General features: G+C 48.3%; 2 protein-coding genes and 1 long non-coding RNA gene across 8 annotated transcripts; 1 reads left to right on the forward strand and 2 right to left on the reverse strand.

Moving 5' to 3' along the window:
* Positions 1-14,865: 14,865 nt before the first annotated feature.
* Positions 14,866-25,541, reverse strand: FOXJ1 (forkhead box J1). The gene is made up of 3 exons (XM_038371620.2): positions 25,047-25,541; positions 23,272-23,860; positions 14,866-19,108 (listed from the first exon to the last, which is right to left on the reverse strand). The coding sequence occupies exons 2-3, from the start codon at positions 23,803-23,805 to the stop codon at positions 18,293-18,295; spliced, it is 1,350 nt and encodes a 449-aa protein (XP_038227548.1). The 5' UTR covers positions 23,806-23,860; positions 25,047-25,541; the 3' UTR covers positions 14,866-18,292.
* A 9,427-nt stretch (positions 25,542-34,968) lies between these two features.
* RNF157 (ring finger protein 157) lies at positions 34,969-111,297 on the reverse strand. Of its 5 annotated transcripts, none has more exons than XM_038371614.2 (20): positions 110,816-111,297; positions 96,485-96,603; positions 71,625-71,713; positions 67,264-67,410; positions 66,289-66,406; positions 63,272-63,338; positions 60,864-60,907; positions 59,789-59,836; positions 59,358-59,429; positions 58,324-58,483; positions 57,276-57,388; positions 56,508-56,746; positions 55,500-55,608; positions 54,000-54,111; positions 53,185-53,369; positions 51,680-51,745; positions 50,272-50,320; positions 47,186-47,296; positions 37,086-37,166; positions 34,969-36,165 (listed from the first exon to the last, which is right to left on the reverse strand). In XM_038371614.2, exons 1-20 carry the CDS (start codon positions 110,901-110,903, stop codon positions 36,041-36,043), a joined length of 2,142 nt encoding a protein of 713 aa, XP_038227542.1. In that variant the 5' UTR covers positions 110,904-111,297; the 3' UTR covers positions 34,969-36,040. The 5 variants fall into 5 exon arrangements, with proteins under 5 accessions (XP_038227542.1, XP_038227543.1, XP_038227547.1 ...); XM_038371619.2 differs by lacking the exon at positions 37,086-37,166 and adding an exon at positions 39,035-39,075 and having other exon boundaries at positions 36,029-36,165; XM_038371615.2 differs by lacking the exon at positions 37,086-37,166.
* A 126-nt stretch (positions 111,298-111,423) lies between these two features.
* Positions 111,424-116,982, forward strand: LOC122456572. Of its 2 annotated transcripts, XR_006275516.1 has the most exons (4): positions 111,424-111,539; positions 111,995-112,139; positions 115,051-115,115; positions 116,742-116,982. It is a non-coding gene; the product is annotated as an uncharacterized LOC122456572 (long non-coding RNA). The 2 variants fall into 2 exon arrangements; XR_006275515.1 differs by lacking the exon at positions 116,742-116,982 and having other exon boundaries at positions 111,426-111,539; positions 115,051-115,520.
* The last annotated feature ends 1,441 nt before the right edge of the window (positions 116,983-118,423 follow it).

A 118,423-nucleotide genomic window follows, 5' to 3' on the forward strand; every position in this document is an offset into this window, starting at 1 on the left:
TTGACACAGGAACCCAAATAGGACTGAGAAGGTAGTGGGTTTTGGTCACTACTGACCTGGATTTAAACTGATGAGAAGTAAGCTGCTGTGAGAGGCCATGGCCAGTGATCAGAGAACTTGCAAGGAATTCACTTTCCTTCTCTTTAAAATTTGGCTGGGACCTTTCCTTCCAGTGTGGTTCAGACTGAAGACCCTCAGTGCTCCCTAAGTGTGGGATTTGTGATAGCTCTTAGTCTCCCATATGCACAAGGATGGAATAGAGAGCAGAGTTTGGCACACTGGCTTCAGGCAGTTACATTCTACAATTTATTGGTGTAACAATTCCCTTACCATGGGTATCCAGTGGAGATAGAAACCTAGACCTTCAGCTGAAATGCACAGGTCTCCATGACTGAGATAGAGGAGTGACTTCATGGCAGTAGTAGTAGGCGGTTATCCTCTTTGTGGATCAGTCACTAGAGGGAAACATAACCTATTTAGCCAGAGTGTTACCATCAGTACTGTGGGTTCTGAGTGACTGGTTAGCAATGGGATCCCTCAGGAAAAGCTGAAAATCCATCATCCAAGGCCCTGCTTCTGTGCTCATTGAAGTCGATGGCAAAATTCCAACAGTGGCAGGATGAGGGTCTGTATGTGTATTATTAGGTCCTTATGACAAAATACTCTTGGCTGGCCCCTGAGGAAGACCCCAGGCTGATATCCCAGAATGAACCCCCACTAGTGCATTACAGGCACAAGCTGTGGTCTCTCTCCCCGGGGCTTTATTTGCCCAGGGAATTACAGTGCTGCTGGGAAAGCCTTCCCTCTGCACTGATAGCTACCTGCCTTGTGGTCCCTAAATGGCTATTTGTAAATGAATTATCAGGATTAACTAGTCTACGCTTTATAGTGTTTACTTAGTGTTTGGCCCCCTGCAACTCTGAATCTGCCAGCTATGCTGTCCAAGGTCCAGGGGCACAGGCAGATCCCATCAGCAGGCAGAGATGAAGAGATCTGGGAGGCTAGAAATAACCCCTCCCGCACTCGCCTTTCTCCTTAGAGCTGGGTTTCTGCCAGGGTTCCTGGGACCACCAAGAAGCCAACCTATACAAGAGAAGAATGAGATGCTAATAACTGCCCCAAATCCCATGTGCACAAACCAAGAAAGGTCTGTAGGTCTCTGATCCAAAATGCCATGGAAGGAAATTCCCAACCAGACTCGGACGAGAAAGTCTGATATCACTGGTTGCATGAGTGTGAGTCAGGGCAGGATCTGGTCCCGCATGTAAAGTAGCTTCCGCACATGGTGCTGCCTGGATTTTATGTCAGGTGAGATGCTGAATCACAATGTCTGTCACTGTGCAGATCTATGCCCCATCCTGCAGTGACCCAGAGCGCAGGAAAGGTAACCCAGGATGACCTTTCCAACCCTGATATCTATAGATCAAGCAAACTTTGGCACCACAGTCAGGGAAATCAAATTTCAGACAGCCATAGAGATGGGTATTTATTTTCCTAGTGTCTACAGTCTTAAAATAAACTGCTCTGCAAAGTGGGGTCCAAACCGCCAGCTCCTCTCATTCCTCAGCTTTACCATAACTATTGACTTGTCTGCCATATCCCCTGTCCTGTCGCTGGTGAACACATCTCATTTCATTGATGAGGCAACAGGCGCCAGTAGATATAGAACTAGAGGGGGAATCATGAGTCCTAGGTTCTATTCCGGTCAATGCCACTGACTTATTGTATGACCCTGGGCAAGTCGCTTCATCTTTCTGTGCCTCAGTTTCCCCTCCTGTACATTTGAGAGATCTCTGGAGGAACAGGATTATTATTTCCCATCTCCACTAGATCCTCCTCTAACACTTTCCCTTTGTTTTTATCTGCTTGTTTGCTTTTGGTTGTTACTAGTTCCACAGATTATGGCCTGACCTCACACACAAATTGCAACCTAAATTGATACCTGCTGAGTTAAGAGGGCCCACCCAATGGGGTGGCACCAATTTAACTAAATCAGCTTAGCAACAGATCAATGCAATTCTTGCGCACAGAGCAGGCCTATGAGTCACAGAGGAAGAGAGACAGCCAGGATCCAGCCATTTGGGGCTTCACAAGTTGAAATCAACACCATAAACTTCTAGGGCATGATTGTCGGTTATATTAAGTCCCCTTTGCATCATCCTGGCAGCACAAATGTGCCTTAAAGCGATTATAAAGTTGGCAGCATAAAGGCTCCTTAAAGCATGCAACTGAGAATCAGGCTCCCTGAGTTTCCAGAGCTTCAGTTTTTACTCCAGTTCAATCACAGTGCTAAAGCATCTGAGTAATGGTGATCTATTGCGCTTATGTTTTTAAAGAGTGCTATAGCTGTGCATGGTGCCTTAGAGGAAAAGAGAAGAACAGGTTCCATGCAGGGTGCATTTTGGAAGCAATATGCAAGGATATAACCATGTGACTCTCACTGATGCCAAGTGGAGTAGGGTCCAATTTCAAGCGTGTTAGGAGGAACAGCAGAATAAGGCAGAAAATCTGGGCTACAGTTTTATCCTCAGTCTCTATATTGCAGGCAGGCATTGCTTGGATTTGCCTCCGTCACACAGAAGCTCCTGGCTTTTGAGAATGGAAGGCTCTGGGTGAAATTCTGGCCCTAGTGAAGTTTTGCCATTAACTACCGGGAGTGAAGGGGGCAGAATCTCCTCCTCTTTCTCTCTCCCAGGGTTTCCTATCGCGCCCTTCACCATAGTGTCTGAGTCTTATGGCAGACTCCTTTAACGTGGTGGAAGTAACTTCAAATCATGTTCCATCTAGTGGAGCTCAGTGACCTTTGGATATTTATACATTCCTCCCTGTTAATATGTCTCAAACCAAATGCTGCTGGAACAAACCATTACCTCCCGCAAACACAGCGCACATGTGGCCATGTGGGTCACCTCTCAGATTCCTCCAGCCAATTCATCAGTGTCCATCTCTCACATCCTCCTCCATGCCATCCTTCTAGTCTACAAAAGAGCGTGTGCACACACACACACACACACACATTAACAGATCTCTTCGCTCCCATGCACAAGCAGATAGGTGCACACACCCAGAGATTGCTTCTACACAAGCAAACAGCTGTAATTCCCCAATGGTGCAGTGCCATGGGTGCTAACTATAGCGTAAGTGCTGGTGTGGCTAGGACACAGGCTTTTGTAATCACCAGGTTAACTCTGCCTCTACCGCTCCCAACTCTGAATATGGCCCTGCCTCGGCCAAAACAGGTTCAATCAGAACTCAGGAAAAAATCATGGGTTGGGAATATTTGCAAAGCCAGGCTCATATCCAAGGTCCCAGGCTCGGGAGAGCTACAGCATTTTGATGTTCGAGTACTGAACGACATAGCAGATCCACCCACAGGGGGCACTTTTCCTGCTGTGGTTGGATGTCTCCAGTTACAGTAGTGGGGTCTCACATCATTTACTGCCATATTGGCCTGGGGCGAGCTGCTTGTGTAGGGCACTCAAGCCGAGACTGGGGGCTCAGTGATACTGATGAAACCAAACACAGGCTAGCTTATCATGGTCCAGTGGGTCAGACACCAGGAGACTTGGGATCTATTCATAGCTTGGCTGTGGGTTCTTGGGCATGATATTTTGCATCTCTGTATCTCACTTTCCCCACCTGTAAAATACAGATATGAATACCAACTACTGCCATTATAGTACAAACCTATGAAATCTGCACTCAATGGCATAAAAAATGGTATATAAATGCTATCCATGATCATCACTGAGTTGTGACACGAGCTTGCATGGTGACGTACCGACATCATCACTGTGAGGGAGCTCTCATTCTGATAGGCTTGGTTTAAAAAGCAGAGTCACTAGTAGCCATGGCCATTTAGACCCTTACAACTCTGCAGGGTGTTCTGTCCCATGGTTTCAAACTCATTCCTTATCCTACAGGAAGAGCACGCCAGAGTCCTGAGAGCTCCATTCTACTCTGAAAAGTGACAATGTACAAACAGTATCTTGAGGTCTATGTTCATTGCGTCTCAATGGCTTCCACGGGAAATGTGCTCAGTTTGCAAGCAGAACAAAGTTTTCTTCTAACTACTAGCCCTGCAAACTCCCCCCAGCACATGAAAGTCAAGCTGGGTTGTTGTGTAGCTTGTGCACCAACACCAGTAATGTTCTCCATCCAAAGAGAGTGGACTCCTCTGTTGATGATGATGCACAAGCCAAAATAGATTCCAGTTCATTCTCTGCAAGACTAACAGGTGTGAAAACCAGCAGAAACCTATTTTCATAAGGAAGGCCAGCAGCCGGGACTATGAATTAGAAGCAGGTCTAAAGTTTCCTAGAGTTCAGGGTGGTTGACTCCAAGGGGTTGATTTGGATCATTTCAAAGTACAGCAGCCAGCTGCAAAGTTCAGGTTTGGAACCAAACTTACCCCAAGTGCAAAGGGGGTTTGAACCTGATTCTCCTTTGACTCCACACTGGGCCTGATTCTCCACTGCTTTGTACCTTGCATGGCCATGTACACTGTTGTAGATGCCTACTCAAGGTGCACGCCAGTGGAGTAGCAGGCCCACAGGAAGTAGATCCTGCAGGATTGCCAACTCTTGTGGTAGCTGATGTTTTTCTTAAAGGCCCAGCTCCTGGAGAAAAGTAACTACATGAGAATCACAGCTTTCACTTTTTAAAAGTTAAGCTCCTAGCCCTCATGGCTGCAGAGAAAAGCTTGAAAACGTGGTCCCCTAAAGGCTCAAAACCCAGAAGTAAAATAAAAAGAATCACAGATTTATTGTTTAAAAAAAAAAAAGTCATGATTTTTAAGAAAGTCTTGTGACTTTTTGGGGGCCGGGCTCCTGATGTTTGAACGCTAGGGGTTATCAGTACTGGTTCTGTTTCATAAGGAGGTACCGGGGCACTTCTCTGACCTGAGCTGCTCTTTCAATAGATTCCCCCTCGCCCAGCTATTGAATGGATATGCAAGGCAAAGTGACTTATTCAGGATGCACATGCACAGCCTCAGCTGTGAGGGGTTAAACCCCCTTTCTTGGTACCGAAAGCCCTAACACTGGCTGGCTTTGCAGAGTCATTGGTGGTATTTTCTTTTCTGCAAGGCCTCTCCCTCCTCCACCTCCCCGCATCCACATCAGGCCTCTTAGCCCGCGCGCAGCTCCCCACCTTCCTGAGTTTGTGGTTTTCAGGAAGAATGCAAACTACCTGGGCCTGGGTTAGGGGGCTGGAGGAGGGGGGTTGGAATTCACAGCAATCTTCTCCTGACAGCCTTTACACATTGTCCAAAGCAGAGCTGAAAGGGGCTGGCTGCACCTGTTGGTTCCGGTCAATGCTGGCCTAATTCTCCAAGCTCCTTTCTCTTTTCACGGGCATGCCCCGACCTGCCGGCCCATTGTCTCGCATTCCCCGCTGCAGCTGAGAGGAACGTCAGCTTGTAACGGCTGGGTGCCATGGATGTTGTTTATATTTGTTTACTTCTCTGTCCTCTCCAGGGAGGGAGAGAAGGGAAAGGTAATAACAGCCAACGTGGAGTGGATGGGTTCCCTGGGGCTCCATGCTTGGTAGGATACACAAATACGCTGCGGCTAGCAGAGGTGCCTCATGGGACAAGGATGAGGAAGAGCCTCCTCGTCTGCCCATCTCAAACCATCGTTGCAGGCAGCGATGGCTGGAAACACAGCCAGGCTCAGCGAAAAAGCCAGAGCCCCCAAAATGCTCCCTGGAGGGAGACAGTGGGTGATGCTGGGAAATATATTCACAATTAGGGGACTGGAAAACAGGATACGAGCAGAAAAGGAGGCTACGGGATTAGCAGGGAGGGGGTGCACCTAGAAAAAAAAAGTGTGTGTGTGTGGGGGGGGAAATCAGTGAGGTTTGCACCTTAATCCATCACTACATTTTAAATGTATATATTTTGAGAGCTCTGGGTCCATTCCAGACCTTGGGCAAGTCACTACCCTTCGTTGTGCCTCGGTTTCCCCAGCTCTTTTGTGGGGATAATGACACACCTCACCTAGCTCACTGGGGCATTGTAAGGCTTCACTGATGTTTGTACTGGGATCTGAACCCCATTAGGGCACAATCTTCTGATGAGGAGTTCCAGCCGCCTGGGCCTGGGATAAACGCTTTGTCCCAAGTTTGAACCTGGGCCTCTCACCCCGGAAGAGTGCAGTTTTCTTGGGTGATTTTGGGGGGTAGAATGGTCCTGCAAAGTAGCCGGGATCCAAGTGAAGTGCCTTTGGGCTTACTTTTCCTTTATGCTATTCTGGTCGTGTAAAGGACTCTAGGCTTCAACTGTCTTCCCCCACCTCTGTTCCTACATTGCATGCAGGTTAGGCTTAATGAATAAACCGGCCCCAGGCCTATGAAGCACACAGGGAGCCACTAGCATTTGCAAAGCCTAGCTGTGAGGTGTTAACAGTACTCTTGCTGTAAACAATGGTGTCTGTTACCCGCTGGACCCCTTCACCCTTTCTCTAGCAGCTGCATCCAATCTCAGATTGAGCAAGTTACAGTAGTCTGTCCTGGAGATGACACAACCATGGCCAAGTCTCCATCTGAGAAAAGGTGGCAAAACCCTCCTGGGGGAGACAGAGTAGCTAGGACTGAAGTGTCATTTTGAGATGCCTGATCCAATGTCCTCAATGACCGGAGAGGGTAAAATACTGGCAGTTCCTCAGGGTGCTTCTTCCCTCATACCTAGACTGAAAGACTAAGGCCAGAGGGACCATGACAGTGATCTTGTCTAACCTCCGAAGATTAGGATCACTTCTGTCTTTCATGGGTTGAACTTGGGACAACTGCCCTTCGTCCAAGCCTTGGGTGAGTTTTCTCTCTTCCAGTATGTGTCCTGTACCCAGATGCTCTCAAACTTCAGAGCAGTTCACATCTCAGCCCTAGACCTGAACTCCTACCTGTGGGACTTGCCATTCAAAGTGGCAAGGCCAGAAACTTCACCAGAAATCTTCCCATGAAATTTCTTGGCCAGTTCTGCAGACACAGGAAGGTTTGGATAAAGCATTTGCACTTCTGGATGCTTATTTGGGAACCTGAATTCCTAAACTTTGGAGGTTCGTTCATTGCTATGCAAAGCGTGTTCATTCCCTTCCCTCCCTTTATATCTTGACCCCCCTCCCCTCCCAGTCTAGTATGTTAAAACTGGCTGAATTTTTATGATGAGAAAAAATAAGGGGATGGGGGGGGCCCCCCCATCAGCTGTGACCTCCTCAGAACACAAGGCATCAAATCCACACAAGGAAAACAAAAGCTGGGTAGATTAGCATTTCCAAACAGACCAGAGACAGCCCCAATCTCTGAGCTGTTTATTCTGGGCGTTGATTTTCAATATTTAGAATGATTAGCAAGTGAAAGCAGGTTGTTGCCAGGTTGGCTCTGTGCCAGCCCCCTGCTCAATGGAAGTCAAAGAAAGAGAAGGCGAGAAAAGGAGAGAAAAGAAGGGCTTATGTGTATATGTTCCCTCTGTGAATGGGAGATTGGTTTGAGGTGTTGTTGTTTGCCCATTAAGAAAGGATGATAGATGAAGGGACATCTGGAGGAATATGGGAAATAAATAATAAAGGAATGATTGTGATGATCCTAATGACTGGCATTGATGCCTGGATCCTTTCATCCCTAGACACTTCACAAACTTTGCATAAACTCTGAGGCAATCCCTGACGCTCCTTACCCAGCCAAGGCATCCACTGGTTCCTGCAGGAGTCACAGGTGCTTATCACCTGGATTTGGCTCCGTGATTTCTGAAAAGTTTGGCCAGAATAAAGGTTTACCGGCTTTGCCCAGCTTCTCTTCCGCACACTTACAAAGAAGGATCGCTTCCTGCATCCCTGAAATGCAGTCACCTCTAGGATGGAACGTGACAGGTTTTTTTTGTTTTTTTTAAAAAGGCCTCAGTCTAGCAAAACTCTTCAGCTCTTGAGTCACTTTACACACAATCCCAAACGGCTGTTCGTGGGCTTAAAGTGAGGCACGTGTTTAAGTGTTTTTTTCTGGATCAGGGCCTGAAAGTCCACAGCAATGCTACATGATAGGAGAAAATGCACCATCTCCAATTGAAGTGCAGTGGGGATTTAACTAGGAGCATGACAACCCAGGAATCCGGCTAATCCCCCCATCTCTTACAGAGCAGGCAGGAGCTTTCTTTCAAATCTTTTCAGAAACACCATAGGAACCATGGAGGATGGTTCAGTGGACTGAAATAATTCCACCCAACAACCATGGCTATGTCTGGACTCAATAGTTATTACATTTTCTGCTGTTGCTATTACTGATGAGATCCACCAGTGACAGCCAGGCGCTCAGGCAGAGATCCGCTGCCCGTGTTCTAACCACAGATCTGTCTAACCCTGCCCTGACGACGAAGTGGCTAAAACGCCAGTGGCCTCGGCTGACCTGGCCTATTTATATTAGTGGCTTTCCCTGAGTAGGGAATAATTGGCAGTAATAGGACATGTTGCGGAGAGACAGTGCAGTGGAAGCAAAGCCTAAGGGTCTGGTTCTCTTTTGTGACTAACTGCACTTGGACAAAGCGAGTGCACACAGGATGTAATTAATACACTTCCCCCATCGGAAGGATTGCATTTCACACCCACTTTGCACTAGTGAAATTTATGATACCCAGTTCAGGGCACAGAATCAGGCCCTGCAGCCCACATCTGTTGATACATGCATTGTTCCTATTGACTTCAGTTGAAGCTACACAGCTGCATGTGGGTTCAGTATACTAATCTAGCAAGCCGGTCGATTATATTTGTAGTAGCATCATAATACCCAGGATGGAAGGAGACCAGGTCACCCCAACCTGTGTATGTACTCCTCAGTCACTAATATTTGTAACCATTAAAGTCCTTATTGTACTAACACACTTCTAATGCTGCCTTTATGAATCCTTAATTACCTCTGTATAAAGAGGTTCCTCTAGTTCCCATAGAAAGAGGGCCCATGTTCCTCCACACAAGACCAACCCATGCAGGAGGATGGGAACTCCCTGACCCTGCAAAGTCTCCCCTGAATTCTCCCATTGCTCATGTGGGGGTTTTCCCCATTGAAGAGGCAGGGGGTTTGCCCCCCAAAACCCTTGGATCTCAGGGGATGTCATGGAAGCACAGAAGTCCTTGTCTCTACACTGCCACCTGGCAAGAGGGGTAAAAGCAAGGGGAAGAGAAGAGAAACACAAGAAAGATAGTAAAGGAGAGACATAAGGAGAGAGGGAGGAGGTGAAAAGGCAGATGACCAGATACCAGGAGGCTGTAACAGATTAAGAAGAGAGAGATAGAACAGTAGAAGAGTCATTGAGCCAAACATGGTGTAACACCATTGATTTCAGCAGGACTCTGGGCAGAGAAGGTGGGGAAGGGGGGGGAGTCCAGGTCTGGCCCTGTTCCGGGCAGCACCTATAGGATATGCTAGATGGTGTTGCTGCCATCAGGACATGTGTTGTAGTTTTCTTTGCAAGTGTATTGGCATGGGTGGCAGCAGCTAGTCAAACTGGCAAACAGCCTTTTAGCCCCTGCAGAGATGTCCCAAGCTTCACTGGGAGCCTGCCTGGCTAAATAAACAAATCACTCCCCCACTTTCCCATTTGGCTAGTTAGTTTTGCAATTCACTGTAGCATTTGTGTGCGAGTGGGGGGCAAACGCACCACATTCCCGGGAACAGATTGAAGCAATGGGATCTATGGGAGAGAAAGAGGCCAGGCTGCAAGCTGCAGTGTTTGAAAATCACGCTCTCCCAGGCAAGCCTGGACAGGCCAGGCTCTGAAGGGGCCTTGACCTTCCTTTCTCTCTCTCTCCCTTTCTCACTGAGTACACACTGCGCTTTGTAAAAGGCAGCCCAGTCTCTTTAGCCTGCATTGGAGGGCAAAGTTTACAACCCAGGGAGAAAGTTTATTGTCTTGCATTCTTTCTCTCAATCTCCTTGGCTGGAAGAAAGCTCCAAGCTTTGATGGAAGAAAAGACCTCCAAGCCCTCCCCTCTCCCTGGTTACTACAGTATTGTCCTCGTCTGCCGAGGCCTCCCCCTACACACACATTAGTCATACATCTTCTGGCTGCTGTTAAAAAAAAACACCACCACCATTGAAAAAATTTTCCTTGGAAGTTTGTTTTGTTGGTTTCACAGCTGAACTAAATGTGGTGGTTTCAGATCTTGCCTGGTGCTCCCCTATCTCCGCCCCCCCCCTTTAAAGGCCCACATCTTCTATTGGGGCATTATGTTTGTCATCCATTTAAATTTTCCACATCCATGCAAAATGCTCATCTGTTTCAAGGGGGTTTGAACAAAAGCAGGCAGCTTGCCTCTTGCAAAGCTAAAAAGGGCTGCTTCACATGGCCCCACTTCTAACAGCATGGCTGCCCCTGAGCAGTCAAAAAAATCAGAAGTCAGTCCCCTCCCCCAAACTCCTAAGATGTTAAGAAACAGTCAAAGTTGGGATCTTTTTATTTGCCTTCTGGGTTTTAACCCTTTGTGGGTCATGCTTTCAACCTCTTCTCCACAATGAGAAGAACTAGAAACTCACTGTGAAAAATAAAACAACAAAAAAGAAAGCTGAGATTCTTAAACAATAACAGGACTCCAGCAGTTTGGGGCTTTAAGAACCCCTCCCCCGCAAACCAAATCTCACTTGCGATCAAATCAAGAGAATTATAAACCAAGCTTCTATCTGCTCTGCATGAACATTATAATCCTCATTGCTCTTTTCTTAAGAATATGGCTATGGCTTGGACAAACTCTCCCTTTTGCCCCTGTGTTCTAGTTAGCAGCTTCCCCCCACCTCCCAGAGGTGGCTGCATTTCAGTGAGATTCCCATGTGTGCAGTTACCTATCAGGCCTGGTCTAGGTTTATTTGGTCCTGCCTTAGCACAGGGGGCTAGACTTGATGACTTCTCAAGATCCCTTCCAGCCCTACAGTTCTATGATCCATGGTTCAGGACCATTTGAGATGAACAGAGTGGTGGGCTATGGTGGCTTAAGTCATCTGGTGTGTGAGCCATTGCCTTGCACTCCCTCCAGACTGGGTTAAAGACCCTCTGCGCCTTCTCTCCTCTAATGTCCTCTTACCAGTGTCCAACACATGCACAGCCTTTATCTCCCCCACCAGGACACCTACCTTAGATGCTAGTTTTGATCCTGCTGCATGGGGGACCAGCTGCTGTCAACGGTAGAAGCAGCTACCACCATTCTACAGGGTCCTAGTGCAGGGATTGGTGGTGCTGGGAGAGTAGCTGGTGCAAGTGCATTATGGGTAGTGCCAATGCACTGGCTCTGCAGAGAGAGTTAGTGCCAAAGATCGAGGGAGTGGCAGCAGAAGGAACTAATCCTCAGCCTTTCTGGTCAATGGCCTTTACCCTGCATCTATGCACCCAATGCATTTTTTTTAAAAGAACTGGGAACACAGATTTTTAAAGGCTGGTTTAAAGAGACACTGGCTGTTTATTACACAGGCCAGGCTGTGCTTGCCATCCCAGGCTGTTTGGAAAACATTCTAGGATCCTTAGATGTTAAAATACAAAGAATATGGCATTTGCCCTTGACCTTGAACTTTCAGGGTATTCTGGGGGGGGTGGGGAAAGTCCCCCATCTCTGTCAGGGCACTGAGGCGGCCTTTCATGTCCCCTCAACCTGCTTTTATACCCCTGTTCTCGAGGTCCCTCTGTAACAAACACCTGTCTTCTGCTCAAGACATACTGCACAGGCTCCCTTTGGAGCCCCTCCAGACTGCAGGGCCAGGCTGAGCAACTGGAAGAGCCTCCAGTGCTCCTAGACCTCACCAGCCCAAGACTAGAGACCAAGGTGTGGGCTACCTGCACGGCAGTGCTGAGCAGCTGGGCCTCATCCTTCCCACTTCACCTTCTCTGCAGCTTTTTGTTCCTCGCCTCTGGGCTGAGGCAGCTGATCAGCATTGTTTTTAATGCAGGCACTCAATCTCTGCGAGCAGGGCTTGTGTCACCCTCCTCCTGGCTCTAATTCCCACTACTCTTCAGGGACGCATTAGCTGGGGCGGAGACTAAAAGAGTTGCCCTCAATTGACCCAACCTAGAGGGCAGCTAGTAAAAAAAAAAAAAAAAAAAAAAATCTTACCTTGAGCCAAGCGATCAGACAGCAAACCCTGGGGCCATCGGGCCCTGGGGATCAGGCAGCAGCCAATGAGGCCAGGTCAAATTGAAATGATACTGAAAACATTCTAAGCAAAATCATCCATGTCCCTTTGCTCTCTGTGGCGGGTTGTGCTCCCACCCCCACTATTGTCCCATTCCTCTGCCCCTCGGTAAAGATAGCCTCACCATCCCCACCATGTGCTGGGCTGAGCTCCCCAAATAACCTGCCTCTGCACACCTCCAAGGTCATGAAGAGTTCACCCTCCCCAGCCTTTCAAGTCCCCCCCCACCCGCCCGCCCGCCCTCTAACATCCTTGTGGAGCCAATTGCTTCTCAGCATAATTAACCTCAAGTGGTTTCATCTGTTACCGTCTCTGTTGTGCGGTTCCCCCACCCTCCCCAGCTCATGGCCTCCTTCCCTGGGTTGCTGGGGCTTTTTCTTCTGCTCTGAAGGGCTGCCTGGCTTTGAGCGACAGGAAGCATTTTCCCCCACAACCGCTTTTAAAATGGGCTTCTGTGGATCCAGTTGCTTTTGAGAGGACCAGTGCCTCACCCCTGAATTGCACTTTCATCCAGTTAATTTGTGAGGATGTGGGGCACTAAATGCTCCTTTTTCTGCTCTGGCGAAACAAACTGGGATCAGGGCAAAACTCAGAGAGAGCCCCTAGTATTAAGTTGAATGGCTTCTCCCTGGGGGGCAGCTACGGGACCTAGAGGAGACAGTTTGAACTCAATAAGGACATATAATATCTTCTGGTCTGAACTATTGTTTGTTAGATGTGTTTTTAGTCCTATTACTCCCAAGCGTCTTACAATTCCCCTGCCAATAAACAGCCGCACGTCTCTGTACTGTAAGAAGTCTAGATGGAAAAACATCATTACAGCAACCAAAAGTGGCCATCCCATGGCTCCACATCTTTAACTTATTCCTTGTGGTCCTGATCTCCTGGCTACCATCTCTGGTCCTTTCTCTCCATCAGCGTATGAAAAGAAAAAGGTGTATATGGTATTTCCAGCCAGCTCTCAATCAACTGACCACTGAGAGATTAGTTTCCAGTGCCGGGCATCCTGGATATCTCAAAAATATGTGTGCGCAAAATGTGGGCCAAATCACTCAGGTGAAAGTCTCTTTGAGGTCAGTGGATGTTCCAACAGAGAAAGGACTGAGTTAAAAGACCTCAGGATTTGGCCCAATGGAAGTTTGCTTGTGTAAAGACTTTGGACCCTAGCTCTTTGTGTTTGGAAAGCTGCCTCTTCTGCTCTCCCCTGGAGTGAAAGTTCCCAGACTGGAGTGCGTGAAAATGTTTCCCTTTGGAGCAATGAAACCCAGACATCTCATAGATGGGTTTGCAGAACCTCTAATTACAGGCAACCCGGAGGGCCTTGGACATCAACAGGAGCACAGATCCTATCAGGAGAAGAGAAATGGGTGGGGTGGAAGGGTGCTCTTGGGGCTAAGACTAGGACTTAGCGACTAGGAGATTTGGGTTCAGATGCTAGCTCTGCCACAGACTCCCTTTATGATCTTGGGCATGTCACTTCACTTTTCTGTGCCTCAGTTCCCCAGCCGTAAATTGGGGAGAGTAATCCTTCTTTTGTCTAGTAGTTAGATGGTAACATCTTCAGCACTGATTCTTATTACGTGTTGATACTGTATAGACAGATTAAGGCAATATGGGGGCCTATACCCACCAAGACACAAGACCTCCTTTGGCTCTACCCCATGCTGTGGCCCCATCTCTTCACTTTGAGTGACATGGGGGCCAGAGAGATTGGAGCAGTAGCATGGGGCCCCACTTTCCCTCCCAGGAGTTTCTGCTTCCTGCAGGGGTCCCCTCTTCCCTCTCAGACAGGTGCAGTAACAGGGGCATCTCCTAGGACTTACCCCAGTAACTGAGGCATACCTGGTTGAGTGGGCTGAGCCTGCGGCACTTTTGGTGCCCCTTGCACACACACTGTTCTGCTGGGGTTAGCATGGGCTAGGCCTCCCAGCCCAATGAGTCTTGGTGTTAACACCTCATTAAGATGAATGAGGCAGTTCACACTCCACCGAGCTACTACTGCAGGGTCTCTGCAGATTCAGGCACACTTAGGTCATTTTTCCAAGCTTTTCTTCTCAACCCATGAGAGTCTTTAGGCATTAAGAACATAAGAACGGCCATACTAGGTCAGACCAAAGGTCCATCTAGCCCAGTATCCTGTCTTCTGACAATGGCCAGTGCCAGGTGCCCCAGAGGTAATGAACAGAACAGATAATCATCAAGTGATCTATTCCCTGTTGCCCATTCCCAGCTCCTGGCAAACAGAGGCTAGAGACACCATCCCTGCCCATCCTGGCTAATAGCCATTGATGGACCTATCCTCCATGAACTTATATAGATCTTTTTTGACCCCGTTATGGTCTTTCACAACATCCTCTGGCAAGGAGTTCCACAAGTTGACTGTGCATTGTGTGAAAAATACTACCTTTTGTTTGTTTTAAACCTGCTGCCTATTAATTTGATTGGGTGACCCCTAGTTCCGTGACCTCTAGTTACTGTAGTAGAAATAAATAATAATAATATTGCATTTTACATCTTGACCACTCAGATTGGTGTACTTCTCCCATCCCTAAAAATCTTATGCCTCCATTAAAAGAGAAGAAAGATGATCCAGCGGTTAGGGCACTCTCTGGACTTGGGAAACCAGAGTTGAAGTCCCTGCTCCACCACAGACATTCGGTCTTACCTTGGGCAAGTTACTTAGCCTCTCTGTGCCACTATTCCCCATCTATACAATGAAGACAACCACACTGGCCAACCTTACAGGAGTGCTGTGAGGATAAATGCATTAAAAATATTGTGAGGGGTTCGGCTGCCATGGTAAATGGGGGCCATATAAGTAGTGGACAGAAAGAGACTCAAGATCAGTGCTTTAGGGAAACAAGGAGGCAAAACCAGTTTTTCATTTGACATGTTTTTTAATTGTAAATAGCTTTCCATGAAAAAGGTTAAATTGCACACTTATCTTTGCAGTTCTTCCAGCATCTGTATGAAACAGGCCCCGAAACAGGAGAAAGAAACAAAAAAAAATGAAGCATTACAAAAAAGAAACAAAATACTGGACTAGGCCCAGTTTGATCACCAGTAGCCTTGGAATGGAGATGAAAGCCATGCAGCTATGTCTCACTGGGTGGAAATGCAGCCAGCTCTTGAAACAGTGCAGGCTGGTGGAGGACACCCCCCATTAGTTTTTGCTGAGGTTTTTTGGAGGTTGTTCACTGAGTATGTGAGATGGTTAAAATTCCAACCCTACTTCCTCATTTTATGGGGGACTAGTGGGACCACCCTCTGGAGCCATTTGGCAGTCATTGCAGCTTGTATCTTTTGATTGTCCGCCAGACCCAGGGGAGCATTGTCTAAACCATGGACCCTAAGGTTACATCTACACTGCAAGAAAAATCTCATGCCAATGAGTCTCACAGCCCAAGTTAATCGACTTGGGCTTGCAGGACTCTTGCTGTGGGGCTAAAAATTGCAGTGTGGATGTTCAGGCTTGGGCTGGAGCCCAGGCTCCGAGTCCCATCCGCCCCATGGGGTTTCAGAGTCTGGGCTCCTGCTGCAATATTTAGCCCCAAAACCTGAGCCCAAGCCAGTGGACCTGGGCCAGCCACGGTTGTGCCACAGGTCTTTTATTGAAGTGTAGACACACCCTAAGAGTTCCACCCCACTCCAGCAGCTACCTGTATGGAGATCAATGGGTCAACATCATCCTCTGCTGCTTTAAGCGTGAGTCGCTCCATTGACCTCAATGGAGCTAGGCCGATTTGCACCAGCTGAGGATCTAGCCCTATGTACCTGAAAACCCATATGCAATGCATTGCATTTCCGACCTCTGTGACCTTGAATGCAAGTTAATTCATTAGTTAATACAAGGGTTGTCTTTTCCAGCATTAAATCAGGCTATTTTTTTAAAACGACAACTAGACTCCAGCTAAGTTAGTTTGCTCACATCAAGGTTCCTAAATTCTTACTATAGTTTCTAAACAAACAAACAAAAAAAGTTTATAGTTTTATGTTTTTCAACAAGTCTAACACACTCCAAAGTAACCTCTTCTTTCTGCTAACTAGCAGCTACGTTATGTTAACTATATTTGCCTGTACCAACAGAGAGGCTTAGAATCTGATTCTCTAGAGCTTGAATTCAAGTTTGAGCAAGATTTTTTATTTTTAACTACCATAATATTTCTTTGCTGCCTATGCATATTTCACAGACACCTGTCCACACTCCCATTAGCAAACCAATTAGGGGCAGATCTTCGGCAGGTAAATCAGCATAGCTCTGTTGAAGTCAGTGGAGCTACGGCAATTTTCACCAGCTGAGGCTCTGGTCCCAAGTTGTTAAGTCTCGAGAAAGGAGTCAGGCACTTTGCCTCTCCTTGCTCTGCCTTTCCAGGCACTGAAAAACACCATGATATTTTCTACTTGCTTTGGAGAAACCTTTAGCCTGCCGGCATCCCCTTCACACCTTTTAAGAAGCAGTATGGTCACAGGACTGGGAGCGAGGCTATGCTGTTAGGCCTTGGGCAAATCAGTTAATTGATCCCTGCCTTGTCACCCCCATCTGTAAAAGGGGGTAATAATACTTACCTTGCAGGGGTGCTGTGAGAATTAACTGGTTAACCTTTGTGCAGCGGGTTGGAGATGGTAAGTGCTCAGACTGATTATTGCTTTAGGAGACGAGCAGAGTAAAGGGGACATGTTAGATAAGGCAGAGAAGGGATTCTAAACTCTGCTTTTGTTCATAACTAATGTTTGTTGCATACACAGTCTTTGGCCTCTTACTCCCTGACCGAGCCCCGGATCCAGATTTCATTTTTCGTTAGTCCCATACAAGAACATTCGTTTAAATAAAATACAAAATCATCAAGAGCTGGGGAGCATCCCCCTGCATGGGAAACCCCAACATAACAATTCCAAAAGAAAGCGACATTTGATCACAGCTGTCTCACTGAGGGAGAAGGCTTGGTCCTTAATCACTCATCACTTGATTTGTCTCCTGGATCATCATAAAGGCTGTTCAGAGCCTGACATACAGGCTGATGAAGGGGATGCTTTCGGTTTACAGTTTCTGATCAGAAAATAGTACATTGTTTTGTCAATCATTCAGAAATGTAGCAGGTTCACAGTGACACCATTCTAGGCCTTACAGCAAATACAATCGCTCGTGACTCGAGGCAAGGAGTTCAGGATACAAAAATAAGTAAGAGCACAATCTGGAGAAAGTTAAGTCTCTTCTCCTTCTCTCCTGTCTTGATCCTTTTCTCAATCCTTAAAGAAATTCATTGCTTCTGATGTAGGAATTTTCCTTTGCATATTTTGTTACAATAAACATCTGACACTCTTCATTTTTAAATTTGCAGAATAATTAACATTAGTCTTTATACAGCACAGAAAAACCCCCATTTCCACTGCCATTCCATCAAAAAGGTACTCTACTGATTGTGCTAAAAATATAGGTTTCTTTGAATAGATATATATTTATATATAATAGACTATATAAAAACATCTGAAGAGGGCGACTTGCTGATTTGCATCTGATTTTACAGATCTCGTCTTCTTCCCTAGCCCCAATTCTGGAGGGAGATTGAATTTATAGAACCCAGAAGGGACTTTTATTTACCTGCTACTTAATTATCTCATGTTATATCTGGGAATATCCCTGGACAGAGGAAAAAAAAAAAAGAGAGAGAGAGAGAGAGAGAGAGAGTCAAATGGAGAAGAAGGAGAAGGAAATTGCACATGGTCTACAATGTCCAAAGTCATCAGGAAATCTCAGCTCTTGCATGTAACTTAGCAACTGTTCTCCTTTGTCCTAGAGGGAACATATGTTCCTTCCATTTCCACAAAACATAGGATAATCTACCTTTCTTTAAAAAAACAGAGTCCCAAAATAAGTAATTATTTCTTCTCTTAGGGAAACCCAAGAGGCAGAGACTTCTCCTGATGTGTTGCTAACAGATGTATCCAGCCAAATCTTCTGAGTTTCTTTTGGAGTTTCTGTGAATAACCATACTTTGCAGCTGATAAAAGTCAACGTGGATGTCCCCGTTTTAGAGATCTTGTCCCTTGTAATCTCCAGCAGCAATGGGAGTATCTTGCTAATAGATAAAGTCTACCTGGGTTTAACTTGATCCTTCTAACCGGCAGCGGCCTCTTATAAAAAAGATCCCATACTGCTCCAGTCACTCATGTCTGTTGGCAAAGAAGAGTCGTTGAGTTCAAACAACTGGTCCATGTTGACCGAATTTGAGAGATAATCGCTTCTCTCTTCATCCCATGGATGCTGAAGGAAAGAAGTGGCCATGAAGGTTTCATCAAAGTCTAAGTTGTTCTGGTTGGATTCTGTTAGGACCTGATCCTGCCCAACTGGGCACCATTCCTGTGGACAGTCAATGTGTCTTCCATGCACTGTCAAGTCCACATCTCTGGTTATTGGGCTAATTGGAGGTGTGAGCTCCAGATCCTCAAAAGTGGAGAAGTCACCATTCAAGGTGGTATCAAAGATAGCTTCCCAGTCAAAGTCACCTTTCAATGAGCCAAGCTCTGTCTGTTCTTCCTGGGTGAGCAAGGGGGAGCTAGAGAGGCGAGCTGTCTTGTGCATCCGTTTGGGCAATGGCTGCTTACGTTTGTGGCCCATTTTCCCATCCGCTGGGTTCCAGTTCTGGTCACTCGTGACTTCCTCAAACTCTTTGAGCAGCTGCTGTGACTCCATGTTGACATTCAGGACACTGTCACTGGACCAAGAGGATGCTGCCTGGTTGGCAGCAGTCCCAGCTTCTTGTTGGACTCTGCTGGTGAAGGCCGGGTGGATCTGCACAGGGGGCATCCTGCGTTTCTTGAAGGCTCCATTCATGAGCCTGTCTGCGTACTGAGGGTCGATCTTCCAGAATCCACCTTTCCCTGGCTCATCCTTCTCTCGCGGCACCTTGATGAAGCACTTGTTCAAGGATAGGTTGTGCCGGATGGAATTCTAAACCCAAAAGAAAACAGCAAGGTTGAACATGTGCAACTTTGTAAACGATCCATTACAAAACATAAACCCCTCCAGTGGGGTGAAGATACATAAGACCATCAGTGAGCTTCCAACAATCGGAAAACAGAGATGGCTGCAACAGGAAAACACATCCCAGGCCAAATCCTGAGTTGTGTGGTAGAGCAGAAACCTCCTTGGCCAGCCATATAAGTATCAAAGTGGAGGCAGCCACCTCCATTCCAAACCGATCCAAAATAGCCAGAGACAAGGGGCCTGATCCAGAGCCCACTGAATTCAACAGGAGTCTTTTTTCTTGAATTTGGATCATTCCCATGGAAAGGCGGGATGGGGTGTGAGCTGTGCCAGTGTTAGCAACAGTGGGAAATGATTTGGCAAAATTAGCCAAGTGTAGATACCCTTCTACCTCTGGTGTCATCACAGCACCTAGATCCCACTTAGGCATGTGTGCTCCCTTCTTCAGAAATGCCCTCAATGCACAGGCCCACGTGCTAGTTATTCCTACTCTGACTAGGAACCGATTGCATATGGGGCTGGCCTTGGCCCATTTACATTGGATTTGCACCCCCCATTAATTGCTCCTGTTTCGAGCACCATTGCTGAATTTGTCCATAAGACTTAGGAAAGCTTGGTATGAAATCACTGTCTGTATCTTCCTAAACACAAACTAAAACAGCTGCAAAAAAGAAAAAAGAATAGGAACTTTCTGCTTCCCGTCGAGCTGCTCTGAAAAACATGAATGTCGAGAGTGATGTGCATAATCAGAAAGGAAACTCAGTTATTGGGTAAATAACGCTGTGTTACACTATACAAAGCCAAGAGGGGGTAAAGAGATTGGATATGGTGAAGGGCTTTTTTTTTTTTTTTAACGTTGCCTGGATATCTTTATGCTTATTCATCCATAATCCGTATTGCCGGATAGCAAAAACAAAGCTTGAATGCCTGGAGCCCTTACAAAAAAAAAAAAAAACCTACAAAAAACCAACACCCCTCCTCCAGGCTGAAACTCCCTGGGCAAGTTGGCTCCTCTCCAAAGCATGCAGCTCCCACAGGAATCTATCCATCTCCCCCTGCATATGGGTGGCATGACCTTTTGAGTCTGTCTCCACTTACAGGAATTGGGGTAGAGGGATGAGAACACAGCTACGGTGGGAGAATAGGAAAGAAAGGGGGGGAAATCCAGCAAACATTCCAGACTCCAGGGATTCAGAATTTACTGTTTAATGAAATTTTACAAAGGTCAGAGAATTCCAAGCCAAATTCTCCACCCCTACCCCCAAATTTCACTCAGCCTGGCTTGCCTGCAGTTGATTATTACCCAGCCAGTTAGCATATTTATCATTCCTCCCTGCAACAAGCAATCTAATCACCTGCATCTTTGCAGAGAGGGATTGAGAACTTTTTTTTTATAAACGCATTTAATTGAAAATATGGTAATTATCCAGAATTCGGAAGAGAAGTCAAAATATTACCTACCACTTGCCTCCTACTTGTCTGCTCTTGTGTATTCCCCACTGCCCAAGAACATTGATGTGCTAATTCTAGGGGATGTAAACCTACAAGAACTCACATCTGTGGCAGTTCTTTATCTAGGTGAGTTTCCCTCAATCGCCGGCGCTCACAGCCTTTGTGCCCATACTCTGCCAGCACTCACACCATGAGTGTGACCCTGCCGGCTCCAGTGGAACTGCTCCCAATTTACAGAATAAGTGAACCAGTTACTGCTGCCCCCTCCAATTTCACAATACATGTGCCAACCTGGAATGGAGATTGGGGAGCTATCACAAGCACAAGGTATGGGTTGGAGATGCCCAGGATTCACCTGGGTTTAGAGCAGGTGAGGTTGAAGGGGAGACAGTGGGCACTAGTTGATCTAGTCATGGTCCCATGGCTGCTGCCAGGCTTAGCTAACTTCCACCTGGGTGCAACTCCTTGTTTTGTCAGACTGATTTTGTTTAAACCCAGAACAATTCTGGAGTCATGTCCTAAGCAGGGCAGGTCTGGTCTCCTTGTTCTCAAAGTTCTTAAAAGGACGGTCGACAGCCGGAAGGAGTTGGCACATTAACGAGGTAAGCAGGCAGCTGAACCGTGGAAACTGGATTTTGCAGCCATTTCATCTGTGGCTGGCCAGTGCCCACCGCCATGGGAACCCGTGTTTGATGGACCTGATTCACCCCTATGCTGCTGCAGAGCTTGAACCTCTCCTATCCTGGGGTTGCCAGGGCTGGCTCAATCTCTAGCGCAGGTGCAACACTCAATTGGCACCCTGCCTGCCATGGCCAATATGGCCCATGCAGCAGCCTAGGATTAACCAGTGGTGGGAACACCCTGGCCACGCCTCCTCCTACCCATGACGCATTGTTGGAACGCCATCTGTGCCAGGAGTTCCAGGCAGGGGAGGGCATGGAGCCAGTGTAGGTGGGGAAGGTCCTTGTGGTGAATACGTTCCCTAGGAGGCCTAAGGTGGCTTTGTGACCAGAGATGAACCTGGTCCAGTGATTACCCCCACCAGCTTGGGGAACATCTTCAGGTTAACTCCCAGGCTGCAGCCAGTTTAGGGTATGGTTCAGTCTTGAAAGGAGTGCAGGGTGTTACTTAGCATTATCTTTGTTATGATGATCTCCAGCAATCTAGGGAAGTTGTTCGTCCTTTGAACAGAAGGCAAAGGAAGCTGGCCCTGGACACATTTTTCCATTGGCAGAAGGAAGGCAAGACAAAGGAGCACTGAGGCTCAGGGCTCTCATCACCATGATGAATTTTTCCTCCTCACTCCACAAGCCCCTGAAGGATATAAGGCTCTGTACTGAAAGGGGGCACAGCTTTCCATTGTACTATATGTTGGAAAGGAACAGTGTTTGCTGATCTAAACACTGCTGATCAGGGATTTTCTACATAAAGGTATTAACCCTTCCCCTAGATCTTTTCCTTTGTGGCTGTAGAAATTGCTGGCTCAGAGATCTGATGAATTCACTAATCCACCAGGGGAATGAAGAAAGGAGTCCTCAGTTTTAGGGCTGCCAGTTCGTATGTCTGAAGAGAACAAGGAGGTGGTGCTCAGGGATGGAGATGCCTCCCAACGGGAGCGCCGGCAAGCGGCAGTGAGGAGTTTCAACTGCTTACTGCAGAATTTGTACCTTTCAGTATCATCAAAATGGCAGTGGCCTATCGCAGAATAATGGCCATCTCACTGTAGCCAATAGCTCACCTGGTCAAAGCCACCTTTCAAGGCACTGTTGGGTTTCTAATCTCTGGAATAGGGGAGCCTCTCGGGGGTCTCTGATCCTGATACAGAAGTTAAACACATCAGATACAATCTCCCTTCCCCACTCCCTTCAGCTTGTTCTCCCTGTTTTTCCATCCTCTCTTTGTCATTGTTCCCCAGTCTCATCCCCTCTCCTCCACTGTCTTTTTCGTTCCCGCTGTCCCTCTCCTCTCCTTTCTGCGCTTTCTGAGCCAAATTCTCTTCTCCATTACACTGGTGCAGCACCACTGAAGTGTGCTGATGTAACAGAGGAGAATTTGTCCTTTTGCCGCCAATCTCTGCCTCTGTCCAGCACTGGAGGAGTGATAGATAATCGCTAAATTTGACAAGGGTAAATTCCTGTTTATATTGGGCTATGGTCTCGTTTACAGCAGCTTCGTGTGCTACAGAATGTTCACTCAAGGCAAAAGACCTGGGCAGGAAAACACCAAAAGTCATTCATTGGATCCTGAAGAAAAGAAAAGAAAAGAAAAGAAAAGAAAAGAAAAGAACTGCTGCCATGAGTGCCACCATTAGAAGGTCTGCTGCCAATGTTAATATATCAACAGAAAGACTCCCACTTCTGCAGAACCATTTAGAATTGGCAGCACAACTCCTGATGCTCCTTTAAACACATGTAATGGATGCTAGACGCACAATGTTGGAACACGGTGTCCATTGCTCCTTCTTGTATTGCTCGGGCCAATTTGGAGCGGGACCACCAGCAGTTCTTGAGGAATACCTGACTTCATCTATTTGCCCAAGTTCTTCTACTGGCACCATTACTGCAGTGTCTGATCAGTTGGGACAAGTCCGCCCCAGCCCAACCAGCACACTGCACATGCCTATCTTTAGGGACAGATGCAGAGAGGGAGGAATGGTGGCTCTTTGGGATCCCTACCTGCCAGGTGGGGTCAGCGTGTCTGAAGTAGCAGAAGTTGTCCGTAATCCATTTGTAGATGGCCGAAAGGGTGATTTTGGTTTTCTTGCTGGCTTCCATGGCCATGCAGATGAGCGTCGCATAGGAGTAAGGGGGCTTCACATGGGGGTTGGTCTTATAATCTATGTCTTCCAAGGACTGGGCCTGCATGCCCATCCCCAGGTGAGTAGTCCTGGAGGTGGAAGATGATATGGGCTTGCCGGGGGTGTTGGGCATCCCAATGCAAGCTGGGTCAGCAGCCAAGGGGGAGCAAGGAGCAGCAGAGCCAGGGATCTTATGGTAGCCGTGCGGGTCCGAGCTGCTGGGAGAAGAGGAAGACTTGCCCACGTTGGCATTGATGATGGAAAACTCTTGCAGCCACTGTAGGCTGGTCAGACTGTCGTCCAGGTTGGCAGAGTCCCCCATGCTGTTTTCCTGCCCTCTTTCTTCCTCTGACTGCAGGTTCAACCAGCTGTCAGTCATGTCTGGGGAGGCCAGAATGGGCAGGTCCAACATTCAGGAGGTGTGGGGTGAACCGAGGTGGGGGAAGGGAGGGGGGAAAGGGGCGATCCTGCAAGAACAACATGAAGAGATTCAAGATCCCTGACGAACAGGCAACTCACAATAGTCAACAGGTTTTCAACCTAAGCTCACAAAGACCCTGGCTCCATTTATGCCTGGTGTGCCCCTGCAAATGACACCGAAGTCACGCCAGGGATGGCTGAGTCTCCCTCCTCCATCCAGCCTCCCACACAAGGCAGATGGAGTTCACTTGTGCCATTCATAGCAAGCTGTCTTCTGAATCACCAGAATCCAAGCAGCTATGATGCTATTGACACTGTATTAGAATTACCATGGGAGCACTACGCCAAACCAGAGACTTGTACCTCCTTCTGGGTGCTAACACTTTTCTTGGTGGACTTTAATTCCGTGGGCCACAAACCAAAATAATAGCCTCCTGCATTTGTCAAAGTGCCCTGAGTATTTCTTAGATTACTACCTTCCGTTTCCTTGTTGCATTTCATTTTTCTCTTTATGCAGGGGCCTGCCATCTTTGAAAACGACAGGTGTATACAGATATTTATAGCAACCCAGGGGATTTAGAGGTAAAGCATCTATTAATTTTAATGGAAGATGCATCTAAATCCCTTTGACTGCTTTGGCAGTCATAACTGTGTATTTCTTCCAAAGAGAAATGCAGTCACGATTAGAATACAAATGTTATTTCAGGCCACAGAGGTGTGTAACATCTCTTCTGTGCCAAGCTAACAGCCAGATGTAATTGTAAATTCTGCTGGTGTCTTATTTGGATAATGTAGCTGTTAAATAGCTACGATAAAATGCTGGAGATTCGAAATTAAAAAACCAAGTGTAACAATCCAGGAACTCCCAGCAAGTGAAGGTTTGCAACAGAGGTCACCCTCTCTTTAAACACACAAAAAGGTGCAAAACTAAACAAAAATCTGAGGTGTTACTGCACCAAACTGTTAAAATTGTAGAATACTGTTGTGCATTGTGAAAAAGGAATGTTCTGTCTAAATACACCTGCAAGTAAAAAAAAACCCCCAACACTATGGCGTAGTTACCCATTAACTTTCAAATAAATTCTCTTACTTACGGCCTTGATTAGCGTAGCCGGTATGACACCTTCAGCAGCAGAAAAAATTTCTGCACTTTCCAATGTTCTGAGCTGCAGAAATAAAGCTAACTGCATTTGCCACAAAAACAAACTAACTAAATATGTCTGGGGTCCTTACCTGATCCTTATCAAAGTCCCACGGCTCCCAAAGTTCACAGCTCAGCAGGAATGTTCTGGAAAAAAGGGAATTTCTACTTTTCCCCCCTTGGATAAATTATTACCCAAAGCTCTGCCAGAGCTCCTTTATTGCAGAGCTGCAGTGATTTGTAAGCAGCAGAATGACTGTCATTAAGTAGCTGCTCAAAAAGGCTTCACTGGATGCTATGGAGACACTCCGCCCCTATAAACAGCTTCCATCCTTGTCATTGGCCCACTCATCTCCATGGAGAGCGCAGTCACTTGCCAGTTTCATCTGCAGTTCGGCCTCTTTGACAAACTTTTTTTCTTTTTCTTCCCCCTCTTTTCTCTCCCCCCTTTCCCTAGTGAGTTGTTGTTCGCGGATCTGAATGTTGCACATCTGGAGGCGAGAAAAGAACACCCTTCTAAATCCCCAGCTAAGACTGGGCCCGGTTTGTTTTCTAAAGGGATGGAGCTGGTATGTGAGGGGTCGCCGTCCACTGATTTAGGTGTGGTGGCCGCAAAAGAGGGGCCAGGTGGGACTACTGCTCTGAGTTTCATTAAGACAAATTAAAGTCCAGTTGAAATAGCTCACAGATGCCTATTATTCATTGGGAGGCTAAAGAAACTGCTGCCAAAACCTCCCCAACGTGACAACCAGAATGATCGATGCCCTGAAAAGAAGGGGATGGTTGAAACCCTCAGCGCTCTGTTCGCTTGGGACAAATTTCGGGATCCTCTCTGCCCAGTTAAACTCCATTTACCAGCCTCTTCTTGCTGCCCAGGGAAGAGGGCTTCTTTCCAATTGCCTACCCTGTCTGCTGCTGGGAGAGGATAAGGAGGGGGGGCCGCATCCCTGCGCAGAGGTCCCTGCTCTTCCCGGGGCTCTCTCCTTTCTGTAGGAGGAAATAATAGCAAGCCTTTCATGCTGCTGCTAAGCATTTGGAGGCCCAATTCACCCCTGCGGCAGCCTGGTTGCAGTCAGTGGAGTTGGCATCTGGGAGGAAGTGGGCCCCTTTTCCACTTACCTGCCTGGGCTCTATGAAGCCGTGACCTCTGTGTGTAACCTGAAGTCATTAGCTCAGGGGGAAAGCTGAAGGGGAGCGAGGGGCTGACAGACTCCTCAATCAAAGGGACTGCTGGGTTCTTCAATGCTTTAATTAAGATGGTTACAGTCACATTCCCGTATAATGACTCCCTGCCCCCTGCCCCCACAAGCCAGTTATTCTGAGTCCTTAATGAAAAATAACTCCTGCTCAAGAGAGAAAAGCATAGTGCCCCCCACAGCACATTCCCCTGGTATAGCCAACATGGGTCAGTGGGAGACGCTTCCCTGAGGAGGGAAAGTGCCCCGAAGCCCAGCCCTGACCCAGGTTAGCTGGAGCTCTGAGGTGGAGTTTAGTGTCCAAGGGTTGCTCGCTCTCAGCTCTGTGTCTGGGCCCAGCCTCCAATGGGACGGCAACATGGCCACACACTCCTGGCAGCCCAAATCCCTGTTAATCAGTCATCTCAGCGCTGCAACTGGGCCGCACCATGGGGGAAGCGAAAGAGATAAACAAAACTCCCCTTCGGCCCAGCCCAGTCAAGGACTGGAAGGGGAGGGAAGAGCTGAGACTGTGTAGCCCTGGTTTTCCCTCAGCTCCTGAGCTGTGTCAAGGAAGTTTACTGAATCACTGCAGAGATGCCGGCCAGTCAGTGCTGATATTTGCCGGCCACTCCTTGCCACATGATAGCGATCAGCAGCTTCTGATCTCTTCCTGAAACCGGAGAACAACCACCCCAGTACTGTACCACTGGGGTTTGCATAGCAACTTCCATGCAACAGCATCGTACAATGCGTCCTCACCAGCCATGTGCCACAGAGTCATACCCGGGATGGATTGGGCCCAACACATTCCTATACAAATGTGACGGCTGCTATCTTGGCCGAGGCACAGAGAGCCTGCAGAGCTGAAAGCATGTGCTGCTGCTCTGCTGGGGCTGTAACAGACTCACGCCATCTGCAGATCTGGCACAGAGGGGTCTTGACCCAGCCTGCCCATTGTGTTACACAAGCCCACTGTGCAGGTTGCAAAATACCAGGCAGACGGTTGGGGGTTTGCCCCGGGACACCTAGGGTGCTGCCCCAGTGTGAAAAATAAAGCAGGAAAATCAGGTTAACGTAAATTTACTTTCATCCTTGGATTCTCCAAATAAAATATTCCTGTGGGATAACAGCTCTGGTGCCCCACGCCTCCAAAGCAGCCCATGAATAACCTGGGAGCGGCAGTTAAGGGTATGTCTTCACTACCAACTTTTGAAAGAGCACCTTGTGATAGCCTAGGACCATCCCCTCCAGATTTATGCCCAGGAGTCTGGACCACCAAAGGGGAGGTGACCCAGCAGAGAATCCATCTCAGGTTTTCCAGTGAGCACGACACGTGTGTATTATCTAGACCATTCCCGACAGGTGTTTGTCTAACCTGCTCTTAAAAACTTCCAATGATGGAGATTCCACCACCTTACGTGGATGCTCTTAGATCTTTTCTGTTTTCTCCATCCCCGCATTCCCTAAAATTTCCCACCTTTGCACCTGTTGATCCAGCTCTACCAATGCTAGCAAAAGGGGGTGCTCTAGTGTGAACAAAGCACTAGCAGCTGCGGGTGTTCTAACCTCTGTGTCACCTTAGAGCTGCTCCGAGTAGGGTTAGACAAGACAGGGGTTAGAACCTGCAGCCCTGTCTACACTAACGCTCCTACTGTGCCATCACTGGTGGGAAGGTGTGTGTGTGGGGGGAAAGTGAATGCAGACACAGGCAGGCAGTGCAGAAGTAATCAATAAAGTGCTTTGTTTATGCACCTCACTACTGAGTCGATTTTGGGAGCTCCCACAAACCCTCAGTCCTTTCTCGTGGCATCTAGGCAGTTACCAAGTACGTGGACAGCCAAGGCGCCCTGCTAAATGTTTTCAAGTTTGTACACAGTTTGGAACGGAGGTTTGTGTGCTTAGGCAAAATCTGTCTCTGGGGTTTTAATAATAACCGGCTGAAGTGTCCTGTGCCACACAGGGAATGTATCTCTGACAGCAGGGTGGGCATCACATGGACTGGGAGAGAGCCTGCGAATGGCTGCTTTATACTTAATGCAGATCCTTCAGAAAATGATTTTCCTTCCTGGCTCCATCAGAGACAACCCGTGAGCTTCACCACCTCGTGGTCAGCAAGCAGGGAGTCAGGGCGCGGTAGAGCTCGCAGAACCACCCAGGATGGGGTATGATATGGGGCCTTCCTTAAATAAGATGTCGCTTTTCTCCTTGCTCCTTTGTGCTTCCAGCACAACACCCCTGGATGCCACTCAGAATATACCTGCTCCCCCATAAAGAACCCTAATTCCTTGTGCTTCTTCACTAGGAATCAGGGAGTCTCTTAAACCTCCAGAGACCAGGTGGGTTTGTTAGGCCTGGTCTACACTACAAACTTACATCAGTATCATTATGTCCCTCAGGGGTGTGAAAAATCCACCCCCCTGAGCAATGTAGTTATACCCACCCAATGCCCTCGTAGACAGCGCTAGGTTGACTGGAAAGCTCTCCTCTCGGGGAGGTGGACTAACTATGCCAAGCATAGTAGCATCTCTATTAAAGTGCTGCAGTTGTGTCTCGGCAGTGCTGTATGTGAAGATGAGCCCTGAGTAAGGGGCAGCCTTGCCTTCTGGGGATTCCCAGCCAGTCATTATAGGGGAAATTCTGTCATCCTTACCCTGCATCAGCTCCATCTGTATGGAGGGGAAACTTCCACTGAAGTTAATGGGAACTCACCTGAGTCAAAGAAAGTTAAATCATGATCCAGTCTCTCCAAATTTGGCCCTGATGTGATTGTTCCCCAGTCTCCGAGATCAATAGAGAGGAAACCCATTCCTGGGGGACATGATAATCAGCATTTCCCTTTTAACATAATAAGTCCAGCTTTAAAAGGAGATGCAAGGTTGATGCCAGACTGATTAGCTCACTCTCTTCCCTCCCCCCCAGTGATACGACATTCAAGCAACAGGACAAGACTGGGAATTGAAGGGATCTAGTCTCTAGTCTTTTATCTACAACAGGCTTTCTGGGTGACCCTTGAGCAAGTCACTTACTCACTCTGTGCCTCAGTTTCCCCAGGCATGGGATAATAATACAGACCTACTTCACAGGGCTATTGTGATGATCAGTATTTGTTTATTTGTATTGCAGTAATCTCTAGGCATCCCAGTTATGGACCAGGGCCCCTTTGTGCTAGGCACTGTACAAACAACCCCCCCCCGGGAGGTCGCTGCCCCAAAGAGCTTACAATCTAAGTAACATCCATCATTTCCTTTACAGTGCTTTGCAATCCATGGATGGAAGGTGCTATAGACATGCAAAGTATGGTTTATTAATTACTCATCGGCATCAAACTCCCCATCCTACACACACAGAATCATTCCATTTGTTTTCTTTCATCAGTTGTACTTTACTTAGAGTTGATCATAGCCTTCGTTGTGGGCTCTCCACCCACCCTTTATAAAACTCCTTTTTTTGCATTCCCTCTCTCCTCTGGGTCAGTGAGAAGTAAATAATGTAGAATAATTTCAACCCCTTGTGCAAGAATGCGGAGCCATTTGTCCTCTGACTAATCTTCAGCCATGTTTCTGACTAATGCATGCCACCTGCTGATTGTAACTGATCACTACTTTCTCTCAGTGACCCAGACCTGTGGGCAGACCCAGCAGCTGAGTCATCATGGATCAGCTGCATTCTGCCTTGCTGAACAGCATTGTACCAGATGCTCCAACCAAAATAGGGTGACCAGATGTCTCGATTTTATAGGGACAGCCCCAATTTTTGGGTCTTTTTCTCACATAGGCACCTATTACCCCCCAACTCCTGTCCCAATTTTTGACACTTGCTGTCTGGTCAGCCTAAACCAAAACCTCTAGATCCATTTCATCACTAGGAAGAGAAACCATTCAGAGCTTACAGGGGAAGAGCTTCTTCCTTATCTGAGCTTTCTAATCATCATAGCTAAGAAAAAAGGGCGAGCAAAATATCCCTATTCATGCTCCCTGTGTCTTCATAATGCCAAATGTCTTTGCCCACACACAGAAAGGTGCTTGAAAAATTGGATTGTGCAGGTTTTGTTTGGCTGGCGACTGGGCTGAGATACAAGGGCCCAAGCCTGCTTTCAACTGCACCCTGTAAATCTGGAGAACTCAGCTGAAGTCAGTAAAGTTATTCTGAATTTCCTTCAGTGTCACTGAGAGAAGATTTTTAGCCCTTAATAGATGTGCGATACCTTTCATTAAACATACTTTTAAGATTGAAGCAAGATTTGGAACTGGTTTCCTTTCTTTGCAAATTTATGACAGATGAAGATCTAGCTTAATTAGGCTGAGCAGTGAGTGAAGAGGGCCAGCAAGTGCATCTGTGAATGGATGGTTAGCATTAGCACCCTGCTCCTGGAGACATAAGCACGATCAAGACAGTGCTGCACATCCCGAGGAGTTGAGCTAAGGGCTAGTGAGGAGGTTCTTCAACTTTCCCCATTTAAGTACCCTAAGAGTTAGATCCCCCACCCCCAGGGAACCTGGTCTCCTCCAAACCTCTCGGTCACCCATTGTTGGCAGCTCAAAATGTTTTGTTCTTTGACCCCTCAGAAAGGACTCCTCCTATCCTTGGTGGATCATGGCTCACAACTGGAGAACCACTCCACTAGAAATGGCTAGGATGAGTGTCTCTTCACTTGTGGCAAGCGGTCATGTAAGCTTGCCCTGGAAAGCTCTGCCAGCCTGCCTGACACTTGCCTGCAAACCATTCTGCTAGTGTAATGCTAGTCACCCAAATGGCTCTTCCAAAGGATCTCACCTGGGCTTCTCCTGAGCACCAAATGACCATCAGGTAGGCAGAGTTCCCCAGTAGGAATTACTATAATGCTGCCAAACTGAATGTGAACCCATGTCTCCCTTGGGGGAAGGTTGCTACAATACGTTAGCCCACCTGGCCACCCAGATTTATTCACGTGTTCAGTTTATAGCAATAAGCTAAAGATGAAGTCAGGAATCACCCTATACTACCAGCTTAAGCAGTCACTTCATGTGAGTACCTTCAGCGGTGCTCCATTTCTGTTTCTTGGCTGCTGTTCTGCAGCTCCCTGGGTGGCTCAGACAGGCTGAGCTGGTTTAAAGGTCTCTGTTAAACTTAATGGACACTCTCTTCCAGAACTGGGTTGTCAGAAAAGGCAAAGAGCAAAGACACTTTCATTCCTTCCAGAACTTCCCTTGCAATGCACCAGGACTCCCACTCTCCATGCTCCTGGTGAAACAGGCCCCAAGAGTTCTTTATGTCCCCTTTTTAGCCAGGAGAGAGAAAGCCTTGGGGTAAGCGTGTAACGTAGCCATCATAGGTTTCCACATAATGTTCATTGTTGTCTTTTCACTTACCCTGGTGCCAGCATGTAATGCAGGGATGCTGAGAAGCAGAAATGCTCAGGTTCCCCTGAACGGGCTAGCTTTTCCTTCCAGCAACAAGAAGTTTCATTATCCAGTGGGCCATGTGATGCTCTCCGTTACAACACGGCAAATCTGGAATTACTCCACTGGCATAAACAAGTGTGGAATATGACCCAACCATCTAAGTGGTGCATTTGGGGAATATGTAGCGGAACTAGGGAGAGCCTGCCTTCTCTCTCTTGCTTTCCTTTCTGACTAACCTGAGGACCCAGACCCTCCTGTCCTCCCCTTATTAGCCTATAATTACTATATGGCACTTCAGTTCTGACCTGCAGAGCAGAATAAACAATGGCTGCTAAACTGGGTCCCTGCACTGCATATAGAGAATGTTGCAGCCAAGGAATCTGGCCTGGTAACCCCTCCCCAGTCTCTCTGGGACACACACTAGCAGTGGAAGGCAGGAGACCTGAGCGTCCTAGAGCAGATAAGGTGGAAAATCCTGACTAGGTCACTTTGTCTATGTTACAGCTGAGCCAGGCCTGGCCTTTAGTATCTGCTCAATGATAAGACTCTTGATTTCCAGCCAGCACCCAGCCCTGATATGGCTGCTCAGACTGGGCTCCAGTGAGTCTCCACCAAGGAGAGGCTGAAGTGTTGTCTCACTGGTGAGAACAGGAAATCTGCCCTAGAGCTGATGCAAAGGCTGGAGAGCATGGGGCAAGGCAGAAACTGACCAGGTGAGAGAGGGCTACCATGGCAACTTGCCAGGAGCCCTAAGACTGCCCTCAACAGACCTACAGATCCACTTGATTTTAAAATTCAAACTCAAAGCCATAGTTCCCACACTGGGATCTTTCCTGAGAGAGGAACAGAAACTGAGTTTATCACATTACCCTGCACTGATGGGACAGGCTGCCCAGCACTACAAGTTACAATTTGTGTGCTTTGGGGTGCCCCTGTCTGGCAGAATCTTTAGCCTTTGGAGAGACTGCAGATCCCCTCCCCAGCCCCCTTAGCTGGTCGCTCAAGACAAGGGGAAATTCTGTCACAGAAATGCAACATGGAAGCTGTATCTTAAGGGCCAGATTCCAAACACCTGCGGTTCCCATTGGCTTGGGTGGAACTTGCAGCTGTTCAGCACATTTCAGGAGCCTAAAGGGATAAGAGCTCTTTGCACAGAGGAAGCAGCAGTAGCACTGGCTGAGCCCTGGCCTGGCATCTTAGAAAAGGTAAAAATGGACCAGAAAACTGTCAAGGAAATGGACTCCTTCCCTGTGCAAACACAACCCACAGTTCCAGCTAGTGGCTGCACCTCCCATGTAAACAAGTTTATTCACTGTTAGAATCATGCAGCAATAAGTACATAATGCACCAGGGCCTTTGCCAAGTGCACCAGTGTGTATACAGGGGTGTACCCCCCCCCACCCTGGTGCATGCACCTGCAGGAATAGAATCACTCTGCAGTTACAGGTTGGGATCGTGCCACCCGTGTTCCGCTCCAAGGATCATTCTGGGCGCTGCACAGTGAGAAACTCAGACATACATCTCATCGGGCCTGACCGCTTTTCTCCTCCTGCGGGAGAGAGCCGAGGCCCCAGAAAGGTGGGGTCCATCACGCTCAGCCCACACCTGACACACAGCTGTGGCATGGAGAAAACAGCAATGGGAAGAAAACCAGGGAGGGTGAAGGGTGGGTCCTGTCTGCTGTTGGTTCATCTGTCTGTCGTATTCTACAGCAATGGGCCAAAAGGCGCCAACTCCCCAAAAGCAGCTCCTCTTACTACTGTCGATTGCTAAAGTGATTTTTATTGAGGGGTATTTCGGGTAGGGAATATAACAAAGACTCAGATGATTCCTGGCATCCCCTGCCTGCACGTGCCCTCGGGCTTCTCAGTAGACCCCTTGGTAACTGCGGGAGAAGCCCAGGCTTTCCCTCTGTCCCAAGGGAAAGCTGAATGGTTGCCAGCTGATCACTCCACAACCCACTGGGGGTCTGCTACGCTTTGCCCCACCTTGTCCTGCATTCTTAAAGGGCTCACCTCTCTGGGCTCAATCTGTGCCCTTCGCCATGCTGGTCCAAGACTAGCAGGTCAGGCCAGTACCCCCACCTCTCCCAGAAATCGAAAGGAGTGAAAAGTGGGGGTGGAGTGGGAGGAACGGTACCAGCGGTGGGAGGTTGGGGGGCGACGCAGTGCACGCGTCGTTGTTTGCCAACGCTCTCGGCAAGGTGCTTTCAAGCAGGGGTGGGCAAACTTTTTGGCCTGAGGGCCGCATCGGGTTTCTGAAATTGTATGCAGGGCCGGTTAGGGGAGGCTGAATCTCCACAAACAGCCAGGCATGGCCTGGCCCCCATCCCCTATCTGACCCGCCCTGCTTCTCGCCCCCTGACAACCCCCCAGGACTCCTGCCCCATCCACCCCCCCACTCCTGACTGCCCCCCGGCCACCCCATCCAACCCTTCCTCTCATTCCTGACTGCCTCCTGGGACCCCTGCCCCATCCAACCATCCCTTTTCCCTGTCCCCTGACTGCCCCCCTGCCTCATCCAACCCCCACCTTCCTGACTGCCCCCTTGCCCCCATTCAACCCCCCTGCTCCCCACCCCCTTACCGTGCTGCCTGGAGCACCGGTGTCTGGCAGCACTACAGCCGCACCGCCCAGAGCACCAGGACAGACAGCCGCGGCTCTGCAGCCCCGCTGCCCAGAGCATTGCGGGGCAGCGCAGTGATCTGAGGCTGCGGTGGAGGGGCTGGGGGCAAGCCTCCCGGGCCAAGAGCTCAGGGGCTGGACAGGAGGATCCCATGGGCCGGATGTGGCCCGCGGGCCATAGTTTGCCCACCTCTGCTTTAGACAGAAGGAACAAAGAGAGGGACTGAGTTTGTCCCTGCAATTGTTCCAGAGAGAGGGGCATTGGCAGGTGCTGAGCCCCCTCCAGCGGAGACAAATGGAGCCAGTGTGGCGGCAGTTTGGAAGACTATGTGGAAAAGTCCCTTCACCGCCTCCGAGAGGCTGGCTGCTGGTCCCCTGCTGTGGCTTTCATTGTAGGGAACTAGGCTACCATTTCCCTACCCCAGATCCTCTAGTTAAATACCAGACAGAAGCAAGGGCTGAAGATGAAGAAGCGAGCCCCCATCTCCAGGCCAATAATTGCCCTTCCTCTGATCTCTTGCTAAGTCACGGCTCAGAGCAGTGGGAGCTAGGTTATTGCTTGGGGTTGGTTTTGTGGCAGAAAGAAAGGCCTGGAGCCGCAGGCTGGTTGGAGGGAGGAGGGTAAGGGGGACCGAGGGGATATTTTGAAGGTGCGAAAGCCGTCGCATTTAAAGCACGAATTTGCAGGTGTGACCCTCACGAGTTGGTCTCAGGGTAAAAACATCATCACCTGGCAGGGCAAGGGAGGGCTGAGCAAATGTGAATATGCACTCACAACCAAGTGCACATCTGTGTTTCAGGGTGCATGCACTCTGGCATGTACATAAGCCTACATATGCACGGTCTTTTGCACAGTTAAGGGCATCTGCTCAGGTATGCCAGCCCTCATTTGTAAGCTCATCCGCTTGCATGCACCAGCACAGGTGTCCCCAGGGATGTATGTGAGCCTGCCCCTTGGAGGCTCATCATGAGCACGAGCAGCTGAATCCTGGTCCCACTGAAGGCAATGGCTACGTTCCCATTGACTTTAATGAGATCAGGATTTAGGCTTACGTGGCTCAGGCCTTGGGGAAACTTATACCTGCAGCATGCGTGCAGCTGAGCGAGTGAGATGGATACTGCATGCTTGCGAGGTAGATGGAGGTGAACTAATTGTGAGTGTCTCTAAATACAGATGAACACAGGAGGGAGAGCCTGCCCATGGGCAGCTAGGCTTGCTCCCAGTCATGCTTCTCTCTTAACCAATCGCCAAGTGCAGACGGCACGCACCTCTCCAACCCAGGGGTGAACGCTCATTCCCCTCCCCCACTTCCCTGGAGGGAGGCCATCAGTGTCATGCAGACCTCCCACACTGAGATATCTCCTGCGGGGTCATGCACGCAGACCTTTCAGCGCTGCCCAGGGGCCCAGCTAAGAAGCTAGATGCTCAAATTATCAGCAAAGACTGGAGAAGAGACAGGAGTGGAGGAAGGGTGCAAAAAAATCAGCTCTTTCCTCCCCTATTCCCTGGTCACCACAATGAAGGGGACAGGAATGGGTGGAGAGAGAACCAACTAACCCTTGGCTACAGCACGTGAACAGATGTCAGGAGGAGACTGGAAAGCCTCAGGTAGCCACTCTTTCTTAATTCAAACAAAACCCCCTTCTGCTGTTATCATGGAGAGCCCAGTTTGTCTTAGCATAGATATCTAGAAGGGGTCCACAGAGAGGAGCAATGAGACATCCAGGTTCAATTGTGTAAAAATCAGTATCGCTACATCCGCTGGATTTGAGGTGTTAATGCCCACAGAGCTGCTGCTCTGCATTTCTTTAGTGCTGGGGAAGTGTGGGGGGTGGGGGGCTTTGCCCTCCCTCCAGTGTGATGCTGGAATAAACATGCAGTCCCAGAGAGGGTGGAGTCTCTTCAGACAGCCAGCAGGCCCATCATGCACTGCATATCTTCCTCATTTTCCAGGTTGCTCCTGGAAGATAGATGGTGCCTCTGGGTTGGCCTGCACGTCAGGGTGTTGTCATCTGACCGCTTGATGCCTGGAGAAGAGAAGACAGTGATTACACGCTGCACAGTGGTGCCCACTGTCAGCAGAGAGCAGGGGACCTCAGAGATACCACTTGATATTTTAAATCTGGGCACAGAGTGGAATTGCCCTATAGTTGGAGAAGGATGGGACAGCAGCAGGGAGCTGGGGAAGCAGTTCTGCCAACAGCTGGGTTTTGGACTCTTTTTGCAAAATTACAGTGGGCTGGTCTCCTCCCTGGGCCCCATTTTATCCAAATTTCTAGAAGTTCATGGCCAGGGGCAAATTTTCAGGTAAACATGTGAGTTCACAAACAGTGGCGCTCCAATGAGTCCCACGTTGCTTCAGCGCTTTGCAAACTACCAGTGGTAATTCCAGCTAGAGGAGAACCTCATCTTACAGCAATCCATGCTGGAAAAAATGACTTCACTTTAACTGGCTTCCACCTTACGCTGCAGACGAAAACTGCTCCCTCAAAGTAGCGCTGGTTGCAGCAGGACAAAGATTGCCCCGTAATGGCTCAAAGGCTCCTTGCTGTGGAAATGACTGGGATACCTAGTGCTCACTTCAATCAAAATGTACAATGGCAGCAACAATCCATTGTATGTCTTAATTACCTGGCTTCCGAACAGAGTCTGCAGCTGTAGATAAACTAAAAACATAACCCCGTGCTGAGCTGGGATTTTTCCTCAGTGCAGGAAGCGTGTATCTGTGTTAATTTAGGCAAAGGCATAACACTTTTGCCCAGGAAATTTATGGCGCTTAGCCTGCCTACGGCACAATGCTAAACGAGGCGACTAACTCCCGTGAGTTTACAGCAAGGCTCACAAGCCTTGGAGTGTTTTGCTCCAGAATCAAAATGGCACCACCCCCATTGTTTGTTTATTTGCTGAGAGAATGAAGAAATGTCCCAGAAGAAGGGGGTTCTCTCACCTCTCCGTCCCTGAGACCTGGAAATCCATTTCAGCAGCAGCAGGCCTTGCGGAGACACAAAACTAATCCTGGTGTGACATCCTGAAAAGGCAATGTGTACACCCATTGTTGGGCTGCCACAGGATCCCCGGCCTGATGCCACTGCTGAAAGCTACCATGGAGAAGCAGCATCAGGATGGCACCTGGGATTGTTTTCTGGCTGTCGGCCAGGTCCCTGCAAATCCTGGACCATGCAAATCCAGGGTGCAGCTCCACTCACTGCCATGGAATTACATTAGGGATGAATTTGGTCCACCAGCTGCTTGCCCCTTCCTTCCTGGCTGCTGGGAAGATGGAGAGGGATCCCAGGGTTTAGCATTTTCCCCACCACTTTGTGTGCATTATGAAGGGGACTTGGGCCACCTGCCCAAGACTAGGTAGGGCATAAGCTGCTCCTCTTAGATCTGTTGGCTTCTCACTGCCACATGTGGGGCCAGAGCCAAAGGCTGCATATCACTGCTCTAGATACACATGGGATTTTTTCAGGATTAAAGGTCACTGACTTGACATGTACTTTCTCACGGCATAAAGTCAACAGAAATCAGTCAAATCCAGCAGGTTAAGGGAGGCTGAAGACCTTAACTGCTAATGCACACAAAGAGGTCAGCAGGATTCTCAGGCTATAAAATGGGGATGTTGGATGGGGGTAGGAGGGCTCTGTTCAGATTGTTAAAGGTATTTAAGTCCCTATCGTCAATTGATTTCAAAGGGAAATAGGCACCTAACTATCTATAAAACTCTGGCCCTTATAGTCAACAAGAGATAAATGGTTTAAAACCCCACAGGAACTGCTTAGAAAAGGGAAGCAGGGCGATTTGGGGGTTAAAGCACTGGACTGGGATTCAGGAGACCTAGATTCAGTTCCTGACTCTGCCATGGACTCCCTGTGTGACCTTGGGCAAGTCACTGCTCGCACTGAACCCTTGACTTCAATAGCACCAGATCAGGCCTAGTCCCCTGGGCCCCAGCTCTCAGGTCCTCATCTGTGAATGGCGAAAAACAACAATGTTCCCTTTGTGTGTCTTGTCTATTTAGATGGTCAGGTCATTGAGGGCAGGGACTGTCTCTCACTGTGTTTACATACAACACCCAGCGCACTAGGGGTCTTCAGGCCTCACTGCAATGTAAATAATAAAATAAGAGGTTAACATTAACAAACGTCCCCTATTGGGCTAGTTAGCCCCAACGAGGCCAAACAGAGTGGGAATCGGAAGCTCTTTCCAGGGAGAAACCATTTTGCCTGATTAACTCCAACACGAACCAGAACCTGCACTCCCCGTCCAAAGCAACATTCCATTACGCCATGGAGGGGTAATTTATTCCCCTACAAACCACTCCAGGGTATTATTTTGGGTTGGTTGTTTTTTTTGCCAGGGGCACGTGAACTGCGCTGGGACTGGCTTTTTCCCTTTGCATGTGGATGGGTAGCACACACTGGCAGAACTCACCAAAGCCTTCACTGTTTGTTTTTAAACCACACCCAGTGGCGGGGGCAGGAGGAGAGCAGCCCAGCTTCAGAATAAGCCCCCCAACATACAACCGGTCTTTCGCGCTGAATCCAAGCAGCGGGCCCCATTCTCCATTGCCCTGCACTTTGCGGCATCCATTATGCCAGTGCCCAGCGGGTGAAACGTTCTGCTCCAGGAGTGTTCGACACCCACTGTGCATTGGTGTCTGTGATGACCCCAGGTGCAGAGCAACGGCGATCCAGGCTCATTGGGTTTGGAAATCCCCTCTGACTTTCTCAAGGGGACACGCTCACCATCAAGGTGTACAGGGGCGAGGCCAGATTTTTTCCCCATTAATCGTGGCCTGGGGGCAATTTGGCTCATCAAGAGAAGTCTAAAAAAAGAAAAAAATCAAACAGTAAAAGGAGAGTGAGGGTTGTTCGGACTTTGCGTATCTCATACCTATTCGTCAATGTTTATAGGGCAGGACTCCGGAACCGCGGCTGTTCAGTAGAAAAGACCAAAAGCAAATGGTGAACAAAAGACACACGCACAAAACAGAAACAGCAATACACAGGAGGTTGGTTACCCTGTGATCCTTGTATTACTGCAGGAGGTTCTCCATGCAAACCCCGCCACGCCCGGCTGGGTTAACACAAGGCTCTGGCACCGTGCCCCAGCTCGGACGATGTTCCTTAGAGACCATCTGAGTTGGCTGTGATGGGAGAAATGGAAGGAACCCACCCTGGCTCCCTTCTGGGCGGAAGGGATAGATGTTGCACCCAAGGGACACTGTATTCCACACGTCATGCCATTAAACTGCTGGGTTGGGAAACAAAGCCCTACAAAGCCACACGCTCCAGCTAATGGTGATTACCACTCGACTCTCTACAAGCTGAATGGCATGTTCACAGCATCTGAACGCCCAGGTTTACGGTGGAGTTCTCCACCCATTACCACAGACGGGAGTGCACGGTTAAATCTAACGGGAGAGAAAATAGCATAAGACAAGTCTGGAGGACAGGGCCTGGACAGCTCACTTCTATGAGCCAGGCTTCTTTTATGAAGAGAGACACAAACTTCCCCACTTTCCTGGGGGCTCTTCCTCCCAAACTCCTGTCCATCCCACCGGGATCTGCATGGCTCCCTCACATCTGTCCCCGACTGCCAAAAAAAAAGAAACAAATGTGTCCTTGTGAAAAAAGATTACACAGCTTGGGCTCAGTTCTGGTTTGGGAGTGTTTGGATGGAGCTGCACTCTGAACATTCCTGCCTCCAAACCCAGTGGGCCTGATTCTGATCGCACCTGCCCTGGTTTTGCACCAATTTATCTCCATTGATGTCAATAGAGATATTCCTGATTTAACCCAGTGTAAGTGAGAACAGGGTTAGCCCCATGGAGTTCATACTCCACAGACTTTCTGTGGGGGATGCCTGCAAGGTGTAGGGATCAAGTGGTCCAAGGGGGGTTTAGGCTGGTGTTTTCAAAGGACCTAATGTAGGTAGAAACTCAAATCCTGCAGAATTTGAGTGGGAGTTCAGCACCCAATTCCCATGGAACTCTGACAATACATACCCATGAACCCTCTCATGCATCCTCTGCCACTGGAATTACTCTGGGAAAATCCACTGTTGGGAAAACCTTTGTTTGTGAAGTGCCTCAGAGCCATTTTCTCCCGGACCCTGGGCACTAAGTAGTCAAACTCTTGTTTGTACAACGTATTATAGGATATGTATTACACCACAGACCCCAAAGTGATTGAGAAACTATGGGCCTGACTCTATTTCTACTGACTTAAATAGAAGTAGGACCACATGCTAGAAGCACTCCAACAAGGATCCCTTTTCCTGATCAGGGAATTGCAGCCCCTATAATGATATGCTTACTTAGAATATATTATTCAGGCACTAGATGTTTCTGTGCTGTAAAGTGTTCCAAACAGGGAGCAGCCCTGGTAAACAAGGAAGACAAAGCTAGAATTCATGTTGGATAAAAGCCTGTTTGTTTGGAACTGAGTTTGTATAGTTTACTATTTTTTTTTTAAACAAATGGCTCTTGCTTAAGACAGCGATTCCATATATTATGACAGCTATGACTGGGATAAAACAGATCAGCTTTTAAAATAGTGAGCTGCAATATTACATATTTCCAGAGAGGAAGAGAATACCTCAGCCTTGTTTACCCAAGAGATAGTTGTCCATATGAGATCCGCTGGATGCTCATTTTCTTTGCAATGCCCAAAGATAATACTGGGCAATTTACTAAGCACGCTCTCTTGGTCTTTAATGTAGCTATGCTTTGCTGAAAGAAGTGTTATGGCAGAAAGTAAATTTACAGAAGCATCATGTAAACAGCATGTGCTACCACCAGGCAGTTTTCTATGGAGGGCTGTGCTGTGTACCTAGTGGAGTGAATTACTCTGAAAGTAAACAACAATCAAAATGAAACAGTATGACCTGGACTCTGAATTCACATCAGTGCAGTTTGATGTGGGTGTATTCCCACTGATTTCAGAGGAGTAACATCTGATCTATACTGACAGCAGTTCAAAACTGGGCCCAATGGCCAAAATTTACAAGGCTTCTGAGCTAAATAAAGGATGCATTACTCAAAAGTGTTGAGGCACTCACAGTTTCTTTCCAGTGCAGTAAATGGAGGCTGCCCTTGATCAGCAACTTGGAAAATGTAAGCCCTTAATAAAGGTTGCTGTTTCTGGACGCCCACACAGCAAAATAAGGTTCCAATTTAACTGAGATGTACACAGTATATTGCAAAGTGTGTCCATTTAAACTGTCTGCTTGCTTTCGTCAGTAATACAGTACCTTCAAATCATTCCCCAGGAGCAGAGTTATCTTTTGCTAATTGACATTAGGGGCTTAATTCTGATTTATACTAATGCTCCTTTACATCACACTGTTTACACTCACTTTACAATGCTCTGGCATTTTTGCATCAAAGATTATTTGTGGAATTCTATGTTTCTAATGTTAACTGATTTTCATTTCAAGGTTGAGCTACAGAGCTACACAAGTAAATCTCCAGGTCCCAGAGGTGACAGGAAATTAACAAGATGAGAAAATCCATTAGGACCTAGATATTGCATAACTAAGATGGCTCTTTATATAGAACTGGATTAGCGAGGAGAGTCCTTCAAAGATCAGACGGCAGCATTCCACAGGGAGACTTGATGCAGAGAAATATGGTATTGATTACATGCACTCCCCCCACCCTACCCCAACGTCAGAGAATCATAGAAATGTAGTGCTGGCTGGGACCTCAGCCGAATGGTTCTGAGATTGCTCCAGCTACTACCTTAAAAAGCCGATGATGAATTTCATCAGGCCCCGCTGTCTTGAATACATCTAACTTATCTACATTTTCTTTAGCCTGCTCTTTCCCTGCTTTGGCTTGCATTCCTACCCCCTTGCCTGACTTTAAATCTGCTGAAGATTCAGAATAGCCTGTCATGTTTATTTAAACTTTGTCCCTGCTGTGAGGTCGGCAGCGTAACCGAGACTGTCCTGTGCTGTATCAAGTCTCCCTGAGGGATGCTGCCTTGTGATCTTTCCAAGGATGCTCCTACCTAATTCTCCTCCAAAAAGACATCCACAGCAGTGAAAGGAGTGATCAAGTGTCTCCGCTTTCATGTATCATTTCCAAGACTGGACATTTATCATTGAAAAAGTCACTGGTTTAACATGGCAGCCTCCCTCAAATCCCCCCGCCCCAAATTACCGAAAACAAAGGGAAGGGAGCCCTGGGGCAACACCATTTTGGGCAAAATTCTTTATCTTTCAATAAAAAATAAATTCCACCATTTAAAAATCCAGGTCATTCTTGGATGCTGCACAACACTGGATGTTTACAGATTCACACTGATGAGAACTGACCGAATGCTGCTCGGCCACACGCTGCCTGGAGGTGGAAAGACCACAATTCCTTGTGAAAACACCACAAGGGGCAAGTTTTTTGTCACAAACCCCATGATTGTGACAAAAAAAGCATTACACAGTTCAACAGTAGCGTGGTCACAGCTTTCAATCGCCTCCAGTAACCTGGATGCAATCAGAGCTGCCCATGCAATTTTCCTGAAATTGTCGCATGAACGTGCGCATTCTGACAGCGGTTGGGTGCATTGAATCTGCAGGAAAGAAGCTCAGGTTTGCCCTGTTCTGCATAGCTGGCTGCTTCTTGCTGTGCGTGCTGCTTTCTGCATCCATTATCTCAATTTTTAGGTGGACGTATGGCATGCAAACTTTGGAAAACTCATCTCTTTCCAAAAAATGTAGCTGTCTTCAAGGTCAGTTTTGTTTCAAAGCAAAGTAACTTGGAACAGGTAATTCACTGAGATTAAATGAACACTAGGCTCTTGCTGCTGCTGGTGCATAAGGCAGAGAGAAGACAGTCCGGGTTGGGATGCGTGCGGCAGAGCGAACCCCACAGCAGAAGGGGCATTATAAAATAGATACTGAAAGTGATAAAGAAACAGGATGTTTTTCTCATTGTCTCCACCTCTTTGTGCATCAAGACTGACATATGAATATATGTGGGGCAGATCCTCAGCTGATGGGAAACTGACTTCAGTGGAGCTTATACACCAGCTGAGGATCTGGCCTGTGTGTGCCTGTACTGTATTGCACAGAGTTGCTCCTTTTCTCTGATGATTCAATAACCTGTTAAATAAGGGCCAGAGCCGATGTCCACTGAAGTCAACAGAAGTCATCGGATCAGGTCTTAGATCTACTATGTATCATCTGTTTCATCAGGAATCATCCACCTCATGATTCATCACATAACTTCCTCTCATAGAATCATAAAGGATTAGGGTTGGAAGGGACCTCAGGAGGTCATCTAGTCCAACCCCCTGCACAAAGCAGGACCAATCCCCAACTAAATCCTCCCAGCCAGCGCTTTGTCAAACCAGGCCTTAAAAACCTTTAAGGATGGAGATTCCACCAACTCCCTAGGTAACGTATTCTAGTGCTTCACCACCCTCGTAGTGAAACAGTTTTTCCTAATATCCAACCTAGACTTCCCTCACTGCAACTTGAGACCATTGCTCCTTGTTCTGTCATCTGCCACCACTGAGAACAGCCTAGCTCCATCCACTTTGGAACCCCCCTTCAGGTAGTTGAAGGCTGCTATCAAATCCCCCCTCACTTTTCTTTTCTGCAGATTAAATAAACCCAGTTCTCTCTGGACTGACTTCCATTCCATCTACACCTCCTCTATCTATCTCTAGAGATCTGTGTTTCTATCCACGTTACCGACCCTCAGCATCTATTATCTGAGTCAACTTTTCACCAAAGAAACACTGTAGGAAGGAAACCCATAGAATAAACTCAGAACTAAGGAGGTAGGGGGAGAATAAAGGACTGGATCCTGGAGTAAAATGAAAACCCAGTCCCTATTAAACCAGCTAGCTTTCATGAAGTGCTCTACAGAGTTGGTTAGGAGTCAATCTGGGGAAGGAGAAAAGGAGAGATGTTGGTCAGAGACTGGAGAACAAGTTGAGAAGAGGAAACTCACGATCAGAACATGCACAGAGCCTCTGCCCCTAGTTGATCCACAGACACCGGGCAGGTCCGTGTGAGGCAGCTGGGGCCGTGTGTATCTGTGGACAGGCAACCTTAAGGTATTGTGCTCCATTGCGGTTCACGTATGCATTCCCCACCCAGCCCCCTCACCCCCAGGTGAATAGTGCTGTCTGCTTTGAAGCAGGAGATGGATTCAAGCAGAGATGCAGTGTGCCCTGAGCAGGGCTAGGAGACCCGTGCTGCACCCCACGCACAAGGCAGGAGAGAGCTCTGCAACGGGACTCACAAGCAGCAAAGCCGCCAAACAGCCATGCAGCCTGGAGGATGGACACCACTTCTCATGGCCATGGAATCAGTGCCCAATTTATTCCACAAAGGCTCCACAGATTTAGCCTTCTCCATGTACCATTAAACACAGCAGGAGCTACACTCAGTAGAGCCAGGTTCTGCTCTCGGTTACGTGGATGCAAACCATGGCAGTAACACTACTGAACGCAATGCGGTTGCTCTGGATTCACAGCAGTGGAATACAGCAGAATTTGACCCCGAGTATTTATTCAACTTTCCTTATCTGCCACAACATGACTGATTCATTAACAAAACCCCAGATTAGAAAAGGTAATAACCACAGGAGTGTGGTTTAAAATACCACCTTAACAAGACATTCGGGTAGGATGCTCCTGGCTCTGGGCTACTACGAGGAGTCACTTCTTACCAGATCCGGAGCATACAGGGAAGGAGCCGAGTGTCTGATTTGGCCCAATCATTCCCACCGGCCCCTGCACGTGGAAGCTTTAAACCAGCTGCCAGCCCAGGAGAAAGGCATCTGAATGCATAATTTGCTGCCTTTACTACAGGCTCTGTTCCATGGCAGGACCCTGTATGGCCTTGACCTCTTGGCTGCATTTCCTCAAGTGGAATAAATTGCAACAGAAGTAGGATGGCTGCAATGGGAGAGGAGGTGGCAGAGGAGGAAGCACCAGTGTTTTTTGGGTGGGATTAGAAAGGATCCCCCGGCCCACAACAGCTAATAAAACTAGGTCCTTTGGAGGTTTCTCCAAATATATCAGGTCTACAGCTGTCAGGGAGCCATCTGATTTACAGCTCTGGGGAAGGGGTGTATGGAAGGGATAGGCAGGGTTGCAGTCAGCTTGTCCACAAACTTACTGATATGGGGCCAAAAATCAGTCTAGTGGCGTCAAGGGGTGAATTTGAACCAGTGCTGGGATCAAACGCTCTTCCTCTTTTCCCTTCTGCTGACACTGAACTGACAACTCCATCTTGCCCCCATGACACTTAAGAAAGCAACCCTGATAAGTAGAAAGATCCCACAGCACCTCTGAATTGTGATCTTTTATCCCCACACCTACTCCCATCCAGACACATTCGGGGACTCTCAATAAATTTGTGACGTTGAGCAACCCTGGGTGTGGGAAGGATAGAAGCATGGATTGAGAAAACTGTGTTGGGACAGAGTGAACATGAACTTTCACACAGATGGAGTCCAGTGAAAACAAACTCAAGAGACAAATACAGGAGAGACAGACCCATACTTAGTAAAAAAAATGTGGCAGGAAAAAATGGACAGAGAGAGAAAGAGTTAAGAAATTGGGAGGAGAGATGGGTCTTTTGGGAGCCCCACTGGAGGATTAGTAAAACCAGCAATAACTAGACTGTGTTTACACCCATTCATTGGCTACTCCCCTATTCACTTGCTTTGTGGATGGCACTTTCTGAAGCACTGGTGTTTAGATCAGAACAGGTCTACAGGATGCCTGGAAACAACTGACCAGTGGCCACGGCTGGCTCTTTATTTGGAAGGAGGAAGAGAACCTGGCGGAATTTTGTGCTGTTCTTTTGCCAAATCTGAAAGCTACTGGATGTCACAGACTATGAGCCAGATCGGCTGCTGGTACAAATCAGTGCGGCTCCACTGAAGCTGACAGAACTACTCCAATTTACCCCAGCAGCCACTCAAGGCCTGTGTTACTAACAATTTCTGCTCACAAGCAGCACCCATTCCGACGTCTAACCAGCAGACCCGCCCCTGCTGTAACTAAGATGCAGCCTACACTACGAAAAGCCACTGTGCTGGAAGAAGAACCAGTAACAACACAGTAGCCCCTGTCCCAGCTGAGACCCAGTTTGGCCGTGCAGCGTACACAGGAGCGAACCACATTTCCCCCTGGCGGGACTGCAGCATGGTTCAGGTCCGTGGATAAAGCCTGGCTCCTGTCCGCATGACCAGACCAAAGCTGGTTTTCACTGCACTGCAGGCTAAGGCGCATAACTTCACTGGGAAGGTGGGACCCAAAGGCAGACGCTGGCCAGTAAATAAACAAACGATGATCATCCAACAACCCTCCTCCATCAACTAGCAAAGCTGCCTAGGCAGGTAGAAACCCCCATCAAGCCAGCATCATTCCTCACTCATACTCAGCGAGCGCTGACAAAATGGGGAGAAGAGCAAAGCTTCTCGCAGGACCTCCCCCTCTTGGCCTCCTGAGAGGTCTGTCCTATGGTGTATTTCTAGGTTCCTTTTCTTTAGAGACCCAGAACAGCAGGTTTGGGAGCAGTCAGGAAAGGGAAGATCACTGATCTTCTTCCTTGGCCCAGAGCTGCCTGGCTACAAAATACAGCATTGTGCTACAGGCCCCAGCTCTGTCCCACCCTCTCACCTGGGTGAGTGCTGCATGGCTTGAAAAGGAGACAGGGATGGTTTTGCTTCAGGGCTCACCCAATAAGCCACAGAAGGCCGAGACCTTCTGGACACTCTGGCCAATAGAGGCAAAGGATTCATTTCACAGCCTTCTGTGACAACTCAAGCGGGAGTAGGAGACCTGCAGTCCTTCCCTGCCCCAGTGGCCCTGATCCAGGACTATGCTCATAAGAAGGTGGGCACTACAATTGAACATCTTCAGCCTGTTTCCAGATAATCTGCTGCTCCTGGCTGCCTAGCTACACACACATGCCTGTTGCAGCAGGACAGAAGTGGGGAGTGAGAGATAGGGAGAGTGGAAATTCTGTCCTCTCCTCCCCCCAACCAAAGTTCATGTTCAGCAGACTGCCACTCACCAGGGAAGCAGGCCTCAGAGCACAGCTTATTGTCCAGCGCTTTCACGCTCGCGATGTCAATGTCATTGTTATTGTCACACTCCATACCTAGGAAAGCACCTGTCCTCTGGCCTGTAACGGAGTTAATGCAGTTAGAGAGGCAATTGGGTCCCCCCCTTGTAAAAAAAGGAAGAGAGACGGAAATCAAATGTAATTACATAGCTCTAAAAACGACAACGAGAACTACATGGGTAGAGAGTGGACAATAAGGAGTCAGATCAGTGTGCGTGCGTTTGTTTCAAGCCATCCTGCTCTGTTTCCCCAGCTGCCTCCTTTCTTGTGCCATGACAACTGATGTCACCAAGGAGGGCTGTGGAATCCAGGAGGATACTTAACAGAAACATCTGTAAGAGCAGTAATTATGCAGGTGAAAAGGCAGAGAAGAGAGTAGCTAGGAAAAGCTCAAGAAAGCAGCTAGTAAGATTATTCCCTGTCCATGCTTTTGTTTGCCTCTGGTCTGTATCGGATGCATTTTTGAATATGGGGCTGTGGGGCTGAAAAATAAAAACGAACACAGTCGAATCTCACTGTGCTAATCGGCGGAGATAACCACTGCCACCTCCCCCAAAATACAAACTGCTGGCAAACTCTCCCTACTTTCAGCACAGAGTTAACTGTCAATCAGACATAATTTACGAAATACACAACTGTCAGGTTTTGCAAAATCCCACTACATCTTTCTCTGATGGTGCTATCATCATCCAGATAAATGGCAAATGAGTAGATCTGTGTCTGTTTCTCCTCGCTCATGCCCATTTTACATGTGGGTAAGTCAACTGACTGCCAAAGAAATACTCCCAATTTACACTAGTAAATCCACCTCCCTTTGCCCAGAGACTTCTGCCTTGGAATACTGTGTGATCCAATGCTCACGGAAATCAGTGGGAAGATCTCCACTGATTTGGGCATGAGATCAGTTCCTCAACAAGAATGGCATCAGATCATTTGTGTCGGAGCTGCAAAATTTTCACGGTTGATTTATCTACTGATGCATAATGAAGCCGGATGAGTATTAAAGTGAACTGCAAGAGTTCACATGAATGAACAAAAGACATTTCACACCGCTGCAGTCTTGAGGATGATTATTTTAAGTATGTTTTTGTTGATTTGGTAATTGTCAAATTTCAGTCACTGTGGAATGAGCCCCCTAGTCATCAGGGCTAATTAGCAAGATTCTACCATAAAGACACAAAACAGCAGAGTCTGTGCTCTGTTATTCTGGCATGGGAAAATGCAACACTTGGCGGGGGATGGGGGGGAGATAAATGGTTTTTCGGGGTGGTTTGGGGATTTTTTTTTTGGCTTCACGTCTAACCAGAGACACACAAATATGGAAAGGGGAATTGCTCTGGGTTGACCAGAATGGGCCTTTATTTCTCTATGCTAATCTAAGGACTTCCATTGCGATGGTCCAGGTGACTAATAAATCCTACGCTGTTTTGAAAATGATGCTTGCGTGTCACCGCAAGTCCTGGGGAGGTGCAAGTCTCCGCCAGGAGTCTGTCTCAGCTGGACTCACTAAGCACAGCTCAGGATGCGGAGCAGCAGTGCTGAAGCCCCAGAGGTTCAGTTTCAGGTGGGGCAGTTGCATGGCCTATCTTAAGGAAGAGCGAGACCCCTTGAGGACCTAGCACATCAAAGGGGTTCCTCCCAGAGCCTGTTCCAGGGCTGGGCTGGGGGTATAACAATGATTCTGTGGATCCGTGACACCTGGCTTCTTTGATCCCTCCAGTACGTATCAGCTACGAATGCTTCAGCTATCAACATGTTCCTTGCAGCAGGGGCTGCTTAAAGAGGACACAGGTGTTGCAAGAAGATATTGGGGTTAATTCCCCACTGGCCTAAGTGGGTGGAATTCCAACAAAGTGAGCCACTAGTGAGTTTCGCCCTGTTAGCTTTTCACTGGCAGAGCTAAATTCACCCCTGGGCAGAGAGTCAGCAAGATGCCTGGGTCCCACTCATTTTGAGGGCCCAGCTGGTGCCTATGCCCCCTGCTGGTTCTCTGTATGGGGGTGGATTCTGTGCAGGGATCTAGATGCAGCTGGGCCGGGTGCAGAAAGGAAAAGGGCCCCGTTGCAGCAGTCCCTAAAGCACAGCTTCCTTCTGAGCCACCCAAGCACACCCCACTGTTTTCTCATGCTGTGTTGCTGATTCCTGAGCACCAGCTGAGCTGGGCTACAATTAATATGGCAGCATCTGTGAAACCCCACCTTGTCCGCTAGATTTCTCCTTTCTGATAGGCCGCTCTCCTTGTCATAAGAGCTGGTGCTGCCTGGCAAACTGGCAGAATTGGGAAGAGGAGGAGGGGGAGGATAGATCTGCAGGGTTTCTCCTCTCTGCTCTGCCCATGCTTTTCTCTCCTGCGTTAACAACTCACCCTAAACACGACTATTTCTCAGCTGCTCAGTGGAGAAGATAATCCGTCACTGAGGCCACTTTGGCTTCTGCTCTAGAGGGACCTGAACCAACCCCCCAGAGCAGAAACCCCTTCATCTTTGGGATGTTCACAATCCTCTCTTCAGCTCGGGCCCATCTCCAGTTTCTGCTGCCCTCTAAAGGCCTGAGCTGCAGCTCAGATAACTAGCCGGGGAGAGGAGAAAGGGGGAATAAGGAGGATCCCAGGACACTGCAAACTGTACGGTCTACACACCATTTATTGTGCAGACAGAACCACGTCCGTGTCTCCCGTAGGGACCCGATACAGGTGTAGAGAATCCTCAGAGCCTGAGTCTTGACCTCAAGGGACTCAATCACTTCCCCGAACATACTGCAAAGCCACAGAGTATCTCCTTCTCACACTTGCCCTCTGCCAAAACTCCCACCCTCCCATTTTCCCCATTACCCCTCCCAGCCCGAGCCCCAGTTCATTTTTGTGGAAGAGAAGATGCCCCCCCCATTCCCCACTCAATAATTGGGCAAGATAGCGTTCCTGGGAAGGCTGGTTCCCCTTCTCTGACTACGCACTATGCCCTGAGCATACGCTTTGCCGCCTGCTGGTGAAACAGAACGAAAACTAGCAGAGGGGAGTAATGATCCACGTCTGTTACCATCTTCCTGGGTGGGAGATCCGTCCTCTTCCTCCATGACATCGTTCCCCTGCAACACAGAAGACAGGCAGTGAATGTGAACAGCAAAGGACTCTCTGTCCAAGAACCTGGAGCTGAGTTCTCCCAACCCTGTCAGCTTCCTCTCCACAGGCACGCTGGCCACAAACCCATGCTGCCCTCCATCCCCCTGCATTTACCTAGCTCCCCCGGGCACCCGTAGCCAGACTCACACACCTTTCACTCTGACTTGGCACTCAGGATACCTGCTTGGCACTGTGCCAAGGTGCTTGGCCCACTCACACCAGAGTGAATGTGGCCCAGACTCCGCAGAACCCAGGCAAAGCCTTGTGCACCTTAAACATTCACCCTCTGAGCTCGTTCCAGGGATAATCTGCATCACTGCTGGAGGATCTGCCCCTCTCACAGCTACTGCCAGTCCTGCGGGGGTGGGGGTGCATCTCCTCACCTCACGATTCTACGACAAAACTCTCCTGGTGGCAATTCTCACTCATCTCAGGGCTCCCCATCCCCCAAGAGATTGACACTCTAGTTTCTCCAGCCAAGGAAGACAAGCTAGGACATTGAGTGTAAATTATACTCGGGCCACCTGCATGGAGCCACCGCGAGTCATCAGCCGAGACAGAACCCAGGGTTAGAGCTGGGAGCAATTTTTTCGACTGAAACTTTGCAGGGGGTGGGGGCAGTGAAAAAGACCAATTCTGCAGCACCGAAACATTCTGCAAACTGGTGCTGATTTTGACAATTTGCTTCCATTGAAAAAGTGTGGAGAAGAAATTCTGAAAAACATCAAAATATTTGCTTTAAATTTTTCAATCTGAAGCGCCTGTTTTAAAATTTCCTTTCCTTCTATTTTAAATTTTTTTTTAAAGCCTAAAAATGCTCAAAACTGAAACAAAAGCCTTTCACGTCGGGCTGAATGGAACATTTCGTTGGACCAGAAACAGATTTTTTAAAACTTCTTTGATGTGCCAAAAATTTCATTTTTGGGTTTGACCCGAAATGATTTTTTTGTTTTCAAATTCTGAGTTGCCAGCAAACCAACCAAATAATTCATTATTCAGACAGCTCTCCCCAGGACTTTCAGCACAAAAGCACATGCCTCTAAAACTTGAGCTAAGGAATAGCTCCGTCAGGTGAGTAGCAAGGTCTTATACTTGCTGGGGCAGGGCTTAATTTGTAACGAAAGAGGTGCAAATTTTTTACTTTCACAACTGACCTGGCAAGCCCAGAGGTGCCAGGGTTCAGCCCTGAACAAATTAAGCACTGCACTGGGACCAGCTGCTAGCAACCGGTGTGATCACACACATGAATCCAGTGTATTACGTAGCTCATTGATCATTAGGAAAAGCCGGTGACAAGTTCCTTCCTTTTGACTGTAGGTTTTTACCTCTGCGTCTCGCTCCTCCGCAGGGATACTGACAAAATTCCTATCTGGAGATTCCACAGGGGTTGACTGCAAAAGGAGGACAAGAGAAATCAGACAATTCTACTTGCACTGTTTGTCCATGAATCAATGCAATATGCAGCTAACGTTCTTCATCATCAGAGGCTGCCCTTAGGTAGCTGGGATAATAGACCCCAGCAAGACTGGGCTGTCTTTCAGAAAGGCAAAGGCTCACCCAGAGAGAGGAAGGCTCATTAGTGGACTTACTCTCTCTATTTGGTGCTGCACAATCGAGCTAAAAAAAATGTTTTTCAAGGAAGATTCCAACCCATGTCTCTTGAGCCAAAAACATATTTATGAGTTCTATATATAGGGCTTCAAAATTCTAATGCTGACAGTAATTTTGTCAAGCTGCTGTTTAGGATAACCCCCCTGGCAACCAAAAAGCTGAAGTTATTTGTATGACAGTAACCCCTAGAGGCCTTACCTGAGATCAGGGCCCCATTGTGCTAGGCACTGTGCAGACATACACTGAGACAGTCCCAGTGCTGAAGAGCTGACAGTCTCAGCAGATATATACGAGAGACTCAGAGGTGCACTGACTTGCCCAAGACTGTACAGCAGGTCTGTAGCAGAGTCAGGAATAGATGCTCCGTCTCCTGACTTCCCGCCCAGTGCCCTACCCCATGGGACCACGCTGGTTCCAAAAGCCAGTTCTTTTCTACAGTGTTTTCTCTCATGCACGCTTTTGAAATTGATCTAACAGTTACAAAGGAAAGTGGGAGGAGCAAGGGAAAGGAAGGGAGAAAGGCCTCAGGGCTCCTCTGCCAGAAAGTTTTCTTTCCATTGTTTAAGAGCAAAAGGTCTTAGAAAAAGACTAAAACTTAGCACTCCAAATTGAAATGACAAACGGGTGCATCATTCACTGCACATGCGTTCCAAAGACATTAACCCTCTAGTGACCGGAGTGCTGGTGCAGCCCCATCTAGAAGGGCAGTCAGACCAGAGTTGGGTTAATAGCCTGGAAGAGCTGAGGTCAAATTGTCCAATGTGCTTAAGTGACTTAGGAGCCTAACTCCCATTTCAAAAGGACTTAGGCACTTAGCAGTCTAAGTCCCTATTGACTAGTCATTAGTCACTAAGGCACTTGAGAATTTTGAAAACTGGACCCCAGATCTTAAAGCAGAAGTGCAGTGAAAACAAGAAAAAGAGTCTCTGGTGTTGTTCCATATGAACAAAGGAATCACTAGGCTCCCACACAGCTGGTCCACCTAATGTGTTAGCCTGCCAAGGCTGGATGCTTCACATGAAGATGTAAACTACCCTCCTGAATACAAACTCCCCTCCCTCCTGCAATCACTGCTCCCCAGCATATGTACAGCCCTACCTGCAAATAATCAATCACATTGTGTAATACTAGTCCATAAAGAGGTACATTTCTTACTGACCCCAGATGGTGATCAGCTTATCCCCCAAGCATGAAATGCTTTTAGGTCCACTATACCTACCTCTCCTTCTGAAGGAATCCCACTGGCAGCAGCAGGGGATGGGAGCATGTCCCCCTCTTCCTCTGTGCCGGGAGCGACATAGGAGCCAGACATGGAAGACATGGTGTCAGTGCTGATCTGGGACTGCTGACTTTGGGAGGAGGCCATGGACATGATGGACTGGGCCAGGCTGCTACTGCCAGGATCTAGAGAGAAAGGGAAGCATGGAGAACACAGGGCAGCATTAGAGAGGTCAGAGCAGTTGTGACTGTGCAGGTTTGACTGCAAGGGAAACAGTTTGCAATACGGATTCTACAATGATGGGTGTTGATTTTGCATGCTCTCCTTCTCCAAACCCAGGTACTGGTGCCTTCAAGCTGGGTCCAGGAGACTGCAATCGGTAACTGCCCTTTGAACGCTTGACATAGAAACCACTTGTCTTTCTGGGGGGCTTCTTAACTGCTCCAGTGGGAATAAGCTACTGCTGCATGCATTGCCTGCATGAAGCCTATAACTTTGGGGCTGGATGCAGGAATCACTAGGTGAGGATCTCTGACCGATGTTATGCCAGAGGTCAGACTAGATGATCACAATGGCCCCTTTCTCAAATCCAAATAACTCAAATCCTGTTCACCTAATTCATGCATTACTCCCAGTGAAGTGCAGACATGACTAAGGCAAGCAGGATCAGACGTTTGGAAGCATCTTGGGACAAGATCTTTGTCCTCTCTTTCTCAAATGCAAAGTGCCACGTGCTCCTATGGCATTGCATAACGCAACCATCAGGAAGCCACGTGACCACTGAAATACTGCTTGTCTCTCTTCTCCTACTATACCTTCTGGGGAGGAGATGGTGGAGGAGAGAGGGGTTCCTGTGCACGAAGACTGATCTATTGCTCCCGAGGAGGACAAGGTGAGGTTTTCACTCTCTGGTGTCACACCACATTCCTGGAAGGAGAGCAAACACACCAGAGAGGATGACAGGTCTCTACAGGTGAAGCAACTGATTCTAATTTGGTATTTTCAAGGCATTTAGGGCTCATGCAGCCCTGGAGATTAAAGTCTTTGAAGCTTCAGGACAATAAATACAGCAGATATTTTCACAACGTCCCACTAAAATGCCTGTTCTCTAAGGGCCACCTCTAGGGGGGAGAAGAGTTTTTAACTCTTGGTGCTCATTCTGCCTTTGGCCTTGCTGATGAGCCTGCCAATGAGTGAGCCAATTATCAGGGTGCTCTTTTGCAGCATGGGCCCCCTGTACATTAGGACTAAAACTCAACAACTCCTTTCACATTAGCCATCAAACTGCTAAGATTTCAGAGTAGCAGCCGTGTTAGTCTGTATTCGCAAAAAGAAAAGGAGTACTTGTGGCACCTTAGAGACTACTATAGTCTCTAAGGTGCCACAAGTACTCCTTTTCAAACTGCTAAGAGATTCTCATAATGGATTGATGTGAACATCTTTTCAAATGCACCGGATAGTGGGAACCCACCAATGAGTGAGCTGGAGGCTTTCGGGCCACACATAACAGACTGATTGATCACCAACGGACTCCTCTACTGATCTTTGTGGAGAAAGCATCCTCTATCCCTATCGGTCAGAGAGCCGGGCTGGGAGATAGGAGTGATATTCCCAGCCCTACCACTGACTTGCACTCTATGACCTTACTTCACCTGTTACCCATCTATACAAGGGGGCTAATATGGACCCACATCACATGGGTATCACGGAGGTCTGACTCAACATGCAAAGTATTAGATAGCAGGGGCTGTGAATGAAAGGCTAATTAATGACTCTACCCAGAAAATGACTGTATAAAAGTAGCACCTACTTATTTAACAGATCTGCCCTGTGTGGTCATTCAGAGCCCAATCTACTTAGTCTCTGCTATATTTTACTGCCATCAGCCCAGCAGAACCAAACACAGCTCTGGGACAACCAGCAGAATCCTTTCCTGCCTCTGGTCGTATCAGAAATATTAACTGCACTCTGACTCCAAGGTCACCTGCACATCCCCAGCCTCCTCAAATTATTCCCCCAGTTAAATCTGTGCAAGCCCAGGGGGCAACAGGGCTGCACAGGGGTAATTCAGAGAAGAAAGCACTTGGCTGAAGAATCTTCATTGCTGGTGATGATGCACAAGAAAGAAAGAGCTCAGCTTGACTCTCAGATCCCAGGCTGAGTTTGCAGAGTTGTCGGTTACAAAAAAAACAACACAGCTTTGCTTGCAAATTGGACCCATTTTATATGGAAAGACTATGGAACCCCGGAGTGCCAGTTCTATGGGGTCTCTTTACTGAGCAGATGGCTGGACCAGAACCCTGTTAAACAATCACCTCCTCATGCTGATGAGGAGACTTCCTCCTGGAAATCCTGATTTCTGATTCGCTGCAGGACTTCTCATCATCTTCTTCATGCAGGACCGAGGAAGTCTGAGAAACTGACCTAGCAAGGAGAGGAAAGGAGCATCCTGTTAATTTACAATTGCACCAGTGATTTCACTAGCACAACCCATGCTGTAAATGCAACTGGCTGTAGCCCTCCACAGGAAGGGCCAGTGGAGAGTGTAACAGTCATAGCTGCAGTCATGTGGCAGGGGTGTTAACCCTTTGTAGCCCAGACCCATGTCAGGTCTCTGGGGCACCTTTATGACAGACAGAACGGCAAGGTAAAAAGTGATATTTACATGAATCAGTGAAACAAGGGTCTTTTCCTTTGCCCTGTTCTCTGTACAGGGTTCTCCTCCCATCTGTTCAGCTTTCTGGACCAAAAATCTGTCCCCAGTTATACTGGGATAAATCCAGAGCTGTTCAACTGATGTCACTGGGTGCTGCCCCTACTTCAGCTGAACCCAAACAGGAGCTGAGGGTGTTCAACATCCGACAGGACTGAGCCCTTAGCCAACACCCAGGGTTCCTTGGCATTGACACATTCTCCACCACAGCATTTCTGCCAAGTGCCAACAGTCCCCTGGAGAATCAGGATGCAACAGGCACCTGAGGCAGCACTGAGGGGGTGGGGAAGAGGATGTTTCTCCTCCAGCATGCTAGGCAGGACCACACCATTAGGGAAGAAGCACAAGGCAGACAGGACCCATCAGGGTAGGTCACGGGGCCTGATGCAGAGCCCGATGAAGTGCATGGAAGGATTCCCATTGGTATCAATGGGAGCTGGGTCAGAAGCACATGGCTTTACTGGCTGTGGGCCTGATCCTGCCATCCCCACTCTGTCCTCCAGCATTTTGGAAGCTAGGGGCAGGGGAATGGACCCTACGAGGAAGCTTAGGCCAGAGTTCCTCTCCTCCGGCGGTAACATGCAGAAGGGAAAGGCTGTGAGTGACTTACTTTGACAGGCTCTTTTTGAGTTTGAGCCCTTGGCTGCTGCAGTCTGACAAGCGGTCGAGGGGAGAAAGCGTCCTGATGGGAGGCAGGTGGCCATCACTGCCATACGATGGCAGCATCCCTGCCCCGTGGCTGTCCCCAAGCCCATGCAGCGGAAGGGCGGCCGGGGACGGAGTGAGGGGCCCGTTGAGAGCTTCCAGCAGAGACACTACCTCATAGCCTGGAGGGATGTTCTCAGAAGACTACAGGGAGCAGAGACAGGCCTGAGAATGAGCATTCAACAGCGCACATTTCACAACACAACTGCCCCCTCCGCTCCGGGCAGGGCAATTCATTCCAAAGCGGCAGCCTATAGATATGAAACTTGGTGGCCAGGGCCTGAGACCACCGCTTGGAGGGAGGAATACAGCAGGCAAGGGCTGTGCAAGCTTCTACCACACCCCTCAGACCCCCGCTACGCTAACCCTGTGCCCCACTTCAGCTTCGCCAATGCACCTTGATCTTGAGCTACAATGTCCCTGACTAGTCCAGCCCAGATTCCCCGCCCCGCACAGCTCTGCCAATGCACCTTGTTCCTGGATGTTGTGTGAGTTTGTCACTCCCACAAGATCAGGCTTGAAAGCGGAAGGAATTCTCCTTCCTGGATTATCCTTTGTTTAGAAGCCTGGGAGCTGTTTTGCATCCCAGTGACTATACACCGTCGGGAATAACAGCAGGGTCAGGACTATGCATGCGAGGGCAGATGGGTTGGCTTCTCCGGTCAATACTCACCGAGTGCTCCTCAGAGTCGGACGTTTGGGAGGCGATGATTGGGCTGAAGCTGGTTGGAGAGAGAGGGCCAAGTTTTTTCCTCATTGCTCGGATTTGGAGCAAGGCTCGGAATGCTGAACAGTGTGGGGAGGGAAGGATACAGAAAGTTCATTTCTAATATAACAAGTGGGAGACTCAAACTCTCGGAGAATGCCACTTGTTTTCATAGGAGCTGTTTTATTTCTTCTATTCCATGCTAGTCAAGGCCATACAAAACCATATGGATGGAATCGGAGGTTTTTGCATTTGGTCAGGATTGGAGGTTTTGCATTTTGTTGAAATTTCACACATTTTGTGTAAAAGCTGCAAAATTTCAGGTTTTTCTACCTTAAAAATACAGCTGTTTTTGGTGGGGAAAAAAACAACTTGTTCATTACTCAGGACGGGTCTATTTTCAAGCAGGAGCCACTAACATTTTCAAAATTCTGAACTTGGAAGTTTCAGTCAGACAAAGATTTTTGCCTCAGAATTTGCACACACAAAAATGTTGAATTTGGGTATTTTTTTTTTAATCAATGCCAAAACCTCATTTCACAAAATTTTGAAAAAAAAACAAACCCACAAACAATGCAAGTGCAAAATTTCTTGAAATGAAATTAGGAACCGTGTTGTAAAAAATGATAGAAAAGGGTTTTCCATGGAGCTACCTCTAACACCAGGTAGATGACGACGTCTGTCAATGCACTAGTGATTCTAATAGACCCTCAATCCTTCCTAGATTCAAGCCCTTATTCCAAGCCAACCAGCTCTTATTCACTAGTTAGGAGCAACTGCTCTCATTCCCTAGGAAAAGGCCAGTGCCAGCCAATCTTAACTCCATGTACAGAGTCATCACATGAGCAGTTTGTGTGAAGCTAAGAGTTTTGTCTTGCTTGAACTCAATGTGTAGAATGTGCAAGATAGATCTTCCCAAGCTAAAGAGTAAAACAACTCGGGACAATGCTCCCCCGTCAATCCTCCCCCATAGGAATCAGTCCTCTTCCACCATGGGATACGAAAAGAGCCTTACGCAGCCTGCAGATGGGACAGTTGTTGGCTTGGTAACGCAGGGTGTCTGCACAAGTGTTACAGAGGCAAAGATGGCGGCAGGGTAGAATCAGAGTATCCCGCACATCCGAGAGGCAGACCACACACTCTGCGCTGTTATCGCTCACCTCGTCTTCAGCCACCTGGGCAGGAAGAGAGAGAATGAGCCTCTCCAGCTGGGCTTGGCACAGTGGGACTCTGCAGTGGGAGAAAGCCTTGCCCTTGGAGTGGCTGCTATTGCAATGGGAGCCTGCAGCAGCCCTGGCTGCACCTGTTCTGCAGGGGTTAATGGCTCACAGATCTGCAGAGTGGTGGATCAACTGGCCCACCCCAGTCCTTAACCCACTGCTGCCCAAACATGCAGGGAGCCCCGAGGAGCTATGCCTGGGGCTTCCCTGTGCAGCTCCCACCAATCCAGCATTGCACCAGCTCCATAGCAGCTTGGGCCCTTGACAGGCAGGGATTCACCGCATAGGATCCCTGCAGCCCTATGTGGAGGGACAATTGAACAGGAAGGCCCATGGAAAAGAGGGTCAGTACTTGGGCTTTTTACCTCCAAGGGCCTTGGTTCAAATCCTTATTGAACACGAGTTTGGAGATCTTACCCTAGTGCTTATTGGGTGGAAAAGGCATTAAGGTGGGTCCAGGATTGGACCAGAGCAAGAGGAGGGTGACGGAGTCTGGAGCGCTGCGAAGATGGGATAAGCCCGAGATTGCTGCGGGCACTGGCCACGCTGCATAGGGAACCGAAGACTGGAGCAGCAGGGCTAGCTAGAGTGTACCATTGTGGAGCAAAAGCAGCACTGGGCCAAGGACAACGCACTATTCTATAAACCCCCAACTCCTGAGAGTGCTAAACAGTCACTGGGTTAAGTTAAAGGGGAAGAGGAGAGAAACAGGGGTTTTCAAAGAGAATCAGCACAAGAGAGGTGTGCTCCAAAGAGAACGGCGACTAAGGAGGGCACCCCGCTTTCCCAGGACCTGCACCCCCACGCCTCCTGGGGGACACACCCTTACCTTGGAGTCCTGCGTGTTGTATTTGTTCTCGATCCCATAGATCTCCTGAAGGAGGTAGCTCACTCCATCCACCTGCAAACCACCGACATGGGGAAGGCACACGAGCAACGCAGAGTTACGTTGGTGCCGCCACGCCAGCTCATTTCAGATATTCTCCTTGGGATGGCCTCTTTCTAAGCCTTCCCATTCCCCACCACATGAGGAGGGACCCTCTCCCCACCCCCAGAGCCCTACGCTGGGTGCACGCTGTCTCTATGCATGCCACCCCCCACTGCGAAGGGGGCGTCTCATTGCACTAGTGATCCTAACAGGCCCGCAATCTGTCCTGGATTCAAGCTCCTGTCCAGGCCAGCCCACCAGCAAGGAACAACTACCCCTCAGCGCCCAGGAGCAGGCCAGTGCTAGCCAGCCCCAACCCCACATACACTCACCACTTGTTTCTGCTTGAGGGGCTTCACACAAAAGCTACCATCTGCATGCTGGAAACAAGGAAATTGTACTCCAAGTTAATCCAAAGCAACCATAGATGCTAGATGGAGGGAAGGGAGCTGTGGTATAGTTATCACATGCTGTATATTGTGACACCTGTAGCTAGGCTTGGCAAGGTTAGATTGTTGTCAGTTATTTCACCGCACATGCAAACTGATGAAAAAATGTTGCCATTGATAATACTGGAAATGTATAGAGAAGCACAGTAAGAAAAATGTGGCTTAAGAACTTCTTAGAGGTTGATTTAAGGCTACTTGCTTTGTCTATTTGGACATGTGACACTGACCATTTGTGTGTTAATGGTTGTAAAGCTTTAACTTTTTGAACCTCAACATCCACTGTAATTAAATAACTATTTTCTGAGCCACCCCATCATCTGCCCCCCCGATAACTTCCCACAATCGTGAAAATTTGGATAAATAGATAAAAATGTTTAAATCCCCTAATTTTTCAAAATGGTGTGAATTTATATTGATAAAAATTGAAATAAATGCTTAAAATAAACATCAATATTATCTGTCAAAATGATTAAAAAAAAATAAAACCCGAATTCGGCCAAGCCTAACCATGTAGTGGTCCAACAGATTCTCCATTAACCAGCTGGTCTTATCTCAAGATTGCTCTTTCTCCATGTAGGAAAACACCAGTTTATTAAACTGTAGTAAAGTTAGAAAGGTACCACAGGTCTATGCAACACAAAGGCCCCTCCAGTGCTGTTTCAATGGATCAGGCATTGTGACCAAAACTTTCCAACTTGAGTGTCTAAAGTTAAGGTCTCAAATCAATATTCAGGCAAATAATAAATAAGCAGCCTGGATATTGGGCTCGACACCTCAAAAGTTAGATCATTTTTTGCCCTGGAGCTTAAACCCAGAGTTAGGTGCCTGCCTTTTGACTTCCATGTGTGGCAGTTTGTTCTGTGTGTGATGCTGTCCCATCCACGCTGGGAGGAAAGGGGTTAAACAGGCCCACTCCACCGGACAGGAAAGCCAGACCTGATGGAGACTCAACACTCACCTTCTCAAACGTCGCCAGCAGTACGTGGCTGTGGCCGAGGTGCTCTGCAAGACACAAAAGGGGCAGGGTCGAGAGGTCAAAGGGATGCCCTGCAGCTGGGAATCCGAGTCACTGCCCCAGCACCCATTGCAGGAGTGAGATACAGAACACCACATCCAGCCGATCTGGGGCAGGAGCACTGCCTGCTGGGCACTGCAATGGGAAAAGCAGAAGGGGGAAGGGTGCCATCTTTGGATACAGGGAAGATGACACGTTCCCCCAACATAACCCAAGGTCAGGCAGGAGGAACCGGTCAGTCTCTTCTTTCTAACTCTTACAGACAGGAGGCAGGGGGATTGCTACAGGTTAGCATGTGTGTGAGCTAGGCTCCTAGCCCCTCTCCCCAGCCACTTGTTGGCGGCACAGCTGTTATGTGGAGGCTTTTCACTCTGTCAGGAGGGAAATGGCTCTGTGGATGCGCAGCATCAGCTGCAATGTGCTATCTCTGCCCGGCAGATCAGGGCTAGGGCGTAACACCCAAGCCCATATGGGACTGAGACGCCGCCGCAAAGCCTGGCTCATCCCCATAGAACCCTGATGCTGTTGCAAAGCTGCACGCCAAGGCACAAGGATGTAAGGGGAATGAACTGGGAATGCCCAGGGCCAAACTCCTCTTTGGGGTAACTTCACTGACTGCAATTAATTTACTCTGTGACTGTATTAGAACCAGCCTATTTTCCACGTCCCTGACACAGGATCATCCAGAAACCCAGTGGCAAAACAGGAACAACTGGTCTGTAACATTTTAAAGTACTGTACAGACTTCAACTGGCTAATCCTCAGAGCTCCCTTGGGGGATGGTATCCCTACTGTGTGATGCGAAAACGGAGGCACGAAGAAGTTGCGTGACTGACTCACAGTGGGTCAGCGGCAGAGCAAGAATTCAAGACTTCAGGAGTCCCTGGCTCTCAGTCCCCTAATCCATACTGACTCTCCCTAGACCATATTGGCCCCTGGGCAAGAACGGTCTCTGAGACAGGCCAAATCTTTTCATGCTGCAAACTGGAAGGTTCACAAGGAACAGGAACGTGTGGGTTACGAAAGGACACATCTTCCATTGCACTCCCCCGGGCTTCTAACAAGGCAGCTCTGGAAGCCTGGGTACGTCAGGCAATTCCTGAGAATCTGGAGAGACTCCAGTGGGCTAAGGGGAAAGGCTCATGTTGGATACTTGGCACCCAAGACAAATCTTCCACAGAAGTGGGGTTCCTACCGATAGCCCCCAGGCAGAGTTCCTGGCCTGTTTGAGCTGGTGGGGGCCTGGCCTGTGCTCCCAATGAGAGCTGCTGCTGTTACACACCAGGAACCATCCACTTCTCCAGGGGAAAGCTGAGCCCCGGTGGGGTCCTTATCTGGGCTAGAGAAAGTGTAATGGCCTTCTCAAGTGACCTTTATCAAAACAGAGGACAAATATTTATAGGGCAAGATAAGGGGGTCCCAGCTGGAGCGCAGGGGAAATGCATTTCCTTGGATTCAGAATGAATTCCCTGACAGCCCCAAGTGCCACATAAATGCTGCAAGACGGGGTCGGGTCTACAACACCCTCAGCTGTCTCCATACACAGTCTGATCCTGCAGAGTGTTGTGCACCCTGGATTTCAATGAGGGCAGAGGACACTCAGGGCCATCTAGGGTCAGGCCCACAATGGAGTTCTCAGGACTCACTTTCCTTCCCCAAGGGCCTGATCCAAAGCCCACTGGTGCCAAAAGGAAGCTTTCCATGGACTTCAGTGAGCTGTGCATTGTTCCCTCGAAGAGAATGCTCAGCGGGGTCCTGAGCCCTGTACTCAGTATCGACCTCAAAGACTCGAGGGCTCCTGGCCAGGGGAGATCAGTCATTTACGTTCATTAAAAACCCCTCCCTTTTTCAGTTTCAATGAAGCGGCTGCAGGATGTGCCATGCTGCAGCATCCAGACCACCAGGTGTACGTCCAACTTGATGTGGCCTTTTGTTGTTATTTAATGTTTACATTTCAGTGAGAGCCTGGCCAGGCTGGGCCCATTGTGCTAGATGCTGTACAAACATATAATATGCCCCAAAGAGCTGATAATCTCAAAAGCCTTGAGGATAAGGCTGAAAAACTGCTGCCTAGGAAGCAATAATGAGCCTTTATTTTCTCTCTCCAAAAGAGCAAAGTAAATCCATTTATCAGGCCATCTGGGCTGTCTTGTACCAGCACAGGGGACTGGAGCAACACACACGTGCAAGAGCAGACGCTGAAAGTTCACTGTGCAAATGGAGGTTGCATTGTAAGAACACAAACACCATCTGCAGAGCAAATTGTGCAGGGCACCAGAGCCTTAAGGCTCATCCACCTCATTGCTGACTTAGGAAAATGAAGCCCAGCAAGCCCGAGGGTCTGTTCCTACCATCTCCCTCGTCCACGACTGCGTGCACCACCATGGGATACACCTCTCGGTCCAGGTCAAAGCCCAGCTGTAAAGAGAGGGAGAGAGAGAAGGAAACGTGTTAATATTGCAGAAAGTGTCACTGAGCCAAATTCTCAGCTGGTATAAATCAATGCAATTCCATTGATTTCAATGGAGCTACACCAATTGACACCAGTTGCGGGAGCCAGCCCAGTGATGCAAATGGCACTATGTCGATTTAACCCGCTAGGGATCTGATCCATTACAGCGAACACATCCTTAAGAAGTACCCAGGGAAGTTTCTCTGCAGTGAAGGTGTAAGAAATGGACGCACAGAAATAATCACCTCACTGCTCTCAGTTTCTCCCAGCTCTCAGGCTGCTGTGGTACAATTACATCTTGGTACTTCCCAGGCCCCGGGATGTGAATGACCCTCAGTTTCCTGTAAAGCACCAAAGTTTACTCAGTAGCTCTCTGCAACTACAAATCTGTCACTGCTTAATCATGCAAACCAGTTTAGTTAACCCCATACCAAAACTCCCCCCTCCCCACCATATTCTAATAAGGACCATGAACAGAACGTACCAGACCATGCTACTTTTCTGGTGCATAAGAGCGAAGGAGTTAAAAAGCCTCTCTTAGTCATATAGCACCAATCACTGTAGCATCTAGGCACCCACCCCCTCTCTCGGGTGAGAAAGACAGGATTCCACCAGCACAGCTAATTCTGCTCTCTCCTTTATGGGGTACGTACAGTTGCTGATGCTTGGAATATTTTCAGTGTCTTTTTCAGTTCCATGTATTGTTAAAGGTCCCCTGTTTTTTTACTCTGTGTTTTGTGCGTCTTACAATGAAGAGTGGGTTGTTTCCCACCCCTCCATGGCACAGGTTCCTTGAAACCTTGTTGGCTGACCCTTGCTCATTACCTCTGCATTTTGGCCCAGGCCTCTTCCCCATTAGATCTGACTACGACTATCTGCCAATAATGGATGAAGAAATCACGGCAGCAATAAAGAGACTTCCACGTGGAAAAGCATTAGGCTGTGATGGAATATTGGCTGAATTGTTAAAAAGCATCGGGGACAAAGGCTTGAAAGCCCTGTCAGAGGTAAGGAGGAATGTGTCAGGCAGGAGAATTGCCAGAAGTCTTCACAACATCACTGTGTATCCAAATCCCCCCAAAGGCCACCACTATGGATTGTAAAGCCTACAGAACAGTCAGCCTACTGTCTCATGCCTCTAAGATACTTTTGTGAGTTGTTCAAGACCAAATACAAGGAAAGACTGATGAGGAAATAAGTGAAAGAAATAATGGTTTCAAATGTGGAAAAAGCATGAAAATTCTATTAGGGACATGAAGCTGACATTAGAAAGACTGGCTGAAATTGGAAAAACAGTACACTTATTTCATTGACTTCCAAAAAAGCATGTGACAGCACCTACCACTACAAATTGCTCAATATATGAAGATTTGCAGGGATTGACGGATATGAACTCCAAGTAATAAAACAATGATACGGGAATCAGAAAGCAATTATAATGGGAGATGAAAATGAAAATCTAATAAAGATCAAGAGAGGAGTGAGATAAGGTTATAGAATATCAACTTTACTCAACATCTATAGTGAGTGTTTGATTAAATTAATCTAAGAAAGAGAAGAAGGAAAATAGGTAAATAGTATTTGCTATGCAGATGACACATTGCTGTTGGTTGATTCAGAAGAAAGTTTGACGAAGTTAGTGGCAATTATATATGAATATGACAAAGATTATGATCTAGAGTTGAACGTGGACAAGACAAAAAACTAGGATCGTATGCAAGGATCCTGGGAAAACATGCATGAGGCCAGTGAACGACACAGTTGTACAGCAAGTGAGAAATTATTGCTACTCAAGAAGCATCATTACAGCAGATAGAAGATTGGATCCTGAAGTCAGCACCAGAATAGCAAGAGTGGAAGAGGAATTCTGGAAGAATAAACCTAAGATGAGAAGGGGCATAACCTTGAAGATTGAATTCTGACTCTTAACTTACATTTGGTCTGCATTAAATTATGGCTGTGAAACATGGACATCCAAACAATTGATAAGAAAGAAACTCCAATCCTGGTATTATAGAATTTTGAAAATATCACAGATAGACTGCGTAACCAATGGAAAGTATTGGAGATGCTTGGAACTCAGCAAATGCTAGCCAGAGACCTTATGAAAAGAAACATTTGATTTGCAGGGCACATTTTAAGAGATTTAGCAGGCACTGCGTGTTTGCGGGCACTGGCAGGGAAAGTCGATGGCAGAAGAATTTGAGGCAGAAAAAAGAAGACCTTGGATGGACGATGTCGTATCCTGAGTGGATGAAAAGGACTATCCATCTGCAAAGAGATTAGTAGAGGATTATTCAGAATGGGCTACCATGATTGCAAACCTCTGGTAATGGAGGTGCCACACAAGCAGCAGGAGGACTATATGGCTGCAAGGCGCTTTGATACCTCTGCAGCTCAAGAGGCGATGCATCTCTCTCTACAAAACCAGATTATATCCATGCTGAAAACAAGAGACACATGATCCCAGTTTCAGACTCTAATGGAGAGGATCCAGGCAGCTCTACAGCTTTGGCGAACGCTCTCCTTACCTCTCCAGGGTTCAGCAAGTTTGAAGGGCTCCACATGACCCTGCTTTAGCTTGTGTATTTTAAACCAATGCTATTGATCAGTGATTTCCAGCCACTGGTTCATCACTAGCACTGGTCCCTCAGGCTTTTGTGACCTGCTTTCCAGCCTCCTCCTCTCCTTTACTGTAGTGATGAACCTTGTGCTGGTTCCCAACATGCCACTACTGCTCACGTCCCACTCAACTGCGGGCACGCTGCTGGCATGGCCCAGGAGCTGTTCCAAACCACAGAGCATGTGCCAATGGCTGGGAGTTACCCACAGGGGCAGCCCAGATCTCAGCGAGTGTGGCTGACTGAGAACAGCTTACAAACCGCCGTCTCGTGGCTTCTTGCCGGTCTGGCTTACCTCCTCTTCTGCCCATTCGGAAGGATCGACGGTGTGGGAGGGGACGCAGAACTGCTGGCACACCCCTCGTTTGTAATGGACTGTCTCGGACTGCAAGCTGGTGTCTTTGGGGAGGTAGCTGCCAATCAGAGGGTGACAGAGTTAGTGCCCGGGCTGGGCATTCTCGCTGTCCCTTCCACAGTGCATCGGCTCACCCCAGTGAGGAGCGCTCCCGAAGAGCAGAGACAGGAGCCGCCTCCTCCCAGATCTTCTGTGAGAGACGTGGGTTTGGGCCCATCACTCCCTATCCAGGGTGGCTGAAGGCTGGCAGCCTTGTGCAGGTCAAAGGTATTTCAGGCACGTTTTGATGTCCCGCCAGCCATCCAGGATGGGGAGAGATCAACCTGTGGCCACTCCCCTTGGTAAGGTGGGGACACTCCGTCAAGGCCTAATGGTCCTACAAGGGGCCACTTGCTTAGCACACCTCAGCCTTGTGTGTCAGGGGAAGCCCGGCAAAGGAACATCTCTGAACCCAGGCTCCTTTCTCTCGCATGCCCTCCGCACAGAGGTGGAGGTGACAAGAGCTGGGGGAGTGGGACAGGAATGAGACACCGGCAGTCTAGGACTCAACTCACTGGAGGGAAATAAAGCCTCAGGGGGCCCCGGGCTGGCCAGGACTCCTGAGGGAGTCCATGGTCTGGGACAGGCCTTGACACTGGGGCTGAGGAGTGTGGGGAGCCCACCTCTAATCTTCAACGGCAGCAAAACCAAACAAGCTGTACTGGGAACCGCCTCGGGCAGAGCTGTCCCAGTGCCCTGGGCTTCTCACTCCCTGTGGAGCAACCACCATCCTGGGCAGTAACAGAGGGAGAGCTGTGCTCAGGCCTGGCTCGATGGGAAGCTGAACTAGTCAAGGGCCGGGGGAAAGCCCCATTGCTCAGCCCCTCCAGTTTATGGAGGAAATGCCTCCCCCTGGACCTCCTGCACTCTTCTCACCTGGCTACTCCATTCTGGCATTCTTCGGTAGCCTGGTAATAAATGGTGATGGCCACTCGCGTGTCGGTGTCAAAGGTGAACTCCACATTGTAGCGGACCTTGGCTTTGCTGACTTCCTCGCCAGGGGTCTTCACTTCCTCTGTGCACCTGGCAAATCACAGAGGGAGACAGAACTTACCCTGGATCCAGAATCCCCTTAAATGCCCCCGTGAAAAGCTCTGGAGCACAACGTAACTACTCAGGGGAAAAACTAGAGATTCCATCCCCTTTCCCTGGGAAAGCCACTACGTGACAGAGCCACAGTGAGCTGCATCCAAGGACTGGCACTGGCCGGACAACAAGCCCCAGACATGTCCAAGAAGAGCAAACACCAGCAACTAAAAGGCTGCCAGGGGAATGAAGTGGTCCCCAGTGCTGTGTAACAACGGGGGTCTTACTGCCAGAGATTGTATAAATCCAACCACCCGCCAACAAGAATCCGCTTCCCTCCCACTCCCCCCATGCCTCGGCCAGTGCGAGGCCCAACGCTGCCCAGCAAGCAAGGGCAAGAAGCTTTGGGGGGCGGGGGCAGAGAGAGAGTCAGCTTCAAATCTGAGGCTTTTCTGAGCTTCGGGATGGATCCAAAGGCACAAAGGCCGTGTATGGAAGCCCCATGGAGAGCAAACAGCTGGAGTCTTTCAAGTCGTAGGGGGCAATCTGTAGGAGACCCAGGCCTGTGGATCAGCAGCTTTAGCAGAGAGTGACCCGACAGAGGTAAGGGCTTGGCTCCTGGTAGAAAGGAGGCTCAGGCCATAGGGGTAAGGAAGGGCGACTCCTCATTAGTGAAAGCTGGAGTCTGGCCTGGCCTTTCCATTCTGGTAAGTACAGAGGACAATAGAGGAAGATGGATGAATAGCAAAGTGGTCCAGAAATCTGAATTCAACCCCCTGCTCCCCCACAGACTTTGTGTGTGTCCTGGGGCAATTCTTGTAGCCTCTCCATGCCTCAGATCCCCATATTACAACGAGGGTAACAGCCCTGCCCTAGCTCCCAATGGTGTTGTGAGGCTAAATCCATTAAAGATCGAGAGGCGCTCAGAGGCTACGCTGACTGGGGCCAGGGACGTTTCTAAGACAGACAGATAAAAGGTGCCACGGCCAATGCTCCGACTGGAGGGTGACTCAAATGTAAATCTGAAGTAACACCATTAACATCAGAGTCACTCCAGATGTACATCAGTGTAAATCAGATCACACCCAGGCCCAATGTCTTCAGGAAAAAGCTCGTGTTGCACTGTTTGGGATAAAAGGGCAAAGTACTGACTCACTGGATTTGTCTGGTTGGTTTCCCCTCCTCGGGTATTATGTGCGCTCTCTGGAGCCTGTACTATAAACCCTGGCATTGTTCACTGCAATGAGACCCCCTTTTGCATTCAAAGAGCAAGCTCAGCCTCTGTTCATTCTGAATGGCTCTGCCTCCATGCCTGGGCGTATGTGCTGCTGGGAGGAAAGTTATCCCAGGGGCTGGGCCAGCCAGAGATGTAAAAGGCAGCAGTGCAGGGGGCATCAGTGGATGAATAGGCAAATGCACCCAGCAGGAGAGAAGCAATACACTCAAGATGTTGGACGGCATTTAGAGCCCAGTTTTGTGCCAAACTACGCACTGTACAAAGAGCTTCCAACATTCTTGAGTTGAGATTTGCAGTTTAGCCTCTGGAGGGAGCAACGGAGGCCAAGTTGGAGGTGCCCACCTTTTCCCTGATGCAACGACTCTCAATCAGTTATGCTCTATAAAACCCAAGGTGTATGAATATTAACTCTGCCATCACTCTGAGACTCAATCGACAAACTGCAGCCACCCTTCTGAGCCTTTTCTAGCACCTTCCATCCTCAGCTCTCAAAGCACCTGCCAAGTGCTAATGGGCTAACGTCTCTCCATGCCCTGGGGTGGTAGATAAATATCACCCTCCCAATGAACAGAGCAAAGCTGAGGTGCAAAAAAGGAGAAATGACTTGCTCAAGGTCATACAAATGAGTCAGTGGCAGAACTGAGCCCAGAACCCAAGTCTCACTCCTTCTCCTCTGCTTTAATCACTAGACCACATTCCTGCCCTTCCTTCTAATAAAGCCATTGGACAAATAACTGCAAAGGCAGCAGTAAATTCCACGTAATCCAGCCGATGTCAGGAACACAATGGACAGGATACAGAACATTACAGAATTCCCTTTGTTTGCCCAGCAGGTTAGCGATCTGCACGAGTGACTTGTGCGCTCTGGGAATTTGGAGGATGCAAGAGAAAAACAAAAGTTTGGAAGAGACAAAAAGCTGGCACCATCAAGCGTCAATTCCACCTTTAACCCATCTCCACTCTGCTTTTAAGAAGTCACAGGTTCGTACCTCCTGACAGTCACGGGTTTTGCAGGACTGTCCTGCTTAGACACCCCCCCACCCCACATACACACACATTCCCGGCCTGGTGGGAGCAGAACATTTCCCATGCTAACCTGGCCACGTTCAACTTTAAGCCGAGCCTCCAGCGATGCTCAGGGCAACAGCTTCGCCAGGGCTTTAGTTTCTCCCCGGACACATGCAGCCCCTCCGCACACGCCCCCTTTGGCTACAATGGGAGTTGGAGCCGCAATCCCCAGTGCAGCCATAGCAAGGGCACAAGCAGCACTGGCCGCCCCACTGCCCACTCAGGTTTAGCCCCAGCACACCGGTCATGGCCAGCGCTGCTCCACCTCACCGCTGACACGGTGAGGTCACCCACCAATCACCTCTTCTGCCTGCACTTGCAAACCCCCCGCCTCACCTTTTCTTTCTCACACGCCCCCCCCCCCCCCCCCCCGCCAGGCAGATGTTTATCTTCTGGCCCAGAAGCACCCTCCCCTAAGGAGCACCACAGACAGCAGAGAAGAATCCATGAAGTCACGCCAATGGTGTCAACGGATTACGCCCATTTCACCTCCTTCTCCCCCCTTCTCTTTTCCTTCCCTCCCACCCTCGGGCTTCGCTCCCCCATTTTCTCTCCCTTGGGTTTTTTTAAGAATAGGTATTCAGCCGTAGCCCCCGCCTTCGTCAGACGCTCCGAGCCGGACACCGCCTTCTGCACGATGCAGCCCCGAGAATCCCTTGGTACGTGACTGCCTGTGTGAATTCAAACCCACCTCACCCCTTGTGGTCGCTCGTCACCCTGGGAGGTCACCTGCAAGCCTGTCTCAAACGCGGCTGCTGCTTGGCCATGGAACTACCGGGGAGATCCCAGTGGAGCAGCCAGTGCTCAGCACAGAGCAACAGCTTGGAGACAGTTTCTCCGACATAGAACAAAATCACACTTGCCCCCCTGTCCGGTCCCCACTCCCCCTCATCAGCCATCTGAGGATCTCTAAGCACTTCACAAACACTCGCCAGGCTACCGGCCTCCGTCCAAAGTAGGTACTGAATGCGCACGTCACATGCAATCTTGTAATGGGGCTCGGGCTCCTAGCTATTCATTTGCACAGGGCAATGGCGTAGGCACATATTTGCGCAATTCCCTCTTCCTCCTCAGGACTCTCGGCCCGAGGGAAAGCAGGAAGGGGATCAGAATTGAGAGACACAGGGAGAGAAGGGCAGAGAGAAAGAACGGTTGAAGTATGTCCCAGCAAGGGAGACAGGTTAGAGAGTGGCTGGTCTTCGGCCTCGCCTCTGCACTGCTGGCACTGGCTTTACTAGGTCACTTCTCCCAGCCAAGCCTGAACTCTGCGAGGCTGCATTTCATTTGGCTCCGATGGCTTGTTCCGGCCCCGGCCGTGGGAGAGGGATTAGCTCGGTCTGGCTCCTGCTGTCACCTCTAATGACCCCGCGGATCAGCTCGGAAGGGGAAAATCCAAAAGACGAGCCATCTGCCCAATAACAGGAGTGGGGTGGGACTTCTCTATGGGACGCCACCTCGTGGCAGCACCATTCATCGTCAGTGGCTTCACTAAAATCATGCTTAGTCCTCTTGGTATGCCGGGTGGCTCTCAGCACCCCATGCCAGAGGGGAGCTGACTCCTCCATTCCAGCATCTACTCATGAGCTTCCCCTCGCCAACCAGGTGTAGACGGGATTCTGGGCACCCCTTCTTCCTTCCATTCAGGGCCCAGTCCCACTAGATCCCTTCCTCGCAATCCCAAATTCCCTCCCAGCCAGCCCAGCGCCATGCACCTTGCTTTAACCTAGACACATGCAGAGGTGCAGAGCTTCCTCTGGAGGTGATTCGGGACGTTGCCTCACGGGTGGATTCGTCACTGCTCAGCTGATGCTGGCACCTAACTGGCTAAGCTGTTGGGATACTGCAAGCTGGAGTAGGGTTCCCGGCCAGACTATGCAAACTCCCACCTCTGCAAACGGGGACTTACTTGACTAGGCGCAGAGTGTCCTTGCGGATGTTGATTAAACTCCTGAGTGTCTTCACCGGCTCCTGGGGGGGTGGGGCGGTGTAAGGAAACTAGAGTGAAAAGAGAGAAGATTGAAACAGCTGATTTTCGTAGCACCAGGGTCCCAGGTATCACCTAAGTCGAAATCAGTCGGCCTGCAGCAGAATACCATCCCCAGGCCAGGAGCAAGTGCACATGTCAAGTCAGAGGCCACAGACCTCATCTCGGCCACAGGACACAGCCCCTTTCCCAGTATGGTCAACCCCAGCTTCAACAATCAGCTTCAACCCCGTCCCCCCGCAAGTCATGAGACGCCATGAGATTTTTACGACAATAGTAACACGTGCTGGGGCTTTCTGTTTGCTTTTTGGTTGTTGAGACTTCCAGAGTCACGTTTTCCAGTTTTTGCCCTAGCCAAAAGGCCCGGGCACCTGCTTAGTCACTTTTACCCGGAAGCAGAGATTCGCAGCAATCCCCTGGCTCCCGGGGACAGGGCTCTAAGAACAGCAGCACAGAGCACAAGGCCGCTGACAACATCGCCAGCACCGGCGGCACTCCTGCACGCAGGCCAGATTGTACCACAGAAAGCTGTGTAGCCGCAGATAAACGGGACCCAGGACAACCCACACCCTGACCTCAAGCAAAGCAGTGACCCAATACTACCCCAAAACGTCCCCGCATCGTGTTAAGTGGGAATACAACCCCCAGACTCCTCCCACCCTGTTCCAAGCAGGGATCCAATACTAGCCCCGTGCCACGCAGCCTGTGCATAGTGGGGACCCAATCAATTGCCATGGCTCCACTGATGTCAAGGGAACTAGACTGAGTTGCCCCAGCTGAGGATCTGGCCCAGTGAGTCTGATCCTACCTGGTGCTGAGCACCCTCAATTCCTCCTGACTTCCACGAGGACGGCAGGGGCTCACCGGCTTGCAGGATCGGGCCCTGGCTCAGTCACTCTCCTCCAGGGCTGCTTTTCAGAGACACGCAGGTTTCAAGGTAAGCACAATGCCCGGTCCAGGGATCGAGGTTCCCTGCTGGGAAGGGCAGAGCAGGCTAGAAGCCGAAGCCTGCTCTGGTACCACGACGGGCTGTTGCTCAGGAAGAGATGGTGCATGAGGTTATCCCCCGCTGCATAGCACTGCCATCGGAGGAGCCTAGCAATGTCTCGTTTGGGCCTTGGTCACAGCTGGGTCTCCAGTCTAGCGCACAGAAAAGATCCCATTTGTGCCCGCGGTGAAGCATAGGGCGCACCCTGGACTCATGCCACTGCATGGGGAGGGCGTCCTTACGCTGGTGGTTTCAGCAGCTGCCTCTCTGCTGCCCTAGTCTCTTATGAAACAGTCTGGAGCTTCCCGGCCTGATTCTGACCACTGCCCTGTGTTCCCACTGAGCAGTGCAGTTTCCCACCACCCTGACACAGGGCTGGCCCAGGACTTTCACCCAACACATCCTCAGAATCAGCCTGATACCAAGGGTGCTAACAACTGAGCTCCTGAGGCCCTTTTAGGAAGCACCCATGGATATGGAAAATTTGGGTGCACGAGTCCCCAGCATCCACACCTAGGGCCTCCCCTGGAGAGGCGCTGAGCACCTGGAACTCTTGCAGAAGCCATGGGGCCAGCTGCTCTGAGGACAAAGTCCTGGGCATGGATCCCAGCAGGATCCAGCCTGCATCAGGTCATCCTCCGAGCGTCTGCCGCAGAGCAGACAAGGCTACTCATTTCCTGTGGCTGGACAGAGGGGGGTCAGGTCCCCACGGAGCCAGACCTCTCCAAAATGCCTGCAGCAGCAGCAGCCTGTCGTGCGCTCGCCTGGTGCGACACCCAGATCTGCGCGGCAGTGCTCAGCCCCCACAGCTCTGCAGGGCCGAGCCTGGGCTTGTTTTTACAACTCAGATTAATTTTTCCCCATGCTCATGACAGGAAGTGACAGACAACACAGACCAGAGCTGGATGGCATGCGCATGGGCAGCATGCATGGTTCCCACACACTGCTCCGCCCGCCTCGTGCTGATAGACAGAGCCCACCCCGCTCTGGGTGTCGGTACCCAGTTGGCTTTGGGGTGGCTTTGGTAAAGGATTTTGACTGAAGCTACCAAATTCCTTGCAATGCACGTGCACGTTCTCCTTTCACACCAGCCCAGCCAGACCGGGAAGAGGGATGGCCTTTCCTCCAGGCAGCCTGTCTGGCCTGGGAGAACAGAACCCTGACCATCTGCAAGGCCCAGGAGAGTAGAGGGGGAGCGAGACCTCCATCACCACTCAACCTGCCCTTACATGTTCTCACCAACTGGGGGCTTCAAGGCTGCATTGCAACATCATCTGGCGGCCAGGAGCCAGTGGGTTACTCCAGATTGACATGGCTGTAACAGATCAGAATCTACCCAGAGTTCTCTCTCCTGACAGTGATATTAAGGGCTGACAGTCCCATGCTACTGCACCTGTGGGCATCTGATAATGGCCTTTTTGTCTTTGGACTGATTGGGAAATTTCTCCCGGCCAGCAGGGTGACTGGAGCTCTCTGCTTAGAGTTATTGCTGAGGGGACACTGCGGCTCTATTTGGACACTTACAGCATTCCAGGAAAATCCCCCTGTGGGTTGAAATTTCTCAGGCTTGTTCTCTGCCCAATGTCGTGAAGGCCAAGACTATAACAGGGCTCAAAAAAAAAAGAACTAGATAAGTTCATGGAGGATAGGTCCATCAATGGCTATTAGCCAGGATGGGCAGGGATGGTGTCCCTAGCCTCTGTTTGCCAGGAGCTGGGAATGGGCAATAGGGGATGGATCACTTGATGATCACCTGTTCTGTTCATTCTCTCTTGGGGGCCTGGCACTGGCCACTGACAGAAGACAGGATACTGGGCTAGATGGACCATTGGCCTGGCCCCGTATGGCCATTCATATGGGAATGGAGTGCCTGGTAGGATTCCAGTCAGGAACCTGAACTGGTTCAGGGAGGGATTCAAGTGCTGCCCAGGCTTTGACAAACATTTCCAATGTGGTTGGAGGACTCTAAAAGGGGCCCATGGGTATCGCTGGCCTCGGGGAGGGATACTTGCTTTGCTGTGTTTGGGCTGAGGAGTAAAAAAGTCAGACAGGCTTTACTTCAGTGTGCTGGGTATGCACGATGGGGAGCTGTCTGGGTGGGCTTAATAGCAAGGAATAATGACAGCACTAACATAGATTAGACTTTCAAGGAATCCAAGGGAGTGATGCACCCAAATCCCATTGGCTACAGCCTTTGAAAATCTCAGCCACAGGGTCTGGTCCAAAGCAGTGCAAGGAACCCACCACTCCCAGTGAAATTAATCTGCTCCCCATAGAGAGCACAATCAGTGGGAGCGAGGGGTGCTCAGCACCCTGCCGGGCTGGGACACAAGCCAGAGTTACCAGTGAGGCCAGATTCAAAGGCCACAGAAGTCAAGGGGAGGCTGGGCTTTGGATCAGGCCCGCAGTGCTTTACAGCTTGGAACTACACCCAGAGAATGAAATGGCGTCTCCGTCCCAAGGCGGTTGTCACCCAAAGTTACCCAGGAATATGCACACTGCACCAGACTCTGATCTCAGTCACCTTGTATAAATCCAGAGTAAGGGCTAAATCCTGGCCCCCATGAGTACACCAGCAGTTCTGCCTCTGATTCCACCTGGATCAGGACTTGGCCCTAATGCCACTGACTTCAGAACTGCAGCTCCAAACTCACATCCCGGGAACCACCCATTGCCACACGGCACAAACCTGCAAGGGCTGGGATGGAACAGTCAGAACGACCCAACAATCCATCCTGCCCCCAACATCTCCCACTCCTCGGCAACGTGTTAATGGAGGACCACGATCCCGCCAAACAGCAGCCCTGGAGTGCTTCCCATGCATGGCACAGCTAGTTATGGCAGCCGTGGAAACCGTAACATTGAGATTTTACATGCAAACCAGTCAGGTGGTTGGGTTGTAAGGTTCCATGAAGGTGGGCTGGTTTCTGCCTTTGATTTCCAGCTCCTTTGGATGGGGAGATAAAGCACCTTTGAGATCCTGGTTCCCCTCCGCTCTCTTCCCCGCCAGCCCTGTGCCAGAGTCTAATGTGTCCAGCATGCTAATGGTGCGTATTTTTAGACTGCTGATGCTGCAGAACACCCTCTCCAATGAGGGTCCGGGGGGCAGAGCTCAGTCTCTGCCTGGTTGCTTTGGAATGAATACAAATTTGCTCATTTAACTAGCTTCGCCCCCGAGATAGACGGGGAGAAACGGTATCTTGTGAGCCGCACTGAAAGGTGGCGACGAAGTACTCTCTCTCCTCGGGAGGGTGCCTGACTCAGGATGGGCAGGGGCCGCAGCATCCTGGAGTCATCCAGAACCAATGCCTGGAGGATGGCAGGCACCACAACTGTGCATTGAGGTGACCTTGAGCGCACAAGCTGAGTGCTCAGGCTGGCTGCCGTTTAGAGAGACGACAGCGGGGCAGGGCAGCAGCGCCTTTAGTTCTGAGATCACCAGGGAGCTGCCACTGGGATGGAAATGATGCCAGATGCTGACAGGCTCAGAGATGCTAGAGTCTTGGCAGCCGATTGCATTGCTCCTGGGGCAGCTCTGCTGTGCACTCCCCTACGAGGTCTGCTCCTCCTCACCCCACTTGGGGCACACGCAAGCCACGAAAGGTGCAAGGGTTACACTAGGCCATTGTCTGGCCCCTCTGCAGGACTTGCTGGATGCAGAGTGGGGCACATGCTTCACCATCCTTGGGGTGGCCACCCACCCCTGCGCAGCCCAGCTGCTCTGGAGAAGACTCTCTTATAGCACAATCCTCCCACAGCTTCTCCTACCCAGGCCAGCAAAGAAGTGTAATCAGAAAACAGATCAAGGGGGAAAAGCAATGTAAGCTGCACTAACCTGGCACGCAGTGAGGGCCCACTAGGAGTGTAATTTACACTCATTTAGTATCCTGTGGGGGAGCAAAGCCAGGCTTTGCCCATAGCAAGGGCAGCTGCCAGCTAGCAGACCCTCCATGCATGGGCGAGCCATGCAGCTGTGACATTCCAATCTCGTTTCCTGGGTGCTAACACAGCCTGCATTCACTCTTTTTGTGTTTCCAATGTACCTTTTCTCTTCAGTGAAGACAGATCTATGGCTGCAGACTCAGATATGCATCAAAACGCTGTAGACAAATGCTGGCAGGAGCCACAAATGGAACAGTTTGATGCAGGGAAGCTCTTGGTGGTTTTGAAAGCACCGCGGACAGTTGTTCTGGGTTTATTTAAATTCATGGATAAAAAAAAAAGAAATCTTTGAAAAAAATGGGGCCTATTCTGATCACACCTGCTGATGTAAATCAGGAGTAACTCCACTGTGAAACTGGGGTAAAGGAGAGCCGAATAAGCCCCCAGACAGTTCAAAGATTTGCACTATTAGTTGATCTCTCTGTCTCTCACACACACTTTCTCCTTTGTTCTAGAAGACAGACAATGCCGGCTCACATACTGCAAGTGGCTTTTACAATGCTTTGTTTGTTCCGACTGTGAAGCTGCTCAAAAGGAAACTGGAGACTGCACATCACATTCACCTTGCAGCTTCCATCAGCGACTGCACCATTAAGCAGGAGGCAGGTACCTGCCGCAGACACGCACGGCTAGGCCTGATGCTCCCTGCGCCGCAATGTAAGTGCTATATCCAGGGTACATGCGCACTTGGGAAAACACAAGGCGTGAACACACATGGAGACAGTTGCCTTTCTTCTTTTTCGCTACTCTATTGTGGCAGAGCTCAGAGGCCCCCACAAGGGAGGCGTGCTCCATAGTGCAGGGTATTGCACACACCAGAAAGAGTCCCCGCCCCAGAGAGCTTACAGTTGGATTAGTTTAATTCTTCTCAAGAACCACTTACTGCCAGTTCCAAACAGTGAGTGCCAGACTGCGAACTCCAGGGAGACTTTTCCAAGTGTAAATTTGGCACCCAACTCTCAATACAAGTCAGTAGGAATTGGGCAAAACTCCCAGAGAGCTGTGGGATCCCAAGCCCGAGAGCCGTGAAAGATTTTCCTCTGCACAGACTCGCTACCACCCCGGGAGCATTTAAAGTTATGAATGGAATCAGCAGGGCATGATCTTCAAACACCAACCCAGAGTAACGCTCCCTGGCGCGAGAGAGAGCAGGGTGCACAGACACTATGCAAACAGCCTCCTTATTTGAAATGTTCTGGTGCCACCGAGTGGTGAAATTGCATTATTACCTTAAGCCAGCTGCACAACAGCGGCAATCCGTCATGACACCTTTTATAATTGGGACCGGCAATTGGACAGATCCAGCTATGCTGGAAGTAGGCGTAACTCCATCTGAAGTCAGTGGCGTTCCACCTTCTTCTACTCGGTTTAACTGACTAAAGGGCTCTGACCCTCTACAGCAAGTCCAAGAGGACAGAAGATTTCTGGTGCAGAATTTAACTGAAGCCATGAAGCTCTAACAGGGCAGCCTTAGAAGGGAGATTTCACCTGTCTGGCAAACCTTATTGGGATAGCAGGCTGCTGTTCCACATTAACGAGGAGTCAGGCTTGGCCGAAAACTTGATTCTTGCTTCATTTAATGGGACGCTTTCAAGGCTAGGAGATGGCAAATCAGAACAAAAACAAACCCTCTCCCCCAACAAAAATGTTTTTCTATTCAAAACCATTCCCTGCTACCAAGGATCCATCATGCCCTGGAATCCTCCAGAGCTATAATCCAATGAAAGGGGAGTGTCTGAATGGAGATCTCAGGTCTGGCTATGCTCCTTTCACCTGCTGGGTGGAGGGGTTCCAAATTTGGTCATGCAATCATAGAAATATAGGGCTGAGATGGACCTTCGGAAGTCACCCACTGTGCTAAACCTAGACCATCCCTGACAGGTGTTTGTCCAAGCTGTTCCTAAAAGCCTCCAATGAGGGGGATTCCACAGCCTCTCTTGGAAGCCTATTCCAGAGCTTAACTTCCCTAAGAGTTAGATCGTTTTTCCTAATATCTAACCTAGACCTCCCTTGCCGCAGATTAAGCCCATGACTCCTTGTCCTACCTTCAGCGGACATGGAGAACAACCGATCCCTGACCTCTTCATAACAGCCCTTAACATACTTGAAGATTGTTATCAAAGTCCCCACTAGACCCTTCTCAGCAGTACTACTACCTAGCCATTCACTTCCCATTTTGTAGTTGTGCATTTGATTTCTCCTTCCTACAGACACACACACATAACTTTGCACTTATCTTTAATGAATTTCATCTTGATGAATTCAGACCAAATTCTCCAACTTGGCAAGGTCGTTTTGAATTTTAATCCTTTCCTCCAAAGCGTTTGCACCCCCTTGCAGCTGGGTGTTATCTGCAAATTTTATAAGCATACTCTCCACTCCATTATCCAAGTCACTGATGAAGATACTGAATAGTACCAGACCCAGGACTGACTCCTGCGGGACCCCACTAGATACACCCACCCCGTTTGACAGCAAACTATTGATAACACTCTTTGAAATCTCTTTCAACTAGCTGTTCAGCTACCTTATAGTAATTTCATCTAGACCACATTTCCCTAGTTTGCTTATGAGAATGTCATGTGGGATTGTGTCAAAAGCCTCACTAAAATTTAGATGTAGCACATCTACTGCTTCCTCCCTATTCATCAGGCCAGTTGTTCGGTCAAAGAAGGAAATGTAAGTTGGTCTGGCACGCTGGCTATTTCTTAACCCTATTATCCTCTAGCTCCTTACAAACTGATTGTTTAATAATTTGTTCCAGAATCTTTCCAGGTATCAAAGTTAAGCCGACTGGTCTATAATTCCCCAGGTCTTTTGTTCTCCTTTTTCCCCTTAGGATCATGAAATCTATCATTTTGTGATTGCTTTCACCCACATTGCCTTGCACCTTTAGAGTCACTACCAATTCCTCCCCCTGGGTGAGAATCAAATCTAAAATAGCTTTGCTCCGGTTACTTCCTCCACATTCTGAAATAATGGTTTCACCTGGAAACCAGACACCATGCAGCCCCATTTCATACATGCTTTTCCCCCGCATATGAAGAGCAACTTCCTCCTTCGAGTCTGATCCTGACATCAGTTTTATACTTTCCACTTCCACTGATTTCTGTAGAGCTACCCCAGGTAGATTTGTGCAGAGAATCAACCCGTCTAGATAGTGCTTAATTTGTTACAAAAGAGGTGCTGGGGCTCAAGCAATTAGGTACCAGAGCTGAAGCAATTTCTTTTATTTTCGTAACTGATGTGGCAAACCCTGGCATAAATTAAGCACTGCATCTAGGCTAAACTAGCTTTCATCTAGATTACACCTGCACCGAAGAACAATAGCCAGAGAGGCATCATGAGAGAGAGCACAGTGTGTGCATCTCCTCTAACATGCTATAGCGACTCCAGAACAAGATGGCTTACACAGAAATCTGAAGGCGCAGTACGCAAGAATAAATACTACAATATCACAGCTTGCATAACTCCACAGTCTCAATATCATCTGGGACTGCTTCTGGCCACACTTACAAAAGATTCCCACCAATCTGTAATGTCACTGATCTCCATGGAGTTTCTCCTGATTGTCACCACTGTAACAAAGCAGAATCCAGTCCTTTATTCTATTGCATTAAATCAACTCTGTGCTAATGCAGCTATGTCTAGAGGTTGGGGTGATTGTTAGTATTAGAGAACAGTTTTCTGTTAGGACGGGAAATGATTTGCCTCTGTAAGCTTGTTCCATTTTGCTGATCATAGGGATCTCATCTGAGGTGATAAAGTATCAGAACTCAGGCACTCATTAGTGCAGACAGCCTGTGAGCCAATGGGACTGCAAGGCTCCCAGCCAATGACAAAGTCTGTAAACCTTTTTTTTTTTGGGAATCTCAGACATCTTCACATTCCACCACCCCCACCCTCCCCACACACACAGCCTTAAGGAGGCAAAAGGTTGCTGAGTCATTAACTTCAAGGTAATGAGCTTTTTAATGAGTCATGAGAACTAAATGGAAACCCTACAGTATTGCTAATTTCATCTGGAACAAAACGGTGGAGAAGAGAGAAATCTATGCCGCATGATTGCTTCCCCTGACTTCCCAGCTATTAATATAAACGTCTCTGGGCACCCTGGATGGAAGAGTGCTCTGCAGTTAATTTAACAGCGCTGTTGGACAGCTGTTCAATTCTCTCTCGGCTTGGCTTCAAAGAAACCCTGAGAGCTGCACTGAAGCCACGCTACACCTGAAGCACACTACGTGATCTCTCATAGCAGCAGTGGGTGTCTAAATCAACGGAAACCCCTTTCAACCCATGTTAGAATCAGCACTGTTTAGAGTGTTAAAGCACAGGTCTGGGAATCAAGAGATTAGCTGCATCTATACTACAGAAGTGAACCACTGGGAAGTGAACCAGTGGGACAGGATGGGTGCAGGTCAGCCCAGTATGGCTGAACTGGACATGCGATTTCAAATGCAGTTTGTACTCTGCATCTCCACTAATGCTCTATGTACTACAGCCACACAGACCTCCGAGTAGCTATCCCATAATTACGGCTCCCAACATTTTGATTTTGATGACACTTCATTTTCTGACAGAAAACTATTCTGCCCCAATTTTTTGGGCCAGCTCTAATAACGATCAAGTGTTTTTAAAAGGCTGTGTGTAGTGTAAGTGAACAGCGCACTGAACTAGCTACTGTGACTGTCTAACATCGGATAGAAGGTGAACTAGACCTGGCTGGAAAGTAGTGGGGTTTCCTCCAGAAGATTTTGATCATTTTTCAATGTTTTCCCCAGAAAATCCTGGATTTTTCAGAGAAATATCAAAACCTAGAATATCGACATTTTCTAGAGAGCAGCCACTTGTCACACAGAAAAATGGGTTCAATTGAAAACCCAAGTTTCCATCAAAAAAAAAAACAATTTCAAGGAAGATTTTTGACAAGCCCTTATCTGAACCACTTGATTGTGTTTCACAGGCCCTATACTGCTAACATCTAATGAAGGATCTCCTTTTGCTCAAGTGGAAAGTGCCTGTGCTTTGGGCTGTGCTGCCGTTCTACCCCTTGCATCACTATGAAGTTCCAAGGGGTTATGAGATGCAGCAAAGGGCAACAGATAATACCTGAGTTACCATGGATTTGTTACACAAAGCAATTTCTTTTTTCAAATGAGAGAAGGAACCTTAGACTTGTTTTCCTTTTTGATTAAGAACATTTCTCCCCGTGTTCACAAATCTATTGTGGTTCATGTCCTAACAGCAGGCAGCTCTGGTTATTTAACCAGTTTGGTTATGTGGTATCATAATTACTCAGCACATCAAAATAACAGAGTTGCGACTTTAGAGACAAACATCAACGTCTGTAACATCTGAAAAGCCAACACAGCACTAGACAAAGATGTGTGAACTTTCAGAGTCTGGAAGAAGTTGTCAGTTTTACTCTGAGGGCCTGGTAGCTAAATACAGCCTTCTCGTAACAAGCACATGGGTGATTGGGACAGGAAACAAGCGTGTGATTGGGGCTGTACACTGGGTTTCAATGCCTTCATGAGCAGTCCTTGAGGAAACTCCTCTCTAGCCCTGGTTTAGGGCAGGTGCTTTAGCAAAAGCTGCCCTGGTGCAATGTGATCATGGCCCACAGAGCAAATCCTCGAGTAACTCCAACTGCTTTGTGTGGGCTGCATTCCTTGCTTTGCACAATATGCCTTTCGTAACGACTGAGTCACCAACAGCTGAGAGAGCCAGTTACATTTCTAACACCGTAAAGACAGCTTTTAACCAAATAAGAGCTGCCACATCAGCCTGATAGAGTTACTCAAATAACACCAGGGCCTATTAGTGGTAGAGTCAGGCACCAGCCCCAGGACGCAGCTCTGGGTCCAAACTCCTCCAACATACAGGTGTGTTTGGATCTGAGGAGCAGGTTAGCGGGTCTCTGGAGAGTCACCTTTCCTCCAGGGCGGCTGCTAATGCAGTTTCCCTGGCTGGTCTCAGCAGGGCCTTTGTCACACACAGTTTCTTTTCCCCTCAGACTCGTTAGTAATTAGCTTCATTGGCAGAGAAACTTTTGACCGGAGTGGGTACTGTAGCCCCCGGAAATCCACAGGAGCTTCCTGCAGGAGCAGTCATGGCATTTAAAGAGCGGTTGAAACATCTTTATAGAAAATGAACCTGTTCTTCAGGGACAATCGCTCACATGAGCACACCTATTCTGTGCATCTCTCCCAATCTATTTTATTGCTGAGGACGTTTAACATGGAAACCAGGAGGCCAATGTCAATGCTTATCCATCCCCATCCCCTTCCTACTGCGACCTTGTTCATTTCAGTGGGATTTGTGCATGCTCAGCGCCTCTCAGGACATGATACGTGGAACATCTCCCTCAGCCGGAGAGCAGAAAACCTGCCCCATGATGAATGATTCCAGGCCACTAGGCTGGTTTCAGCCCCTCACCTCATTGACTTGAAACAGGCCCCATGGGCCTGGAGGATGGAGTCGCAGTCAAACACAGAAACACACAGATGCTGAGTCTGTAGTCATCAGAGATGGGCCCAACCAGGCTACAAAGTCTGGATCGATGTTCAGATTCTGAAGCTCCCCACACCAAATTCAGGGGGATTTGGAGCCAGAGATTTGGTTTTGACCCACTGTACGAAGAGGGGACTGAGAAAATTTGGATCAGGGTTTGGATTCTGGAAAAAATCTACAGAGCTCGTGGGAGTTTGGAGAATCCCCATCTTTCTGAAAATGTATTAAGGAGGCTGTTGTGTATTCTGTAGCTGGAAGGAGACAGCCTACTGAAATCCAGTCCCCGATACGAGTCCAGTTGCATTTGAACAGTGCAAATCTAAGAAACCCTCCCAGAATCAGATCCAAAACAGGATAAGGTCCATGCTGCATTCACAGTACTGATAAACTCACACATGGAAAAATCCTGAGATAGCTAAAATAAATCATGAGACTTTTTTAAAATAAAATTTGAGTCCTTTTTATTGCCATCTGGTTTCTGACCCATTAGGGCATACCCACTTCATTGTCACATCTTTCTCTAACAGCAGGAGGGCCAGACACTTTCGTTTTTGTTTTTTTTTTTTAAATAAAAGCTGAAATTCTCACATAATCACCTGACTCCTGAAGAAAAGGAGTACTTGTGGCACCTTACAGACTAACAAATTTATTTGTGCATAAGCTTTCGTGACCTACAGCTCACTTCATCGGATGCATTGAAGTGAGCTGTAGCTCATGAAAGCTTATGCTCAAGTAAATTTGTTAGTCTCTAAGGTGTCATAAATACTCCTTTTCTTTTTGCGAATACAGACTAACGTAGCTGCTACTCTGACTCCTGAAGCTGGACCTTTAAGAAAAGCACCAAATAGTTGGCAACACTGCAGACTGGGCAAGCTTGGGAGTAACTATCCACCTTCTTCATGCAAGAGATCCAGAGAGAACTTGAAAAGGGCAGATAATGTAGCCATGGAAGTGGCCATCAGAGCTTCCATGTTCATTCTACACTGGGCCTGGGACAGACACATTTAGGACAAGCGAAGTGACAGGGAAGGAGACAGTGCTTCTCACTTCCCTAACAAATGAGGCTTCCTGAGCTGGTGTCCATGTAACCCAGGAGCCCGGATCCATTCACACAGAGTCCGGGACTCCCTGCCTTGAAACTATGTAGATAAAGAGCCTAGAGAAGCTCTACAGAGCCATAAATTGCCAGTCTTCAGCTATATGGGGCCCTAGTAATGCTCCCAAGCACCGCTCTAAGCCCTGGGTAATCCCAGGGAGTGATTTTAAATCAAAGGTAAGACTGTCCCTGCCTGAACCCAAAGAAGTCCACATTGATACCCCCGATCCCACCCCTACCCCACAGCTCCAGTCCTGCCACTGTATTATTACTGCCCTGTTCAGAAGACACGTCCCCTTACACCTCGGAATAGCCTTGTCCCATACAAACAGAAAGAACAGTCCCTCTTGCAGCCTGGATGGCAGTCAGATCTTATGGAAGGAAGAAGAAAAGTCCACTTGTAGAGACGCACAGACCCAGAAGCTGCTACAGCTCTGAAGTCAGTGGAGTTACTACTCCGACCTGCACCCACGTAAGAGCAGAGTCTGGCCAATCGGACTTCAGTTACAGCCCAGCACCTACTTCTGTGCTGACAGACTGTAACAGCATCTCTACAGCCCTTTCTGCCCTCCCCCAAATGGCCTGTGTTTATCACACACTACAGTCTGTTGCATGGCCAAAGCACTGGAAATCGGTATTGATCTCCCATCCCCGCAAGAAGCATTCAGGGGCCCGTTGCACAAAGTCACCATGGGGATGTGGAAAAGCAGAAGGGAAGGGCTAAATTCACCCCTAGCAGGAAAGGCCAGGTCTTTGATACCACGTACAAGCAGCCACAGCCCTGCAAGGACACAGGTGGGGACACAATGGCTATGGACTTCTAGCATCCATGGACACCAGTGGGAACGGAGGGCACTCAGCACTTGTCAGGAGACACTTAGCATCTTGCAGGGTTAGGCCCTACAACCCTATCTAGTCTAGGCCATGGCTTGTCAAATGGTTTAGAGGACAGTCTGGCTTGGTCTAAGCTGGCCAAGCATGCCATGGGAGTACGAACAGTGCTTCAAGGACAGTAGGTTTAAAATCCATTCAGCTAGTGTACAGTTTCATGGACTGCACACACCACTTGAGAGACCTCTCAGCTGATAACTGCCCTCCACCTCACTGGAGCAAGTCTCCTTAATAAAAAAGAAACAGCATCTTTTGATCACCTAGCCAGAAACGTACCTAACTTGCCCTGTTAGAAGAAGACAACCACAGTAGCCCAGCAAGCCACCAAAAGGCAAATTCTGTAGTAGCCCAAGTATAAGAGGCTGGCAGATTGTCTGTCAACACAGCACAGTTGTGCACAGGCTGGCCTCCTGCAGCTAACGCTGGGTAATGACAGCAGAGAAGACACGGCAGTGCAGGCTGGAGAGAGGAGTACATTTCGTACCCAGAGCCTGTGCTGGGCTGGTACTGCCCACGCTGCGCTGTCTTCACTGCTACCCGGATTCAAGCTCGCTCGGTCAGACTAGCGCTTGCCCAGCTTTTGCTATGTAGCCAGACCCTAATGCTCACGAGTCATGCTATTTAGCTTAACAAAGAGTAGGTTAAGGGGTGACTTGAGTATAGTCCATAACACCTACATAGGGAACAAATATTTAATAATGGGCTCTTCAATCCAGCAGAGAAGGGTCTAACATGAGTTGACACAAAGCAAGTTCAGACAGGAAATGAGGCATAAATGTTTTAACAGTGAGAGTAATTAACCATTGGAACAATTTCCCAAGGGTGGGGGTGGATTCTCCATCACTGACCATTTTTAAATCAAGACTGGATATTTTGCTTAAAGACACGCTCCAGGAATTTGGGAGAAGTTCTCTGGCCTGTGAAATACAGGTCAGCCTAGATGATCTCAGTGGTCCCTTCTGGCCTATGACTCTGCTTAGGGATGCAGTGCTCCTCTCCAGAGCCATCCTGATGTTGGTGCAAAGGGCCCAGCAAAGAATTACTGCTTTCTAGCCGGTGACCTGGAATGCCTGCATAACCGTAGCGTCCCAGAGTCTCCAAGTCATGCATGGATTTTATTCTCACACCACCTGCAAGAAGGATGTATTAGTCCCATTTTACAGATGAAGAACTGAGGCACCAGGTGGATGAACTGACTTCCCAAAAGTTCCGCAGGGAGTCTGTGGCAGAGCCAGGGATCAAACACACGTCTCCCAAATCCCAGTCCAGGCCCTATCCAACCTCTTCCCTGCTGAATCATTCGCTGGTGAATCTTGTTAACCACAGCCAGGACGTGAGAGGGTTAGAATCTCTCTCTGCTAGGAGCTAAGTTTTGGGACAGAAAGGCCATGCACGAAAAAACCCTACGATCAGCTAAGCTTGCAAGGAAAGCTTAGGCTGAGTTTTTCTGGTTGTGTTAGAGGAGTTGCCAAAAAAGCCAAACCCATAGAAATGGATGAGAATTGGACCATATACAGAGTGAGCATATTCTGTTCAGAAGAGGGTGCTTACTCCAAGACTATCTGATCTGCAGGTAGAACAGTGATCTGCGGGATTTCTTGCACTGGATTCAAAGTGGACAGCCATGAGGTAATACCCAGCCAACATTAAAAATCCCTGGGAAGAACTGCTCATATTGCCACGCAGAAGGCCTGGGCACAGAGACAGGTGACAACTTGCCATGCCACGCACAGCTGTAAGGACAAAGCTTGGATGGTTAGTGCTGCTGATGAGACCCATGCAAAGCCATTGAGAAGAGAAAGCCGACCATCTGAAACTCTCGGGCAGCACCAAGGCAAACCCCTGCAACTAGCGAGACACTGACAAATGACACCACGTGGGCTTTTTGGTAGGCAAGTGAGCAATTATCTGGCCCAAATTTCCTGCTGGCAAGAACAGTCTGATTAGCAAGGACATAAACAGAGGGCATGCGTGAACACAAATGGTAAAGCAATGCCTGACAGATGACATCCCCCCAGGATTTTCTTTACGTCTTCAATGCAGAGAGAAAGCGAGAGCTGCATTCTCCAAGTGAGGAAGCACATTTCCAGTCTCTATTAGCTTCCGTCTCTGGTCAAGGAGTCATCGCGCGCTGTTGGGTCAGTGTAGCCAGTCACAGTCCACATCACAAAAAGGAGAAAACGGGAACCAAGGTCACGTACAGAACTGGAACGAGAGAAAGCTGCTGTGATGTTTTCTAGCATTGGCACGTTTCTACTGCAGTTGAAGATGCAACTGCAGCATGTGGAGACATACCCAAGCTGGCGCAAATCACAATACCTGTGAGCTACGGGTACTACGGGATGTACAAGCCTTTGTGCATAGGCTCTACAAGGGACCCTGGGTATGTATTTGAGTAGCTAGCCTGTGCTGCCACAGCTTCATTACTGTCATTCAAGCCAACTCGATCAAAGCTAGATCAGATGTGTCTACATGTGCCACAGTCACAGCTCTGATTGCAGTGTAGACAAATACTTGCATATCATAGGAACATGCAGAATAGAGAGAGCTGTGATAAAGAGTTTAAAGTCCCATCTCAACAGAGCTGGACCCGAGCCACAAAATTCAGCTCTGGGTGTGAAATCTCTGTGATTTCAGGGATGTTCAGGTCAAGCCATTGTCGGAGACAGATGCCAGCAAAGTTCAGATCTGGATCGGGCTTCGGTTTGGGCCCATCTCTGCAAGTCATACTGTTCTCTCCTACGTATTGTGAGACGGAGTCGCCATTCTCCCAGCTGAAGGGCTAATTCTAAAGAGAATTGGACAGTGATTTGCCCAGCAATTGTGAATTTCAGAGGCATTCTTCAGAACAGGAAGGATGCTAGCACTTCGGAGTGGATGAAATGGGGAAGTTTTGTGGACGAGTTGCTTTGTGAAAGTGTTCACAGTTTCACACCCATAACAGCTGGACTTTTCATGAAATTTTACATCCTACATTTGCATGTCAAACATTTGCATTTTTTCAGAGGGTTTTTTAAATTATTATTTTCAAAGCCACTTCTGCTAATGAGAGCACAACTTCACTCAAAACTTTGCCTATTTTTATTTTATTTTTTGGTCCCAGAAATAGCCTCTCAAAACAGGCGACCATCAAAGAAAAACCACACAAAACCTTCAATAAATGTTTTGCGTGTGCAAAAATAGACCAGTTTCTGATTTTGCAGTGAAACGCAGAGACACACACATTCTGACTGTTCTCAGTTTTACTGCAAAAAAGTTGCACATCTCCATTAACAATATATTTCCTATTTTGCACACATGATCTCTGCCACCTTAGATTCCCAGTTCAGTGCTTTCTTAGACTATGGTTAATCACAATAAGACCTCATCCACTGACCTCAACTTCCTTATCACTCTGTTGGCTAATGACAAGATGAGCAAAGCACCAACTTCATGGGGTCAGATTGGCAAAGACCCTGCGATTTCCAGGAGGTCAGATTAGATCAGTGGTTCTCAACCTATTTACAATGTGGGCCGCACATGCAGCGCTCTGTGTGTTATGTGGGCCACATCCATACAATAGATATACTGCCTGAGGGTGTCACATGGGCCGCAGCTGTGTGCTGATTGGGCCACAGGTTGAGAACCTCTGGACTAGATGATCATGATGGTCCTTTCTGGCCTTAAAGTCTCAGCAGGCTGCCGATAAGGCGCCTCCTTCCCTATCCATCTCTCTCTCTGGCTCGTGGGCCAGGTTGAGCCCTGCTGTAACTCCACTGTATTCCACAGAGGGGCAATAAGGATGGCAGCAGAGAGCCCACTCAGCCTTCCACCTTTCCCCACCCAACCCCTTAGGCCAACATCAACCTTGGCAAGGCTGCTGGCTTCAATAGATTCATCTGGTCGACAGCGTGGTGGTAGCTGGGTCTACGTACATATCCACATCTGGCTTCCCACCACCAGTGTCTCCCCCTCCTGTGCCCTACAGTAAAGTCTATAGGGCCACTGTCAAAGCAGATGCCTCCACGCGGTGCACAAGGTAGGCACTTGTTATGGCCCTGGGTATTTCTCCAAGAACCCCACATACGTTCACATACCATTTAAAGAGCAACTATTGTACCCCAATTTCCTCCCCTGACATTGGTTTGTCCACACTAACATCCCACCTAGAGATTCTTCTGTGCCCTCCGTGCCTCCCTCTGTAGGCCAGCGTGACAACTCACCTTTGGTTCACTCCCTCCATAAGGCACACAAGAAACCCCCCAGAAACACTGCCCATGATGAATGTCTCCCAAGTCCAGCAGGCTCCCAACAGCATCTGACATTTAACGCTCTGCTGAGTTCACCGGCAACGCGGCAAACTCCAGCTTCCGAGAGCCTTTGGAGAGGATCCCAGACACTTTGTGGCTGTTCTTTAAATAAATAAATTCAGACACACAGAACCAAAGGAAAGAAGGCGGCGGGGGGGAGCCAAAGCTTGTCTGGACTAATCTGCATCAAGTTGTCAGGCTTCTTTGTTAGCCTCCTTCTTGCTTCCATGTTAAGGGTGGACTATTTATCCTGTCAGTACTGGAAAGAGTTCATGAGCGCCCTATAGATACTGCTTAACACCTTGGCTTCTGCTGGCACAAACCTGAGTCCTAAATCCAGTTTGCGTAGGTCGGGATTTAGGTATCAGCCACGCCCGCCACAGCGCTGCCAGGACACAGGAGAGGAGGTGATGTGTATGGATTTCTACTGTAAGCTGGTCCAGGAAAGATATTTATAAAGCCTTAAGGGGAAGACTGCAGGAATGCACCCCGTGCCCAGCTTTCGTGGGTAGCGTGGAGTATGACCAACGGCAAAATGGCAGGTTTGCTCAATGCTGGTCGACAATATCATTGGGCACATACCATTGTAGTGAACCGAACAAGCACCAGTCCTCGTGGTCATTGGATGGACTGCGGGTTTCATGGACAAAGGAACTCTGCAATGCCGCCCTTATTCATTTCAGGCTCCAGTTCAAAACCACCCTCCCTGTTTTTAAAACCGTGCCTGGAACTTGCTCAGACCTACCTGTCTAAGGAGTATCCTCGCCCTAACCTCCACGGGCCTCCCAATTACTGACGCCCCTGTGAAGTAGGTAAATATTATTGACCCCATGGTGCAGATGGGGAACTAGGGCGCCAAGCAGCTTAAATGACTTGCCCGAGGTCACACTGGAAGTTTGTGGCTGAGACACAGAATCAAACCTAGGTCTCCAAAACCCATGCAGGAGGCCTGCCTCTCACATGTCTTGCTTCTCTCCCACCACCCAGTCTCGCCATGCTCTGGGTCTGCCTACACCGCAAAAGCCATGCATGGGCTAGTCTACCTGCACTAGCTTGAATCCAGCTAGCGTGAGTAACACTTGCAACGAAGACAGCTCAGCCCAACATAGACCTGGGTATATACTTGGCTTGCCAGCCTATTCTGAAGCTCATGCTGCGATGGCTGAGTTGCTACTATTATCCACGCTAGCTGGATTCAAGATAGCTCAGACAGGCTAGACCCGGCACAGCTTTTGCTGTGTAGACAGACTCTCCATGCAGGAGCCTTCTTCTCTGAATCGCCTGCTACCAGGAAGTGCCTTCTTGTATCGCTCCATCATTTCAAAATCTCATCTCAAAGCATCTCTTTTCCTTCTGCTCCTGCTCAGAGGCTGTAACTATTCATTCAGGAGCGCTCTGCAAAGAGTTTGGGGAGACAATATGCTGTATGCTGAGACAGTCCGACAAAAGAACTTTCGGACCCTACGAGTGGAAAGAACCAAATTCGCTGACCCAAACGCCCCACACAACCTCATGGAAGTTCACCCCTAATGTCAAACCTTGTGATTAGCTTCTAGCTCCAGAATGGGCCACACCAGAACCCCAGCTCCAATCACGTGACCCTTGGAGAAACGCAGCTCTAAAGCACTGCTCTGCAGCTCAGGCCCGTCACTAATTAAGAGCAAACAATGTCATGTCTTTAGTTGGAAATGCGGCATTAATTTTTTCCAAGCTGTTTGTTTACCCTCTCAAATGCTGTAAAGGCCATCTGATGTCAGGGTCCCTGCTACGAGGAAGCATGCACGGTGGGCAGTTTATAGGCTTTTACTGGAATCAGGAGGCTTTCTCGCAATCACTGCTGGAGGGAAAAAAATACCCTGGGATTAAGGCTGAATTTTCATTCTTATGTTGCAGGGGAGAGGTTTAGCTGTGGGACTCCCACTGATTTTAATAGACAGCTACATCCTTGTGCAGCCCTTAACTCCCACACTGCTGCATTGCACTGGCACCCGGACACCACAAAGTGATGGAGGGCAGCATCACAGGAGGGCTTTCCCGTCTCTGACTAGGTTCATTCAGCAAAAAGCAAGCAAAGGCTTTCCAATCCATAATTATTTTGTTAAGCGCTTATATGAAAATAGACAGTACTGTAAGCTTTCTGGGGCTAGGGCTGTCTCTTTGTTCCGTGTTTGTACAGCGCCTAGCACAGTGGGATCCTGGGCCATGACTAGGGCACCTGGGCGCTACAATAATACAAATAATAGTAATAATAATTTATTATTATTATTAATTATTATTATTATTATTATATGGCACCCAATGCAAAGAACCCAAATAGCTGACAAACATTTGTAGCTCTAATTGGGAGAGCCATGTAGTCTTTAAATACGTGTTTATCTTTATAAATGAAAAGCTTCAGTGCTCTTTAAGCAGAATAAAAATCAAGGAATTAATACCCAGCATTCACAAGCAAGCCAGCCACAACAAACCAGTCCTGGCAGCCCACCATTCATGAGTTTCTCTTCCACTTACTGAATGTGCAGGCGATGAAACAAAGAAACAAATGTCTCAAGGCTCAGGTCCACATTTCATTTCCATGCATTCAAAACAGTAAGAAAGAAGAAACTTTGTGGCTTTATAAATTCTGAATATCATTGTAACGGAAAGCATCTTAGCACAGCTTCTCCATTCACTTGCGCAGAGCATACTGTGCACACAGCACATTGAGGGACTCTTGTGAGCAGAAGGCAAACAGCCCTCCAGCAACTTGGCCATTATGAAGAATAATTTCTGGCATGGACGAATACTGCACACAGCTGTACATGATCCCCGTCAAAATATGTGCTCTCCTTTTTATTAAAAAGATATATCCTGCCACCAGAAGCCACTCATCTGTGGAATTAACTAAAATCCACTAACGATTAAAAAATGTGATATTTTAAAGGGGAAGCTGAATTGGGATTCAGGAGATCTAGGTTCAATTCCCAGCCCTGCTACAGACTCGAAGATCTTGGGAAAGGTAACTTGATCTACCCTGTGTCTGAATTCCCCATCTATAAAATGGGGATGATGTTTCTTTCTCCCATGCTTTGTCTGTCTCAGCTGTATGCAGGATCAGACCTTTAGATTGCAAACTCTTCAAGGCAGGGACTATCTTCTCACATGCCCAGCAGCACAACGGGGCCCTGACCTCAGTTGCTAATGTAGTATGAGTAGTGATAATCTTATACATCACTTTAAATGGACTTAAATAGAAAGAAGACAAATAATCAAATGAGAAGCTAACGCCTCGGCAGTCTGATGCTAGGATATAGGTCAGAATATAGCTGCCATTTCTGACCATGGGGAGGCAGGGCCTTTCAAAGATGGTGAATGGTAAGTTCTATTTTTTTTCCTTAGTTAAACAATGGATAAACTTAACTGTTAGATCATAAAACTCACCAGGCAACAACATCAGACGGTCTGACTTTCCCATGCAGGCAAACAGCAGCTGCATTCTCTCCGCCGTGGCCTGCAGTAACAGTCCATTGATCATGCTGATAAGTCACCATTTAGGGCCCAATTCAGCACACCATTTAAGCATGTGCTGCAGTCCACAAATACTCTGCCAGGCCCCAAAGCACATACTTGATTTTAAGCACTCCTGTGCTTGGCATTAGGTATGTGCTTAAGAGTTCTTCTGGATCAGGGGCAGAGGACTCAGCCCCTTGCAGAATCAAGCCCTAAGCTACCTGCCCCAGGCAGCCAACAGCAACGCTGGAAGCAGATCCCAAATCTCCTGCATACCAGGCTCCCGCCCTCACACACAGCCATGGTCTCTCCCTTGCACACCCAGAGCGCAAGAGAGGGAAACCAGGTGTCCATTTCAGCCTAGCTTGCTTGGACGGGTTCTCCTGCATGCTGGGCCCGGCAGACCACACAGCCTACCCGCAGGTGCAGAGGGGACCCCACCAGGGGCAGGCTGAAGTGCTGGTGCGACATGTAATGTTCATGCTCCAATGCTGGGGGGTAAGGGAAGGCAACTTTACTTCATGTGGACTAAGAGCTCCATGGGGGAAGATAACATGAGCCTCCAGGGAAATATGACTGAGACCCATGGTCAGCCTAATGCAAGGTCCCTTCTTCTGTTTACCTCCACCCATAGATGGCAAGTTACCTGGGCCCGTGGTGCCCATGCTTCACCAATATGTAGGAACGTGGGTCTGGCTCCACCAATGTTTGAGCTTACAAGGCTTTGGGGGGCCCATGCTTCAGGGTCCAGGGTGGGCTAAGGGTTAGTTGGGGGGCCTGGTGCGTAGCTAGTGACTGCTAGCCTCTGTCGCCACTCTCTGTGCTACCGCGGCTACCCTGCTATTTATACTTGTGCTAACCCAAGGAGTGCTAGTGTGAATACATGTACACAAGCAAGGGAATCACATCCCCAGTGTGGTGTAGATGTAGCCTTAAATCGACACCGGTTGAATTAGACCCCTCACAGCACAGGTGGGTGGGCTCAACATGAGGAACAATGACATATAATGAAAAATCTCAAGTTTAGGGCAGCTAGGAAAAGAACAGCTTCCACCTTCATCCTGAGTCGCCTGTTTCCATTGCTGTGTTGTGGTATTTTGCCCTTCGAGCAAACATAGGCCAGGTGGCAAGAGTAAACCATTGAGATTTGCCAGGGTGGGATGAGTCAGATGTGTGTGTATTGGCACGTAAATGAAGAGCAACATCAGGGTCCACCATGGTCTAGCAGGGACGACCGTGATCATCTAGGAAGACTGGCTTCCTGTGTAACAGAGGCCTTAGGACTTCCCTGATGTGATTCCTGTTTGAACTACAGCAGATCTAGTTCATGGTGTCGAGGGCTCAGACCTCCACGTCCTTAATAAAATCAAGATTTTACCTGCAAGTCTCTGAGGGAAGTCACAAATAGACAGGAACTAACTTAAATGCAGTATTTCTGGAGGACACAAGCACATTTATAAATTTACCATGTAGTTATCTGAGGTAAATCAGGAGTAAAGCTGCCAAAGCCAAAGGAGTTACAGTGGGATAAGTAAAAATCAGAACCATGGACTTGGAAAAAAAAGTCCCCCACCTTTTAGGGTTACAGAGACAGAAGGCTGCACGGATAGAATTTACGTGACATGCAGAAACTCATCACACATTAAAGGTGGGCAGGAAGTGAAGGCAATTCACATGCAAGAAAGGGGTGGATGGAATCTCTGACTGCAGAACTTTCCACTCCAATTATTAAAGCAATAACGGTCATGTCAAAGCAACAGGACACAACAGGGGTAACTCGCATTAATATTATAACCTGAAATTAACATACCCCTACAATAAGAGTCAATATGGTAGAATGTGGTTAAGTTTCTTCCTCTTCAGTCACATAGTTGGAAAATATTTCTCTCTCATTTCCAAGACAATTTCAGAAGTTAAAATGTTATGAAATTATTTGTTTTTCAGCAATTACAAAGCAATGTTCTCATATAAAATAATCCTTTTGCTTTACCCTTGCCAACCCTAATTTAAACATGCAGATCTAAGGTGGTGCTGTATGTGCCACCCCACCCATACTTTGGTATATCTCCAGGAGGAAAACAAAGGGCACATAGAAAGGCAACAGTTTGTCAGTCAATCTGCAATCAGATTTTCACGGGCCAAGTTTTCTAAGTGTCCGTGCAAATGATAAAATTTGCACACAAGGCCAATTACCACGAGCAACTCAAGTGGAAAATAGCAGCTGGGTTGTGGGTGTGGTCTCTAACGTCAGTATTTATATTCAACTCCCGTGTGAGTAGTTCTCAACCTTTCCCCGTGCTGCCACCCCCTTTGCCTGTTAACAGTACGGGAAGAGCAGGGTGGTTGTAAGTCACAAGTTAAGAACCTTTCACTTAGGTAAATAGGGCTGATTAAGCTGTAAGAATCAGTGTCTTTGCTGCCACTGAAGAATGGTGTTACCAGCAAAAGATGTTGGGTGACAACAATCAGACTCTTGCCATTGGGAAAGAGTATCTGCTTTACACACACTTCTGGGGGTGGAGAGAGATACGGCATGCACCCCTATATCCTTCACCAAACACACTAGGAGCCTGATTTTTGAATACAGGGGCCTGAGAGAACATCACAAATCCAGCATCTGCACATGGGTAAACACAGGACATACCATCACAGAAAATGCACAGATCCAGGTGGTGACCTGTCTAGAGTCCTGAGCTGTGTAATCTCGATGGCCTAGTTAGGGCCCAGTGTTTGGAAATGGAGCCTCCCGTGTGCAGAGTGCAGGCCTCAGCAGGGGTGGCCCGGGCCCGTCAGCCTGGCCCTTGGACAAACCAAAGAATGCTGATTGGCTGAGTCTGACCCTCGTCACGTGCACCAGGAGAGGAATTAAAGACAAGCCAGTGGAAGTTATGGTAGGTGGAGCAGATGCATGCACCAGCCTTTCCTGTCTTTGATGCCTGGGCTCAAACACAAGCTCACGTCACAAGGGAGCATGAACTGGGTAGTCTCTGACCCACTGCCTCATTTGCATGCATCCCAGCTCAGCACCACTGGCAGTGTGTGTTCTCAAGAGAGCCAGCAATGGTTGGGCAAGGGACATTGCATACTAGCTTTGAGCTGCGCTGGAATGGCTGCCTTGAGAAGGTCGTTGATGGCCCGCCTGCACCGGTGCTATCTGCATCTCTATTTTGTGAGTACTAGAGTCACCCACCGATTTAAAAGGTGAAATCCTGGGCCTGTTGAAATTAGTGGGATCTCACCCAGAGAGCAGAGCATCCGTTAGACACCTTCTAGTTGTAGGGATGGGCCTGAAACCATCCCACTTGGAAGAAGTTCAGATCTGCATCTAAAATTCATGGCTGTCCCTTGCATGCCGCTCTCTGTAATGGGCTAATCCAAACACCCCCACAAACTTTGGGAAGCTTGTATCCAGGGATCTGAGTTTTGTAGCTCGGACCCAGATACCATGGTGATAGGCGTGGGATAAGAACCCAAACATAATAGATTTCTCTGTCCAATGGCAATTCAAGCCCCATGTCTCACAATATCAGATTCCTCCCTAACTGCAAACCCAGCTGAATGAATTTCACTTTACCACTACAGGTCGGTTTCCCAGGAAGTTCAGGTCACTGTTCTCTCCAAAGAGGTAGCCCTCCGGGTGCGTGGAGTCGAACTTCTCACCTCCCATGATGAAATGGCTGGCAAAGTAGCTCCCTAAAAAGGGACAGAAGAAATAGAGGCTGTCAAATGCACTGAATAACATGGAAAGTGAATTCAATAAACTGCTAAGCAATTAAATGGTCCCAGCGATTTCCAACTCAGTCATGCTGCTACTTGGGGCAATGATGCATTCTGTGGGCAGAATGGCAGTGGAGCCGCTGCTGAAATTAATCACGTTTAGTCAATGCGCTCAGATTTTGCTTTGTCTGGGGAAGTGCTTCACTTCAATCCCCCGGGGCTGAAGCCACCAAAACCAGCTGTAACTGACAAGAGATGAAGTGAGCTGTAGCTCACGAAAGCTTATGCTCTAAAAATTTGTTAGACTCTAAGGTGCCACAAGTACTCCTTTTCTTTTTGTTCAAAACGGCGACATTGTGGAGGGATGATCCAAGGTCTCAAGAACCAGGAGCCCTATTCTTCATGCTGTCTGAGTAACTGAGACAGTCCTTCTGCTTGGGGTTAGCACCACTGTCCACATTAACTGTCTAGTCTGAAAGGGAAACTCCAGGGAGTTGTTCTGTTACCATATCTTGGTGATTAGACAGAGTCACGGGAGAGAGGAGAATTTAAGGCAGCTTTTAAGAGACACCTGTCCTGATGTCAGCAGCTCCTCTTATCTAGCTCAGAGGAGGGGACCATTTTAATGACACGTCCCCATAAGGACCTGTCAGTAAGTAGTGCTCCCGTCCTACTTGGAACAAAACTGCAGAGTCATCCTGGAGTCTGGTTTGTTAACCACGACACTTCCAAAATAACTCTATGAAAACCCCAGCCTCAATCTTCCCTCCACGCGCGGCTGCTCCTAGGGGTCTTTCCATCATGACCGGTGCACTCCACCCCTCTGCGTACCCATGCTCTCTCTAATGGGACGCCTATCCTACCATTACCACCTTCCTTGCTCCTTTGCCAGGAATATCAGCTAGCTACCCACAGAAGTCAGCAAAACCTACTAAATGGCTTTCCCAGCAGGATCACCAATCAGGTAAGGAGGTGGGTTATTTCCAGCAGACACTGACAGCCTGGACGGGCCTCCTTAAACTGTTCACAGTCAGACTGAAATGATAGCCTTCCTCACTGGAAATCAGACAGTTTCCAAGTTGCTACGAAGCGTGGAAGGGTCAACAGAGCAACCCCCTCCTCCCCATTCCCTGGTGTTTTTAAGCGATAGAAGTGACTTTGCCATCTCTTGGAAGCAGATCTACAATGCCACTCCCTTCGGCTTTGTTTAATCCAATTTTATTTATTTAAATCGCAGTAAGGGAAATTGAACAAACAGAAGACAGAAAAAAAAATCATCAGGATTTGCAAATCTAGAACCGTGTCCATTACATGCTCGTGAAATAAAGCATCAGAAATGGTTGAATAAGATGCTCTGCAAATAAATTAACCCTGTCCCACAGCCAGCTCAAGGCACAGGTGTCACTTAGCCCACGGAGACTTGCTTAGACCTTGGGTTTGCCCTCTGAAAAGGGGACCCAGTTCAGTTCCAGGAGTTCCACTCTGGTAGCAGTCATTATTACATCATATGAAAGAGAGAACTCCACATTTAAGGTTCTCTCATGGCAAACCTGATCCCTTTGGTCCCATTTACTTCATCAGAGCAGCATTATGGCAGCTTCCGGTCCAATTGTTAGCCTGATTATAAAGTGCATCTCTGTCTAGTTAGTTGTGTCTCTTTGCAACTGGCTAGAGTGATTGTATTACACAGTAGCTCTCTTTTATCAAGAAAAACCTCACCACAGGTCAGACTGAGATCTTCATGCAGATTTTACTGAGGGTAACATTTTCAAGAGCACAGAAGTGATTGAAGAGCTAAGTTTGTTTCTCAGGCAAATTCCCAATTGAGACAATGGGGATCTGCTTGCAAAAGGACTTAGCATGTTGGCCAAATCTTGAGGTCAGTTTTCATCAGTACAGGGACCTTAGTGAAAAGTACAATTAAGGTTTACTTCTAATTACGACCTATGTCTAGCACATTCTTCCTTCAGCGCCTGCACACTGCCGGTTAATGGACACTATCTACTTGTCCCTGGGGAGAGCAGATCCCCAATATTAGTTAATGCACCACATACATTTCCCAGACCTCTGACGCCTGCCCCTTCGCCTTATAAACAATTCACAGATTTCACAGTAAAAGGTAAAACCAACTTTTAACAAGCTAGCCTTAATCCCAGCCATGCCAGCAGAATGGATAGCCTCTGACTTGCAAGAGATAAAAGAGGGAGGATTGTTCTCCAATGATTCTTCAGTTTCACAAATGTAGGGAGAGCAGATAAATATTGGGGATTAGAAACAGAGGTATTAATCCTTGTAATAGACTGGATTTAATTTCTAGGGTTGCTAGAGAATACGGCAGCAGCAGACCCTCTTCCCCCACCCCTCGCCCCCATGACCCAGTCACTGTCATGCCAGAATGCAGAGATGTCTCCAAAAGCCCTAAGAATGGAGGAAATGGGAGTAGCTAGAGGTCAGAAGCTGAGTCAGTCTAGCTCTGCTGCTGAGCCAGTAAATACTGCCGGAGTAGAGAGATAGTGACACACACTACAAAACACTGGGCCCATTTCTGCTCTTACTGACTCCGTGTAGATCAGGAACGATTCTGGTGTAGCCAATGGAGTTAAAAACTGGCGTGGGACCAGACTCAGACCCTGTGTGTCTCAATATATCTGTTCAGTTCAAACTGTTACTGCCTACAACTCCCAGCTTTACAGTGGCATGTCTCTGCAACTCCTAAGGGAAGGGGCAGCCAGGGGGACTGCGTGCGCTGCCTGCCCCCACAGGCACTGCCCCTGCAGCTCCCATTGGCTGTGGTTCCCGGCCAATGGGAACTGCACCTATGGAGCTGGGTTACGGTTAGGGGACATGCCAGTTGGAGACGGTAAGGAGCCTGCCAGCCCCACCAATCCCCTCTCACCCAGCACCAGCAGGGGTCCCAGGCCGCACACCACCACCACCCACCTCCCCTCCCCTGCAGGACCAGCAGGGATCCCGGGCCAACCCCCCAGCACCCCTGGACTGCCCCTCTGCCCCCATAGCACCCATGGCCCCCCAGCCCAAATTTCAGTTAGGAGTATATAGTAAAAGTCATGGACAGGTCACGGGCCCGTGAATTTTTGTTTACTGACCATGATCTGTCCATGACTTTTACTAAAAATCCCCGTGACTAAAATGTAGCCTTACTTATGAACACTTTGGTGCATGGACTGGTTCTCACTGTTGATGCAATGGGCCCACACCTGAAACTGGCCCTTTTAGGCACTACCATATCACAAATAATAATACAGTTGTTTAATTAACCTTAACTTATACAGCTGTTTAATTAATCTTAATTTTCATGTTCTGTCATTTGTGTGCTTTGCACCTTTGGCACCTGTGGACCCCATGCAGATACAGGGGTCTACCTATGCTGGATCATGGCCTTTCGGGGAGTAGGAGGGTGTGAGGTGACATTTGACCTGATTCCAAGTTGCAGCTAAAAGTTACATTGTGAAATTTAAAAGAAGAAAACCACCAGACACCTAAGCAGGTACAATGACATAGCTCACAGCTGAGGAAGGCTCAACGATCAATTATTGATGCCTGCTGCTTTCTGGCCCCATTTTCCACGTGCATAATTTATAGGTAAGATAGTTTCACAGAGAGAAAGCAGCCATCTGAAAGAACCCAACAGTGAGCTGCCATCAACCTTTGCTAAAACTGATATGGGCACATGTGTGGGGAGGCGGAGAGGCGAGGACATACATCACATGGTTTCACTTGGACAGATGAAGTGACTTGGGCAGAAGAATAAATCATAGAAGTGCACATTAAACCTTCTAAGGGGAGTTTCCGAGGCCCCTAAAAAGTTTAAAAGGGGGCAGTCTGCAGTAAGCAGCAGTGCCATTTATTGCATCTGCTCAACAATCCTGGAGCCCTGTGTTCAAATCCTGATCTAGCACCAAGATCCATTTCCCACTACGCTCAGGGGAAAGGCCCCGCTGGACTAGGCACTTAGACAACGAGGAGAACAATGGTCTCCAGTTACTTCTCAGTGAGCATGCTCCCCAGACAGGAGATAGAGGGCTCTCTGCAGGGCAGTGGCAGCACTTCAGAAGGGAGGGGTCTCTTACCTGTGTCTGGCACTAGATAGAGAGCACACGCAGAGCAGCCTGAGGAAGCTGGCACTGCATCCGCCTCGACAATGCCTGCTTCTAGATCGGGCCCGGCAGCCTCTCGCTTTCCTGAGCGACTGAAGTTCAGGGTGAAGGTCAAAAGAAGTTGAAGGCCAGGGCCCAATGCCCCGATGCAGGCAAGGGAGAGCAAAAGCTAGCGTAGATGGGGCAAACTCACATGGAAACCCCTCTGCAGGACTGGGGCTCTGAGGCAGGGGAATCAGGGGGAAGCCACTTTACGCAGCTTGTTCTCATCAGAACCCAGGGGAGCTCAACACCGCAGTCAGTGCTACAAGCACCGGCTCCTACTCCCCCTGTGCACAGGGGTGGGCAGGGGAGTCAATGGCTGCATTTCTCCCAAGGGAGCAAAGCTGCTGGAAAAGCACCCTGTGCAGGCTTGGACCTTCCTTTGCCTGGGATCAGAGGGACTTGGAGACTGTCCTGCCTGACTCCTCTGTGGCTGGCCCAACCCCCTCCACCTTTCGCATTAATCCGAACCCCATCTGTTGAGATAAAGGTTTGTCTTGTGGCCGCTGGGACTCAGCAGCTCTGGGCTGTTTCCAGATCCACCAGATGCCCTGCATGACCTGGTGCAAATCAAATGATCTCCATGGGCCTCAGTTCCTCATCTGTGAAATGGGGATATGGTATGTGGTATCACTCACCCCCTGGTGAGCCACTGGGGCTGCATGTTCCCACATTCACGCTGCACTCCCTCTCCCCTTCATAAACACCGCCTTCTTTAGACGCAGACTCAGTGCTTACAAGAGGGGAAATGTTGCCTATTAAGGGTGCCCAAGGAAGGTGTTTAGTTTTCCCAGGTTTCTGGGTGGGGGCTCAAGCGGCTTTTGTTTTGTAATCTGAAGAGGAACCCCTAAATAGTGAACCAGGCCCTTGTTGCTGCTGACACCACCTGGCAGAGCGTTTACACACCTTTTGTCTCTCTTATCTAGTTAGACTGTAAGCGCTTCTGGGCAAGGACTGCCCCTTACTGTGCACTTGTACAACACCTAACACAACAAGGCCCTGGTCTCAGCTGTGGCGTCTAGGTGCTACTGCAATACCAATAAATAGCACCACCACTCAGTCAGGTGAACCTTGGGATTTGCTAGCCTTCTGTCCCCAGCTCATAGGTATAAGGGGTATGTAAGAGAAGGGGTTAAGGGGAAGAGTTGCCTAGTGATTTTGGTGCTAGACTGGGACTCAGGAGATGCAGGTTCAAGTCCCATCTCTGCCACAGACTTTCTGTGTGACCTTGTGCACTTAGTCTCTCCGTGCCTCGATTTCCCAACTATAAAATGCAGATAACAGCATTGACCTACCCCACATGGGTGTGGTGAGGATAACCACACCATATGCTGTGGTAGTGGGGGGTATATGACAGATTTCATTATGCTCAAAATTGAGTGAAAATATCCTTCCTTTTACCATCACTAATATAGGATCATTTTGGCATACAAGAAGTCAGGATATGGAAAATAAGTTGGCAAATGGAATAAGAAAAAGCATTAAAGGGAAAAAATAAATAAAAGCATTTTCAAGACTTGTTTGTTTTTCTGTTATCAGGGAAAAAGATCCAGAATCAACTCCTTACAGGAGGGAAAATGTCTATCTTCCACATCAGCTACCAGGAAATCATGTGGACACAAGCAACTAAAGCTCTGGATCAATGCCTGCCTTTGGATTTTTTTCCAGGTTACCTGGATAACAGCAAGATGCCTTGGCCCCTAGCTATGCTTGAGCCCTCTTTTCAATATCAAAACTCCGCTTATAAAGCCTTATAAGTTTCCATAGGACCAGCAGAACGGGCCATCAGTCATGGCAGAGAAGATTAAAGACAGAAGTGGTAAGTTGACAGTTTTGTCTTATCCACATGAAAGAGGAGAAGGAGGAATCAAATGGGTTGTGCTGGTCCAATGCTCCCCTCCCAACTAGGTGCAAAAGGGGGAAGAGAACAACAGATCCATTGTTGCATGGAGTTTGCTATCTCTGTGTAGAAGGGCTCCCAATCAGCCTGCCGTGAGGGCAAAGTGAATGGCTCCAGCAGGATCAGAGGTTAGTTTGTTGTATGCTGCTGTTCCACGTCAACTATGACACCGGACTCCCAAAACACTGACTGTTTCCATCATGCTGCTGCCTTCATCGTCAGTTTATGGTTTGCAGTATTAATACTTTGCTTCCTTTCCTCCCTTAAGTCACTCACACATGCATGCACCTAGGCCATGAGAAGCAAGACTAGAGATTCATTCTACGCTGACACCCAGGTGCAGGGAAACTTGCAAACCAGGCTACCCTGCCCCACTTCCGGTGAAGAGCTTGCTTGGAACATTCTCCCAGAGATCAACCCTTGAGCCAAACACTTTAACGGACTGGGCACTGCTGGGAAGGGAGGGGAGGAGGGGCTTGAACTCCCCTCTGTCAAGAAACAAGCTTCTTATTATTGGCTAATTATAATTCTTTAACTGACATCTGCCTCAAGAGGATTAAAACCCTGTCAAGGACAGTTAAATGGTTGAGGGAGAGCCAGGCTCTAATGAGATTTAAAACTTCTGAGACCTCAAGGAACAAATTAAGAATACAGTATAAGCGAACCGCGCTATTTTAAAAAAGCAACAGAAGTTGGAACAAGGCATCATGATGTCACCTGTACATTCAGACAAACCTCGTGTATCAGCATCCCCCCTCGCCAACATATTCATGTAAGAGAAGTCACAGATGTACACAATGCATATCTGATCCAAATGATGCTACTGGGCTCCTTTTTGTGTGTGTGTGCCGAATGCCCAGCAGGTGAATTGCTAGAGAGAAAGAATCTTGGGCTTGTCCTGTTCCAGGAAGAGATCTAATGAGGGTTCCACCTGCAATACTGTACACTCAGAGACAAAGAACTCCGCCATGGAGTACTGACAAGCGCAAGGCTAGGAAGCTGGCAAGTAGCGGGCAGCTTTTTCCAGTTACTGTACATCACAGTGCGATGCAAGGCAAATGTGCTAATGGCAGCTGGGCTAATCGACTTAAGTGCATAAATAAAGCTCTCTTGCAAGCGTCCAATCGCTGTGGGTCTGTTTCCATTTTGCTGATCATGAAGAATTTGCTCGGGAGGAGGGGGTGGGTGGGGAAAGATAATACCCCATCCAGCTCTATAGAAAACACTGCAGTTTAAACAGGAGTCAATTGACACCCTACAAAGACAGCTCCCTCATCAAGTGGGCTGATGGGCATTGTACATCTTGAGAAGAAGCAACTGAAGCCAGTTTTGCAGGTTTTCTAGAATCTATAGCTGACAATCATCTGAGACTGCAGCTTTGCATTTAATTTCAGCTCCAAATCTGCTAGACCACATTCCTTGCAATACACACCATTCATTACACTTCATACTCAGGATTACACATTAGTTACATCCCATCCCTTAGGAACAAAAGGCTGAAACCACTTTACAGTTGAAAGATGCACCACAGGGCAGTGTTACAGGGCCGATGAGAGGGTGACAATTTTCACAAAGGGGTTTGAAATGAAAAGAACAATGAAAATGGGCGGATGTGTTTGGGGGTGGGGGGCAGATTCATATTTTGCCTTGAAGCACTTAGTACATTGTTGGTGATGCATAAATAATCATATTGGGACTCCAAACACAACTGGGTTGGGCTAGTGCATTACAGCCCTAAACGGACACTGATTAAAAAAAAAAAGAGAGATGAAACTGACCAGGCTACTGCCACTGTCCAACCTGATCCAAGTGGAGCAAACAGCATAAATGGGGATATGTCAATTACTTTTTTTTCCATGCTGATTGGATCATCTAAGATGTTACTAATAACACACATAACGGATTCTTCTCTAAATGTACAGTGAAGCTTCTGGCCACCTGCTCTCCACACCTGTGTTAATGGTTCAGTTTGCAAAATCTCAGTCCCTGTGAGATTTCCCAGCAAGAGTAACTGTAGCAGCCACCTGCAAACCCCCAGCAGCCACCTGCAAACCCCTCCCTCCCCCGCACACACACCTGCATAAATTGTTTGTAATCAACCTGTGCGGATGATTGCTGTTTTTTCTGTAGAGAAGAATGTCAGCAGTGTTTTAACTGCAAACTTAGGGCAAGATCATGCCCAACCCTGTGCAGGCATGCAAGGAAGAAGGGGGGAGGGGGGAGGAGTTCAGGCACTAGGATCCACCCCACCTTTTGTCTGGGCAGAAACCAGAAGCGCAGCTGATGCACTCCACTGTAAGGTGCAGTGGATGCAGGTGATTTTGGAGGCATCATCTCTATCTCAAGAGCTGCCTCTGGCCTGATGCACGTCTGCATTTCCTACTGTGGGAAGTGGTTCAATGCTACCCCCGTAGCCCATTGTGTTATGGCTCATTTAGATCAGTGCAATAAAGACAGACAGAAGCCCTCAAGAGAAAGCACAGGGAGGACAAAGCCGAAACAGGAGACTGCTGTCTGGACTGTCTTCTTTTAAACAAACAAAAAATAGGCAGCCACAAGCCAAAAACTGTGGAGTCCTTGAGTCCCTGCGGCGGCCTCTGATACAAACAGTGGAGCCTGTTCGTATTATTTGTATTCCAATAGCAGCTACGGACTCCGACCAAGTATAGGGCCCCATGGTGCTGTGCCAATGCAGGGGAGACAGTTATTGCCCCGAAATCTCCCCTCTGGCCAGTGGGTGGGAGGCAAAGCAAAGGCACAGCAAGGTTACATGACTTGGCCAAGGCCACACAGAAAGGCAATGGCAAAGGAAGAAGTCGAGCACAGGCATCCCAGCTCCTAACCAAATCCCCGGGATCATCCCACAACCCTTCCTCTTCTTTTGACTGCCACCTGGATGGACTGCTCAATTCCATCAGTGCGCCAGCATGACTCAGCACCTTAACCGTGGGATCAAACCCCAGTACTTTGTTTGCACGTCACCGGTTGATTAGATCCCTCACTGCTCATCATGACAGAGCCACCCGTACACTCAGAGCACCTAAGATTCAGTCTGTGCATTTCAATAAAAACCAGCTCTGTATACCATAGTAGGCTGGACACTGGGTGGGGGAATCAGCTTGTAAAGACAAACAAGCCTCCTTGACAAATAGTTTCTGAGGCAGATTCCATTATGGATAAGGCCCAGTGTGACAGTGAGCACCCAATTATCAGACCCGATGGGGACTCGGATCTCTGCACTGCTGGTGGCAGCTTTCACAGATTTTAAGGCTGGAAGGGTTCATTAGGATCGTCTAGTCTGAGCTCCTACATAACACAGACCAGAGAGTCTCACCCAGTGATTCCTGCCTCAGGAGTACATCGACATTGTGTCAGCTGACTTGAGCCAGCCAAGGGTCTTTCAGTGCAATGTAGACATACCCTAATAGTCCAACGACCTGAGGCTGAACTACACATCCATTAGAAAGACATCCAGACTTGATTTAAAGACTCCAGGTGATGGGGAATTTGCCACAACCCTTGGTGATCTGTTCCAACAGTTAGTTACTCTCATTGTTAAACATCTGCCTCTTGTTTCCAGTTGGGTAAACTGGGATTCTGGATACACTTATCCCAGCACATATATTCTTCAAATTGGCTTCCACATCACTACATCCCATGGGGGGGCTCTGCATGAGGAGCTGCTACACATGAGATTTATGAACGGATGCTTTGGAAGTGCTCCCCCTGTTTGTCTAGGTGGCAGAGGTGAATGAGAAGAAAGAGGCGCAGTGTCCACAGTTATACCTATTCAGCGACTCTAAATATCTCACGTGAGTGATGCAAGAGGAGCTACAAACACTCTTCCATCCCACAGAGCGTGGGGAAGGAGCTACAGAACTGCAATCTAGCTCTGGTGCATCGCCCTGCCCCGAGCCTCCTGCACGCTTCACCCATCCTAGAGCGTGAGTAGTGAATTGAAGTAAATTGCACCCTTAAACCTGGGGTGCAAGCTGAGTTACTTGCATCTTCCAGCCAGCAGAAAGGAAACTAGATGCAACTGGGAGCAGAGAAAGGGAGTCACCTTTTTTCCACACAATGAATAATAGTGCATTTCAATTCTTCACATAACCGCCCTGGCCCAGCTTAATGAGAAGCAAGAGGACATGGCCAGATTTCATTAATATGGCTGCATGTGTCCGACAACTTGCATGCATGAGTAAAGTGCCTGAGTCAGCAGAACCATGACTTTGGCCAAAGTAGCGTCTCAGACTTTCAACAGAGAAACAGCTATGGCTGGGTAGAATAAGACACTTACGCAGTGAGGGAAAGGGCACCTGACAAGCCCCATGCTACAGGCTGATCAGTTAGGCCCTGAACCCCCAAATCTATGAGAAAACAATGAGAGCTGCAAAACCTCTGCACCTCTGAAGCGGGGAACCAAGGACTATGCATACGTTCTGAGCCCCACCACTCCCACTTTGCTACAGCTATCATGTTCCCCCACCTCCGGAGAATGTTTTTTAATAATACACCCAGCTCTCAATTTACCGACATTTGCATTTCAGAGACTGTTTACACTTCACACACGCGATGCATGACACTTGTAGAAATCAGCACCACAAGCATCTCACCCAGAACTGTTCTTCTAACTCAGCTGTCCTGCAAAATTGAAAGAAAATCCCACTTAAGACCACAAGCAAAACAATTGTAATCTCTTTGGTCACTAGTCCCCGGTGATCTTAGGTTCAGATGGTTGTATTTGCTCCCAGCACAACTTCTGATAAACAACCGACTTAGTGAATTACTACTTCAGTTCCTAGTGCAGCCTCACAACTCTGGACCCGAGACGCACTTAAAAAAAAAAAAAAAATCACGTGGGGGAACAGACAGTGCTGGGACCTGCCCTAATGCACCATGCTGCACTTGGCCTGGTAACAGAGTGCTCCAGTACTAGATTTGACACAGCGTGTATAAAAGTCTCTATAAGCCATGACTTCTCCACCGATAACCTGGACCCAACCAAGCATCTAAAACACCTAGCAGCTGAACTGAGTTTTGCAGGTGCTCAGCCAAGAAAACTCTGTCCCCAAGCAACCAAACTGAAGATGAGACAGTCCTTTTCATTCATGCAGAGGTCACTCTATACAGGAGCAGGATAAAGACATATACCTCCAGCACTGCAGCCTCCAGTCTATTCAGTCCTTGACATTTTGAGTACATCAAATCATGGTAATACTAAACTAATCCATTGCCCTTCCTCAGTATCTTCCATCTGAGGACTGCAAAGCAGCTTACAGACAGTGATGAATTATGCCTCTCAAGTCATGGTGAAGTAAGTAGGGGAAGCATTATCACCCTCATTTCACAGGTAGGGAAACTGAGGCTCAGAAAGGTTAAGTGACTTGCCTGGGATGGACAGAGCCAGGAATAGATTCCCCGGGGTGGGGCCTCAGAGGAAGGGGCGATATGGGGGCAGAGTCATGGTTTGGGCACCGGTGCCCCCTCCCCACTTTTAGGAAGCTTCCACCATTCCTGATGGGGATCTGAGGCACAGAAATTAAATGACTTTCCCAAGGTCACACAGGGAGTCTGTGGCCGCACCAGGAGTTACATCCACATCTCTCAAGTACTCATCCAATACTTTAACTACAAAGCTATCATTCCTCGTCTTCACAGTTTTCCTTCTGAACTTGAGATACCTACTATAAATGTCACTCATTTCCAGCCCCCGCAAAGATTTTCCATCAGTTCACGATGCAAAGCTTAATTACAGTTAAGTAAGGCAAAATAAAAGGATGCAACAAAAATGACAGCATTTAAAGCGACTCATGGGAAAGTGGAAATAGAATCATCTCCAGCAGTCCCAGCACACGCCAACCTCACAGTATCTACTGCAGTACTCAGGGACTCCGCATAACTTCCCTTGTTGTAAAAACGTGCAACTCACGTGTATGCATCAAGAGGAGATTAAAACCAGCAGGCATCACCTGTTTAAAATTATGACCCCACCAGAATACACCTTGTAGCGTGATTGGTGCAAAAGAGGTTGTTAAATGTCAATAACCAGACAGATGTTTCAGCAGATCACTTCCAGCTATCCTGGCTATTACAAAGGCAAGCACATATTTTCAGTACGGAAACACAGTTTATGTTAGCAGTAATTCTTTCTAAAAAGGTCCTTGATAGTAATTAGCTAGTAGTTTCTTATAGCACTGAAGTTCCTTAGCTTTTACCTTAACCTATTAATAATATTCAGTGCCTCAAGGCTCATTTTGCAAACCAAGTACAAATGCACAGTGGATCAAGACATCTTCAAAATATGCACCCCATAATGTAATACTTTGCACATCCATATCACCTTCCATCCAATGATCACAAAACTCTTCGTAATTATTACTGAATTAACCCTCTCATAAGATAGACATTGACATTCCCATTATACAGAGGGGAAAGGAGGTCAGTCATTCCTCAAGGTCACTTGTTCTTCCATGAGGAAGAGCCAAGAGCAGATTCCCGAACTGCTGACTCTCAGTACTGTGCGGTTTCATTTAGAGCAGTGCTACTCAAAGGGGTGGTCCGCAGACCGATGCCGGTCCGTGAGCCATCAGCTGCCAGTCTGCGCGCACCTTGGGAAAAAAAATTGCTGGTCCCCCACATCAGATAGCTTGAGAAGCACTGCTCTAGACCAGGCATCCTGCCTGCATGATGGTGTCAGAAGCACAGGTTCAGTGGCTAGGAGAATTGCAAACCATACTCATGAAATCCTCAGGGGAAGGGTTGGTCTCAGATTGGTCAACAAGGAACCCGACCGGAGTTTAAACAATGGTTTTAAAAATAACATGCAGCCCTGATGAGTATCTGTAAAAGCACAAGCCCCCAGTGCTTTGAGTTATATTGTCACCCTGGGAATTATTCTTCAAAACACAAAAGAAAAATGAAGTGGAACATGATACAGCTAAGTTTTTAAAGCCAGACAATTGTTTGCACCTTGTAACGACAATTTAGCAATGCAATCTGCTATTTAAAAGAGAATCATTAAGCTGGCAGACTGGAATTGAACCTGTATTTACTGAAGTTCTTGTCAGAACCCAAAGTTCTTTCCTCGCCATTGAATATTCGTAACCTGTTCTTTTCCATGCCACACAAATAATGCACAATGCTAGCAAGAACAGCTGATGACACAACTTTGTGTAACAGGCCAGAATTTTATAACCCCCCCACCCAGCATTTATCCATTTCACTTTTCTAAATGCAAGTAACACATGAGCCAAACATTCCAACCTGTGTGAACATACCATAAGACACCGCACTTACGGGTAATGTGTATTCCATCCATGCACACACAAAGATGGGTATGTAGCAATTCATTGTGGGATGCTGTGGTCCCAATTCAGTTTTTACTAGGGACTTCAAAGGGAATTTTGTCAGACCAAGGACTGAGCAAAACTCAGTTAAGTCTCTGGATTTAGCCCTATAGCTATAGCCACATTAGATACAATTAATAAAACAAATAGACTAGAAAGTCATTTCTTTACCAATGAGCACAGTGCCATGAATGTCACCAATATAATTCAGGCCCCACATAAAAATATTGCAGCCTTACAAAGTATCAGCAGGCAAGCCAGGGAAAAGAGGATTTAGGGCACTCCAGACCTTTGAGAACCTTTGCCTGGAAGCTCATTCTTCCTGAAACAAACTCCATGAAAACTGATCAACTTCACAAAAAGAAAAGGAGGACTTGTGGCCCCTTAGAGACTAACACATTTATTAGAGCACAAGCTTTCGTGAGCTACAGCTCACTTCATCGGATGCATTTGGTGGAAAAAACAGAGCTCTCTTTGCATCCGATGAAGTGAGCTGTAGCTCACGAAAGCTTGTGCTCTAATAAATGCGTTAGTCTCTAAGGGGCCACAAGTCCTCCTTTTCTTTTTGCGAATACAGACTAACACGGCTGCCACTCTGAAACCTGATCAACTTCAGAAACTACTGCATCGCCTCGCACCCCGCAAAAGGACCGGACCAGCCCTTTTCCCTCGCCCCACAGGATGAAATGATTGCGACACTCGTTGAGGTTGGAGTTACCTCTTGAGCAGGCACAGGTCAGCTCGACATTGCTTCCCCTACGTCCCCGCTCTTTCAGCCTTACCGGATTTCGGAGGGTATCTGTAGACTGAATTAGAAGGGATGTCCACCTCTTCCACGCCGGCGTTCTGCCTGCTGCTCAGCGCCCCCATGGCTGAGCCTTGCAGGGGGGATCCAGGGGCTGGGGGCGAAGGCAAGAGCCGGCAATGCAGGCGGAGGAGGAGGAGGGCAGCCTCCCAGTGTCCTCAGTCAACCGCACTGGCTTTGCCCCCTGCTCCTTCAGTGGGGCGGCTGCCGCGTTGGCTCGCCTGCTGCGGCTGAGCAGCTGCCCTCACTCCCATCCCTTCCTCGCCGGAGCGGAATGCACGGGCTGGGCTGGGGCTAGCGGGGGGCCCCCCCGGAGCACTGCGGCTCACCAGGGGCGGGGGGTGGTGCCTGCATCGCCTGGGCTGAGGATGCCGCCGGAGGGCCGGGAGGCAGCCCCTGCCCGCAGCGCCATCCTCTCCCCCTGCACCGGCAGCCGCGCGGAGCCTTTGCACGGGGGCTGGGCGCCGCCTTGTCCTTAGGGCGGCTCGCCGGCCAATGGAGGCGGGGAGCGGGCAGCCGTCGCCGGCCGGGCCGGCCCGGGGGGGGGCAGGAGCCGCCTGCAGGCCGCTGCACGAGCTCGCCCGGCTGCGGCAGGGTCTGGGCTCGGGGGGGGGGGGCAGCGCAGCAGCCAAGCCTGCGGCACGGGTGCCCCGCGGCAGGCCCTGCAGCCTGGAGCTGGACCCAGCAGCCACCGGCCGGAGGTGCCTGGGGGAGCGGGGGGGCTCCCGCTCAGGAATTCCCCAGGCTGGGGCTTGCGGCCCCTGCTCGCTCCCCTCCGTCTGCTGGGTGACCAGTTGCCCCAAATGTATAGGGACAGTCCCGAGATGTGGGGCTTTGTCTTACATAGGCGCCCATTGCCCCCCACCCCCGTCCCGATTTTTCACACTTGCTGTCCGGTCACCCAACCCTCTGCGCAAGGGGCTGGAAGGGTTCGCTAGACAAGTCCCTTAACCCGGTCTGACCTCCTGCCCCTTAAACAACTCCTCCCCTCTCCCCGGAGGGAGTCCATCAGTGACACCAAAGGGGCACCCCAGTTGCTTACAGCATCTTCCCTAGCCTGGCTGGGAGCTCACTAGACGGGGGGGCTCTTTCCACTGAGGATAGACTGGTCTTGGAACTCCCTTTAAATGGGCCAAATGTGTCTTTTTTTCCGCAGGCAAAACCAGAAGTTGGGCCCCAGCCCAGCCGGTGGTTCCCCGCCCATGGACTGCACTGGGGATCCACCCACAGAGCTCAGTGCAGGATCAAGGTCCCAGTACCTTGCTGATTATACTTGAAAACCCAGGCCCAGAGCCACAGAGGTACGTCAGCACTTAAGTCTGGGCTTTACGGGCCTACGCCCCAGCTTTGGCCACTGAACTCCCACCAAACCCTGTAGGCAGCTGCACGCGCTCAGCTCCTTAGCGGTCAGGGTAAAAGTTCCTCAGCACCCTGCATTTCTGCCTGGGGGCCCATGCACTGCCTCTCTCTACGCATCCAGACACCTGTCTCCACCTAACTCCAGAGCAATTCAAAACCCGGGGAAAGACAAACGCCTAAATCGCACGCAGGGTCCAATCTGGTCAGCGTGCTCCGGGGCTGCCTATGGGATCGGGGCCTATGCAAAATCCTGCCAGAGGAGAAGCTGCTGCCACCCATGGTATAACTTTCAGTCCAGTGGTTAAAGCATTCATCCATGGCAGAGAGGGAGAAAGGATTTGAACAGGGGTCTCCCACCTTAGCTGCCTGACTCCAGGCAGCCAGTTCCCGTTCGTGGAGCGCTAGCAGGGATAGGTATCTCTCTGCCGCCTGGATTTAGACACCTGTTTCCAAGAGCGGGGCAAGGCTTAGAACGTACTGCTCTCATGGGCATCTCCCATTGGGCACTTAGGTGGCTCCTCACCTAGCGTCCTGGCTTTTGTGGGTCCCATTCTAAGGCGCTTCTCTCCCCATTCATTGTATAAGGAACCTGGACACCTAACTCAGCTTTGGGGACCGCGCCTAAAAGTTAGGCATCATGACGCTTAGTGTTGCAATGCCAAAGTCCCTTCATAGATCCCCCCCAGAGGCACCGTCTGTTCTGTACAGATGTGGTAAACCAGTGGCTCTTTTTTTAAGTGTAGATGTTTTACCTCATTTCCCCACCTACCTCCTTGTTTGCGTTGTATTGTGAAGTGGTTGTCAGGCTCCACCCCAGAAGTGGCTGCATTCTTTGGTACTCTCCATATAGCAGCTGAGAGGAAAGATATTATATAAATGTGAGATTATTATTATTTATCCTCAGATACCCTCTTAATGCTTCCTGGAGTTCCCATACATACAAACATACTTTTCTCAAAACTACTTGAGTATCTGCTCCAGAACGAGATTCCATGGGAATATGATGCCATTTTTAAAATATCATTGTTCTGACCTATTTTCATATATAAATGTTGGAGAACAGAAACTTCTTTAAAAATACTAGAAATTAATCAATCCTGCAATGCAAGTTAATGGAGGATCACATGAATTTACTTTAAGTTGATATCACAATTGCTACAAATACTAAATCAGAGACGCATGTATGAAATCAGATAAATGACCACTTTGCCCTAAGATGTGTATTTAGTAATGAATGAAACTACTAATGGCTTTTCTCTGTTCCATAGGTTCCACATTTCTTTCATTTAGAACTTCCTGTTTCTCTGAAGGATCAGGAAATTCGTGCAAACACCCAAAGCTCTAAACATATTAAATGCTGTATGTGTTTCATGTCAAACAATTGCTTTTGATTCTCTTGTAAAGAATACACGCAGCACTGCCAACCGGAAAATCATGAGTCAGGCCCTCAAAAATAATGAGATTTTACAAAAACAATAACTTTGGGTTCCTTTTACTTGCCTTCTGGTTTTTGAACCTTTGGGGTATACTCTCATTTTCAAGTTTCAGAGTAGCAGCCGTGTTAGTCTGTATTCGCAAAAAGAAAAGGAGTACTTGTGGCACCTTAGAGACTAACAAATTTATTAGAGCATAAGCTTTCGTGAGCTGAAGTGAGCTGTAGCTCACGAAAGCTTATGCTCTAATAAATTTGTTAGTCTCTAAGGTGCCACAAGTACTCCTTTTCTCATTTTCAAGCTTTTTTTTGAAGCTCTGGAGGATAGAAACATACCTTTTTCTTTTCTTTTTTTTTAATGAAAGCTGAGAGTCTCACATATTCACATAACTCCAGGAGCTGGAGCTTTAAGAAAAGCACCCCCAAAAAATGAGACTAGCAATCACATCCAAGAGCGGACAACACTGATTCAATGCCTGACACTGCAGTTCATGCAGATCAGACACTGCCACAAGAGTTTTGCTCCCATGCAGATTGCAGGACTGGCCTTTTGAGCATTCTGTATTATTTTAGTTCACTTTATTTATCCCTGTAGCTTGCATGTTCATTTTACAAGCAACAATTTCTCCATTCCACCCACCCCTTTTCCCCCATGTTGACACACTTTCTTGCATCTGTTTGCCAACCAGAGTCTTAGGCCCTGATCCTGCAGAAGGTCTGGAGGAGCAGACCCCCTGCACTTGCATGGAGTCCCAATTATGTCAATGGGGAAATCTGCCCACCCTGACCCTACAGCAGGACTGAAGGCTTGTATTTCACTTTCCAGCAACCCTATGCCTCCTTCTTTTCATATCTGTTGAGCTCCAATATTATTATTTCATGGGGTAGCTATCCTCTCTTTTGATCTCCTTATAAAAACGATAAGAGATGGAGGATGGTATGAAGGTTGCTGAGGATACATTCAGTTACATGGTGTTCTGTGTTTTTGGTGGCTGAACACTATAATTGGTCTTTGTATCACATTTATTCTCTTTCAGAGTAGCAGCCGTGTTAGTCTGTATTCGCAAAAAGAAAAGGAGTACTTGTGGCACCTTAGAGACTAACAAATTTATTAGAGCATAAGCTTTCGTGAGCTGTAGCTCACGAAAGCTTATGCTCTAATAAATTTGTTAGTCTCTAAGGTGCCACAAGTACTCCTTTTCTTTTTATTTATTCTCTTGACACACCAAGTAATTGCATTTATATAGAAAATGATTGGCAAGTATTTCTGGCACAAATATCCATATCTGCACACAAAAATCTCATCCTTATATATTAGTGCAAACAGAAGACTGTCCTGTGAAAGTTTGCAGAAAAGGAGACAGCACAGATGGATCAAATCACAAGTCAGATTTCACATGCATGTTTGAATTCTTTTGCAGCCATTCATCCAGCTCTCGTCCTGATGCTGAGCACTCACCAAGCAGCTATAACCTGGCAGCCAAGGGTAGGTTTGAGCAAATTACATGTTAAAGGCAAATGTTAAACTTAAGACACATTTTGCATCTGTTTTTTCCAGAATAAAACTTCATAGATTTTAGGGAGTAAAAGCAAAACTAAGATTGACAGACAATGTAACATTGGCAGTTGACATCATCACCAAAAAAAAAAAGCGTACGAATTGATAACTTACAGTTTTCTTTTCTGTGTACCACACCTTTAAGGTTGCTAGTAGTCTGCTGTCTGCAAAGGCCCTTGACATTTTGTGAGGCTAAACTGACAGTGTGTTATGGAGCCAGAGACGCACAACAAACTGCACTGTCTAACCGGGACTTTGCTTTTATTCCTCAGTCTTTGTAAACATCATTTAGTCTAGAAATACAGTCTGTGGCTGGGGATGGAAAACATAGCAGAAGTTTCAGAGTAGCAGCCGTGTTAGTCTGTATTCGCAAAAAGAAAAGGAGTACTTGTGGCTAAATGACTAAGTCTCTAAGGTGCCACAAGTACTCCTTTTCTTATAGCAGAAGTTATATACTCTATATAGGGCCCAATTCTGCAAACCATTAGTGAACTCAATGGGAGTTTGACGCAGTTTGTTCTGGATAGGCAGATCCCTGCCTTTCAAGCCCCATTGAAGTCAATGAAGTCCAGCTGTGCAGAGCAAGGTGCAGGAGCAAGTCTAGGAGAGGCTTGTGGGACCAAGCCCATGCAGCTAGAGATGGTCTGATCCAAAACTCCGTATCCAAATCCACTTGAATTTTGGGGAGGAGGGTCAGAATTCAAACCTGGATCCAAATTTCACAGCTGGGGTGAACTAAGCACACTGGATCTGCACAACTCTCAGCGTTGGCAGGTGCAAATGCCAGAGGTGGGTCTGAATTTCAATGCTCAGGATCCATCTCCATATTCACTTCTACCCAGGGAAGTATAAATACGGGCACGGGAAAAACAAGGGGGAGAAAGAGCCAGCACATTTCATTAGAATGAATCCCATTAAACAGACTGTAGGATTTTACAGCAGACAATAATTCAAAGTTACACCCATAGAGAGCCATCAAACACCAGTCATTACGCCCAGTGTTGGTGTTTTACGGTGTCGTACTGCAGTGTAGTATTTTATGGTGCAGTGCCGTAGCGGAGGAGTGTTGTTCAAGAATATTGCTACGGGAGGATCTGAGTCTCGGTCTTTTTTTTTTTTTCCTTTCGAAGCATTGCTTGCAGAATTTAAATACTGTATCTTGTCAGGCAAAACACTGACAGCCAAAACAAAGTCAAGGCAGATATAGCTGGGCCAACATACAAGGCTCAACGTCTCCAGCTTGGGGAGGCGGGGGGAATGGAAGAGAGACAGGCAGTGTTTAGACTGACTCTGCATCTGTTGTGCAAGACCCGAGGGCTGAAGCACTAAGCCTATTCATCTAATAGCTTAGGAAGCCAGAGTATTCGTTAAAGGGGGCGATTGCCAAGAACTGTAATCCTGCTAGCATGTCTGTACTCTCTACTGCATCCTTCTTGCCTGGAGTTCCTGCTTTAAAATCTGATCTAACCCTCACTCAGCTGCACTCACTGCAGAGAAGCAGCAGTAAGTGCAAAGTATTAGTTGCTGACATCACCCAGCTTAATAATGATACAGCTGCCGCTCCGGCCTCATGAAGTGGACACACAGGAGGGCAAAACAACACAGCATCTGGCCTGCCAGGAGTCACAGATGACGGCTGTAGGGAAACACTGGCCTGGATCGTGCCATCAGTATCAAGTAGAACCCCTCACTGGAGTGAGTAGCAAGTACTGTTAATGGCATGACAGGACCCTCGGCTGCACAATAAAATACTCTTTTGAATGACTGTTTGGCTGGTATCGTTTAGCGATCTCTAAGGAAGGAGTTTCAAGGGGCAATGCAGAATGTTCTGCTAGGACCCACCCAGTCCTGCACTCCTCACCCACACAAAATTCCCCCATTGCATCAATGACTAGTCAGCAGAGAATCAGACCTTTAAATGTAAACAATACTAAAATTAAATGTAAGGGGATTCTGATGCTTGAGAGAAGTGCTGGACAATGAAGCGATTCTTCCGCATGGATTAATACTTAGTTATTTTCACGCAAAAATCACAAAGCACATTACACAGGCAGGTAAATATCATTATCGTCATTTTACTGATGGGGAAACCCAGGAACGGAGAGATAAAGTCACTTGCCTAAACTGGGGAGAAGTTCAGACATCCCAAGTCTAGTAGACCCTGCTGCCTCCACTGAGGTCGATAGGCCTACTCCAGGGAGTAAGATGATCAGAACTTGGCCTTGTGTCCTTACATCTAATGCACTGTCAGTTCCCTCTCTAACGCTTCACTGGCATACTCTACCTTCACAGACAGTTTATCCCAGAGCACCCTTCCCTTCATTGTCTCTGACCCAAGCTCTCTCCTGTAGGAGATAAAGCTTTCCAGATGGCCTTTTGGCTAAGATCATGCACGCTATCAGTGGCACATTTGACATGTCCTCTGTCAGGAGCCCGTGTGCTGCTCTCACAAGGGGGATGGGCCTAGCTATCTAGTTCAGTAGCTCTTTTCCATCCCTATCTACTGTGCGTCTGTTCCATGACCTTCCTTTTTATCTTGCACTGATTGAAATTGCCATTGGATTCCTATGACTCTGTCCTTTCCTGGGCCCCCTCCTACCACCTTGACTGCTCTTTCAGCAAGTCCTCTTGCTCCTCTGCCCATCCCCTTCTGTGTTGATGTTTCCCCACAGATCTGTCCTTAGACCTCTCCTTCTCCACCTCTCTCCTCATGACCTCCCATGGTCTCTCTCATCACCTCTGTGTCCGTGACTCTTGGACCTCTCTCCCCACCCCAGCTCTTCCAGTCTCTTCAATGTACCTACTTGTGAATGTCACACCACAGCCTTAAATGAGCCCTGGATTAAGTGGATTGTCTCATTTTTCCTCTTCTATACTCTCCCCTTTCACCAGGGACAACTCCAATCCCTTTCTCATGACTCAGACTCAGGCTTATCTTTGACTCCTCCCTTTCTTTCTTTCTTTCTTTCTTTCTTTCTTTCTTTCTTTCTTTCTTTCTTTCTTTCTTTCTCAGGATCCAGGATCTTGCCAAATTCTGCCTGATAACACTTCTAAAACCTGCCCCATCCTCTCCAGTCCCTCTGCGAGAACCGTGGTTCTCTTTAACCTGCACCAACAGAACTGCCCTCTTTCTAAACGTTCCCCCACCCCCAGCTTCCCACCTCTCCCCCTTCAATCAACTGAATATTGAGCAGCTCACTTCATCTGCTTCCCGGACTGCCTACCTAAGTCCCTTC

Source organism: Dermochelys coriacea, chromosome 14, assembly GCF_009764565.3.
Source record: "Dermochelys coriacea isolate rDerCor1 chromosome 14, rDerCor1.pri.v4, whole genome shotgun sequence".
Taxonomy (NCBI): domain Eukaryota; kingdom Metazoa; phylum Chordata; order Testudines; family Dermochelyidae; genus Dermochelys; species Dermochelys coriacea.

Coding starts and splice junctions, on each gene's coding strand:
- FOXJ1 (XM_038371620.2), bottom strand. CDS start 23,805: ATGTTGGACCTGCCCATTCTGGCCTCCCCAGACATGACTGACAGCTGG. Junction 19,109..23,271: donor ACGCTGACCCCACCTGGCAG/GTAGGGATCCCA, acceptor TTTTGGGTTTAG/AATTCCATCCGGCACAACCT.
- RNF157 (XM_038371614.2), bottom strand. CDS start 110,903: ATGGGGGCGCTGAGCAGCAGGCAGAACGCCGGCGTGGAAGAGGTGGAC. Junction 58,484..59,357: donor ACAACACGCAGGACTCCAAG/GTAAGGGTGTGT, acceptor CTTCCTGCCCAG/GTGGCTGAAGACGAGGTGAG. Junction 55,609..56,507: donor CTCAAAAAGAGCCTGTCAAA/GTAAGTCACTCA, acceptor TCTCCTTGCTAG/GTCAGTTTCTCAGACTTCCT.